The sequence below is a fragment of the Mesoplodon densirostris genome, chromosome 11 (assembly GCF_025265405.1).
Source record: "Mesoplodon densirostris isolate mMesDen1 chromosome 11, mMesDen1 primary haplotype, whole genome shotgun sequence".
Lineage (NCBI taxonomy): Eukaryota > Metazoa > Chordata > Mammalia > Artiodactyla > Ziphiidae > Mesoplodon > Mesoplodon densirostris.
The window spans coordinates 97,411,104-97,555,282 of NC_082671.1; the positions used below are offsets into that span (position 1 = coordinate 97,411,104).

The 144,179-nt window shown below is 36.7% G+C and overlaps 1 long non-coding RNA gene across 1 annotated transcript; it reads right to left on the reverse strand.

The window, feature by feature from the left end:
- Positions 1 to 1,962: 1,962 nt before the first annotated feature.
- On the reverse strand, positions 1,963 to 77,344 carry LOC132498309 (uncharacterized). The gene is made up of 3 exons (XR_009533739.1): positions 77,275 to 77,344; positions 63,099 to 63,180; positions 1,963 to 2,044 (listed from the first exon to the last, which is right to left on the reverse strand). It is a non-coding gene; the product is annotated as an uncharacterized LOC132498309 (long non-coding RNA).
- Positions 77,345 to 144,179: the final 66,835 nt, after the last annotated feature.

Genomic DNA, 144,179 nt, shown 5'->3' on the forward strand with positions numbered 1-144,179 from the left:
AGTCCCATCTTGGACATCTTCAGGGATTTTTTTTTTTCAGTTTCTAAATAGCCAATTCGGTTTAAACAAATAACAATATTAGACAATAATACATATCATTCACTCACATTCACATGCCTCACTTTCAGAGGAACATGAATCAGCATTCAAGTTACTAGAACACCTTAATGAAGGTCAAAACCAGGGAGAGAGAACAGGATTTGAAATCAAGGTACTCTTGCACCCTCCAGATAAAAGCCAAACCAATTACAAAAGGCTCACTTTGATACAACAGTGGAGCCATTAGAGACATTGTTCTCCAGGTCTCAAGGAGTACTGAAGCCAAATAGCCTTACAATAAAAATATCATTTTCTTTCATTTATGAGGGCATACCTGAAGGTCTCACAGTTTTGCAAAATATACCCTAGGGGAACTACAAGATAGAACAGAGCTCTGATCACCCCAGCACCGTATTTCTTCTGTTTCTCCTAAGTCTACTACGATTTATGCAGCCTGAGCAACTCAGTGACCTACTAAGGAACTGAGGATGGAAACTAAAGCCCCAAACCGTCCTCCAGGAGTGTGCTGTAGTATCGTGTCCTTCATTCCTGTTATAAATAATTCATTGTATGTGCCCAGATATGGCTGAGCATATACAGCGTGTTTCACGCCTAGCTCTCTTCATACATCCTGTAGTTCTCCCATGGTTTACCAAGAGAGAGGAGTAGTAGGTACATCCCCTTTGTTAGGCCAGGTGACATGACAGGTGGTCATTATCCAGGAGAGCAGGGAAATCACTTCATCCTCATTGATGGCCCCATATAAGTACTGCTGCAGGGCTGGGTGGCTAGTCACAGAGGCCAACTTTAACATTTCGTGGCCAGTTAACACAATGTCATCCCAGTGCTGGGGCGCCTAACCTTCACCTCAGCTATTAGCTCAGCATCTGTGGGCTTTCTTAACATAGAAAGCAATAGCCAGCCCCCAGCCATAGCCATCAGCTTATTGTCTAACTTCCTTTTTCCCACTGTAATGGTGTCCAGTATCTCCACAACAGCCTTACGGGTGACTGTGAGTTCTCTGTACTCTCTTGCAAGCCCCCAATCCTCAAGGACAGCCACCACTGGGCCCTACATACTAGTGGACAGCCACAAGATTACCCCTATAACTTTGGGGATTACCCCCACACCTTTCAGGTGACGGGCTAGTGCATGGCCCTCGCAATTTTCCATTCCCTGTCCTTATGAGACAGGAATTTCAAGGTGGGCTTGTACCCACCTTGGGGGGCAAGGCACAACCATTAAAAGAATGACACAGCCATTAAGAATAACAGGATATGACAAAAACTGGTTAGAACTCATTAGGCTCAAGGTAGCAGAAGATTTGACTTCCAGAAGACCTTGAGCCTCCTTATACGCTCACTGTAATATATTAGCATACTAAATGACACACCCACGAGCACCATGACAGCTCCGAGGCCGGCCCAATTCCTGGAAATCCCTGCCCCTTCTCCAAAATAGTTAGAATATTCCTCCTACCCATTAGCGTAAAAGATTGCCCAGCCCATAAAAACTAAACTCCCAAGGCGCAGGGCCGCTCTCACCTTCCGAGACAGACTGCATTCTGCCTATGGATAATGTGTCTTTCTAAATAAACCTGCTTTCACTTTACTATGAGCTCACTCTTGAATTCTTTCCTGCCCGAAGCCAAGGACCCTCACTTGGCGGGCTGTCCCAGGGACTCACCCGGGACCTGGGGTGTGACCATTCTCTCACACCCCGTTTTCCTGCAACACGTATTTCCCGACATCTCGGCGCTCACGGGGGTTTCCTCAGTATCCCGGCTGGCTCCGCCAATTGTTGGGCTGCACCTCGCTGCAAGCCCTGTACTTGCCCAGCTTCAAGACTGAAGAAAAAGCCCGGAGTCAGCAACAGAGACATCAATGGTTTAATGGATAGGGGTAGCTTACCTGTCTGAAGCAAGGTCCTGGCGCAACACCTCACCGTGTGTGGAGGGCGAACAAGACACGGCAGCAGTCTTCACTCCCGGGAGAGGGGCGGTTACCTGTTTTAGTGGAAATTGACATCAGGTTGGCTCATCCCTCACCAGGGAAACCAGCAGAGGGGCACGCCCCTCACCGCCCCTATGATAAGCTATCATAGTGGAGATGTTCTGATCTAAAGCTAGAACAATCATTAGCTGGGGACTGGGGCAAGTACGTAGGAAGCAAAGGGTGAAGTTATTTATTGGTTTACAGCTTTATTTTTCTCTCGGCAAAATTTCTTGGAGCTAAGTCAGGTTAACAGGTGATCTACAGTCTCTTCTGTCATAGTGACACAGATGCCTTCAATTCTCAGTTCTTATTTGTTGTCATTCTTCCTCTCCGGCTGGAGGATAGATCATTGTTATCTGGGGAAACAATCAGTCTAGATCTATACCACATTTTGTAAAGTCATGATTGCATAGCAAGTTGCTGGTGGTAGTTAGTTCAACTGCTACACATATCAGGTTTTCTTGTTCTTTTTGTAATATGATCATTTTGGGGGATCACTTGATAGGATGGTGACTGCAGAGTAGGGGATTGTAACCAAAATTAGGGTCGGGCTGCTCTCCGCTCAAAAGCCAATAAAGAGGCAAGTTTGGTGGACAGGAAAATTTGCTTTATTTTGGTTGCTGGCAACGGGGTGGGGGGAGCGGACGCCTGTCCAGAGGCCGACTCCCCTCCTCCTACAACCAGTGGGCAAGAGCTTTTATTGCTGAAGGGAGGGGGCTCCATGCAGAAACAGCACAGTCCGCTCTGACAGTCATCTTGATATTGTTCATGCGATGGTCTGATCAGCGTCATCTTGATTGTTTTAAGTACAGTTAGTCTTCAGTCCCAGAGTCAGTTTGTTCCCATTTCCTTGAGGCCCTTTCTTGGAATTGTGGCAGCTTAAGTCATGGCTACAGCCTGGCCATCATGTAGTTAACTTCTTCCACCTGCTGGGGGTTTCAGTATCTACAAGACAGCCCACAGGATATGGCTCAGAATATTATCTATAGCCCTTGAGGAGGAACTAAAGTCCTTGACTATGCTTAATGACTAAACTATTATTATTTGGTCTCCTGTGAGTGTTTTCCTTTGTTTCTGCATTTTCTCACTTTTCTGATTAAACTTATTCTTTGGCTAAGGTTTTTCCTAGACAAAAGTTTTTTCCTACGCTGCTCCATTTCAGTATGAGATGTTGGAGATCACACATTTGAACTGCACCACTCAGACGAATTAGAGGAGCATAATTATAATCAGAGTTTACAGACTTCTAAGCCTAAATCCAAGAGTACCTAAATTAAACAAAGAAAACAGATCCCATCTTCATTCTGAAGAGTCTACAGAACCAGATTTGGAGGTATTAGCCAAATCAATTAATTGTATAATTCCTTCATTGGTTTTTCAGATCTTCTTAGTAATTTTAAAGGTCTCATAAATTTTGTAGAGATGAAGGTACAACAATTTTTTCCTCTCAAATAGCATATCGACAACCTCAAGATGCCAGTCAGTATTCTGTCTAGGGCTTCTCTGTTTCAAATCATCATATTTCCAATCTCATGCAGTTCTTAGTGAGATTGTCTAGCTCCTCTGTCAGTCATTGAACCATGGCAGGTAGGAGCTTCCTCACTTTCTGTGTCTCCTTTAAAGCATAATATGAAAAGCCCTGAGGACAGAACAAAGCTATCTAGAATTTCCATTGAGTGACTAAGGCTTTGAACCTCAAATTGAGGCCCAGTGTTTTTCCTTCTTGTATCAAGTTATAAAGTGAGCTCTTTTGCAAAGAGGGAGAAATAGGGGGCCAAAATGGACCCTGTGTGATATCAGAGATCATCCTGAAGACAGACATCACTTTACTGAGATAACTAGACCCTGTCCAGCTTTTTGAGAGTATCCAATACATTATTATTATTATCATTATTATTATTGCCATAAATTCAATACCAGGCTTTCGAGTCTATCCAATGATGTGGTCTTGGCTATAATATCCCTATGGGGTATCTCAGTTTCATTGCATGGTTTCAGCCCCATTCAGAAGTAGTTAGGTGCTAGGCAGGAGATTATAAAGTAGAGACATGATTAAATAGATAAATGGTTAGATCTGATAGGGAATCAGACGCTTACATATTAAGCCTTCTTTGTAAGGTCTGTAAAGGTGACAGAGGTAAAGTGCAAGCCATTTATTTCCTATTTTCTTTCTGAGACTTAACTCTGTGAAAGTTTGGTTATAGAGTCTATTTATTACAAATGGACCTTGGCTATTGTTTCAGTGGAAGCAGAAACCTTCCATTATAGATATTTTATGATAGGGGGTTTTACATTTTTGATTACCTGGACTATTATGTTATCTACCAGATTAAAAAGTCATGTCATGTTTGAGTCTAATTACTGATGAGAGCAAATGTGTTTTTACAAAGGATTGATGCTTAAAGAAATTGGTTGGCACTCAGAGGTAAATGTACTCAAACCAAACAGTTCAATTGTACATTTTGTTTGAATCATGAAAAGATTGCAACCAGGGATTGGACTCATACCAAGGAGTATATGAGGATTCAAAAAGCAACGTGAAGTGTAAAATTTGTAAGTATTACGGTTAAGAAAAAAAACATATTTTTGTAAAAATTCAAAACCTTAATGCAGCAGAGGACAGAAATCATTCAGGAAAATAAAGAACAGAGGCATGAAGATTAAAGCAAGACAATCTGTAGCTCTGGTGAACTAGATCTTGTCCTGCAGGTTTTGGGTGCATGCTGTCTTCATCCTACAGTTATCCTCTTGATATGAAGCCCTTGGTTGATGAAGTCTCCTTCTGATGACTAACTGCTTCTGAAGTATTCTTAAGAATCTTTTATTTTAAATCTCTCAAAGGAATAGCAGTCCAAGTATTGAAGTATGAAGCTTTGCATCTCTTTAGCTGAGATCCATGAATCTGAGGATCTACACCACAGATTTTAATTGCTATGTTAGTGGTTAGAAGTACCTAATACAGTTGTTTCCAAAGTAGTTCCAAGGCATTTTCCATCTTATTTCTTTTTCAGAAGATAAAATCTCTGAGTTCTATCATGTAAGGTTTGAGAGGATGTGAAGGAAAGGCAGCTTGTCCATGTTGGTGATAAAACTAAATTATTGCATGAGTTCTTTGAAGTAGTTTGCCATATGCTGATGTCTGACTATGTAAGTTAGACTAGAACATCAGAGGAGAAATACCCACTCTCATATAGTGACATGTAATAACTTTATATGGTGACAGTTGATGGGTCTCAGAAAGTATGGATCTCATTGTTATGAGAACATTCTTAGTGAAGTCAAAGAGTGACAGATAATTTCGCCCACTTGAATTTAAATGTGCCATTGCCTCTCTCTGCTTTGTTAAGGATTGAGTGTAATCTGAACAATAAAGTTTCTAATTACACAACAAGGCTTTCAAAGTTCTATAATATCAGTCCCAGGAAACTGAGTACCTTTATCACTGGAGAAGTAGGTTGGAATTCCCCACACTGAAAACATGAAATTAAGTAACTTTTTGCTACTTCAGAGCCATGTCTCTTTAGCAAGGCTCATGCTGAGAATAAGCAATGATCTGGACATGCTATAAACTTATAGCATATGTGAAATCTATTTGGAAGTGTTCAATGGGACCAGGAGGCTTGGGTTCTTCTTGACCATGTCTCACGCTTATACTGGTGACAGAAATGATAGGCACTGGAGACATACTCAGAAATTTTAGTAAAATTCTCCCACCTCCAAGTGTTGGCTGAGTACAAAGGCTATTTTGTCTTCAATGTTGTGCGTTAATTTTGTGTAAAATATTTGCAAATGTACACTTGAAGACCTCTGCAACCACCAAGGGATCATCTTGGAAGCACTAGAGATTATCCTCCTGTAATGTGCCTCTAGATTTCTCTCAATAACCCTTTTGTCATTTGGCAGATGGTATATATCTATCTAGCCATTTATTTTATTTGGTAAGTCATTTTTTATTTTGGAATAAATCATATCAGTAGCAATGAGATAAAAAAGTGTATGTATAATGAAAACTTACAGTCTGATTCTCTCTTATTCAAAAGGTTGATGAGGACTATGTAAACTATACAAAATGTTGGTCAACATTTATTATCCACTATGGAGGCCATAATGATATATCTGACCAGAAACCAGAAAACCTAAATCTTCTAAAAAAGCGTAAATCATTATCTACTTCAAAACTTATCAGATACTTGAGACTGTGGAAGGCACATTTAGATTAAATGAAGTTAGTTTTGCTTGTTCTTAACCCCAGATTTTCTTTTTCGTATACAAGAAAAATGATATGTTAGGTTTAATTAATTGGATCCATTAGCAGCAGCAGAATTTAGCAAATAGTTAAATTATGCCAGTTCCACAAAAATGTCATTAGATGCTTTAAATAGGAAATAAGTTAAATTTTTATAATGGCTTGCGTTTAAACAAAATACTCATTCCATGGAATCAAAGTAAGTCTTTTGGAAGCTCATCCTGGAAAAGGAGATATATTTAGCATTATTAAATTACTGTTGTAAATTTAGTTTAAAAGTTAAGAAATAAATTTAAAGTTTTTGGGGTTGATAATGCAACTAAAAGTTTTTGGGTAGAGTACAGTGTTGTTATAAGAAGATGGCTATTAACTAAATTAAGAAACCTACAACGTGGAAATGTACTTGGGATATGTTATGGTACACACAAACGTCCAAATTTATGACTTTTAAAATATATACATACTTAGAGTAACTGAGTAACCAATTGTCTGTGACAAAACTGATGTCAAGTAGAAGTAAATACTTCAGCATGGCAGTGAGTACCTTTTATTTTATCGCCCAGTATCATTCAGAGTTTAGAAATGTTTGAACCTTTGAAGAACTATCTGTAATTGAATGTACCTTACCATGATATTGAACTTTTAAATAAGTGGTTTCTCTAAATCTTGGTTGCACTTCACTGAAAATCAATGAGGAATCTTTAAATACTCAACAAACAGAATGCCAAGAGTCTCTATTTTTTGAAGCTTTTGGAGAATTGCAGTTATTGAAAACAAAGTTTACAAACAGAAAGACTTGGAAATTTATCCATAAAAAGCAAATGAAGAAGAGAACAAATTAAATGATAGGAATTCAAACAGTATATAAGATTTAGTTAGAAATTCTAGAATTGCATTTGGAAAAAGTTGATTTTGATAGAGATCTCATTTTTCATTGGTTAATTTAGATTCTGTACAAGAATGCTAAGAAGGCCTATAATTTTGCACGATCTAAATTTGGCAAAACATCTAAAGCAATTATAAATAGAGATAACTTACTTGATAAGTTTTTCATGTAAATCTTTGTCAGAGATAAATTTTCTGACTGCAGGTAAAAATGATGTGCTTATGCAAATATTTACCATGAAATATTTACTCATTTAAATAATATTAGAATTGAGAATATCCTCTTTTTAGCAGAATTTGCTTTGAGCTTATCAGTTATCCCAGTTCTGTAGAGAGAATATTTTCTTAGTGAAAAGTATTTCGATTACAGAAAAGATTCTATTGACGATATCAACATCAAATTTATTAACCCTCTATTTGGTTTTGAAGAAGATTGCAGAGAATTTTATAAAAATATTAAATAATGAGACAATTAAAAATACATTTTTTAGAAAAATACCAGTGATATGGTGTTGGGACAGTTACAACTAAGGAACTGTTTAAAAGCATTTGCCTATGTACCAGTAGTATTTCTGCTGTTTATGCTATTTTTTTAGTATTCTGATAATCAAGATAGTTTCCCCCTTTATTGAACTCTTGTGTTATCTTTACTTTCTAAATAGAATTTTAATTTTGAAAATATCTTTCAATAGAATTTTATACATCCACCAGCATAATAAAACCAAACTTTAGGCAAGCAAATAATATTTCAAATATTTATATTAGTATAATTATTTTAGTGACCTGTATTCACTCTTAAAATGCTTTCAGTTTGGACAGTAGATGATATGGTCTCTCCAGCTCATGGGGTAAATAAAAGAGAAAGGTAGGAAATAAAGTTAAAAAGGGAGGCAGGGGTCAAATTATGAAGGACACTGAAGGTGAGGGTAAGGAGTTTGGATTCCATGGGAGAGACAGACAAGGAAAGAATTATTTCTGTCACACATTTAAGGTGCAGGAAATTGAGCTAAAATTGATTTACCCTATGCCTTGAATAGTCTATTACACCATAAGATTCTATTTTTAACATGAAAATAATGATAATCGTGATGCTCTTCCAACTGTTAATTGGTTGTAGAATCACATACTTTTAGGAAGAATAAGTTTTTCCTGAAAGCTTATTGTATTTTATGAGTTTAGTTTATCACAACGTTGAACTGCCAACACCTTTTCGGTGAAGATTAATTTTAATCTTATATGATGGCTTTGCTGTCTGGCAAAGAACTTCCATACACTTAGTCAAAATGTGGTATCCACACCTGAATTCAGTTCACCACTTTCCCTGCTTTCCCTATTTGGCTTATTGGATTTAAGGTGTTTGAAAATTCTTTTCTTTATTCTTTGTCTGAATAATCCTTTCCTTCAGGTGTTTGCCTCTTTATTTCACTCAGGTGTAGGGTCTCAACATAATGTGGTGTTCATTCTTATCCAGCAATCTCTCCACTTGTCTTTTGCTTAATGCTTTTTTCTACGTGGATGACCCATAAGAAATTTTCAATATTTGATCCACAGAAACAACAATTTCAAAAGTTTTAACCTATTTCATCTCCTCTTGCTTCTTATCCTTCTTGTCTTGGATACCTAGATCACTTATCTCTTTTCTCTTCCTTCTTCTTCTCCAGTTAGTTCTATGGCATCATTTCATCCAAATAATTTTTATTATTTTAACATCCTGGGGTTTTCATAGCATATTAGATTGGCTTCATATTGTATTAGATTATCAGTAAGCAACATTTTTGAGCACTTTCTACATGCCAAATATTTTCTATGGGCTTTACAAGTATCAACTCCTTTACTCCTTCAAAAAACCCTATGAAGGGCTTCCCTGGTGGCGCAGTGGTTGAGAGTCCGCCTGCCAATGCAGGGGACACGGGTTCGTGCCCTGGTCCGGGAAGATCCCACATGCTGCGGAGAGGCTGGGCCCGTGAGCCATGGTCGTTGAGCCTGCGCATCCGGAGCCTGTGCTGCGCAACGGGAGAGGCCACAACAGTGAGAAGCCCAAATACCACAAAAAAAAAACCAAAAACCAAAACAAACAAAAAAAAACCCCTATGAAGTAGATGCTGTTATTATCCTCATTTTACAGATGAGGAAACAGTTACTTATGGTTTAAGCAATGTTGCCATAGCCACACAGATAATAAATATCCAAGTCAGAATTTGAACCCAGGTGCTCCTTACTACTATACCATACTACATTTTATGATTAATAAAGGTGGAGGGGGGATTGTGAATTAACACAGTATAGGACACAATAGGGCAAAAGCAGTAATTCCAGTGAAGGGGCTAAAAATAAGTTATTTGGTTTAAATAGGAACGTGTCAAATTTAGACTATTTCTGGCAAACATAACGATCACAGAGGAGTTTTAAAACGATGAAGAACTTTGGGGACTCGGCTTCTGCAGTACACTGTGGAGGTTGTGGAAGCATACTATTGGAAAGAGTTCCATCCAGAGAGATTTATTTTGAAAACTATTTAGGAAAGAGTGGGGGCAAGTCTAGTCCCTGAGCTAAAGGACTAAGAGGAAAAAAGAAAGAGAATATGCACCATTCAGTAATCTGAAGTATCCTTCAGGGATGTTCCTGCTCAAGGTACCAGTCATCTAAGGGACAAGAGTTGAGGGAAGTTCTGAAATAACAAAAGCCCACGCAGGAGGGGCTCATATAGAGGGGCCAAGTTCCTCACAGAGACATTCCAGAAGAACTGCCATTTATTACCTAGGTTCAATATTTGTTGATGCAGCAGGCAGTTTCTACATTGTTGTTGCTGATTGCATGCTCATCACAATCAGCTGGGATGAGGTTCTGATTGTGATAATTATGACATCGCTAAGAGAATCTTATCACACTTTCAAAATAATCATATCATATTCCAAACATCTCAAATTTATGCATTATGTTGTTAATAAATGATAATGTAAAATTCTAAGAAAACAGAAATACCCCTAATAAATCATTGTGTATAGTTATAGGGTATGGTAGAAAATAGATTTGATATGAATGCTGACTCTTTGAATGTGGGTAAATTGATTATGTATGATACCTAGTTGTGTAAAAGTTTAATTTCTGGCCTCATAGCACATAAATCAATTGTAATTTGTTGAATATAGTTTCAGTTCATATATAACTGTAGCAAATGAAAGAAAAGTGAGATAAAGATCCTTAAAGAGACTTTTCTCATGATCCAATTAGATAAAAAGAAGTTGCTTTGCAACAAGAAAATGTTCCACTTTTAGCCTGTAGGAGCTTTAAATCTTGGCAATGATAACATGGTGCACCAAATAATACTAACTTAGGAGTTTTTTCTCTTTGAGCAAGATCAAGAGAAGTTAAATCCTCAAGGTATGTAGAGTCCTAAATTCCTTGAAAATTTAGGGGACTTTTACAGGCAAAATTTATACATTTACTTTAAATCACATGTTTTCCGATTGTCTAAGACAAGTCATATATACAGTATTTGTGTTAAAATGGGCTGTTCTGATACTTTTATATATATTATACCTATTATATAGACTATATAATAGGGTGATTGCACAGCATTAGGTTATAAATATAATTATTATTACAGCTTATAAATTTATATCAGGATAATTTAAGGTATTTCAAAAATTGTTTTTGACTAATGATATAGCCTAGCAGGGGTTGATAGCTTTAGGACACAGTATGTAGGCAGTATGTGTATCTGCTTGTACTGATCAGGGTGAATTCAAATGATAGGAAACTGAGATCATATTTCCTAGCAGCATGCTGCTGAGCTGCAGAAATTTGTAGGCTTATCCTAGTTCTTATAGAAAAAAATTGGGGGAGTTAATAACTCATGACTTGCGGTGTTTGGAGTTAAGGGTAGTGGTGAAAGGTGTTAGGATCATAGAAACCAGTCTCCTTTATGCCTGGAGAATTCTGAAATCTCAAAGTTGGCTGATGGTAGGGAAGGCCTACAATCCTTTCAAGTTATGTTTAAATGTTGAAAATGTTAAACTAGACTTGCACTGTCCAATATGGTAACCTGTAGTCACATGCCTTTACTGAGCATTTGAAATATGGCTGGTCCTAATTCAAATGTGCTAAAAGTGCTAAATACAAATAGGATTTTGAAGATTTAGTATTTAAAAAGAGTGCTATATATCAATTTAAAATATTGATTACATGATAAAGGGGTAATATTTTGGAATATTGGATTAAATAAAAATACATTAATGAAATTAACTTCAGTTAAAAAAATTTTTCTTTTTAATATTGTTACTGAAAAATGTAAAATTGTATATGTGACTAGCATTTGTGGTTCATATTGTATTTCTACTGGACAGTGTTGAGCTAGCCTAAAGTCTTGCTTCTCTCTTCATTACTCATTCATTTTTTTATTTGGAAAGAGGATGATTGAACTGTTAAGTCTGGGAAAAGGAGCTGACTACCCAGACTCAGTCCTTCCCTCTCTCCATTCTTTGGGAGGCAGCCTGTCCATCAGAAGCATGCCTTATCACCTGCTTTTCTGCCAAGGATTAAAGAACCTGCTCCTGGGGGGGAGAAAACTACAGTTTTCCAGCTGTGCCTATGACTGGGTAGGTAATTCCATCTCGTTTGAGGTGATGTATTAGCAGGTTCTACCAGCACAGTTCTAAGCCATTTCCTATAAACAAGTTTTTAAAAATAATAACACATATCTGATCTCCATCTCTATTTTTTTTTTTTTGGATTCCTGTATCTATCATGTAGTTTGATTTTACCTCAGATAGGGAAAATTCTCCTTTATATTAGGACCTCTCAAACTCTTAACAGCTGGAAGAGAGAAGGGATTGCAGAGCAACTGTCTGTATCCTGACAATCAACATGGCACAGATGCATGAGTTTACTGTGTATTAATTGATTGTCATGGAACATAACCAGGTTTGAGCCATCCCAACCTAATATCAATCAAGAGGGTAGAGCCTGGGGCCAAGAGGATTCTAGCAAAAAGAGGCTGAGCAGTAGACTGTCAAGGGCAGGGGCTGGAGAGGCAGAAGATGGGGTTTGATGGAGTGGGAAGCCACAGGAGGTCAGTCAGAGAGTGCCCAACCCCTCCCGTGGAACCGTGCAAATTAGAGACGCCTGTGGAGGTCTTCCAGAAAATCCGCATTTGAATGCCTGTCTCATCAAGAATCCTAATGGCTGGATTACAACAATACTAATCATTTAAGAGATGGTTTTTCCTTTTCCCCAACTAGTCTCCAGGTCTTAGGTTTTCAGAGAAGAAAGAGAGATGCAAAAGTAGCAGAGTGAGGTGGGAATGACGAACAAGAAAAGTGCAAGAATAGACAATCTCCTCCTTCCCTGCGTACTAAGTCATGGTTCAGGCCTTGAATTGATTGTGAAATCAAATTTTCTGGTGAAACTCTATGAGATATTTTAATGCCTGAAAACACATAGTGAAATGGAATGATATGAGAAAGCAAGAGACCTGTCTGAGGAGTTCTCAAGGAGTAGGAATGGGAGAGGTATTACAGCAGGGCTTATTAAATGTTACTCTGCATCAGAAGCACTTGGAGGGCTTGTTAAAATACAAATTGCAGGCCCCATCTCCAGAGTTTTTAATTCAGTAGGTTTGGGAGGGTCTCTGGGGCCTGAGAATTTACATTTCTAAATTTCCAGGTGATAAAAGAAATTTTCCCATATTGAGATATGGGGAAGTCATTCTGGCTTTTACGTGAGTTAACCTGAATGTTATGCTAATTAGAACAGCCTGTTTTTGGCCTATCGAACATATGTTGTACATATGCTTTAATTATTAAAGAAAAGAGCACACTGACCAGAAGTAAAAATTGTCCATGTTAAAAATAAAGATTCAATGCCTCTCTTCCTGGGACGCCAATGCTGGTACTCCCTTGACGATAAGGCTCACTTCCCTGGTGCCAAGGCCACACTGACTCGATGTGTACATGCTGGTCTACTGTTTTTGGAACCTGGAAGAAATGTATCCCTGACTTGTTTAATATTCTTTATTCTGACAGGATATAAAACTGTGCTGAAAACCATGCTTCTCCAGAGCAGTTTCTTAGAGTAATCTGGGAAATTGGCTGCCAGGCTATCGTCGTCAGTTTGGCTTAAACAAAACTCGTTTCTATTCTTATTATTGATTGTTTATTGATTATTTTCATTGACACAGGTGATATTGATAGTTCGGAGAACTACTTTGAGAACCACTGTTAAAGGCAGTAGTAAAACAATTCAAAACAACAATAACAAAACAATCTTTCTGTTTGAATCCATGAAGTTCAGTCTATTTCCTAAACCAGTTTATAGACAAAGATGGGTGTATAAGAAATGTTTATTGCAACTTTATTTGGAGAAGCAAAGCATACCCATACATATGGGACTGGAAAATTATGGTATATCCCTAAAATGGAATATTACATAGTCACTGTAATTACATAAAAACATATCTCAGAAGTATTTTCAAATTATAAAAATCAAGTAGCCCAGCAATGTGCATTTTTTATAAATAACACATACTTGCATATGAATTAAAATCATACGGAAGAAAATACAATAATATGTTAACAGTGGTTATGTCCTTGGCTGAAGTCAGATGGTAGAGAGTCTGTGGAAGGAATTTGACTTTGGAATTTAGATTCTTCCAGAACTCTTCCATCAACTGTTTGTATCAAAGAAAGAGTAATAGTTTTACAGAATCCGTGCCTTTGCATATGGTAGTCCACCTAAGTTTAATGTTCTACCTATTCTTTGCCTGAAAAATAGCAGCCTGCTCAAGTACCTAATCTTCTTCATGAAAATTTCTCCAAGTTTTTCCTCACTCAGTAACCTCACTATTGTGGGCTGAACTGTGTCTCTCCCAAATTCCTATGTGGAAGTCTTAACCCTTAGAATGTGACACTATTGGGACCTTTAAAGAGGTAATTAAGGTAAAATGAGGTTATATGGGTGGACCCTAATCTAACATGACTGGGTTCCTTAGTTTAGGACACAGACATGTGTGCACATAGGGGAAACACCATGTGAGGGCACAGTGAGAAGGCAGCCACCTACAAGTCAAGGAGAGAGGCTTCAGAAGAAACTACATTTGCCACCACCTTGATCTTAGACTTCTAGCCTCTAGGACTAAGTAATAAACTCCTATTGTTTAGGCTACCCAGTCTGTGGCACTTTGCTATGGCAGAGTCCCAGGAAATAAGACACCACGGTGCTTTGTTCATACCACCCTGAAACATTTGCCACATCACATTTTAATGTGCTTGTATTTCTTGTTATCCAGTAGATTATAACACCTCTGTATTAGTTTTCTATTGTTGTTATAACAAAGTGCAACAAAGTTAGTGCCTTAAAACAACACTAATTTATTATTTTAGAGGGCCAGTACCAATCTCACAGAGCTAAATTCAAGGGGTCAGTATATTTCTGAAGGCTCTAAGGGATGATCCATTTCCTTGCTCATTCAGAATTCATTTCCATGTAGTTGTAGGACTGAGATCTCTTTTCTTTGCTGTCTGTCAGCTGGAGACTACCCTTGGTTCTTAAACACTCCCTGCATCGCAGAACTAGCAACAGAGTGGTGAATCCTTCTCACTGCCATTTCTTTGATGTCATCACATTTCTCTCTAACTGTAGCCAAAATTTCTCTGCTTTTGAAAACTCATGTGATTACATTGGGTTCATCCAAATAATCCAAGGTAGTCTCCTCATCTTTAGGTTTATAATGTTAATTGCATTTGCAAAGATTTTTTTTTCTTTTGCCATGTTAGGTACCATATTCACAGGTCACAGGGATTCAGCCATGGACACCTCAAAATTTAAGGGCAGATTTCATTCATTTTTTGCATCCTTTACCAAAGCTTGACAAATAGATTTTACACCAAATTTCTTACCCTGAACGTGCAAATGAAAGCCAGAAAGAAAGAGAGAATGGGAGTGGGGGGGGGGGAAGGAAGGAAAGAAGGAAAAACAGAAGAAAGGAAATAATATATCCCCAACAGAACTACACTTTATCAGGTAGAAGTCCTAGCATAATGTTCAATACATAATGTTTAGTTCAGTTTAGTTAACCATCTACTATATTAGAGTAGGCATATAAAAGGCATTTAATAAATGTTTTGAACAGATCTGAATCATAATGGTTATGAATTTAGCTGTTAATCAACTCACCAATGACTAATATACAGAGGTAATAACAATCAATTTCAGTAAATTGTATTATCTATCATGGTTGGAAATGAAATGCTTTTGCTAGTCAATTATTCTGGTTACGTTATAAATCATATGATCCTCCGTAATTTTAAAGTACTAAAATAAAATAAAATACTTTTTTTTAAAAAAATAACTTTGTTTTACAATAAAGAAAACCCTGAAATTCTTGAAGTGAGTCATATTATAAATATCTTTCAGAGCAATGTCACCAACCAGAGAGACTACTTTTAACCAAATTCCAGAGAAACCAAAATCTTTATCCTCTCCTGGAAAAACTGACTTATTCTACAAATGCTATTTGACCTTGGAGATGCCACAGTAATTTCTAGATATAGGTATAGTCTCCCTAGAAAAAAAACTTAGTGAGTAAGTGGAATTTCTTATGTATTACTTTCAAAGCATACTGATGAGAAGATAATCTGTTTTAGCCATCTTGGTTGAGTTTTAAGGGGACATCCTTGAATAAAATGCAAAGGCCTTACTCAGCAGCAGATAATTACCGGAGTGCGATGGTTCATAGACCATCTGAGAAAACATGATGTCCTTGATGAAAGCATTGCAGGATTTCTCAGCAAGACAGAGATTATAGTCATAAAGTTGCTTTCTTGACAGTTTTAGATTTTCTTCAACTAACTAAATTCTCATAGATCTCTTAGTATGGGTGTTGTCAGTGCATAGGTTTTCCTGTCAATTGTTTTCATGGCAGTCAATCTAAACACTTTCACTTTAAGCTAAGCCCCTGGCAGCTATATATCTACTGGCAAGCTTTTTTTTTTTTTTTTTTAATCTGAGAAAAACAGTATTAGGTTCTTTAGATTAATATTCCAATTCCAGACACATTACATCAGTACACCTGAAGTGCTTTGCTACTATGGCAACCCACAATTCTGAAGTGCACAGATGATATTTATCATGCTCTATTTCTCACTTTGTGTACAGGAGGAAGCTCTGTGCAGCCTCCGAAGAGCAAAGGTGGTGGCGCTGGGCCAGCGAAGGAAATGGGAGGACTGGAGATGGATTGCCTGACTTTCAGTTTCCTCAGTTTTCTCCCTCCTCAAGTGACTATCCAGTGAGAAGCATTTTTTCTTAATGCCATAAAGATGGATCTCAATTATCCATGATAATTAAGTTCAGAGTCAGAAAAAATGAAATCCACTGGTAATCAAAAACACTAATTTAATTACGAGTTTCAGTTTCCCCTCCTAACAATATTGAACAAATTTGCTGCAAAGAAACTAAGTGGAATTATTTCCTTTTCCCACTGTCATTCCTTTCCTTTTTCAGTTTCTACTAGAAGTGCCAAAGAATATAAGGAGGGAGTTTTCTGGGTAATTCCCAAATTGGATAATCAACTTCTGAATGGCCTAGATTGAGAATAAGTTAAATTTTCTACACCAAAAGATATGTGCACCACACAGTATTTTATTTTAATTATATATTTTCTCATCATGAACTGTGTTTTTTATGTTACACATTTCATGCTCATCAATTTGGTGTGTATGTGTGTGTGCGTATGTGTGAGGAGTTGACAATGATTAGTATGACATGGTAATGCTACAATTTAATGACCTAACACTCATAACATTTTTTTGCTCTTAAATTTTTATATGGATGAAACATCCTTAATGTTCTTATATTAGCAAAGAACAAATAGAATTGTGACTTTATATTGCAGTTTGGTTACTAAGTTCATGTGTCATGTTTTGTTATGGTTCCAATAGTTACACCTGGCTTCTCTGTGAGTTGAGGGTCCAACATTGAGTTATTTCCTCTTGCATCCTTCTGATTTTATATTTAATACTAGATATAACAAACAGGTAATAAGCCCAGTCTCCTACACATAATGGATGAGGAAAATTCTTATTTTATTCTTTTTCCATTTCTTTAGAAACAGAGGTTTATTATCACTCCTGAAGGTGTCATTTCTATGATTGCAAAATAAAAGCAAACATATAAACTCTATAGTTCTTAGAAAAGTCTTGATAACATGTTTATCAAAGCATCTCTGGAGGGTTAAATTGCTGCTTTAGAACTTATTTGTCCTTAGGAAGTAGAATTTTATTTTTAAAACTTTCTTTTGTAACAGTGATTTTTTTGTAATCTGAAAAGAGTGCAACATGGGTGGAAAATTCTCCTTAATACCATATTTCCATCATGCACCAGTATTTAAAAACAAAAACTTGATTTGCTTACATTTTCCAGATGCTCATTCTTTTCAAAACTATTTATTAACTGATTAGTGTAAGTGAAAATTAATCATACATAAACCCTGTTTGAAAGAAATTGTATGTGAGGAACATAGGGCATGCACATAAATAACTAACATATTAATACATAGAAGATGGAAAAAAGCAGAAGAGGATATAGATAAAACACTGTGGAAATTTAGAGGAATAAGAAATTATTACAGATTAGAAGAGATTTTGGAGGAGGAGATTAATTAATAATTAATTAATCAAATATTTACTATGCACTTACTCTATGCTAGGGAAAGCAGATATAATTCTTTCCCCTTACAATTAGATGGGAGTTAGCAGTTGAGTTGGGCTTTGAAAATCAAGTAGGACTTAGAAGCATAAAGATAAATGAGGGCTTCCCTGGTGGCGCAGTGGTTGAGAGCCCGCCTGCCGATGCAGGGGACACGGGTTCATGCCCCGGTCCGGGAAGATGAGATGCCACATGCCGCGGAGCGGCTGGGCCCGTGAGCCATGGCCGCTGAGCCTGCGCGTCCGGAGCCTGTGCTCCGCAACGGGAGAGGCCACAACAGTGAGAGGCCCGCAGACCACAAGATAAATGAAAAGATGGTTACTTGAACTATGGTTCACTTTTTCTTTATATATCTATCATCTATCTATCTATCTACTATTTCCAAAGTTGGACTGTCTGGATTTGGAACTTCAATTTGATTTTATGAATATTAAAAAAATACTGGCTTGAAATGACAAATAGACAAGCCTCTCTTCTCTCTCTTCAAATGTATGGGTGTCTTCAGTAGAATCACAGTGCTAACAGGAAAGCCTTTTTACTCCAAGAATTTGTTGCTTAATTTATAAATCCTGGGGGCATGAGTGACCTATAAGGTTCCCTTCATCATGCATATTCTGAGAGGTCAGATGTTGTGGAGTCCAGGACCACCTGCTTGCTACCTTATCTTCCCTGACATTAGCTGCCACCAGTATTTTAGTACGGGGAGAAATATTTCTGTCACCTGAATTTTAACCTGAAATATATACTTACATGACAAAAATATGAACCAGAGCTTTATAGAGTTGAATCAATGCTATTAGTTTTTGTTTTAGCCACATTGTGGTGAAACTGACTTTTTTCAGATGGAGACAAACATTAGTTCTCTAGGGAAACAAAGTTCCAAATAGGCGGGTTATAAGCAAACTTTTGGAAAATACTTGTACTCACAAATGGTGGGCTGCATATATTTGTCAAGAAAATATTAAATTTTGATAAACTTACTTGTTTGGTATCTTTCTCAGAATAAAGAATGTATCTTGAACAGCAGTGAAATGTCTAAATATAAACCATGAGCATCTTCTTTCAGCCTTGTCAGACACTTTTATTCAGTAGGTAAAGAAGACAATGACATTTATTTATTGTGATAGTTGTTTTAGCAGCCTCAAGGTTGATATAGCCCTGGAGGTATTTTTTTTCATTCCTCTCTGTATGACTCAATATATTTCTCTTTCTTGAGTCTCACACAGAACTATAAAGAATGAATAATACATGTAGGAGGTGTTTATAATTTCTTCCTTTGGGACAATTACTTTCATCAATTATTAAGGGCTGATAATCAATGTTGATTATCTGAAAATGGGCTAAGAAAATTAGAAACTTGGCAGTTTATGTACTAAGGGAGATTAATATAAATTAAGGAGGGAGTTAAAAGATTTAAAAAGGGCTTTGAGGCTTATTTATCATTTCAGTTAGCCTTTGATGTTTGAGATGGGGATGCTGTCAGAGCAGCCTGTGGGACAGATAAGCATAGAGTGAGCTAGATGGTTAGTGAGCAGCAAGTTAAGCTAGTAAAGCCAGAGTTGTTAGCAAGACCAGAAAGGATGAAATGATCGATAACATCATGAACCATGTGGGGATGTGGCCAGGCCTGAGTTTCTAGAGGATTGAGAGGATTTAGACTAATGTTCGGGGGGGCAGACAGCCCAAAGAGAAAGCATTTAGCCTTGAGACTGCTTGCAGAATGAAACAGAAAAGTGGGAGTTTGAGGGAAACTACATCCAACATAAGGTAGTGTCAGGTAATAACAGAGTGTTGCAAGAGCAACACAGAAGCAGCAGAAGTAGTAGCAATAATAAGACCTGGAATGTCAAAAAATTACTAGTAAGGACTAATAATGAAAAAAATTAGCCCCCTAAAGAGAAACATATATGTAAAGGTAGTAAGCACAGTGTAGGATATACGGTAAGTATTCAATAAATAATATTTGAAGTTGAATCTGAAATTCAGAAGGATTCCAGCAATCTGTAGCAGCCAACTTATAGAGACTACTGTCATATAAAATGAGAACAGCGAGAAAATATGTGATAATCCTAAAGGATTATCGTTTCCAGTCACAACTACCTAGACAAAGACTTAGAATATCCTGAGAATGTTTTGATATTAAATTGCATTTGGGGAATCTCCTTAAGAAATTAAGTTTATTTGTGACAAATTATTGTGTGATATTGCATATGTAAACATTTCCCCTTATATCGCTGTTTTTTTCCCTTAAATTAATCCCTTTTACAATTTCGAAAGTCTATTTTATAGAACTCTGTATGTGTTGAAAATTGGATCATCCTAAAATAGATACACAGAACCATTCATTCATTCATTCATTTACTCAGCAATTATTTATTAAGTGTCTTTTTAAAGGTCAGATATTATAAAACTTGTTGGCAAAGAGGGAGATTAAAACTTAGAAACGTAACAATATACACTAAGAGCTCTGGAAGCATCAAAGAAGCAACCAACCTTCTTTGGAGGAGATACTTTCACATATGAGTTGCAATTGGCAAGGTAAAGATGGTGGGGGAAGGACCTTCCACCAGGATGATTAGTTTGCAAGAGACATGGAGATATAAAAGGGTCTGATGTGGTTGAGGAAATGGTGAGAAAAAAGTCATGTGGCCAGAGTCTAGCAATCACCAAAATGAGGTTCATTGGCATGGACCATGAAGCCCCTCAGATGTTGAGCTAAGAAGTATGGGTCTCATTCTTTACTCTGTCAAACCAACAGATATTCTGAACTACAGAAGTGACTTGATCTGAATTATGTTCTAGAATGTTAACTCCAGCAGTAGTTGAAAGATAGACTGGTGGGACGAAAAACTAGGTCTAGGAGGGAGGAAACAGAGATAGCTATCAAAATTCTCCAAGGAGGAAATAAGGGCTTAAATATAAAGGTAGTGAAGATGGAAAATAGAAACCACATTCAAGTGTATTTCTTAAATAAAATTCATGGGATTTGTGTCTAGTTGGATATGGGAGGAGAGGGAGAAGAAGTAATTGAGACTGGTTTGGAAGTATTCATCCTGAGAAATGGATTCAATGATGATATAAATGAAGACTAATAATAGAAGAAGCTGTTCCAGGTGGGAGGCAGAGAACATTCTGGATTAGCTGTGCTAGATCACTGCTTCTCTAGGAAAACATTTGTATCCCACTGGCATCCAAACAGGGAGTAACACTGTCAGGGTACTGCTTGGTAAGCCAGACTTAAACATAAAATTGAAATCACACATAAGAGATATGTTCAACTACTTATGCTTTGGCACGAGTGGCAGGCAAATTTCTTATGCAGTCGTATGAGCAATGGCAGCATCTCTTGTTTCCATATTTTTCCTCTAATGTTTTCCCAGTCATGGCAAGCTTTCCATATGCTCTGCTGGGTAGATTCTTGTTGCCATATGGCAGCATGTAATATGAGAGAAAAATCATAAGGAAGATCCTTCTAAATGTCTAAAGGGATTGCTCCTGGAAAATCATAACTCCATGCTGGGTTGCAAAACTATTCTTATTAAGCAGAATGTCTAGGTTAAGAGGTAGGCCAATGCAGGAGCCATTCATGTAGGGATGCTGAAGATCTAGTAAGTTTCCTATATTTCTTACCAAAAAAAATAGACAAATTGAACACAAAATCAAAACAAAATTGGTCACAGCTTGATACTCTCGGGGATAATTTTACTCTTGCATAGGGGAAAGTTAGACAAAGAGATACAGTGGCTGCTTTTGCTGAATTATCCCTTGTAGAACTGAATATCTATTTCTTCTCAGTTCAACTCAGCAAACATTTTTATGAGTATCTAGGTATCTGGAGTATTAAAACATGAAGACACTGTGTGAGTAGCACTGTGGTTATGGTATCAGACAAATCTTTTGTCTGAAGCCTGGTTTAGTGGCTGTGTGCTCCCAGGCAGATCGCTTCACTTCCTTGAGCTTCAGTATCCACATCTCTAAGATGGAGGTAATAGTGCCTACCCTGCAGAGGTACCAAGAACATTAGAAATAATATCTGTATGTGTTTTATGATACTACCTGTCACAGTAAATGGAAGTCATTGTTATTTTGGCTTTCACCTCTATACATACACCAAGCCTGGTAATTACCTTCAATGATAAACAACTTCCAACTATATTTGGATTTTATTCTTTTGTTTTGTATGTATTGACCAAATACATTTAATGTGAATTTAGAAAGTTTTAAACTGCTGTTTTCACTAAATTTGGGGCTCTATGTGATGTTTTACTCACTGGTGATAAAACTAAGTAGTTTAAAAGATGGACATTGTGTGATCATTCAAAATGTTTCTTATTCTTCAAAATGATATGGTTTTGAATAATTGTACAGTGGAGAGGAAGTTTATTAACAGGGAGATAGTGACTTGCTTTTAAAAATGAATGTGCAGATTCTTAAAAATTTAATTCACTGAAATTAAAGACAAATGTTCAGCTATTTAACATTTCTGGTAGCACTGAAAGGATGCATGGATGTTTTATTTATTACTAATAATTTTGAAACACAAATTGGCATTACTCCGTTTTGTTCTGTTTTGCTTTGTTTTCACTGAGATAATGCTGGTAACAAGCAACCACAAGGATCTCAACAGGTTCCAACAATAAACATTTATTTTTCTCTCTCATAGGTCTCCGGGTCAACTGCTGTTTGGCTGATCTTGGCTGGGGTCCTCTGCTTGAGCTAGTGTAGGCTAAAATCCCAGCTTTGGTTTGGATTCAATTCTACTCCACATGCTCTATTCTAGGATTCAGGGGGGAAAGGGCTACATTGGGCACATTTTTCTGGCAGAGTCTGAAAATTCTAGGAGGCCAAGTCAAGTGACACAATCACCTTTACAGCCCTCCATGGTATGTGGTGTGTATATCTTCACTTATACCCCATCTGCAAAGGCAGGCCAAATACCTAGACCGAATGTTATTGGGATGGGGACATATGTACCATGTCAAAGGAAGGTACCACAAAATCAAATGCCAAAGGGTATGGATGTGACTCTGTTAGAGGGCAGTAATGAAGAATTGGGAACAAAGACCCAATATTATACAGTAAAAGCTATGTTGACTCAACCACACAATGAATCAAATAAGCTTTATGTTATTCTCTTTAAAAAAAGCTAACATGAATACATTTAATAATTTCTGCCCGTTTGTACAATGACTATATAGTTTGCTTTTTTTTTTTTTTGTGGTACGCGGGCCTCTCACTGTTGTGGCCTCTCCCGTTGCGGAGCACAGGCTCCGGACGCGCAAGCTCAGCAGCCACGGCTCACGGGCCCAGCCGCTCCGCGGCATGTGGGGTCTTCCCAGACCGGGGCACGAACCCGTGTCCCCTGCATCGGCAGGCGGACTCTCAACCACTGCGCCACCAGGGAAGCCCGACTATATAGTTTTTATTTCACATAATAGATATTTACTGAAAACCTACTTCCAGGACTGCTTCAAAATGTAGGGCCAGCTGTGCTCTAGGTTGCTACGTGAATGGAGCTCCCTGAGACTAGGCCACACAGTTGTCCTGCCTCATGATGTTAGAGTACAAAGAACTGAGGAAAGACAGTTTCTAGAATCCTATGGATGCAACTCCTGGTCCACACTGTGCTGACGTTAGCATCTAGGGATCACAGATCAAATGTCTGTGAGAGGACAACAGACAGGAACATAAATGGGAAAGCAGATTGGTTATTGTGCAACAGGTATAATAAACTGCTTGTATTATGATTAAGAACAACATTTATATTTGCCTAGTACATGCCTTTTAAGACATTGACTTGAACAAAACTTTATCATCAAGGATGAGTTTGTCAAACTAGGAAGATAGGCAGACATTAATCAAAGTAATTATGCAAACTGAGATGTAATTAACTACAATGTGTACTACCAAAAAAAATTGTGAAAAGCGAAAGTGAATAATGGATTCTTCTTTAGCCTGGAAAAACTTATCCATGTGGGAGCAAAACATAAGCAAACCCTCTGCGTCAGAGCAGAACTTGGAGCTGAGGTAAGATGGAACTGAAGTAAGAACAGTGGCAAGGGTCATTTAGGTTTCCTTAGAGTGAACCATGTTTTCAGTTTAAAAGCAGCACCTATAACTGGTACTAACTGTCATTACATATTTTAATATATGGAGAGTATATAAAACTTTCTGTACACATATTGCCTATAGGGAAAGGAATTAGGTGGCAGGGGCATGAACGGGAGGAAAACTATGAGACATTTTTTTAGAGAAGTTTTGGGTTTACAGAAAAAATTGAGCAGAAAGTATACAGAGTTCCCATATGGCATGTCCCCCCTTTCCCATCAACAGTTTCCCTTATTATTAACAACTGGCATTAGTGTGGTACAATTGTTACAATTGATGAGCCAATATTTATACATTACTACTAACTAAAGTCCATAGTTTACATTAGGGCTCACCCTTTGCATTGTACATTCTATGGGTTTTGACAAATGTATGACATGTATCTACCATTCAGTTTCCTGCAAGTAGTTTCACTGCCCTAGAAATCCTCTCTGCTCCACCTGTTTATCCCTCCCTCTCTCTGAATGGAATGTTACTTTTTACAGTATATGTTTTTGGTCCATTTTAACCTTTGTGGCCTGGGTATATATAACTTAATTAACAATAATAATTAAAATGTTTAATTCCTAAGGCTTATAACAATAATTGCATGGGGCTTCCCTGGTGGCGCAGTGGTTGAGAGTCTGCCTACCAATGTAGGGGACGCGGGTTTGTGCCCCGGTCGGGGAGGATCCCACATGCCACGGAGCGGCTGGGCCTCTGAGCCATGGCCGCTGAGCCTGCGCGTCCGGAGCCTGTGCTCCGCAGCGGGAGAGGCCACAGCAGTGAGAGGCCCGCGTACCGCAAAAAAAAAAAAAAAAATTGCGTGGAAACTTCACAAACTGGTACCAGAGAATTGTACCACAGATCAAGACTGTGCTGCCAGAGGCAAGCATGCCCTCAAACAACAAGCACAAGCAGGCCATTGGTCAGACTCAGAGATAGTGGGTGAGAAGTCATAATGCACAGGGAGGGTATCAATTTTAAACAAGGGTGGATGATAGAGAGTTAAAAATGTGGGCCCAGAGTACACACATATGAACCATGCAGTGCAATGATTAAGGCTGTTGAACCCATGAGTGTTGGAAAAGCTGCATCATAACTGAGAGGACCCATGATTTCTGCACTGGAGGTAGACCGCGTTAACCCAGCCCTGTCATGGCCTATGCAAATGTGTGTTAGAGTTTTGCTTGGAGTTCTGTGGGAACACAGAGGAGGGCACAGAGTTAAATCAAAAAAAATAATATGTCCCAGCGACAGAACGTGATGAAGCACTGGACTCCATTACAGTCACAAATACCTATTGAACAGAGATGCTGAGTTCTGCAGCATTATCACTAGAAGACAATGAAAGGACTTTCAACTATTAGAATATTTTGCTTATTTTTACTAGATAGTATGAATAAGTAATTTCTGTCTTCTTTCTTTACTAATAATTGGATTTTATTGTTTAGTGACACATCAAGTATCAAGCAAACTAAATCTCAACTCTTCTATTTATCTAGCTTCTGAATTTCTTTTCTACATTTCTAGAACAAATTTATGCTTTCATTCCCTTTCAAAATGCATGAAAAAAGATTAAGTGGATATTGAAGAGATGACATAATATTATAAACTACCGAAGAACATGAAATGTGGAAGAACTGAATTTAATCATTTTAGGTTAAGAGAATGGGGAAAAACATCTCAGCCGTGTGTAGTAACTATGTGCTTCTACTCACTATATTTGGTTTAGTAGGACATATGCAAATCAGCCCAGCCAGAGAATGCACATATGTTGGAATTACTCCATGTGTTATCTGCTTTTGTTGAACAAGTAACAGGTTGTTGTGCAACTAAAATGTTCCACTCTTACACATCTGACCTCTTGCCAAAGCCTATTTATTTTACTTCATAGAATTTCAAAAATCCAACTTCTTGTCCGCATTTCCACAGCCGTAGTCTTTATCTAGCTGCAATAATTTCTGGCATAAAGTCTCTGATCACTGAGTAACCTTTAAAAATGCAAATTTTTATCATGTCTCCTACCTGCTTAAAGCTCTTTACTGATTCTCATTGCTCTTAGAATAAAGTAAAGAATCCCTCTCGGGCCTCCCTGGTGGCGCAAGTGGTTGAGAGTCCGCCTGCCGATGCAGGGGATACGGGTTCGTGCCCCGGTCTGGGAGGATCCCATATGCCGCGGAGCGGCTGGGCCCGTGAGCCATGGCCGCTGAGCCTGTGCGTCTGGAGCCTGTGCTCCGCAGCGGGAGAGACCACAACAGTGAGAGGCCCGCGTACCGCAAAAAAAAAAAAAAAAAAAAAAAAAAAAAAGAATCCCTCCCATGGCCTCAGTGCCCTGTGTCAGCAGTCGCTGTCCACTGCACTAGCCTCGTCTGTCACATCCGCCCCCCCAGCAACTCAGACGGTTCACATTCACTTGCCTCCACCAGGGAGCTCTTTTTCATTCTCTCCCGCTCCTTTGCTTGGTTGTAACCCACAAAACCCAACTCTGACTAACTTAAGGAGGGAAAACAATATTAAAAGACGTGTGGAGGCTCACAGAATTATTGGGAGGGCTCTAGAGAACAAAGCTTGTGGCCACGCTGCCAGAACCACACCCCAGATCACTCCAGACCTGGTGCAGGGCAGACAGCACGGTCCTCAACGCCGAGCCCCATATGTGGCTATTTACTCTGCCAAGTCTGTTGCCCAAGCAACTCATTATTGCTGCATCAGCTGATACCTACAGAAAACATCCCTTCCCTTTCCCATTCATCTTGTGTCACTCGTTCTCAATTCAGGCTTTCATATATGTATATGAATGTGGCTGCACTTTAACTGTAAAGGATGCTGCAAAAATGAGTATCTGGCATTTTTAACTTCTTTTCACTGGCATGGACTCTGCCCCTACAAAAACTCATTAACTGATAAATTTTCAAATAAAGGGATTTAGATGCTGTCTGGCCAAATAACAATATTAGTTAATTCCTTCTCATTCTTCAGCACTCAGCTGAAGTATAACTCTCTTGAGGATGTCCCTAGGGGTCACCCCCTCCTCCCATTCCAGGTCAGGTCTCTTAGTAGTTACACTTTCACAAAACCCTCTACTTATTTTCCATAGCATTAACACTATTGTTATTAAATGATTAACTGCGTAATTCTTTGCTTAATTCCTATCTCTCCCTGCTAGAATATAAGATCCATGAAGATAATCACTATGTCTATCTTAGTCAAACCTTTATATCTATATATAGATATATAGTGGGTGCCTAATAAATATGTTTTCAATGAATGAATGATGCAATGAATGACATAGTCCTCTTTAGTTAGAATGCTTTCCAAACAATATTGTCTACAGTTTAAGGGATTCCCTACTTGATGGCAGCTTATAAACTACCCATTTCTTTTGTTGAAAAACTAGAGATGGGAGGTGTACTGTTGGGAAAAAAAACCTTTTGCTCTGCCTTCTTAGGTTCAGTAGCTGGAGTCTGCAAATTAAAATGGCAACTGATAGATTAACAGAAAAAGGTTTATTATGCATTCACATGGGGCCTCCAAAAAGAAAAAAAACAGTGAAAAGATGTGGTTAGGCTTGAGAGCTTATATATCATTTTAACAAAGAATAAATTGTGGAGAGGTGACAAGATAGAGAGAAAGGGGTTTGGGCTTCTCAGGGCAGTAAACTGTGGGAAGGTAAATATACGAAGAAAGCCAATGGAAGATGTGTTGTTTAGTAAGGTCTGTTACACAGACTAGAGTTGGTGCCATCTCTGGTTGATGAGTTGAGTTGTCCTCAGTGTTTAAGGGTCATTGTCCTCTTCCTTGTATGGAAGAGGGGAGGGGGAACACCTTTACTAAGATAAATTTACTTCCTACTTCTAGGCAGAAAGGCAGAGTGCAGAGATTTGCTCTTGTGTGCATTGTTTCTTAATTGTCCTCAGCTCAAAGTAATTCTTATGCTAAAGTGACATATTTTGAGGTAGCATGTTTGATCCATTTCAGAGGATAAGCCTTACATGTATTAAACAAATTTGCACTAGTGATTTAGGTTAAGAAGATGCCACTTCAGCATGCATATAAAAGAACTTAATACTTCCTTTGGATTAGTTTCTTAGTTTTATTTTTGTAAAGTTTTTACACTTAAACTCATTTATAGAACCTTCTCAAAAAACTTTCATGTTTTTGAGCTATGTTACCCAAGTCTCACACCTCCCCCTTAATTTCCAAAATTATCTTTTCTACCTATCTTTTCACTAGTTTAGGCTTCTGAAGGATTTTGCAATGCCTTATAGTGATCATCTGCATTTTTTCCAATAGGCAAGTTCTTGCTATTCTTTTCAGAGTATACATGGATTCCACATTTTCATATAGATCACAGTTATGAAGATCACAGATCATGCTTTTCAGAGAAGCAATTTCATAATTTGGGATTCTATTTTTAACTAAGGGCTAAACAACACATATAACAAGTAAACCCATTAACATATGGCAACTATAAACTTTATAATCATGCAAAGTAGGGAAATTATGTTCCAAGCCCTATAAATGAACTTAAGTAAATAAGCAAATAGGTAAAGGGACTATTAAAATTTGCTAGACTTAAAATCAGTGTACTAGCTATTGAATGGACAGTTTTACATGTATGAGTGGGTGAATAAGTCTGGTTTTCTTGTACATCTGTTTTAATTGTTCTTATCTCTTCTCCACACTTCCACTCTTCTCTCTACTTGAGAATTATTCTTGGAAAGGGCTCAATTATTCAATAAGTATTTATTGATCCACTCTGTGCAAGGTGCTAGATTACACTGCTGAGCAAAACATACCCTTCATTGTCCCTCATGGAACTTACAGTCAATGAAAACTCAGAAATTTTGTATGAAGGGTCTTCAAAAAACTAAAATTAGAATTGTCATATGATCCAGCAATCCAACTCCTGGGCATATATCCAGACAAAATTATAATTGGGAAATATACATGCACTTTTATGTTCATAGCAGCACTATTTACAATAGCCAAAACATGGAAGCAATTTAAATGTCCATCGACAGATGAATGGATAAAGAATGAAATAATGCCATTTTCAGCAATATGGTTGGACCTATCATATCTCAGTAGTAGAGATTATCATACTAAGTGAAGTAAGTCAGAGAAAGACAAATACCATATAGCACTTAACATGTGGAATCTAAAATATGACATAAATGAACTTATTCAAGAAACAGAAACAGACTCACAGACATAGAGAACAGACTTGTGGTTGCCAAGGGGGAAGACGGTAGGAGAGGGATGGATTGGGAGTTTGGGATTAGCAGATACAAACTTACATATAAAATGGATAAACAACAAGGCCCTATTGTATAGCACAGGGAACTATATTCAATATCCTCTAATAAACCATAATGAAAAAGAATATATATATATGTCTATAACTGAATCCCTTTATTGTTCAGCAGAAACTAGCATGACATTGTAAATCAACTATACTTCAATTACTTAAATAAAATAAATTTTTAAAAACTCAGGAATTTTATTGAACTATGGCATATATTTATTACAGAATCACATTGACACACAATTACTATCTACAATTGCACAATTACATAATGACTATCTGCTGTGAGAGACAAATATGGGATGATGAAAGCATTTAGAAGGGTTTGTTATCTAGTCTGGAACGGTGGGGAAAAGCTCCCTTGAACAATGTTAAAACAGGCAGAAGTGCATACAGGTATAGCAGTGGGACGGGGGATAGTGAACGTGACAAGATGGAGGCAGTAGCACGTGACGGCACTGGAAGGTGTCTGTGGACTGAAGGAGGAGAGGCTGTGTGTGTATGTGTGTTGACAAAGATTCTCTTCTTGACCAAACTCTAGTCAGGCTCCTCTGAACTCTCTTCTCAACTAGGCCCTGATTTTTGAGCTCCTGTGTTCATATCTGCATTGTCCAGTTTTAGCAAGAATCTTGCTAAGTCAGTTTAGCCAGAATCTCCTACCCTCAATATCTGATCAAGTTCCTCATCCTCTACCATTCCCCAGGTGATGTCTGATCACCCTGACTTGCCTTCAGCAAGAGTCTAGTTGGATTGTTACAGCCACAATCCTCCCCAATCCTTGATATTTCCTTTTAGTAATTTTCCATCCACTGATACCCGCCTCCTGCTTTTTGGTTACAAATTGCCATTTTCCCTTGTTCTATTCAGAGTTAAGCCCAATATCTCTCCCTTACTGCAAAACCCAAACGTGGTGGTCCATATGCCTATCATGATAGTCCTCCTGAATAAAGTCCACCTTACTATCTTTAACAAGTATCATGAATAATTCTTAACAGTTTAAATATTTCTTCTTGAGCTAGGTCCTCAGCTCTCTACCTTTTGCATGGCTCATCACCAATAGCTTAGAACCATGAGGTAGAAATAGCTGAATATATGGGTAAAGTTGGCCTTGAGGAGAGGCTAGGCATGGCATAGACCAATGAATGAAGGAAAAGGTGAAATGCCAAGCAGCTCACTGTACTCTAGAGCTGCACATCAGAGAATAATGGTATCTCCTATTTGCCTGGCTATTATTTCTGTTTCTTTTAACAAGAGGGGTGCAGCTTTTGAGTAAAGTAAACTCCTTGATCCATTAATCTCACATCTGCCTCTGTTCCATCTCCCACACCATGCTTTCTGCCTGGAATGCCCTTCTGGCCCGATTATCAATCTTTTACCTTGATATCAAATTTGAAATCTTTCAAATTCAAGTGGTTCTTTTTCCTTTTCTTTTCTTTTTTTTTTTTTTTTAACTTCAAAGATCATGATTTTTCAGCTACAGTAAGAGGTTGACTCTCCTGGTTATTGTCCTTGTACCATATGCTCTAAACTTCTTGGTCCCTTTATATAAATAAATAAATAACCACTTGTATTTCTTTCTTTTTTTTTTTTTTTTTTTTTGCGGTACACGGGCCTCTCGCTGTTGTGGCCTCTCCCGTTGCGGAGCACAGGCTCCGGACGCGCAGGCCCAGCGGCCATGGCTCACGGGCCCAGCCGCTCCGCGGCATGTGGGATCTTCCCGGACCGGGGCACGAACCCGTGTCCCCTGCATCGGCAGGCTGACTCTCAACCACTGCGCCACTAGGGAAGCCTCCACTTGTATTTCTATTTAAATTGTTTGGGGTCCACAATCCCTTTGTTATTCATACTGTTGAGTGCTTAGGATAAATTATAAGGACTTAATTTCCTTGTTTTGAATTTGCTTGCCTCAGGCTGCTGCCAAATGTATCCAGGAACATTAGCAATTTGCAGCTGTTCCAAACCACCATCATTTATAAAACAAAAACCAAACTGCACTATGATTACATAGAAATTAGAGCAATCAATAGACATAGTGTTTCCCTTCACAATACATATAACCCGGTAGATTATAAAATAGGCTGTTAGTGCACAGCTCTATACTTGTATTATTCATTATTTTTTGTGCACAAATGTATGAGCTATGGCACGTATAATGAGGACGGAACTTAGTAGCGAATCCAGTTCTCGTTCTATATTACGACCTTGAGCAAGATACCCACCTCCTTTAAATATAAGCTTTTCTATATGTAAAACTGGAATGATCAATCCTTCCCTGACAGGGTTGTTAAGCAGATGTGAAAACTCTTTGGAAATGCAAAATTTAAGGTTTGATAACGGTTATTGAATCCAATAAAATAACCATAGACTTGCATAGTAAAGTATGTTTAAAATGGTACTGATGTTACATACATTTCCAGCAATTGGATGAAATCATCTTTACAAGAGGGAAAAACTGAAGCTGGCTGTGTTGTTTTCTCCTTGGCAGATGTTGCTATGTGATACGCTTTGTTCCTTTGGGAAAGCCTCAGAAAACTGCACATTCGTTTTAGCACTAGCTGTATGCCTGTGTGAGATACCAGAAAAAAGATTAGCCTTCTGCAAGAAATATGCTGAACAGTGCATCAAACCCGTTAATGCACTGAATCTATCAGACCTAATTTCTGGACTGCTTGATTTGTAGTTGCTAAAATTTACATGTTATTGTAATAAAAATTAAAATAGGCATTTAAGTAAATTTGTTGTTTGTAGAAATTAGCATTGATTTAATCAAGCTGCATTCAAGATCTTCCTACAGAAGGTTTGTTTATCAATGGAAAAATAAATTTAAAAATATTATACAACCATTTGAAAAACAACAACTGATTATCAAAGATGAGAAGGCTGGTTCTTGGCAAAATTTCAAAAGGACTTTTACAAAATGTATTTAATATGTATGAATAAATTAATTAATCCTCTCACCATTCTAGTGATGAACTCAAAGTAATAAAATATATGATACCAGTTTTCTGCATAAGGATACTAAAGTAGAAAGGTTATTACATGCTGTAGGCCATTATGAGAATCATTGTCTGAGCAGGAAAAAAAAAAAGCTTTGGTAATGTGCTCTGGCTCCTAAGAAGGAAGTAATGTCATTTGGACTTTGCTTTTCTATTTGGGGCTTTTAGTGGTCTACCTCAGATTTACTACACTCGCATGTTATTTGTTTTTCTTTGTTTTGCTTTTTTTACACTTTTTAAATATTTAAATTTTTTAAATTTTTACTTTTTTATTGATGTATAGTTGATTTATAATATTATGAGTTTCAGGTATACAACATAGTGATTCAGTGTTTTTATAGATTATACTCCATTTAAAATTATTACAAAATAGTGGCTATATTTCCACTGTGTTGTACAATATATTCTCATTGCTTATTTTATACACAGTAGTTGTATCTCTTAATGCACATGTTATTTGTCTTCTCCTCTCCTCAAGCCACTTAATTTTCTCTCAGATAATATTTAACAAGGAAAGCAAATATCTATATGTGGCATGATGCACATAGTTTGCTTAATACATAGTATTTGATTGAATTGCTTAGAGTATAATGAGAAGAGAAGAGGCGGCTACTTCAGTGAAACCAAAAAGAGGAAAATGTTCAGTTTGCTCTATCGTTTTATTTGGTAGGCCTCTGGAAGACTGACTTCCTAAAGGGTACCTGACGGTCATTTCTATTTTGCTTGTTTAATAGTATTCTCTTCACCCAGGCTGCTATTTCATTTGGTTTTAAGTGATGCTGTCTGTGTTTCAGCATGGTGAGGGAGTCCTGCTGCATCTGTTTGATTATTGCCTGGTATGCCTGGTCCCAGAGTGGGCTTCATTCCCAAAAGGCAGGTGGGGAGTTGATCACACAGCTGCTCTACATGGATAACAGTAGAGGCTGCTACATTATTTTGATGCCATCTCACCCAGCTTTTTCAGGAATGTTACATTTTTATATGATGTTGTATGTATCTATCAGAAAATAAGCTTCAGTGAATTGTGAAAATACATCTGTTACATTTTTATATGACCCTTGGTTCTTAATTGAACATAATTCATAGTAGTGTTCCCCACACCTACCTGAGTTATATACATATTTCTATCATTCAAACACTTAATTTTATCAATTAAGCAATAATACATAACATTAGGTAAATGTTTCCTACTGCTTTAATTATCTAAAAACATCTGTTAAGAGATGGAATAGATTAACAGGATGTGATACACCAGCTAGTCATAACCAGATTTGTATTATTACAAGCCAAAAAAAAAAAAGCAATACAAATAAGTAAAAGCTGAAAATGAAAGCTTACTTGTAGATCAAATGAGGTGAGGATAAAATTTTTTATTATGTTTTGGTCTATTAGTGTATGGTGAACTGAGTTGGGGCCATCAAAAATAGCTTTAGAAAGAAACAGATTGATTCATTCAGGAAGGATATAAGGGAATTTTCATGACCACACTAACCAGTTCATTTATGCCCCAAGAGATGGCGGTTTCATATATGAGAAGAGATGTGGAGGGAATAAGGAGGAGCAGGAAAAAGAAACCAAACTACTAAAAGGACTGAAATGAAACCAAAAAAGAAAGCTTAGAGCAAATGGATTTAGACTTGAAGGAGAAAATGGAATATGAACAGGGAATGCCTTTGGGTATTTCAAGGTCTGTTGGGACAAATATTGTCCATAGCTATTTGTGACCTCTGAGTCCAGATAATACATATGGTTGTAAACTTCACAGGTGATTTTGATCACATAAGAGTTAAATTCATCATTGGACACCTCAGCATTCCTTAAAAAGAATCGTTAAAAAGAGCTTAGTCCTTGGACTTAGTTGAGTATGTTATTTTAGTATCTTGAGTATGTATCTTGTCACATGTGGTTTTTTCAAACATTTTACTATGTTTATTATACAAGTTATATTTAATGTAAAAAATTATAATAAGCAGAGAAGCAAAGTGAAAAATTTTAACTTTCACTGTGAGATATGTAATGTTACTGTTTTGTATTATATACTCCCCAAATTTCATATTTCATATACATATACATACACACACACCACACAATATTTTATATGATTTCATAACATTTTTTTTCAGTTTTCTTAAATATCTTTCTATATCTGAACATATTTCTGTTTTAAATATTCATCTTAGGTAGGTATTTAACCTCTCTCCAGACTGATTTTGTCAACCTTATTCATTTTTCATGCAAAATTTACTTAGCACCTACTATGTTCCAGTTAATGAATAACACAAAGTCTCTGTTCTCATGAAGCTTACATTGTAGACAGACAATAAACAAGTAAAAGACATCTCCAACGAAAAGGTGATATCAACTCAGAGAGTTGAAATTGCTACGAAGACAATAAAAGGAGACAAGTGTGGTACAGGGTCATTAGTGGGAGAGGGGAGTTGTGAGGCAGCGGTCCCCAACCTTTTTGGCACCAAGGACCAGCTTCATGGAGGGGTTGAGGGGGGGTGGTTCAGGCGGTAATGTGAGCGATGGGGAGCGGCAGATGGAGGTCCGCTGGCTCGCCTGCTGCTCACCTCCTGCTGTGTGGCCCGGTTCCTAACAGGCCTCGGACTGGTACCTGTCTGTGGCCCAGGGCTCGGGGACCTCTGTTGTAAGGTATCTTGTCTCAGGCTACTGTGGGAATTATGTATGTAAAAGGTTTTGTATGATGCCTGGTGTATGGTAAGTACTCAAATAGAAAAAATGATAATAATGATAGTGACAGAGTAATACGTTATGGTAGTGCCTACTGCTAAAAGATAAACTGAGGCATATTAAAATTTTTAAGAGTTTATTTGAATAAAAATTGATTTGAATCTGGCAGTGCCAAACTGCAGGTGGTTAGGAGCACTCCACCCACAGTAGGCAGAGGAAGGATTTTTATAGAGAAGAAGTGTTAGAAAACCTAGGAAATTATTTGATTGACTACAACTTAGGTGGCTGTATTGATTGGTAAGGCCTAGTTTCCTATTTGTGATTGGTCATCCTTAGGTTTCAATTTCTTAACCTTGAGGCATTTCAGGCTTAGATTTTGGTTTGCTTACATAGGCTACTAAGGCATTAGGCCATGTCAGTGTAATGGCCTTCTTGTTTAATTAATTTAACACTACATTTGAATATTATGTTATTGCTGTATTCATTCTTTGGCCTCTTGTTGCCCCTCCCCCCAGTTAGCCATCTTCCAAATGATGCTTTCCCATTCCTGATAAACTCTTATTATGAAGCATTATAATTTTTAGTATCTTTTGTTTACAATTTTAAATTTCTTGAGGGTCAAAAATAATCTTGGAAGTAAGAAAAAATTAAGGCAATATTAAATACACCACTCATTTGTTAAGGCCTTAAAATTTTTTTTAAGTGAATAAAAAAAATTGGAATTACCTGTTATAAACAGTAAAATTAGTCTTCATAGCAGCCTACAGATTTACAAACTTGTTTTTTTTTTTCACATAAAGGAGGTACTTAGTTGAATTAAGTAATTCTCAGAGGTTTTTAGGGAAAAATTATGTCCTGTATCGCTTCTTATCACCCAATTTTGCTTCCCAGACACAGACACTTACAACTCATATCTGTTTTTGTTTCCCTAGATATTCATCTTTTTGCTCTCTCCAAAGATTCTTATACTGCTCTAAATCAATTTTGCATATTTATTAACACCCTCTGGTTGCACAAAGATCAGCTCTCTGTTGCATAACTCTTCTCCATACACTTATCTCCTTTCTCATCTTCTTAATATGGCTATATCATAGTTTTGGTTACATCATTCATTACTGTTTACATTTAAAAACAAAGTAAGGACTTTCATGCAGAGTCAAGAAGTGGTTATATGTCCTTTCTCATGCAACTTCTTGATTTTCTTAGAATTAATACTTTTCTTATTTGCCTGGTTTTCTATGTATTTAAGTTTTGTCCCTATGCTTCACTGGAGCCGTTATAAACACATTGACAGTATTTTCCAAAATGTCAACACATCATCACTATCAGCTTGCTGTTTTCATGGTGGCCATCTTCCCAGAGAACTCAGTCCTTCACTCCCAACTGGACTGGTTAATCAGGAGGTTAGATGCACAGCTGCCTTTGGGAACCTCTTTGACCTCATCATGGAAATTCTCTCTTCCTCTTTCCTTTGTTAATTTCTCTCTTTCCTGGAGGGCACATCCTCTAGCAAGTTCCTAAGAAGGGGTAATGATGGAGAAATCATTCTTTTACACTTGATTGATAATTAGAGGCATATGGATTTCTAGATTAAAAATTATTTTCTCTCAGTGTACTGAAACCTGTGCTACAATATCTTTCTAGTGTCATTCAAGTCCAATGAAAAACTTATTTTTATGCCTTCTTGAGTACCTGTCAACATTTAAAGAGTTTTTAGTGTCTTTTTTTAATCCCTGATATTCTGAAATGTTATAATGTTGCATTTTGGCATAGATAATTTTTATTATTTCTCTCCCTCTCTCTCTATCTCTCTCCTTTTCTGCAGGATATTCTGTGAGTTAATTTAATTAGGAGATTCAGGTAGTTCTGGGTAAATTTATGTTAGTACTTTGGGTTTTTTTTATAAGTTACTCTTAAGTTTTTCTTTCTGTTCTTCTTTTCTGATGTATCTTTTATCTAATGTTGAACCACTATGATCCTTTAATTTTCTCATCTGTAAATCGTCTTCTGTTTTTTATATTGTCTCTACTCTTTCATGTTTTTCCTTGTGTTTATTTTGATCTTTTTCTTTCAGACAACTGCTACTGAGACCCACATAACAACTCAGTTTGTATAAAGCAAGGAGAAGCACCTATTTTGAGCAATATAACATCACCTTTTGTTGTATATTCAGCAGGTCAACTCTCTGGCAGAGACTTTTCTCCAGAAGACAGAAGCTCCACATATTCCAGGCTCACTGATACTTACTTTCTATTTTAAACCCAGAAACTAGCCTGTAGTTCTGAAGGCAAGACATACTGACAAGGGGTTGCTAGACTTATAGAAGCACTATGATCAGACACATTGTCTGTCCACTAGAGAGTAGAAGGTCAAAGAAGAGATAACAGAAATTTGCCTCCTACTTGTGGAATGTGCTGGGATGCATTGATTTTTTTTTTTACAAAGACAAACCTAATCTCTTACCACCCAGGAAAGAGGGAAACCTGCCATTTTGGTCATAGTTATAGGAACTAGGCACTTCCAGAAAAGCCAAACCATGCAATTGATCAGTGAAGGCATAATTTTCTACACGTGCCGCAGTAGAGTCAAGTAGGACCTGCTCTAGACTGATATGTTCTTTGCCTGCATGGTCATCATGTTGTAGAAAAAAGGAATCAGATCCATTTATCCTAAGAAATGAGAGGGAGTTTAGTGTAATCTAGCATGAGACTACATGGATACTAAGCCACTGGTCAATACCTGTAATCATTCTAAAACCCTCAGTTATTTCCATCTGTAAGATGAAGATATCTAGTTTATAGGATTGTCATGAAGGTTAAATGAGAGAATCTATTTAAAGCCTCTTACATAATGCTTGGTTCATAGCAAAAGTGTAACAATGACTGAGTATTATTATATGTACTAGAGGCTAAGAATGAAGGAGAAGAATGATTGTAAGTAGAGAATCTGCCACTTAACTTGTACTTCAGTTCAGTCCCAAAGGATTGAGGCTATTGTAAAGGTGGCTCTAGGTCAAGGAAGTGGTGCTTGGAGGTTATGGAGCTATAGGAGACTGACCTAGGGTTTCCCTCAGTGATTAGCAATGCTTTGAATAAGACAAGATTTAGAGTTATTAGCTCTCTAGACATGGGGCATTGAGAGCCACTGTAGAGGTATCAGCAGGCAGCAGCAGTAGAGATTTCTGCAGTCTTGACAGTGACAGGAGATGCCACCACAGCATGTCAGAGTAGAAAGGAAGAATATAAAATGCTTCAGGCTTGCTAAGAGGACTAGTCCATGGAGCATGATAGAAGAGCTATCCTGTGGGGATTCCAAGAATACATGGGAGGCATGTTAATGCCAGTGGCAGTGGTGGTGATGGTGGTAGTAGTGGGTGAGTTATTAACAGTCCAGAAGGATAGGTATGGATGCAGGCAGGAAAACACTGTTTCTTTGTGACTGTTATTGTGATCCTGTATTTGTGTTGTTGTTGTTGTTTTTTACTCCCATGATGAGGTGGTTTGGTTTATGAGGATTATAATTAAAATAGATTGTTGCCGCTACCTGAAGTCAGTTTGGAGGAACTCAGTTGAAGTTCTTTCTTTCTCTCAAGTACTCCACAGTCTCTGCAAGGCATTTCTGAAGTCCTCCTTGTTTCTTTGGTGTGAATTGCCTTATTTTCAAGGACCTCAGATCCCCACATCTTCATGCATTATTTCCATAGACCTTTGGAATTTGTTATGAGGTTAATATGGAGATTTGAAGGTCAAATATTATGTATGTTTAACACAGGATTTGAAGAATACTTTTCATTTTGGTGTTCAACAATATCATGGGTTACAATGGCTTTTAGAGGCCTAACCACTAGGAGGAGAAACCTTATAATTTAGTTGGCATTTCACTTGGATAATTTCTTTAAAGCATTGTTAATATTTGAAGCCTCTTGGGGTGGGATTTCTTTGTCTCATGTGCTTGATTATGATTTGATAATAACTCCATGGTATAAAGTTGCAGGAAGGTGTAATTTTTTTTTTTTTCGGTATGCGGGCCTCTCACTATTGTGGCCTCTCCCATTGTGGAGCACAGGCTCCGGACGTGCAGGCTCAGCGGCCATGGCTCACGGGCCCAGCCGCTCAGCGGCATGTGGGATCTTCCCGGACCGGGGCACGAACCCACGTCCCCTGCATTGGCAGGCAGACTCTCAACCACTGCACCACCAGGGAAGCCCAGGAAGGTGTAACTTTGACTAAGGGGTCCAGGACCTTGGTTTCTGGCTCAATGGTTTGATAAGCTAAGCTTGAAATTACACATATCCTGCCTTCCTGTAATTTTGCTTGACTTGTACCTCCTTACTGGCCAAGAAATTGTTGCATGTTCAGCAACCATTTTCTTTTCTTCCTTAGTGAAATGAAAAATAACTATTCCGCTGGAAAGGGTGTGGAGAAAAAGGAACCCTGGTACACTGTTGGTGGGAATGTAAATTGGTGTAGCCATTATGGAGAACAGGATGGAGGTTCCTTAAAACTCTAAAAATAGAGCTACCATATGATCCTGCAGTCTCACTCCTGGGCATACATCTGAAGAAAACTCTAATTAGAAAAGATAAATGCACCCCAATGTTCACTGAAGCACTGTTTACAATAGCTAAGACATGGAATCAACCTAAATGTCCATCGACAGAGGAATGGATAAACAAAATGTGGTACATATATACAATGGAATATTACTCAGCCATAAAGATGAATGAAACAATGCCATTTGCAGCAACATAGATGGACCTAGAGATTATCATACTAAGTGAAGTCAGACAGAGAAAGACAAATATCATACGATATCACTTATATGTGGAATCTAAAATATGGTACAAATGAACTTATTTAAAAACAGAAACTCACAGACATAGAAAACAAACTTATGGTTACCAAAGGGGAAGGTGGGGGGAGGGATAAATTAGGAGTTTGGGATTAACACATACACATTGCTATATATAAAAGAGATAACCAACCAGGACCTACTGTATAGCACAGGGAACTATACTCAATATTATGTAATAACCTATAAGGGAAAAGGATCTGAAAAAGAATATATATATAGAATATATATATGTATGTTTAACAGAATCATCTTGCTGTATACCTGAAACTAACACAACATTGTAAATCAACTATATTTCAATAAAAAACTATTTCATAAGATAATTCTGACAATATAATGATGTCAGAAAAATATGAGTCATCTTAAAAGTTCACTTTTTTAGTTTTTATTTTTTGTCAAAGCATAGTTGATTTACAATGTTGTGTTAGCTTCTGGCGTCACTTTTATATTTCCTTCCTAACCAATTATTACCACTCACTACCAGTTAGTTGTCTATTACTACCAATTCTAATTTTTCAATAGAGTTCAATTTTTTTCCTGCTACCACAGTCTTTGCTGTAGTTCAAACTCTCTTTGCCTCTTGTTTGTGTTCCTGCAGCAAACTCCTCAGGTATCTCCCTGCACCCAATGTCTCCCTTCTTCAGTCTCTAACACACAGTCATCAAGTGGTATTCCTACTAAAGATAACCAATGTTTAACATTTATAATTTCATACAGAATAGAGTACAAATACCTCAGTGTCATTTAAAACCCTTAACAATTTGAACTCGATTGGACTTTTTAATATTGTTTCTCACCCTCACCTCTCCATTTCTTGTCCCCCCAACGACTAACAGCTTTTCTGGTTACCTTGCAGAACAGTGAAAATAATTTACTCTCTTGGACTACAGGGTCTTTGCTACACATGTTAAAAATCTATGTATCTTTCAACAATGAGCTCAAATGATCTGCCTCATGAGCAGTGCTCTCTCTCCTGTAGCTATGCTTTATCTCTTATACCACAGGATACCATGTTTTAGATGCTCAAGGTTAGAACTGTGCAGGCTGGCTCTCTTATCTGTCTCACAGGACAGTGAATCCCATGAGGGCAGGGACAGTATTTTTTGTGTATGGTATACCCCCACCATGTCTAGCAGAATACTTTAAATAGTTCCTCAGCAAATGCTTATTGAGATAAATTAATTGTATTGATTTGAGTCACTTTTCCATTTTAGGTTTCCCCAAAGACATGGTAATATTTTTAAGTTCATAAGTAATGCAATCTATAAAGGCATGTCTCATCATCCTTGCTTAAATTTCCACTGATTAAGCTCTGCAAAGCAAGCTACAATTCAAAAGTCACATAATGACCACTAAACAGAATTCATTCAGAAATTTTATAATCCAAAATTTGAAATAGCATAGACTTCATTATGCAACAAAAAATGTATTGAGAGCCTAGTATGTTTCAGGCATTGAGACATGTGCCAGAGACTCAAGAATGAATAATCCAGTTCCTTTGTACAATAGTTCCCAATGCAGTAGAACATTTATTTTAGTCTAATAAAAATGTGTTGAACACTTACTGTTAGGTGACACGAAGATAAGAAGGTCTCTGTCCTTAAGCAACCTATACCTTATAAGGACCAAGATGAATGCATAAAGAAATGGCTATAGTACAGAATGTGTTATAATAGAAAAAAATCCATAAGGGGGTTTTGACAGATGGAAGAGAGTAGATTGCCTAACGGATCTGGAATGTTAATGACAGCTTCCTATATAGATGTGTAAACTCGTAAAGAATTTAAAAATCATGAGATAAGTGTTATATGGTAGATTTATGAACAGTATTCATAGAGTCAGACAGGAGACAAGACAGAAGTTAAGCTCGGCCCTAAAAATGAGTAGTATTCATCAAGAGAAGGGAAAATGGCCTCTAAGAAGAGGGAACAGGAAGTACAAGTGCAAGGGGGCATGCATTATTTTAGGGACTGGTACCTAGAAGCCTGTGATTGTAGGATGGGGGAAAATGGCAGGCAACGAGGCTGGGAAAACAGAATGGAGAGAGGTGAGATTGAGAACGGCCTTGCGTGTCAACCTAAACAATTTAGACAATGTTTTCGTGGCAGGGAACTCTTGAAAAATATTTTTTCAATTTTAACATTTAATTAAAGTACAATATACTACAGTAAAGATCATATACAATAAGTGCATGGCTTGATGAATTTTTACAAGCTCAACACAACTATCAAAATCAAAAGACAGAGCATTCAAGCACCCCATAAGCCCCTGCTTGCCCCCCATTCCAATCAGTACTCCAAGAGTAACTACTATCATGACATCTAACATCATTGATTAATTTGATTATGTCTTTTAGATATGAAATCACCATATGTACTTTTTGCATGTCTGCCTTCTTTTGCTAATGTCTGAAAGACTCATTCACATTGCTATAGATGGTTGTAGATTATTTCCATCTCTGTAGGTTATTCTATTGTATACATATACCATATTTTATCAACTCTACTGTTATTGGACATTTAGCTTGTTTTCAGTTTGGGGCTGTTTTGAAGTATTTCTCTGAGCATTCTAGTACCTGTCCTCTGGTGAATATGTATGCATTTCTGTTGAGTATGTATCTATGAATGGAATGGCTGATGTTTGTATCAATTTAGATTCCAAAAGTACTCCTGTTGCTTTATACCCTCAACAATACACACTAAAGATGTTTAAGGAAGGGGAAATGCATTTATTAAACAATTATTTTGATATTTTATGCCATTATTGGGGTAGTAGGGTAGGTATCAGTACATTGTTATTCTCATGTTACTAATAAGGAAACTCATTAAAACTAAGACGGTAGCACAAAGTCTCATAATGTGGATAATAATTAACATTTCTTGGAACTAATTATGAGCTAGGGTCTATAGTGGGCAGAATAATGCCCCTTAAGATGTACATGTCCTAATCCCTGAAACCTGTAAATGTTATCACATATGGCAAAGACTTTGCAGATGCAATTAAATTAAGGCTCTTGAGATGGGGAGATTATCTTGCATAATATGATGGTGGCCCCTAAATGCATTCAATCACAAGTGCCCTTGTAACAAAGAGGCAGAGGGATATTTCAGACAGAAGAGGACATAATGTGACCAAGGAGGTAGAGATTGGAATGATGCAGCCACAAGCCAAGAAATAGTAGCCACCAGTATCTGGAAGGGGGAAGGAACATATTCTTCCATACAGCCTCCAGAGGGAACACAGTCCGGCTGAAACATTGATTTTGGCCCAGTGAAACTGACTTAGGACTTCTGGTCTCCAGATCTGTGAGAGAATACATTTATGTTGTTTTAAGCTATTAATTCTGTGGTAGTTTGTTATAGCAGCAGTAGGAAATACAGATGCTAAGCAATGAGCTAAGACTTTTCATGCATTCCGTCAGTTAACACTATGAGGTATGTGTGATTAGCCCCATTTTACAAAGAAGGGAAGTGAGAGTTAGAGTGACTGAATAACTTCCCCAAGGGCACAGAGCTAGCAAGAATCAGAGACAGGATATGAAAAACAGAGATTATACAACTCCAAAGATAATATTCATGACCAATATAGTAAGTAGAAGAATCAGGCTCCAATCCAGGCTTCTCGGACCCCCAAGGTCATAATATCCCTATAACATGCCATGTAATGGATTTGTGTTTCTAGAAGTTTTAAGAAACATAATGAAGGATAGATTAGAATGAGAGTCAGGAGATAGGGAGACCAGTTAGGAAACTAATTGAATTATTTAGGCCAGAAATGTTGAGATCCTGGACCAAATATAAATGGGACCCTAGAGTAGTAATAAAATGGAAGATTCTTTCAGTCACAGAGTCATTACATTACAGACTGAAGGTGCATTATTTTGCATCCGTAAATCAATGATTGAATGAGTGAGTAAACAACTGAATGAATACCTTCTCAGGATGATTGCTCTTTAATCTATAAGAATCTTTGTTTTTGGTATCAGTTCAGAACCTTGGATAGGAAAAAAAAAAGCAGGATTGGAAAGAGGTTGCTTATTTTATTCTATATAAACTAGTGGTTTCCAGTTCCCTATGCAGAAAATGACTGGAAATTATGTAGGATGAAAGAACCCAAAATAATAATATGAGACTCTAAGGTCAAGGCGTACGTTTCTTATGAGGGAATCTCCTTGTCACTCACATGTCTTTAGAAATTCTGGTTATAAAAGTAATGCATGCTCATTTTCAAAATTTTGGAAGACAAAGAAAAAGTATAAAAGAGACAATACAAAACACTCATTAGCCCACCACTCAGAAATATTTGCAGCTAACATTTTGAATTTCTTTGCTATGTATGTGTGTTAACCCATTTGGGATCAGAGAGTATCTGAATTCTGATTTTTTTCACCTATTATTTTACTAAAAGGAATTTTCTATTTCTTCCAATATTTTTCCAAATTAAAAAAATAATTACTTGATTTATTCAACAAACATGGATTAAGCATCTATTATATGCCAGGTATTATATGTTTGATGCTGAAGGCCCATTGGTGAAAAGTACCTGAGGTCCCTGCTTTCAGAGTATGTTCATCTAATGGAAGAGATAGGAATTTAACTGGCAATTAATTGAGAAATCTTTAGATCTTTAGTCACAGGACCTCCTAAATAGCTCTTTTTGAGAGGTGACCGCAGGTGCTTATAAAAATATAGCTGTCACCATTAATTCACTGGCAGTCTCTTAGCTTCTTTGCTTTTTATTCACAGTAAGCCTCTCATAGTTTTCCTAGAGTAGACACCTGAATCATGGCCTAGTTGAATTTTACAGACTAAAACATCTGGAAGCCAGTTCACAGTTCTCTCTATAGCCCTTTCTTGGGTGTTTTCTTTGAGTTGCTGAGGGGGCCATGCCACAGGAATTACTCCCTTTGTTCCTTAAAACAGTGTCTTGTATTTAAGTTCTGAGAGAGAGAGAGAGAGAGAGAGAGAGAGAGAGATCTTCCCCTTCTTTACCATTATTTACCATCTAGTTATAAAAAATTTACTATACCTAGACCTGGCATGTAGTTGATCTCCCATAGATGTGACTTCTTCAAATACAAAAATGTTACTGCATTACTGTGGCATTTCACTTGCATTTCACTTTCTCTGCATAATCTTTAACTCACTGAGTATATGTATGGCTATAGGCCAGTCACATGCTATTTCTCTTATTTTTAATCTTTTGAGGAGTCATTAAATTTGTGCCATGTGTACCTCTACCTCTGTGCTTTGAATTAGCACATAAGTACCTACATGCTTTGCATTAGTATTTGTCTAAGGCCCAAAGGATGTATACTCAAAAATTATACAAAGTCAAATATCTACCCCTATATGGAAAACTAAAATGTCCAAAAGAGATGCTAGTTCTCCATGTTTAACTGAACTGAAAGGAAAATACCTCTTCCTTTCTTTTACTACTGAAACCACTTTCCACCACCATAGTCTAATTTCCTGACATACTTTGCCATTATCTCCCAAAAAGGGATCCCAAAAGAAGGGAGTATGACTTCTCAAGTTGCCTGGCTTTGGCTCTCCTGCTTGTTCTTAAATGTGTAACAATCCAATAAGGGCCTTCATAAAAGTTGCAAGTTTTTGCTTCTGTGGCCCTGAGTGTGTAGGCATTTTGAAGACCATGGAGAGGAACATGTGAAGACTCTGGTCTTTACTGTAATCCTTTTGGGGGGCACTCATGTTTTTCATTCCAGACTGAGCTCTCCCCCAGGCTTCCTTTAGCATTATATAAGGTTTTCTTGTTTCAGTACTTTTCATTGGTGTATAGTCTCCTAATGCTGCTACAACAAATGACCACAAATTTAATGGCTTAAACAACACAGATTTAATGTCTTATAGTTCTGCAGGATACAAGTTCAATACTGATCTCACTGGGTTAAAATCAAGGTGTTTGCAGAGCTGTGTTCCTTTCCAGAGGCTCTAGGGGGATATCTGTTTCCTGGTCCTTTCCAGCTTCTAAAGGCCACCCACATTTTTTGGATTGAGGCTTTCTTCTCCATCTTTGAATCTCTCCCTATCTTTCTTCTGTAGTCACTCTTTATGATTGGCTCTCTTTTTTGCCTTCCTCTCCCACTTTCAAGGGCCCTTGTGATTACATTGGACCCATCTGGATAATCTCGCTACTTTAAGGTCAGTTTATTAATTCACAATTTAATTCATTTGCAACCTTAATTCCTCTTTGCCATGTGACAATATAGTCACAGGTTCTGGGATTAGGACATGGATGGCTTTGGGGAGTCATTATTTTGTTACCACAATTGGGTATTATAATCATATATTTACTTGTCTGTATGTTTTATGAGAACAGGCAGTCTTTGGAAGCATAGTGTGGGTTCTACTCATCTTCTCATCTCAGTCCCAAGCAAAATACCTGGCCATAGTATTTGTCAATAAGTTGTTGTTGAGTAACCATTTGAAGTGTTATCTTGTAAAGAAAAACAAAAGATGTAAAATAAGTAAATGGCACTGTAAGACTTGCCAACGGAGGTGTTAGATATATGTAGTCTTGTAACAAGTGTGACTTTATTCTAGTTTCATTTCAAATGTCTTTTTAAAAAGCTTTTTTTAAGTTCAGATTTATAGAATAGATGAGTGGAGATTAAATGTTGCAAACTCGGGAAGCATTCCATAATATATCATTTTAGAAAGAAAATCAATATATTCTTAGGTTATTATAACTACTAAATAGGTAATCCAACAAAAGCAATTTCCTAACCTTTAAAGAGGGGAAAAATGATTAAGGAAATAGATTTTATATTTAAAAGTTACTTGTTGTGGTCTTTAAGGATCTTTTCCTCTGTCACTTTTCAGGTTCAACACACTTACCCCTGTAGATCTTAGGGAAAGGGAAAAGATTTCTTCATGTTTATTCAGGGATCTCAAAATGTATGTGCTGAAGGAAATTACAGTGGTGACTTTAGCGCTCAGATTAATTAAATCTTGAGTTTTTCAAATGTGTGCCTATACTTTGGAAGATTCAAAGAGGAAAGATGAAAAAGAAGCAAACTCTAGGAATATCTAAACAATGTAAACCTGAAAAAGCTCAAAATTATTACAAGAAAAAGGAGGGATTCAAATGTCAATGTTTGCTTCTTCCTCAATAAAAGTTTCATAGAATCCATAATTTCAACATTTTTCCCATTATAAGTGGAGGAGTCAGCCATATTAGGATATCAAATATGAGTTTCACCAATTACTAATCTCTGGGTTAGACCTCATTTGCTCAGGCAGAGGGGTTGAAAATGTGGTTCTGGAAAGAGACTGCCTGTCATCTACTTTTAATTCTGCCATTTCTTCTTTGTGTGACTTTGGGAAAACCTATTTTTATTTATTTGTTTCAATTTTCTTATCTATAAAATTAAGACACTAGCAACTTCCTGATAGGTTATTTGGAGGATTAAATGTGCTAATACATATAAAGTATAGAATAGTGTCTCTTCAAGACATGCTATCTGTTACTACCTGAAAGACTAGCTATAGAGTCAAGGGAGAGGTATGAATGTGTCAGCTCTGTACCCTGCATGCAGACAAAATATTATAATACCTCAACGTTATAGTTTAGGTTGCTGGTTAACAGTCCATAATGTAATAATATAGCACAGTAGGATCACTCAATAACTTACCTTCACCATGTAAAGGGGTTTTACAGCACAGTCTTTTATGTGCCCTAAAATATTCATTTTTATGATACAATAGATTGGCACCTAATAATTCTGTGCACCAATGCCAAATATGAACCTCAATTAAAATTTAATATGTTTGCCTTATTTGAAAATTTTCCTTAGATTTAAAACAGATGAAAAAGACTTGCTAGTTATATGACATTTGAAATGGCATCTGGCTAGAAGCCCCCAGTGCAACTTCTCCCCACTTTTCTATAAAAACTTATAAAGACAGAAATGAAAAATTAAAATTTTCAATAATACTGAAAACAAAAACCATAGCCAAATGACAATCCCTAGATATTCTGAGGTAGATGACGTAAGTTTAGCAAAAACTATTAGTTTCACTTCTTGGCACACCTGGAAAAATGGGAAAAAGTATAACATGTACAAGTATTTCATGTACATATCTACTTGTAAAATGTACAGATATATACATATTATAACAGATGCATACAACAGGTGTTTTTTTTTTTTTTTTGGCGGTACGCGGGCCTCTCACTGTTGTGGCCTCTCCCGTTGCGGAGCACAGGCTCCGGACGCGCAGGCTCAGCGGCCATGGCTCACGGGCCCAGCCGCTCCGCGGCATGTGGGATCTTCCCGGACTGCGGCATGAACCCGTGTCCCCTGCATTGGCAGGCGGACTCTCAACCACTGCGCCACCAGGGAAGCCCAACAGGTGGTTTTTAAAGAGCATTTTGGAAAGCCAGAACAATTTGTTTTGCTCAATCCCAAATAACATTTGAAAAATTCAATAGTGCATTTGCCATTCATAGTTTTGCATCTGAGAATGTTTAGTTGCAATTTCTAAATAGTTGCTTCCAATTATTCAGTGAGGGTGTTTAAAAGTTTAACAATTAGCTTTCTAATCAACCAATCAAGCAATCCATTTGTGACCTTATAGCTTAGCATAGAGCTTGCCACAGTGTAGGTATTTAATTAATATTTCTTAATATCATTGCAAAGAAAAAGTTTTCTCAATTAAAAACAAAAGGTAAATATAAGGAGTTTTATAATCTTATTCAAGAATTCCATGATAACTTAACTTTAAAATATAGAAAAATAAATAAATACATATAGAAAAATATTTCAGAACCAACTTTCTTAATCATTATGTCATTATTGTGAATTAATTACCAGAGTCATATTGTTAGATTTGTGAAAACCACGCTTTAACTTTTTGAAATTATATCAAAACCAGACAAATTTAGTAAAATTTCTAAAAAATATCCAATGTAAAATTTGTTTTAATTAGTCTTATAATTTAGGGCGAATTCAAGAAAGCACAATTGCCATGACCAACTAATTTGAACTCTGACAGTCTTGGGCTCCTCCTTCCTTCCTGCTCTTTTTTTAGTTAATCCATTATGTCTTATTCACCTTTGTTGTTGTTTCCTGCCTTAATTCCACCACTCCAATCCAGGCTCCTCAAACCTGATTTATAATATCATTTGATCAACAACACTTCAAGATTACAATATTTCATTTCTTCCTCTTTATAGCTGACAGATTAATCCTTGTTATTCTGTTTCTTCATTTTATTCTTATATTTGAAAATCTTCCAGGGTTTCCTTTGTTTACAGGATAAATAAAGTCCAAACTCCTTGGTCACCTTTAAGACCCACGTGATTTGGAACCAATGGATCTTTAAAACTAACTCTCACCAATCCTCCAGTCCATTAGGTTTGGTTTTCTCTTTGGTTTCCCAAATATGCATTGCTTGTTCTGTCTCTTGCTTTCCTCTTCTTTTGTTGATTTGAAGCCTATTCATTTTTCAGCTGCATCGAGTTAAATAGCTAATTTACACTGTTACTTTTAACTCCTCTATTTTGTTAACATTTTTAGTACACACTGTTGGTACCCCACTCATGTCTCCTTTGCACTCATTACTTCAATGCATCCCTACTGCATCCTAGTGCAAGAACCGTTGGTTCTCTCTCTCTCAGTTCACACAGGGTAGAAATCACATCCTGGAGGAGGTGGTGGTTAATATTCCCAGCACCCACCCTTAGCCAAGGTTGGATGGCAGTTGGAGGATAAACACTCCATTTTTCTCCCCTCTTAGGAGGAATAATTCTGAGTTATAGTCTAGCGTCTCTTAGAGTTCCTCAGTTGATCACAGTGGGAACTGGCTATGGGAACCCACTAGATAACGTACCCTTTCTTGGCTTCCCTCTCTTCCCCATCTCATGTTTCTGCCTCCTTACCAGTGTTTCTTGTGATTACCTCCCCAAGGCACTATTTACTCTCAAATCCTTGTATATGTGGGGGGTCTCTAACCTAAGATGACACTCCAGGATAGTAGAATCCTCTTTTCTTCCAGACTGCTGCATTGTTTACTCTTTGTATCAATCATTTAGCATGTAATTCTTTTCATCAATAGCATTTATCAACTATGTGTCTTTCACTGTTCTAAGCATTAGGGATACTATGCTGAGCAAGACTGGGGAAAGTTCTTCCCTCCTTATCTAGTCGGGGGGAGACAGAGATGCAAACTAATAAACGACAATAAAATGTTATCATATATTGTCATACATAGGCATATTGCATTATATGCTGCCTTGTATTGAGCTGATTTGTTGTAACCCTGATCAAAGCACTGTATGGTAGAATAAACACTAGTCCATCTGGATTCTCCCTCATTGAGAGTCAATGACTCATATCATGCTTTCCTCAGTTTGAGAGGCCACTTGCCAATCAATTTGGTTTGCTTATTCTGCTAGGGTCTTTCTTTTTACAACTAATATCTTATTTTCTTTCAGACAAGCTTTTAATTCAAGCTGGGTTAATAAGGCTAGTACTCTAGGTGTAACGGGCTCTATCATTAGAACAACTCTTAAAATATACTGAAAAGATAAAGCCACAAGCCAGTAAATGTGTAATTTGTTGATTGGAGGATAAATTCCAGTGTCATGTATACATCTCCCTGGGGACTAGGAAATAATGACCCCATATAGATCCGATTGAATTACTGAGCTCATTTCCTGGAACACGTTGGACCTTTGGCTGATAGTTATATGCCTTTGGTGTTGCTTAAATTTTAGATTGCCATCGCTCTGACTAGATTTTTAGTTTAAGGGATTGAATAGTACCTTTATAATTCTCCCACGACAGTATTTGGCACAATCTTCTTTAAATAGGCCTGTTGTAGGTACTCATTATTTTTGAAAGAATGGATTGATGAATAATATTAATATAAAGATCTGAGATGTATAACTGAATTACATTAGGAAAATTTTAACTGATAGGTCACATTCCATCTGTATTTTATGTTAACAGAAGACATAATAGCTAATACAGCTCTTTAAAATGTATATTATTTTCTTTCTTATCTGAACTTCACCTACCTTCAAACGATTTAGACATGAAATATACAGTTTTAAATTATGTCAAATTCAATAACAGAATAAAAAAAGAAGAGAGACAAGCTTAGAGAAGCATAAGGAGTTTATGTCACCAGATTTCTCAGATGACCTCATTACTACTGCTGGGCACAAAATCTGGCTTAGTTTCCTGGCAGCTAAGGCAAAAAAGGAAACATACTGGGCTAAGTAATATTCATGTCTGATATCAAAGGCATAAAAATTCCTCTGCAGGGGCAAATTACTTCTTGGAAATAAATTTAGTGAGACATATATCATGGAAGTTTATGCATAATGGGCAGCCTGTAGATTTGATAATATCTTCCTTTTTGTTCGTATCAAAGGAATAAAAACACTGTCAGATAAAGAGTTTTTGTTTGACCTCTTATAAAGGTTTAGAGCAGAGCATTAACTCAGAGGAAGGAATAGAAAATAACTCAGGCAAGGCATTTCTATGGGACACTAAGCTGTTATGGTTCAGGTACTTCATGTGACCCATGTCTAATTTATTACAGAGACAGAATTGACCAAATCCAGATGAATGGTAACTTACCATCTCATGAAACTGTCATTCTCATATATCTATATTTTAAGATAGTCTTTAACAAGTGCTCTTGACAACTTTAACCATCAGATGTGAAGGGGCAAAGTTCTCATTCTTCTATGATTCTAAAACCTGAATTAATATTCTTACCTGAACAAAGGGCTAACTTACTTTGTTATGGATGTGGGTAGGAGGCACATCTACAGAGGCCTATTTTCCTCTGCAAAAGAACTGCATATTCTCACTAAATCTCAAGAGTTCCTAATCTTATAACATGAAAGAAAATTTGGATGGGAAATGTTGAGGGAGTGTAATATTGACCGACTTCATAGTTCCAAGAATTTAAGGGTGGCCTCTTTAGAACAATCTGATTTCAAAAGATTTGCCTCTTGACTCAAATCTGCCAACTTTCTAGCTGGCATAATCTACCGTTGGGTTATTGAATGAATTTTTACCTTTACTTATTTAATTCTGTACTTCTATGTTCGATTTCATTATTTTTTTTGAGATATCTTACCAATAAAGTAAGTTCAATTTATTGTCAATTCAAACATTCATTCATCAAACATTTACTGAGCATCCAGGGTTGAGGACATATCCGTCAACTAGACAGTCCCAGCTGCTATATTCACAGAGATACAATCAAACAGGGAAAATACATACTGAACACTAACTCTACTTCCTTTTCCAGTAACATAATACATCAGAAGCCTGGAGAAATCCTTTTCATATGCAATCTAAAATTTATAAATAAAATATTTAAAAAATATAAGCCACAGCGAGATTTACCGTGAAGTTTATTGAAGTTTAAGTTTCAGGGCCCCTTCCAAGGTCCTAGTAAATTTGTATTTATTCTTCGGTATCCTTTTTCTTAACAAGTCTCCTCCAAATTATACAAGGTTCAGGTCCTACCAAAGTGATCCTTCCCTGTATCTATTCATCGATAAGTGAATGAGAACATAAGAAAAAATTCTCAGAGGTAACATACATGGAAAAGCTGTGAATCCAGAAAGATGAATATCACTAAAACAGAACTCATCCTGGAAACATCTATGCAACCTCTGTGGCCCTGGTGGGAGAGACACAGCACACTTTGGATGGAAGTTAGATAGGAAAATCCCTTCACAAAATCAGGATCCCTAAAGGTGATATCTTTTTTTTTTTTTTTTTTTTTCTTTTTGCGGTATGTGGGCCTCTCACTGTTGTGGCCTCTCCCGTTGCGGAGCACAGGCTCCGGACGCGCAGGCCCAGCGGCCATGGCTCACGGGCCCAGCCACTCCGCGGCATATGGGATCCTCCCAGACCGGGGCACGAACCCGTATCCCCTGCATCGGCAGGCGGACTCTTAACCACTGCGCCACCAGGGAGGCCCTAAAGGTGATATCTTCATTGTGTAAACCCAAAACAAACAAATAAACATAAAAACAAATAAAACCCCCCAAACCAAAAACACACTACAAAAAGGTACACTGATGATAGTTGTCTGTTTGGGATTTGTTCTGGTGGAGTGCAAAAAAGTACTTCTTAAGAATTCCTAACCTCAAGCCTGACCTCAGGAGGATTTGGGGCCAGAATTAAATGCATTCGTTTAACCCCATGCTTAAAATTTAGTTAAAATGGCACACCAAATTCTGTTCACACACTAAGCAGTTACTTCTTGGGGCTCTTCTTCTCTCTCTTTATCATATGTTGCCAACAGAAGCTAATGGACAATTCTAACATTCAGCTTGGAAATTGGTCAGCCTAAATCCTCAAGTTCACTAGGAATATTTTATATTTTAAAGTTACTGTGGATAACAAAATTTACCAATTGTTTTGCTACTACAAAAGTACAGCTCACCATGCTTTCAGCCTCTAGCATTGGATTCCTTATGACTCATTCAACTATACCATTTCTTTGCTGCCTTTGCAGCCTCTGCCCACTGCCCAGTCTCAAAAGTAAGTCACATGTCCCAAGTTTCGTTCCCCAATTCTAGTACCAAATTCTGTATCAGTAATGTATTGCTGAAAACTACCAAATTTTGTATCAGTAATGTATTGCTGCAAACAAATAACTCCATAACTTAGTGACTTAATATAGTAATTTAACCATTCTTCATGATTCTGTGGTTTGGGTGGGTTGTTCTTCTGCTGGTTTCTTGTGGTTCACTCATGTAGATGCACTCACCTCAAGGACTGACTGGAGGCTGGTCTCTGTCTCACATGGTAGAGGTAGCATTCCAAGAGGGGAAGCTCCATGCATAAGTACTTAAGCCTCTGCTTGTGTCACATTTGCTGATATCCATTGGCAAAAGCAAGTCCGATGGCTAAACCCAGAGTCGATGTGGGGACCACACAAGATTATGAATATTGGAAAGTGTGATTCACTGGGAGTGGTTAGTGTTAACAATCTACCACAATGAGATAGAAGCTGAGCTGCTGCTTTTATATAACTACATAGCCAACTAGTTTCAATTTCTTAAAATTATTCCTAGTTGGAGGATATAAGGTTAATCAAAATAAGAGAGCTGGTGAATAGTTGGATCCATCATATCTGATAAATTGTAAATATTTTAGTAGCAATGAATCTTCTTTGGAGAATTTTATCAATACTAAGTGACTCTGGTAAAATATTCTACAGTGGCTGACTCCCAAAACTCAAGCTCTTGAATTTAAGAAACATTATTTTATAGTGGAAGGAGCAGATTTTTGAGTCACTTATTTGAGTTTCGTTCCACTTAGTATATTGTAAAATGAGAATGCAAAGCTTCTGTTATTATCTCCTCTGCAGTGGCCATGCTGAGAAAGTGTCTTCTGCAAATGGAGTTCATCTTCCCAACAACAGATCCACAATATCTCATAATATATTTTGACACTAGTAAGTCATTGGTATCCTTAACTGGTTTTCCTCATTTCTTTCTTTCCTTCTTTGTTTTTCTTCATTTTTTTTCTTTTTCTTTACACAGTAGCACAGATATACATATGGGAACAAAATTATTTATAATAGCAATAATTATCAGATTGGCTAATTTTCTTATTTCCCAGGCAAAAAAAAAGTTGTTAGTGATTTCAAATTTTCTACTGTTAATAATATGTACATAAAGAAAAACAGTTCAAAAATAAGCTATGAAAAAAGTGATCTCAAATTGCCTTGGCATTTTTAACTCTTTTCCAAGAAATTTCACCACCACTCAATTATATTTGTGATGGCAATTAGAATGAATAATGCTGATAATTAAAATAAGATAAAGGCCAAAATGCTTAATTTCAGCATGGTTAAATATATCAATTTCCAAGATGAATAATCATAAAAGACAACATTTGAGAGCTTACCATGTGCCAGATACTATGTTTAGTTCTTTATATACATTATTTTATTTGATTCTTAAAAACAGGCCTATGAGTTATCATTTACAGTTTTTATTGTTTGTTTTACTTTAAAAAATTGAATATAGTGATTTACAATGTCATTAGTTTCAGGTGTACAACATAGTGATTTGATGTTTTTATAGATTATACTCCATTTAAAGTTATTATAAATAATTGGTCATATTCCCTGTGCTGTACATTACATTCTTGTATCTTATTTATTTTATACCTAGTAGTTTGTACCTCTTCATCTCTTTCCCCTATCTTGCTCCTCCCCCGACTCCTCTCCCTACTGGTAACCATTAGTTTGTTCTCTGTATCTAGGAGTCTGTTTCTGTTTTGTTATATTCATTCGTTTTATTTTTTAGATTCCACATATACAGTAAAATATATGGTATTTGTCTTTCTCTGTCTGACTTACTTCACTAAGCATAATAGCCTCCAGGTTCATTCATGTTGTTGCAAATGGCAAAATCTCATTCTTTGTTATGGCTGAGTAATATCCTTGCTGAATTCACTTATTAGTTCTAATAGTTTTTTTAGTATAAACTTTAGGGTTTTCTGTATATAGTATCATGCCATCTGCAAACAGGGACAGTTTTACCTTTTCCTTTCCAATTTTAACGCCATTTATTTATTTATTTATTTACTATTTTTTCTGATTGCTATCGCTAGTACTATGGCCAATACTATGTCAAATAGAAATGGCGAGAGGGGGCGTCCTTGTCATTTTCCTGATTTTAGAGGAAAAGCTTTCAGTTTTTCACCATTGAGTGTAATTTTAGCTATGAGTTTGTCATAAATGACCTTTATTATGCTGAGATGTGTTCCTTCTACACCAGCTTTGTCAAGAGTTTTTATCATGAACTGGTGTTGAATTTTGTCAAATGCTTTTTCTGCATCTATTAAGATGATCATGTGATATTTATCCTATAGGTCTTTTTAAAAGACTATACAAACTCAGGCTTAGATAGCTTAAATAAAATACTGAAGGTCACAGCTGGTAATTGGTAGTGACCAAAATGTACTCAATTCTAATTTTAAGCTAACTGCCTTAACTCCTAAGCTCTATTATCATAAGGACTAATTAGTAAACAGTAAATAAATTTTGGCTTCTCTTTTAGAGAAGTAGCCTTCAGACTTATCTTACTTAACATTATTAAATTGTATCTCATTGTATAAGTTATATGGTGATAAGTTACAGATTTCTTTGTATGCAAACAAAAGATGATTCCTATGAACAAACATTTCCTGAGTAATCTGTGCCACGATCTCTAACCCCCTTTCCACACCTTTTCTTTCTTAGAGCAAAGGTGCTAGAAAATTAGTGAAAAATTACAGTCCAGTGGGGATACAAACAATATGTAAGCAAAAACTAATACATGTATAATCATAAAAATATAGTACATGCTCTGAAGCCAACACTCTGACCTGGAAATGTTCTTATCAATCTAGGTAAATCCGATTCAGGTGGTCTGGAGACTTCACAGGGAAGATCCTGGGAGGCCTAAACCAGGGGTTACCAGACATGACCATTTAGCAAGGTCAATTGGCCAGCTTCCAGAAAAGGAAGATATTAGGGTTCCATCCCAATCAGCTAAAGCAGTGTGTTCCCAGAATCTGTATTTGTATTTACAGCAAGAACTGTTGAAAGAGCAAGGTTTAGGAAATGCTAGCATAAACAATCTCCTATGAACTACTTGTATAGCTACTTCCTGTTTAGTATGAAGGTTTTAAGTAAGTACAATAAAGAAAACATACAAGAGTACACTGAGTATTCACTGAAGGCTAAATGTTACTCCAAATAAAGACTGAAAGGAGATATAAAGTTGTTAAGGTATTTACCTGGAGATTTTAAAGGCTAGAGCTAGATTTCTAGGAGATACTGGAAAACAAAAAATTTGAGGAAGTAAGAATGCTTGAGGTCCTGAGCTCTGACAGAGATAAGGGAACAGGAAAAACATGCCCAGCTTCCAGTAAGAAAAACTACTAATCTGTACCAGGGCCCAATAATAGTAGTTCTTTCTAATAATAACCCTTAAAGTACCAGTGAATTAACTATTGTTTGTTACAGCTCTGTACAACATTAAGCATTTTGAAGGCACTGACTTTTTGATCTGTAAAGTTTTTTGAAGCAGTTTACTCTTATTATCCTCATTTTTTTAAGATGAACAAACTGAGGCTTGGAGAGATCAAATAACTTTCCAGAGGTCATACAACTTATATGCGGCAGAGCCACGATTTCATTTTGTCCAATTTACTACAAGGACAGGTTTGAAGTCTTGAAGGAATTGTATTCTTTCACTGACTTTAAGCTGCCAATTGTTTCCATATTTTAATACCTAAAAAAAATTAGACGATGTTTTATAATTACAATCGATGGCATTTTTTTCTTTCTTGGTGGAACATAAAATTGATAGTGCTGTTGCAATCACTGACATTTTCAATTCAATAAATGGAGATAGCAGGTCACCTTATGCAAACATTACCACACTAATAGTGAATAATCTGCCTCTCTCCATGCCTAGCTTGTTATTCTTTATTTTCTAATCACAATCTATTTTATTCAGAATTTTACTTACTTTCACGTTATTTTCATAAACATTTTGATACAAGCTTAATGTATCTTGTTGCAGACCTCAGCTGCAACTGTGACGGATTGTTGATTACCATCAATCTACAGATAGTATTTAAACTGATTCCATTATATAAGGAGCTCAGTTTTTTTATAAGCCTACTACCCACCTACTCACTTTCCAGATAAAGAAACTGAAAATCAGAGAAAGTAAATTATATGCCCAAAGTCAGGTAGCTAATAACTGACAAAACTAGATCTTAATCTTTAGTTGACTAGCTCTTTGTTAAAGCGCTTTCTAATGTACAACACTACTTTCTACATCAAGATGTTGAAACTCATGTATATTATACTCCCTCTTCATTCTTTAAGGAAAAGTCTTTAAAAATGTCACTATTTGTAGATAAAGACAAGCTTATTTTAAAATTTTGTGGAGTTCAAAGGAATTAAAATAGCTGGAACTATTTTGAAAAACAAGAATAAAGTTGGAGGAATCCTATTACTCAATTTTAAGACTTACCATGTAGCTACAGTAATTAAGACAGTGTAGTATTAGTGGAGGAATAAACTCATGTACTAATAGAATAGAATAGAAAACATAAATATACCCACAAAAACATGACCAATTTCTCTCTGACAAAGGAGCAAAAGTATTCAAGGAAGAATAACCTTTTCAACAAATGCCACTGGAACAACTGGACACTGATTGGCAGAAAAATTAACCTTGACCTAGACCTTACACTGTACAAAAATTAACTCAAAATGAATCATAAATCTAAATGTAAAATGTAAAACTGTAAAACCTGTAGAAGAGAACATATCTAAAAAGTCATCATATACTTTTCCATTAAATAGATAACTTTTAGTGTTCTATTTTACTTCCCTTGTTTCTGTTACTATATATTTTTTAAGTTATTTTCTTAGTAGTTGTCCTGGGGATTATAATTAGCATCTTAATCTGCTTCACATTAATAACAACTTAATTTTAATACTACACTAAAATTTTGCTCCTAAATAGTGCCTTTCCCAACCTTACTTCTTTGTGCTATTCTTGTTGTGAAAAATACTTCTTATATATTATAAGCCTATTAACAAAATTTTATAATTATGGCTTTATGTTATCTTTTATTTATTTATTTATTTATTTATTTATTTCGGTACGCGGGCCTCTCACTGTTGTGGCCTCTCCCGTTGCGGAGCACAGGCTCCGGCCGCGCAGGCTCAGCGGCCATGGCTCACGGGACCAGCCGCTCCGCCCCAGACTGGGGCACGAACCTGTGTCCCCTGCATCGGCAGGCGGACTCTCAACCACTGCACCACCAGGGAAGCCCTATGTTATCTTTTAAATCAGATAGCAGGAGTAAAGAGTGCAAACAAAAATACATATACACTGTATTTTATATTACCTATGTAGTTACCTTTAGTGGTGTTCTTTATTTCTTCACGTGGTTTTGAGTTACTATCTATTGTCATTTGATTGTTTTTAACAAACTCCCTGAGGATAGGGCTCTTTCCACTGAGCCAGCTTAGGTAAAATACAGATGAGTCCTGTGAATGGGGCTTTTCCAAAGAGATGACAGACATGTCAAATAGTGACAATTCTCTGGGAATTAGACTTTTGAGGAAGCTTCAAAACAATTCTTCCCCCTTCAGTGTCTGCTAGTCTTTTGGCTTGCATACCTACCATGGTGTGAGTCTGCTAGTTTCAAGGCTATGGTGGAACTAAAAAGAGGGTCATGGGAATAAAGCAAGTTAAGAGGCCATGAAACTCACTGTCCTCACTGAGATTCAGCCCTTTTTCTTGAATACATGCTCCTTGGATTATTATAAGCCTTCTGTTTAATTTCAGGAGTTCTGAAATATAGATTCTGACAATTTCTGATAGTGTTGTCATTGCCTTTATGGAGTAATGAATTTTGAAAGGTTTTTTTCCTCTGACATTCTGAAAGAGCTTCTCCTGTGTTCATTTTTTAAATGCAACAATTAGAAGCTAATATACTTCCCGAAAAGCAATTAGTAGCTTTTGAGAACGTGGAATGGAAGAATGGATGCTGGGAAGTCAGTTGGCAAATATTCACTACAGCAAGTGGTTCCTGAGGGTTTTGGAACCTCTCTATTAAAACTTTCATTGTATTGGATCTTGTTCCATCCCTATAGGGTGAGAACAAAGAGTCTAACTAATATGTTTGTTGTCATGATATTTGTTTAATACAATGATTTATACATTAGAATCAGACAGAACTAGGTAGCAATCACAATCCCTTTACTTATTAAGTATGTGTTCTTGGGCAAGTTATTTAACCTTTATTAATTTTAGTTCCTTCATCTGAAAATTGGAGATTATCTGAGAAAATCATGATATATGATAGACACTGTAAAAATGTTGGCAATTTTAAGCAATCATTCAAGTTAAGAACATCTTTTGCTCACAGGTAATGTTAGCAAATGTTGTGATGTCTTTTTATAGAACTTGGCAGGTACATTAAAATAATTTCAGGTAATAATTGTTTCTGATTCAAAATAGGGATCATGACTTGATAAAAGATACGTTTTTTCCAAATGGTGAATTTATTTATAAAAATATTTTTAAAGTATCAAAACATTTGGTAGCTAAATATCCTTTGTTTGAAAGAAACATAATTTAATGGAGGATTAAATTGGATTGTTTTGGACACCCTAGGGCATAAAATATTTATTCCCAAATGTAGGTCGTGGTTTAGTGTCAAAAACTGATTAAAGAATCATACTAGCTAGTATGTTATTACTAACTCCTGGTCAATTTACTTATTCAAAATTGAACTTCCAAAATGACCCTCTTTTTGAATTCCAAAAAATACCCCAAAACTTTAACTTGACATTTCATATTATGCTTCTTCTTTTAAAAACAAAGAACTCAATAATTACTATCTATCTTTTTTTTTTTTTTTCTTTTTTTTTTGCGGTACGCGGGCATCTCACTGTTGTGGCCTCTCCCGGAGCACAGGCTCCGGACGCGCAGGCTCAGCAGCCATGGCCCACGGGCCCAGCTGCTCCGTGGCATGTGGGATTTTCCCAGACTGGGGCATGAACCCGCATCCCCTGCATCGGCAGGCAGAATCTCAACCACTGCGCCACCAGGGAAGCCCTATTTTTAAAATATATAAAGGATGAAAAACAGCGCACACACACACACACACACTTTTTTTTCCCTTTCTGATACAAAAATAATATTATGTCATGGACATTTTTCTGCATTTTTTCTCGTGTTAGAGTAGTTCTGTGCTGTGATATCCCACCTGAACCAGCTAAATATTATCAGGCAAGCTAATGCATTCTTTTTGGGATTAGCTAACATCCTATGACATGGATTTATCACAGTGATGCATATTTGGCAATGAATAAAGATATTTTCAATTGTTATGACTTACAGGAAGTGTGGGAAGTGCTATGGGCATCTGGTGGGTAGAGGCCAGTGATGCTGCTCAAAATCTTATGCTGGACAAGGTAGGCTCCTGTATAAAGATGTATCCAACCCACAGTGTCAGTAGTGTCAATTCTGAGAAACTCTTGCTTAATTGTATACTTTCTCACCTCTTTCCTTTTTGATTTTTTAATACCAAGTTGCAAAAAGTCTATTTCCTGTCTTGGCTATAAAAGTCTTTTCAGGCACTAGGTTTCAAATACAGTTTCTTAAGTTTGCTTCTAATATTTTTATTTTTACATTTAAGTCTTTAATAAATTTTTTTGTTTGTTTGTTTTATGCTGTGATTTGGAGTTTGCCAGCACCACTGATTCAGTAAACTATCTTCTTTCTCACTGAATTAAGATACTGTTGTTGGGTGCTGGGGGATCTCTATTTTGTTTCACTGATTTATTTGCATATTCTCATACCAACAGCTCGTAGTTTTGATTATATTAGTTTTAACATCTAGTAAGGCAGTATAATCACTTAGATAATTGGTCAGGCTAATCTCCCCTTACTTTTACTATTTCATAATTTTTTGCCTTTTTTTAGCATTTATTATTTCGTATGGTCTTTAAGATGATTTTGTCCAATGTTGAAAAAATCTTTGACGTGTATATAATTATAATATTGTAAACATAATATTTTATAATAGTCAATATTTTATACATTATATAATAGGCTTATGTAATTAGATAATATTTTAATTACATAAAATAATATACCAAATCTATTATTTTTAACTTCTTTTAGAGTTTTGTTAATACATTTCTCTATTAGTTTATTTTTTTTATTTATTTATTTTTTTTGCGGTATGCGGGCCTCTCACTGTTGTGGCCTCTCCCGTTGCGGAGCACAGGCTCCGGACGCGCAGGCCCAGCGGCCATGGCTCACGGGCCCAGCCGCTCCGCGGCATATGGGATCCTCCCAGACCGGGGCACGAACCCGTATCCCCTGCATCGGCAGGCGGACTCTTAACCACTGCGCCACCAGGGAGGCCCTATTAGTTTATTTTTATTGCTCTCTAGTTTTCCATTGGATAAATTTACTAAAATTTACTCATCTAATTTACTGTTGATGGATATTTGACTTGTTTCCAGTTTCTGGTTCTCACAAATAATGCTGTTATAAATGTACTTACATATGTCTCTAGATGTACGTATATGTGAATTTCTTCTGGGTATATATGTAGTAGTGTGATAGCATTGTCATAGGGCATGTTCATGTGCAGCTTTAGTCCATATCACCGAACAGTTTTCCAATGTGGTGTGCCAATTTATCTTCCTACCAGTAGAGTGTGAAAGCTCCTATTGCTTTGCAACCTTGCCAATACTTGATATTGTCGATCTTTTCATTTTAGCCATACTGGCATTTGTGCAGTTGTATTTCATTTAGGTTTTATTTCCCTGATGTCTAATCCTCTCCAGAGTCGTACATTTTTTACAATTGATGAATCTATATTGACACATCATTACTCTTGGTGCTTTATATTCTATGGATGTATTTGATTTTTGATGCTGATCTAAGTGGTACCATTTAAATATTTTATTTTGTAATGTTAGATGATGGCACATAGAAATACAATACTTATAAAAAATGATCTTCTATGGCAATCTTGCTAAATTTACTTACGGCTTAAATTTTTTTTCTGTAGATTTTATGGAATTTATAAAATACTATTATATTATCTACAAATAATTTTATATTCCTTTTCTTATTTTTCAGGTTTCTTCTTTCAATTTTTCTATTTTTTATATCTTGCATTTACTTTTCTTGCCTTAGTGCTCTATGTCTGCTAGTACAATGTTGAATAGAAATTGTGATATGCTTTATTTTTCCAAACTTGTTTGTGAGCTGAACTTGAATTTCCTGAATATTTTGGGGGCAGGTGAGGATAGCGGGTATTAAGATAGTGCATTCATACTTGAGCAGTCTAAATTATTTAAGGATAAGTTTGTTTTGTCTCTCTTTGGATACAGGATCACTTTCCAGTCTCTGGGTCTTTTGTCTAATGGCCAGAGTTCCTTAACATCACTGATAGTTACAGTGAGAGGCACAGTGGTTGCTATTTTCATGGGCTAGTGGTTCACTTGCAAGCAGTTTGTTCACTGTGTTCCCTTTTCTCCTCAAAAGCTGGTACTCTTTCAGTGACAATAACAAAGAGAACTCAACTTGTCCATCTGGCTTCTCAGTTCTTTGGGGGAAATTAGCTTATCTTCCAAGGAACAAACAGTACCATGACTAGGCTCTCTTTGAAAGCCTAGTCAGGCTCTCTTTGAAATCAAGAGTTGGCTTTAATTCTCAGTTCAATTCTCTGCTGCTCTTACCTTGACTCTCGTCTATACATCTCTGTCCTTCAGGATTCCACTGGTGCCCACAGCCTTGTTCTCCTGCTCCAGGCACTGGAACCTATTGGTTTGAGAGGGATAGAGTAGAGGGATTAGGTTTGGCCTTGTCCAAGGCCTGAAACAGCCATCTTCCTTATCTCTCATTTAGAAAGAACAGTAACTGTTTTCAGCTTTTTGTGTGAATATTCTCTATTAAGTTGTCTATCAGTTTTATCCTATTTTTAGATATTCTGAAAGGAAGAAAATTTTACACATTTTACTAGGGGAGTACCCCCCTCCCCAATTTCATGTAATGTCCTCTTCAGTAAGTTAAGTGCTGCAATTCTTTGAAAGAAATATTACAAACAACTCATTTGAATGCTGAATTGTGGGCATTAATGGTTATTTATAGTGAAGGCCATGTCTAGTAAATTCCTTGAATTCTTTTGAAAGCAATGTTTGTAGAATTCTTATTAGGAATATGCTTTCTATGAGATTTTAATATTAGTTCTATTTTTATCTGGAAAGAAATGAACCTTACAATACTAATTTTCTCATTTAATGGATTTTCTTCCCTTAAATAGGCCCAATTCTCTAATCTGGGGTGTGAGGCAGCTTGCTTTAGCCTGTGCAGAAAAGTGCACTTACATTATATATGGGAAGAAAAATTCAAGTAAAATATGATTTTAACCTCTCTTTGGGAACTGAAGAAGTCTATTCCTAAATTTTTTTCATGTCTCAATTTGGAGGCAGTTTTGCAAAATTAAGGCTTTCAAATTACACATGAACTATTTTCTACGATGTGTCAATTAGTAGGGAAGAACACTTTTTTTTTTTTTTTTTTTTTTTGCTGTACGCGGGCCTCTCACTGCTGTGGCCTCTCCCGTTGCGGAGCACAGGCTCCGGACACACAGGCTCCGCGGCCATGGCTCGCGGGCCCAGCCGCTCCGCGGCATGTGGGATCTTCCGGGATCGGGGCACGAACCCGTGTCCCCTGCATCGGCAGGCGGACTCTCAACCACTGCGCCACCAGGGAAGCCCGGGAAGAACACTTTTTTAAATGCATCAGAAAACACAAAGGATAGGTTTTTTTTTTTTTTTTTTTTTTTTTTTTTTGCCGTACGCGGGCCTCTCACTGTTGTGGCCTCTCCCGTTGCGGAGCACAGGCTCCAGATGCGCAGGCTCAGCGGCCATGGCTCACGGGCCCAGCCGCTCCGCGGCATATGGGATCCTCCCAGACCGGGGCACGAACCCGTATCCCCTGCATCGGCAGGCGGACTCTCAACCACTGCACCACCAGGGAGGCCCAAAGGATAGGTTTTTATTGATTTAATAAGTATTTCATTGTATGCCTACTCTGTGTTAGGAACTGCTCTAATCACTGGAAAAACTGGTGAGCAAGACAAATGAAATGCCAGCCCTCAGGCAAGTTAAATTTGTGTTTGTGGGAAGATAATAAATAGAAAAACAAATAAATATATAACATAATATCTGGCAATGACAAGTATAATGAAGGAAAATAAAGCAGGGAAAGCGCATAGAGTTGAGTGTGTTTTAGACAGGACACTGTCATCTTGAGTAGCAGCTTGTGAATGTACACATATGTATGTGTAGCTTTATACAAGAAAACAATCATTTGAATTTGAAATTTGTTGCCATACATTTATATGTAGTATTTACTCATAATTTTATCTCTCTATCTGTGATTGTGTGTTTCCTTTCTTTTTTCCATACTTATTTTTTCTTTCTGATTTTTTTAAACACTTGATTGGTATAGCATTTTATTGGTCTTCCCAAAAACAAAAACAAGAAACCCTTCATTTTGATTTATCCTTTCTACATTTTTTGTTTTTTATTTCCTAAATTTCAGCCTCTATCCTTATTATCTCTCTCTATTTTCTTTTCAATACCTTCTAATTTTTCAAAAGGATATTGAGTTTTCTCTATTCTAGGCTTTCTTCTTAGTAATTATTTCATTGAAATCTACACATTTTCCTTTAAATAACACACTGAACATACTCTCCTGAGCACATTTCAGAGGTAGCCATGAAAGATAATAAACCAGGAAGAATCTTCTAAATGCAAAGCCAGGGGCCATGGAGGACAGTGATAAGGAAATCTCTCTCAGAGAGTAGAACCAGGAAGTGCCAAATAAGCTATCCAAGGAATTACTCCATAGTAAAGGAGTAATGGAAATAACGTGTCCAACCATTGTGTCATGTGGTAAAATGCAAGTGTGTACATTCCCTGTGCTCTTCTTCCCTTTCTGCTGGTGGAAGCAGATATGATGCTGTGAACTGTCACTTTAGACAGGTGGATGGAAACTTTATAAGGATGGCAGGGTGATATGGGTCTTTATTAATTACAGAGTTGTATACTTACCTTGAACTCTTGATATGGACATTTACATGAGATATAATTTAAATACCCATTTTGCTTAAGACATTGTTTATTGTGGGTCTTCATTACAGCTGTTGAAACTGTATCTTAAGTAGTACCAATAAGGAGGAACATTTCTGGAGGAAGAAACAGAAGAACTGTGGCCCTGGGGCAGAACTATGCTCACTGCTTTAAGGCTGAGCTGTGATTCCTGCTTGGCTGGAGCTCATTGTACAAGAGATTGAGACGGAGGAAGTGAGGTCAGAGAGGTGACAGGAACTGGATGTGTGGAACTTTCTATATCATAGATTTTATTGGATTTTCTTCTAAGGGTCCTGAGAAGCCACTGGAATCTTGAGAGCAAAGGAGGGGCATGAGTTGATTTATGCTTTAGAAAATACATGACGTGTGAAGTCCTATCCTACAGATGTAAGAATATCAAAATTTCTAACTCAAAACAAACAAACAAAAAAACCAAGCACGTCTTTTAGTCTCATAGTAATTTAAGGAAAAAAACAAAACAAAAAAAACAACTGAAGCCTTGCCCCTCACTAGATATTACCTCATTATTGCCGAGGACATCTTTTAAAATCACAAATCTGATCCATTATTTCTCTGTTTAAAAAACTTTGATCGCTCCCCAGTGATAAAGACTTTTTGAGGCTTTTACAATATATCTAAGTGGCCTGGTTTTCTGACATTTCCTCATACTGTAACATGGGCACATGGAAGCACTCAGACAATAAGTAACAGTAATTATTGTGTGCCATCTGCCATCTACCGGCATAAATTTTGTTCCAAAATATACCTGTGAACAAGAAAGACAATATCTGCCCTCATGGAGCTTAGGGTTTTAAAAGGAAGAGAATTAAAAAGGGGATCATATGGGGAAGGTTTTATTTTCTAAGCCTGGGGGTGGAGGCTATCACTTCTGCCCATGTTCCATTCACTTAGGCATAATGCAAAGGAGTCTGGGAGATGTGACATAGCTATCTATACAGGAGGAGGAGGAGGAAATGCGTGAGCATGTAGCAATTCTTGTCACAGTTTCTAATAAATTTTGTGCATAAATGAATGAATAGTGCTTTTAAATTTCATAGGAAAAGGAGGACAGATCTAAGAACATAATCTCTTCTTTCTTGTGAAGGTATTTTCTTGGTGTTTTGTTTGATGGAGTTTTGGATGTTTGGTTAGTTGAGATATTTAAGTTAGGTAAAGAATGAAGAATGTTCAAGGGCAATTACTTACTGACGGAGACACAAGTAATGTAGACACTTTTATTTTGCTTCTTTTTTTCCTGCCTATGATGTAGTCAATGCAAAATTTAAGTGTTAGGGTGGTTTTTCTTCCTTATATACAAATTTGGACTTGGGTTCAATTAGTTATTGTACAGAATTCCTCATAACCAGAATAAAAACCTGAATTACAGTCATAGACTGAATGAGTAATGTGGCATATGACTATCTATGTGAATATAATCATCATTTAAATGCTCACAAATCATTAAAGTTAATCTTCCATTACAGCATTACATGATTTCATTATTCATTCTCTGAATATAAGACTAGAATACCTTAATCATTTTATTTTTAAAAGTTCACTGTAAATTAATCTTTGTTACATCAAAGAAATTATATGTTAAAATCCATTTTCTTTTATACATCTCTAACAAATGTCATTGCCCACATCAAAATCACATTTTAAGCTGTTTGAAAACAGGAAGTTTCTACCTGAAATAATCAGATAACCCGAAAAACATCTGTTGGCTATTTTTTTTTTTCGGAAGTAGTATGTGTGCCTTTCTTTCATGATACTGTAACATTTTAGAAAATAAAATCACCTTTGTGACTTTCTGATGTATGCAAGTGCCATTTTGTCCTTGAGTTGCAAAATAAGTAGGATTATAAATAAGTTTGTTAGTGGTTACTCATACTTGGTTGATTTTCTACTGTTACAGTGAGAAGTTTCAAGGGTCCAAATACATAATTTGATAAAAATAAAACCATCTGAGAACTAGAAGATATATAAAAGTCATCCAGTCAAATATCCTCATTTTTATAGACTAGGAAACTTAAGTCTAGAAGACAAAGTAACTGGACTGAGGTCCTAGAACTTTCTAGCAACAAAGTGGAGATTGGCCATACCCACCCATGCTCACAATCCAAAGATTTCCATTCTCATCAAATTTAAACTTAATACATGTAAAATCCCCCTATCAAATATATATTAACAGTTTCTTTCTCAAGTACATACACATTTGTGTTTGTAGTGAATATATGAAATGGATAAAATCAATATTGATAGATAATTATATAAATATTCCAATGAGCATTATTTTTTATTCTTTTTCTTTCTTTCTTTTTTTTTTTTTTTTTTTTTTTCGTGGTACGCGGGCCTCTCACTGTTTGTGGCCTCTCCCGTTGCAGAGCACAGGCTCCGGACGCGCAGGCTCAGCGGCCATGGCTCACGGGGCCAGCCGCTCCGCGGCATGTGGGATCTTCCCGGACCGGGGCACAAACCCGTGTCCCCTGCATCAGCAGGTGGACTCTCAACCACTGCGTCACCAGGGAAACCCTGCTACTCTTTTACTATTAAGATCCCTTAGTGAAATATGTGTGTGTTTTATGGTGGGAGAGGCTTGTGTCTTTGGATGTAGTAAGGGTTAAGCAGGAGCTATTCAGAAAATGAATGTCCCCAGAGAAAATTGTTGCAGTATTGCAATTCAGTCACACACACACATGCACCACACACACACAAAAACACGTTTTGAACCAACTGTTGTCTTTTTGGTCAGTGATGTTTATCAATTACAATTATCACTATGGGTACTTAAGTATCCATCATTCAGTCATTCATATATTCACTCATTTAACAAAAATATATTGAGCGTATGCTGAGTGTCAGGCACTAGAGGTGCTTAGTGCAGCTTTTAACAGCCATACAGAGATATGAAGAAAGATATTAGTGTTCTGAACCTACCTACACATTAGAACTTCTAAGGGCTGCACTATAGATGTAAGGATAAAGTTGAAGCAAAGAGGTCCTTGCTGGGAATTGCAGTTTAGCTTGAATGATGTTAATCTCTGAAATTCGGCTAAGGTGATCTCAGTATGCCTGTGCCCTTAGGAGACTAGAAACAGTATACCTTAATCCTCTCTAGAAGAAGGTAACATAATTTTAGTATCCAAATTGTTTCTACCAACAATTTCTCAAATACAATGCCTGACATTAAAAGCCTAAACAAGAGGAACCAATGTGGAAAAAATAAAGCAGTATAAACATTTGTAACAGTCAGGCCCTAGGATGTTAAGGAAATTGTGTTGGGAAAAGATGTTCTGTTAAGTCTGTGGGAAGCCCCAGTTGGGGAATCACAAAACAACATTCTTGGAGTTCTGAAATAAGGTCATGCCATATACAGTGGATAGTTATGTTCCTTTTGAAAGGTAGTTTCTGAAATGCATTTGATCCCTGATAGAGTCTCTGACCATAAGACATCAAGTGACCATTCATCCAGAACTGTCCATTGTGAGACATATGAGATCTATCAAGTCATCAGATCAGACAAGACCAGTACTAATCTTAGAAGAAGGAAGTGCTAAATCCAGATTGAAGATGAGCAGAACCCCATAGCACAAGCAATCTGCATGAGCAGGCAGCACAGACCCCCACATCATCTCCCACTCTTGTCTGGTCCCCTTCCTCAGATGATCCCTACAGCCATTAAGGGGATCCCTTATAAGCAGCTGATAGAGAAGAAAAATTCCTGAGCTGTGCTGGCTTGGCATCTGGGGGCAAGTAAAAAATGGAGAGCAGCACAATAGTCTCATTTAGGGGTGGTCTTGAAAGGCATGGTAGGGGAAAATCTTCCCAATAGGTGAAGCTTTGCACAGTGCATGTGTGTGGCTCAAGATAAGAGTACATGTAGACTCCTGGGCAGTGACAAATGGCCTGGCCTTTTGGTCAAGGGCCTGTAGAAGACAAGAAGCTCAGGAACAAAAAAGGACTGGGGTAGAGGCATATTCATAGATATATGGGAGTGGGAAAAAAGTGTAAAGATTTTTATATCATGTATTATTCCTGCAAGAGAGCATCTACCACGGATGAGGCACTAAACAAGTAGACCAAGTAGACGAAATAACTCAGCCAGTTGGTATGAGCCAGGCCCTGATACTGGTTAACTTCAGTGCTATACCATGGGTGCATGAATAAAAAAAAGTCACTTTGGCAATATTGTAGGCTATTTTTGAGCCCAACAACATGAGGTCTGATTTAGCTAATGAATGTCCAAATTTACAGCAGCAGAGACCATTCTTGAGCCTCTAATATGACACCATTCTACATGAGGCTTCTTCTAGGAAAGGCCAGCAATTTGATCTGACAGGAAAAATACTTTTTCTGAGTATGATTTGCCTTTCCTACCTGCAGAGTCTCAACCAATATCACTATTTGGGAGTTTATGGAGTATTTAATTTCTGGCCTAGGATCTCACATAACATTGCATCAAACCAGGGGACCCACTTTATTGCAAATGAGGACTATGATCACGGGATCCACTAGTTGTATCACACACTGCACCATGCAGCAAGTTTCTGAGAATTGGAATGTCCTGCTGGAGGCATACCTGAGGCACCAGCTTGGAGTTGATATCTTACAATGATGGGACATCATACTCCATGGCACAGTGCATGTCATGAATCAAAGACCTTTATATGGCACCAGCCATTCTTACTCTAACTCCCAATGGCCCAGCTGGGGATGTGTGCTGCCTGTACCAACAACTATGAGCTCTGCATGTTAGGGAACACTTTCACCAGGGGACACATGAGAGAAGCATTGAACTCTAAGCTATGACTGCCACGGCACTTCAGGAAGTTTGTGTCCAGGGACCAGTAGGCAGGAAGAGGAGTTATCATCTTGCAGGGCTTATTGGCCCCAATTATCAGGAAGAGTTAGAGCTGTTGTTACTCAGTGGAAGTGGGGAGAACATGTTTGGCACCCAGGCAATCTGCTTAGGTGCCTCATTTTACTCTCCTGTCTGTTGTGAGGGTAAATAGCTAAGGTCAGCATCCCCAACCTGAGAAGATCTTGGTGACTAGGGGCTCAGCCCTCTTAGGATGAAGGTAAGGTCTGGGTTGTGCCACCATATAAACCAGCAAAGGTAGTAGATGAGTGTAAGGGGAATCTAGAATGGATGGTGATGAGAGATAAGTGTCAGTTACTGTGTGAGACCAGCTGCAGTACAAGTTGAATTCCAAATAAACAGCAAACCTTTTTTTTTAGTATTATTACAAGCATGTTTTATGCAATACTTATACAAAAATTATTAGGTATTCTGTTTTTCATTTGCTAAAAATGGTAACCCTACCTCTGGTGGACATGGGGTATGCCCGTGTGCCTCCCAGATGTCTCATCAAAAGACTTGTCCCCGGTGCTGGGAATGCTGTCAGCAGATCCCTTCAGCTGTTGGTCCTTTTAGAGATTGCCTCAGATACAGAGACTTCAGCTCAACTGAGCTCACACCCGTCCAGGAATGTCTCACATCCCATCACTCACTGGAGCAGATAGATAAAAGTCTGGCCACTTTTACCCAATGGGCACAACTCTGATAGGACACTTCAGCTTGAGAGGTCCTGGTGGGGTCATCTGGTGCTGTTGGGCCTCTGCTACATTCAAATACTTCTGCTGCTGAATCCTGCTTCCCCTTTCTCCTTTCCACAGGTGTCGATCCCAAAGGAACTCCCAAATAAACATCCTTCACACACCAAACTCTGTCTCAGAATCTGCTTTCTGGTGAAAGTGAACTGCTATATTCTATTCCCCTGGACTTCCTTGTATAAGAGACAGAAAAAAACATCTGTCTTTCCTTAAGTAATTTTTTATTGAGATATAATTTATATGCATTAAAATTCAGAGATTGCAGGTGTAAAGTTCAATTAGTTTTGACAAACATACACTCATGTAACCCACACCGCCATCAAGATACAGAACATTTCCATCAACCAAGAAAGTTTCCTTTTGTATCTTCCCGATCATTTCCCTGACCTGCACAAGAAGCAACCACTGATTTGATTTCTATCACTGTAGATCAGTTTCACTGATTCTCGAATTTAATATAAATAGTCATGAACTATGTATTATTTTGTATCTGGCTTCTTTTATTCAGATTAAGGCTTTTGAGATCCATCCATGTTATTAAGAGTATCAATATTAGACTTGTTATTGCTGAGTTATTATTCCATTGAATCACAGCTAGTTAATCATTCTCCTCTTAATGGATGTTTCCCACTTGGGGCTCACATGAGTAAAATTAATAGGAATACTTTTATCCATAGATTTATGTAGGTATATGTTTTCATTCCCATTGGACAAATATGTAGGAATGGAAAAGTGCCGGCCCATAGGTTAAATATGTTTTATTTTTAAAGAAACTGTTAGTTTTCCAAAGTGGTTGTACTATGTTGTATTCCCACCAGCAAGGTTGGAGGTTCTGGTGGCTGTACGTCCTCTCCAACATTTGGTACTGTCAATATTTTTCATTTTAACTACACTGGTGGAAATATACTGATGTCTTGTTGTGGTTGTGATTTGTATATCCCTGATATCTAATAATGTTGAACACTTTTCATGTACTTATTGACCATTTGTATATGTTTTTTTTTTTTTTTTTTTTTGCGGTATGCGGGCCTCTCACTGTTGTGGCCTCCCCCGTTGCGGAGCACAGGCTCCGGACGCACAGGCTCCGGACGCGCAGGCTCAGCGGCCATGGCTCACGGGCCCAGCCGCTCCGCGGCATATGGGATCCTCCCAGACCGGGGCACGAACCCGTATCCCCTGCATCGGCAGGCGGACTCTCAACCACTTGCGCCACCAGGGAGGCCCTGTATATGTTTTTTTGTGAAGTGTCTGCTCAAATCTTCTGCTCATTTTTGAAATAGGCAAAAGATAAACATATATATGATGTATATAAGATATACATTATAAATATATGCTATGTCATTTGTCATATACATGTGTTGTGTATATTTTCTCCCAATCTGTGATTCACCTGTACATTTTCTTAATGATGGATTTTGATGAAGAGAAGTTTAAAAATTTTGTTGGTGTCCAAATTATCAATTTTTCCTTTTATAATTGGTGCTCTCTGTGTCTTTGTAAAAGCCATATTTATTTTGAGTTCTCTTCATAAGAAGCTAAAATTTGTCCTAGCTGATATGCTTTTTCATAGTAACAAAATAAAATTAAAATATTTCAATTTTTAGTTTAAAACAAATATATATGTTCCTTAAATGTGAATTTCTTTAATTTTTCTTAACCATTTTAGGTCTCAGTTGATAACTGGTAGATGTGAATTCATATTTGAGCATATTTCATCATATCAGAAAAGAAAAACAGATTTTTAAACCCCATAAAATTTGTATAGCATATTTAATTAACTAAACAATGTATTCTACTATTAGTGTAAATATTTGAGGACTGAGTATATGGTCAATATTTTAGAAATGTTTATGTTTGACATACTTATTATATTATTAGTCTTTCCCTATATTATAAATGCTAAATAAATTTTCAACATTATAAATTTTCTGATAATGGTGTGTGTGTGTGTGTGTGTGTGTATTTGAAGTATGTGCATTGGAAGTGGAAAAATCCACTAAAGATTTTCAAATGAGTACTATATTTTTATACAATGGAAAAAAATAACTCAGTCTAAGAGTATGTTCATTAGATAAGAAAAGCAAATGATAAGAAAGTTGTGCTCACTAACATTATGCAGGAGAAATCTGCTTACATGCTAAAAATAGAAGACATGATATTGAGCAGGATAATATTTTCCATTGATTTATATTCAACACTTGCATTTGTGCTGAAATAGGAGGCACTTACTTATAAAAGCACTAAGATACCTTTAAGTAAAGCACTGAAAGGGGTTGGTAGTAAGTTAATAAAATACATTTCAAAAGGAAACACTTAAAATTCTATCCTTTAAAAATTTATCTAACCACCAGTTTTTAATTTATAAGGTGATACCTATGGTTGATTTTAAAAATATACATAGAATATCTTTTCTCTATGTCTCAATTTCTACAATGCCTTTCTTTCAGTTTTAAAAAAATATATTTTATGGTGAATAGTTTATTTACACCCATGTTTTCCTGCTTTCTTCTATTTTTCTATTATTAGTTTATCTTGAACTTATTTATTTATCTTGTACAAGTTCAAATCCTGGCTCCACTGAGCATCAGCTATGTGAATGTGAAAAACTGATTAACATATGACACTGTTATAATAATAATGCACAACTCACAAAATTGTAGTGGAAAGCAAATGAAATTATGCATGTAACTAGCTTAAAATAGCACCTGGGGCATTTGGTAAGCATTAAATAAATGTCAACCATTGTTACCAGTATTATATATGCATACATATATCTTAGTCTGCTTGAGCTGCCATAACAAAATATTATTATAGACTGAGTGGTTTGAAAAATAGAAATTTATTTCTCACTCTTCTAGAGGCTAAGAAGTCCAAGATCAAGGTGCAACTGATTTGGTTTCTGGTGAAAGAGCTCGTTTTGGCTTACAGTTGGCTGACTCCTCACTGTGTCCTCACATAGTAGAGACAAAGAGAACTCTCTCTCTCTCTTCCTCTTCTTTTAAGGCCACAGTCTTATCTGATCAGGGCCCCACCCTTACAACTTCATTTAACCTTAGTTACCTCCTAGAGACCTTGCTTTCAGATTCAGTTACATTGGGGGTTAGGGCTATGACATGTGAATTTGGGGGGAATACAGTTTAGTCCATAGCAACATATTTATAAAATATCTATCAATTATATTTATTTTATGGAAGGAGTCATATGCATATAATATGAATATATGCATATATATATATATAATATGTAAATAATCTTTATAGAAATAAATATATAATATACATCTGTATATACTTTGTTTATATTTGTATTTAATATATAAAGTAATAAACATAAATATTTCTTATAGAAATATAATTATTTCTACAATGAAAACTAGATTTTTGCATCTATTTATCTACAATGATATATATACATATAGCTGATTCACTTTGCTGCACAGCAGAAACTAACACAACATTGTAAAGCAATTATACTCCAAGATATAAAAAAAAAAATCTATGACTGATTTATAAAGGATGCCATAAAAGATGCTATTGGAATGCCTATAAGACTAGATGACTCACACACCATTTCCTCTTCTTATTTTTTTCTCTTTTTTCCCCCACTTTTTTCACCAACATAGCAGATTGCTATAAATGACAACACACTGGTGAAGAATTGTTGTTCTATATGCTACTAATTTTTTCATAAAAAAACATATGCTCATATACTTCCAACTTCAAACATAATCTCAAAAATAGATGGTCATTCTCTTCCTGGTGAATGCTGAGAAAGAAAATAAAAGCAGTTTGTGGTGGAGGATGAAAGCAAATAATCACCCAGCATGTGTATTTGGGGTCAAATAAAGTAGTTTTTTCAAAATGATTTCAAAACTGTCCTAACACCTCTGTTTTATATCTGATAGGAATCCAAAGGGGTGCCAGTCAAGCTGAGCTGCTTGATGTGTTTAGAACATTTCTGGGTATGGATGCTGTTAACCCAACAGTGAATGTATCATAAAATTAACTTTCATTCCTGAATTTTAAAAAATAATATTTCTTATTCTTTGGGGTACTGGATTTTTTCTCCATGTGGTTTTTATGGTTAAAATCAGGAGATTAATATAAAGTAGTTCCTCCCATGGGCACAGTGGAAAAGTACAAAGTAAAGTATGCCATACATTAGAGAGAAGAAATATGCATGATAGCTGGAGGTCTAAAGTCTAGAGCTTTTATTTTTTAAATGTTTATTGAAATATAGTTGATTTACAATGTTGTGTTAGTTTCAGATCTATCTATCTATCTATCTATCTATCTATCTATATTCTTTTTTAGATTCTTTTCCAATACAGGTTATTACAAGATGTTGAGTATAGTTCCCTGTACTATACAGTAGGTCTTTGTTGTTTATTTTATATATAGTAGTGTGTATATTTTAATCCCAAACTCCTCATTTATCCCTTTCCCTCACTTGCCTTTGGTACCCATAAGTTAATTTTCTATGTCTGTGAATCTATTTCTGATTTGTAAATAAATTCATTTGTATCATCTTTTTAGATTCCACATATAAGTGGTATCATATGATATTTGTCTTTCTCTGTCTGACTTACTTACCTAGTATGATAATCTCTAGGACCATCCATGTTGCTGCAAGTGGCATCATTTCATTCTTTTTTATGGCTGAGTAATATTTCACTGTATATATGTACCACATCTTCTTTATTCATTCATCTGTTGATGGACCCTTAGGTTGCTTCCATGTCTTGGCTATTGTAAATATTGCTGCTATGAACATTGGGGTGCATGTATCTTTTTGAACTATAGTTTTCTCTGGAAAATGCCCAGGAGTGGAATTGCTAGATCATATGGTAACTCTATTTTTAGTTTTTTAAGGAACCTCCATACTGTTCTACACAGTAACTGCACCAACATTCCCACCAACAGTGTAGGAGGATTCTTTTTTCTCCACACCCTCTCCAGCATTTATTATTTGTAGACTTTTTGTTGATGGCCATTCTGACTGGTGTGAGGTGATTTAGACAAAATGAGGTGGCAGAGGAATATGTTTCAGATGAGGGAACAAGATAAAATCCCAGAAGAACTAAGTGATGTGGAGATAGGCAATCTACTTGAGAAAAAGTTCGAGTAATGATCATAAAGATGATCTAAGAACTTGGGAGAAGAATGGATGCACAGAGAGAGAAATTAGAAGTTTTTCAAAGAGTTACAAAATATAAAGAACAACCAAACATATCCAATGTATCATTGAAGACTACAATAACTGAAACGAAAAACACACTAGAAGAAATCAATAGTAAAATAAATGAAGCAGAAGAATGGATCAGTGGGCTGGAAGACAGAGTAGTGGAAATCACTACTGCAGAGCAGAAAAAGGAATGAAAAGAAATGAGGACAGTTTAAGAGACCTCTGGAACAACATCAAGCACACTAACATTTGCATTGTAGGGGTCCCAGAAGGAGGAGAGAGAGAGAAAGTGCCTGAGAAAATATTTGAAGAGATAATAGCTGAAAACTTCCCTAATCCGGGAAAGGAAAATGTTACCCAAGTACAGGAAGGGCAGAGAGTCCCATACAGGATTAACCCACGAGGAATATACCATGACACATTGTAGTCAAATGACAAAAATTAAAGATGAAGAGAAAATATTAAAAGCAACAAGGGAAAAGCAACAAATAACATACAGTGGAACTCCAGTATGGTTATCAGCTGATTTTTCAGCAGAATCTCTACAGGCCAGAAAGCAGAGGCACAATGTATTTAAAGTGATGAAAGGGAAAAACCTACAACCAAGAATACTCTACCCAGCAAGGCTGTCATTCATATTTGACAGAGAAATCAAAATGTTCACAGATAAGCAAAAGCTAAAAGAATTCAGCACCACCAAACCAGCTCTACAATGAACGCTAAAGGAATTTCCCTAGGCAGAAAAGAAAAGGCCATATTTAGAAACAAGAAAATTACAAAATGGAAAAGCTCACCAGTAAAGGTGAACATACAGTAAAGGCAGAGTTTTAGATTTTTCAGGAATCATTATTTTTGGACAAAGCAGTTTGTAAAAGGATCTATATCTATATCTATCTATCTATCTATTTTAATCTGTCCACCATGTATATTTAATGATTGTACCGTAAGGTCAGACTACCTGAATTGTGTCTTGAATTTGCTCCTCATTGCTCTGTCACTTTCTCAGTCCTTCTGCCCTTGGTTTCCTCACCTGTAAAAGAGGAATAAGAGTAGTACTTCTGTGTTAGGCTTATTATATTAATCAATCCTTGAGATTATACCAAGCAGCATGCCTGATGCTAAATAAAACAGTAGTGTTACATATTATTGTTAGCTTATTAACCATGTTTTCTTTACTGACTTCTCTGTTAAATCTGGTAACAGAGGTGGGTCAGTAATTCCGACCCTGGACAATCAGAATATTCGATTCTTCTTGTTGCACTCATGGGTTTGTTTGAAAATATGATCTGAAATGGACCAATTAGAGTCTCCTGTGGACTTATTTTATTTCTGGACTTTATTTTTGTTAAAATGAGATTCAAGCTTAGGGACTGTACCACTAGTATCCATCTTCCAAGGAGAGCAAGGAGAGAGAGAGAGAATCTGATAATATTTGAATATCTAAATCCATTTATGCCAGAAGGGAGCACAATTTACTCCTAGACCATTTAGTTAGTGGGCGATTAATTTTCTACCCCCCTGTCTTCCCTCCTTCCTTCTCTCCCTCTCTTGCTACCTCCCTTTCTCCTTTCTTCCTTTTACTTTTTTTCCCCTCTCTTCTTTTATTTATGCTGGTTTAAATTGGCTTTCTATCACTTGCCATTTGACCGATACATAATGAAGAAATTATAATAGTAATAATTTTAATATAGATATAAAAGATTTGAATGGGGACTAAGGCAGTGCAGACACAGCACTGGAATCTGAAGTAATTGGGTTTTTTTTACATAAAATTGAATCAGTCCTGTGAAACAGTAGGGCATATTGCTTAATAAAAATTATTTATAGGACAAAAATCACCCTAAACATTGCCTGCTTATATAATGAAATTTATCTTGCTTCTTGAACTTATTTCTGCTTATTATGAAGGAAATCATTATGTGATAAACATTTATTCAAGGAATTCACTCTTGTATATTATACATATTGAAGTTTAATGTCATTAATTGAATTTCAGTAAATTGTAGCTTCTTGTTTAGATGAGAATCAATCACTGAAGAAAAAGTCATTGATTTTCCCCCATAAGCATCAGATTAATATTTACAAAAGTAAAGAATACCAAGTTTGGAATCTTGTAGGCTTGGACTTATGATTAAAAATACATGACATATTTATAGACTGACAACAGCCAAATGGAGTGAGGTAATTATCTGATAACAGTTTTCAAAGAAGATATCTTGGCATTTACCAAGATTCGTGGAAGACCTACTAGGATGATTACTATGGCAGTGAATGCAGAACATGACATTCAAAGTAACTGACAAAGTTCAGTTTTCTTTGTGCACTTGCAAGAAAAAGGACTTAGAAGAAGAAGACTTACAATGGATCAGATTGAGTATCTTAAAATGTTGCTAGCACATAATGCCATATTGGATCTCATTCAAGGCCTCTTCACTGTCACATTGTTTAATGGAATATGTCTGTATGTGCATGGATCTGGCATATGTTCAACACATCCTTGTTAAGCCATCAAGAAAAATAATGGTTTCGTATTACAGGGAAGCAAGGAACCTTACATTGCAGGACTTAACATTTCTAGACTGTCAAAACCTTTCGGTTAGCTCATTGACTTTTCCATATCTCTTTTGTCTTTATTTTATTAAGAAGATACAGTTTCAGAAAATTTTTTGCTGATTTTACTTAGAAGAGATACTAAAAATGTTTATAACTCTAAGTCTCTTTTATCTTTCAAATCTGAGGTTAAGTTCTACCTACTTCCCAAATCTTTGTCTGATTTACAGTAATCTTTCTTTGTTGAGATCCTCAGATAATTGTAAAGATCAATTATCTTTACTAATTGTTTAGTACTCATTGTTGAGGCCACTGGAGGTGGCAATAGAAATCACATCTCTACCCCACCCGAATTCGGAAGCAATTAAAAAACAAGACAAATGGGGCAGACGGGATAAAAAAAATCGTCTTCATTACTGATAAACTTGATATAGGTAAATATGTCTTATATCTTACAGGCAAACAAATTTACTAACAGTGCTCACCAGAATATTATAAATCTACTGTAGCAGAGATATCAGCTGCTTACCAAATCTGCACATGCTTTCAATATTCCCTAGCTCCCTTGCAGTTAAACTGAATAATGTGATGAGTTCTAGACAATGCCCTATGACATATATGGTATGTCACTTCCAGGTTAAAGCACCTAAAAGCTGCTGTGCAATGTTTTGTCTTCACCTTAGCAACATTACCAGAAATTCATATGCTCAAGTGGTACAATGGCAAGACATAAGCCGACTGGATTTCTTTTTTTTTTTTTTGCGGTACGCAGGCCTCTTACTGTTGTGGCCTCTCCCGTTGCAGAGCACAGGCTCTGGACGCACAGGCTCAGCGGCCATGGCTCACGGGCCTAGCCCCTCCACGGCATGTGGGATCTTCCCAGACCGGGGCACGAACCCGTGTCCCCTGCATCGGCAGGCGGACTCTCAACCACTGCGCCACCAGGGAAGCCCAGCCGACTGGATTTCTGACTCATTGCTTGGAAGTGAGTAGCTCTGGAGAGCTGCTGATCCAAGCCGACTTTGATACGTGAAGTCACTGAGATTTTGTTACCTCAGCATTGCCTATTTCAACAAAACAAAAACTCATTACCAGTTAGTTCTGTATACAACTTGTAGAATGGGGCAGCAGAGTGGAACACATTCTTTCTGTGGGGAGAAAGGACAGCCAATGGCTGGGCTAAACATGCCCAATTTCTTTTCACCCACTCATGGATCGTTGGTGGGGTGGAATGAGTGAAGAGATGCAATGATAGTGGAGCTCCTGCTACATATAAATAAATATCAAGACTGTGAAAAAGAGTTCAATTCCCCTAACATCTAGCTACTCTTGTTCTATTAGTCTACTGGGTTTATCTAATAAGCCTGTGGATTACCAGTGTTCCCTTTGGAGGAAGAATTCATTACCTACATGACACTCCTGCTTCTACCTTCATGAGGCCACTTCTTCTACATAAACCACTGCTCCTTTGGGTATTTTTCTCAGACCACTGATGGGCAGTACAATTTTGTCGCCACAAGGCTCTGAAATCGGACAACTTTCAATATTAAATTAACATTTAGGGCTCACTTGTAAAACATTGAAAATTCATTTCCATGTCTATTTCCCTTCCCAGATTGTTCCAACATAGCCTATCAGGAGTTCATGACAGCATCAAATGACCACATTAAGCTATTCAAATAATGAAGTCAACATGGAGATACCCCAAATTTCAACATGAATCCCTTCATATTATCAATCACCAGGGAGAAGTTGACATTCAAGGAAATTAAATCCTCTTGCATGTTAAACTCAAAAATGTAAAAATGTAAAGAAATTGAAGTTTAATATCAAATACTCTTGTTCCTGGTCGTTAAATTTCAAAGAAATTAAAATCAAATGTTTATCCTTCTCTCTTTCTCTTTTGCATCTGAGCTTGGGGGGATTTCCTGTATTTGGGGGTGATTTTGGACTTTTTCAACAACTGCACCCTAGAAGAACTCAGAAGTTAATTAATTGAATGCCAAGTCTCTAAGTGGCTCACAGTTTTAAAGTCCAAATACTTTGTAGAACACACATAAGTATACCTCTGCTCCCAAGCCTATTGAATTTAGAAAAGTAACCATTCCCCATTCAACAGAAGTTATTTCAGGCAAAATTATCTTGCCAAGAGCCATTAGGAAAGCCTCAATTATTTGAGTGAAGGGGAGTAGAATAGGGAAAGCTTCTACCCCCACAGTTTAGTCTCACTAGGATCCTAGTTAGTTTACACCAGAAGCCTGGGATTCATGACTGTGAATCTACACACAATAAGGGAAATTCTCACATTAGCATGTGAATTTTGGCATCATACCATTAACATACTTAGGAACAATATGCTCATGCTTCCTGTTTATGCATGATGAGTGAGGTGTCAGGCACAGTGTCTGCCTTAGTCTGCTGCTATAGTAAACTATCCCACAGTCTCCATGGTTTTAAAAAAATCTTTTCTAAAAAAACATGTTAGCTGCTAGTCACTTTAGATCACCTGGGTCTGTTCCACATTTCTTTTTTTTCAAAAAAAAATTATTTATTTATTTATTTATTATTTTTGGCTGCTTTGGGTCTTTGTTGCTGCTGTACGCGGGCTTTCTCTAGTTGCAGCGATCGGGGGCTACTCTTTGTTGCAGTTCACGGGCTTCTCATTGCAGTGGCTTCTCTTGTTGTGAAGCACGGGCTCTAGGTGCACGGGCTTCAGTAGTTGCAGCATGTGGGCTCAGTAGTTGTGGCTCGCAGCAGACTCTAGAGCTCAGGCTCAGTAGTTGAGTTTCCCGGGCTCTAGAGTTGTGGCGAATGGGCTTAGTTGCTCCATGGCATGTAGGATCTTCATGGACCAGGGATTGAACCTGTGTCCCCTGCATTGGCAGGCGGATTCCTAACCACTGTGCCCCCAGGGAAGTCCCCACATTTCTTTTTTATTCCAGGATCCGGGCTGAAGAATCTTTGCATATTTGGAACATGCTGTTCTCATGGTAGAGGGAAAAGAGTAAGAGAGATGGCCACAAAAAAAAAAAAAAAAACAGAGCGTGGCTATTAAAGCTGTTGTGTGGACATGATGGATATCACATTTGCTCACATGCTGTTGGACCAGAGCAAGTGACGTGGCCAAACCCAACATCAATGTGACATATGTATACTCTTCCATAGGAGGCACTGCAAGTCTTATGGCAATGATGAGATTCATAATTTACTTACAGAAAGTAGGAGTAATATTTGGAAACAATACAAGCTATTACTACCTCTTCTTTGAAAAATTTAAGAGTTGTAAATGAGGTCATCTAATTGCTGCGTCTCCATCTATTATACTAAATATATCTTAAGTTCCATTTCCTCCTTGAGCCCCATACTTCAGGAGCCTTGTATACATTAAAATGTGAGTTTTGTCTACTGTAATAGCATCTACAATCTCTCGTGAGAAGACATTCATTTTCACACGTTTTCAAAAATTCTTCTATGGATTTGTTTAGGCCCCAAATAAACTAGCTTCCTAGGAAGTTTTATGATAAATTCTTTGACTCATAGTTTTGAATGGTGTATTTTTGGTATTCCAAGTGTATCTTTTGGATATTAACTTCCAATTTAGTAGTCACAAAATATCTAATAAGAGTGATATTTGAAATTTGTTGAGAGTGGTTTTATACTTTAGTGTGTGGTAGATTGTGTAAATAAGTCATAAGTGCTTGTAAAGAATGTGTATTTCTAATTTGTGGATGCAGAACTCCATATGTATTCATTAAATAAAGATTATTAGCTGTGCTTTTCAAACTTACTATATTATTAACTTTTTTTCTGCATGACTCATCAATCATTGAGAAAGGCATACTGAAATACTTCACTATAATAGTCAATTCATCAGATTCATCCTCTATATTTGCCTTACATATGTTGAAGGTATTTTATCAAGGGCTTTCAGTTTTATAATTGTTATGTCTTCCTGTTCTATTGAATTAGATGGCACATAGCCTCCTAGTAAGAGAGTTCCTCTTCTGCCCTCCTTTGCAACCAGTTGTATCCACGTACCCAAGTGCTAACCAATGAGATAGGAGTAAAAATGTAACAACTTGTGTTAGAAGGATGATGATTGCTTTCTCTCTCTTCTTTTATCTGTTCTGTCAGCCGAAACATGGACACGTTGGTGACCCAGCTTTAGGCTCTAAAAAAAAAAAAAGATGAACAACACTCTCGATGGTTGTGGACCAATGAAGCCGAAGGACTCTGAGTCTTCTAATGACCTTGTTGTCATTGCTGCTACCTTCCCTGGGCTGACTGATCTCTTGCCCCTGGACTGTTACAGGATAGAGCAGCTGTATTTGAAGTCTCACTTGTTCCTGCATCTCAGGCTGTACCCTAACTAAGTTCACTGGCTTAAAGTCAAATTAATCTGATAGTAAGAGAATCACCCCAGCTCTCTTTTCATTAGTATTGTGCTGGTATACTTTTTCCAGCCTCTTAGATGAAACTATGCATTTTATTATATTTTAGGTGTATCTTATAAAGAGCATATAGGGTAGAATGTTTTCCTCTCCAATATGAGAATCTCTGGCAAGTTCAGTGTATTTAATTTTATTGTTATTGTTGATAATTTTGGACTTGTTTTAACATATTTTTTCTCTTTTGCCACATTTTTATGTTTCTTTTTACCATCTATGGTCTTACTTAAAAGCTTTATTTTTTTCTAATTCTTTCTTCCCGTACTTTTGTCAATGATATTGTAATATAGTTTTTAACAAAATGTTTTGATCCAGTTTTGAGTTTTATGGATATTAAACAGCACACCCCTAAACAACTAATGGGTTAAAGAAGAAATCAAAAGATATCTCGAAACAAACAAAAATGAAAACACAACATACCAAAACTTATGGGAAGTAACAAAAGTAGTTCTAAAGGGAAGTTTATTGTAATAAATTAAGAAAAGAGAAAGATCTCAATTAAACTAACACCTCAAGGAATTAGACAAAGAAAAAACTAAGCTTAAGGTCAGCAGAAGGAAGGAATTGACAAAGATCAGAGCAGAAATAAATGAAATTGAGAATAGGAAAAAACCCAGAAAAGATCAATAAAACTAAGTTACTTTTGAAAAAAGATAAGCAAAATTGACAAACCCTCAGCTAGACCAAGAAAAAAGAGAGAAGAAAAACAGATAAATCAGAAATGAAAGATGAAACATTACAACTGATACTACAGAAATACAAAGAATCATAAATAGACTCCTATGGACAAGTATACACCAACAAAGTGGATAACCTAGGAGAAATTAATATATTCCTAGAAACATACAACCTACCAAGAGTGAATCATAAAGAAATAAAAAACCTGAACAGACCAATACCGTAATGAGTAAGGAGATTGAATCAACAATCAAAAACTTCCTCCAAAACAAAAGTCTAGGACCAGATGGCCTCACTGGTAAACTAAACTTTTAAAGAAGAATTAATACCAATCCTCTCACACTCTTTCAAAAAATTGAAGAGGAGGAAATATTTCCAAACTCATTTTACAAGGCCAGCATTAGAACATGGTGTTTTTAAAACCTTTTCTCACATATTTATGCTTATTCTTTTTTTAGACTGTATTTTCCAAAGATGGCCATCATAATATATCCCATCCCACATGCCCTTCTGCAAAGTGACCTTGCCACTTCCTCATCAAGAAGTGAGACTATCTCTCTACTCAAATCTGGGTGAATACTGTGACTGCTTTGACCAATACTTTATGTTAGAAGTGACGCTGTTTTAATTCTGAGCAAGGCCCTTAAATGGCTTGAAAGTCTTCCATTTAACTACTTCTTGGGATTAAGATTGTTAATAATTTTTTAGTATAAGTGTGCCCCAGGCAATATTTATGATATTTTATACTAAAGAAAAATTGTTTGTTTACCTGAAATTCAAATGTAAGTGGGCATCCTATATTTTTATTTGCTGAATATAGCAACCCTACTTGGAAGCCAACAGACATAGCAGAAGTGTGATTAACATGAAACTGCCATCCTTGAGCTCAAGCTGAGTGGCCAGAACTTGGAGGATGAGACACCATTTGGAGAGAGAGAAGCCAAGGATCAATGAGGCAGAAGACATATGAATAAAGAAGGCACCTTGGAAGTAGCTCCCCCAGCCCCAGTGATTGCAGCTACCAACTAAGACTTTCGCAGATTCCTGACACACAGAAGTTTAAAAAAAAGGTTTATTTTAAGCCCAAAACTTTTGGGGTTGTTTGTCATGTAACAATTAATAATTAAAATAAATGTGAAATTTGAAAAAAAATCCTGATGTCTTTGTAGGTCTAAATTTGTTGTTATTCTTTCTGAATTCTTCTGGTTTTGGTCATCTTTGGTGACATACTCATATCCAATTGCTTTTAACAGGTGGGAATCCTAAGTACCAGAACTGAAATTATTCTCCTGGAGGGAGAGAGAAAGTTTGCTGGAACCAGGTCCCAGATTTAATGCAGGTGTCTCAATTTCAGCTTGCAAGAGCTCACCAGAGACCCAAAGTTCAGTATTCTGGTCTAAACAATTATATGAGCAACACCCCCTTTCACCTTCACTTACCATTAGCTACTCCTTATTCAGGTTTCAGCTCATGGGCTGTTGTTTTTTCTTATTTTGGACAGAGAGGGGGTAACATGGAGATTTCTCTCAGCTCCTATAAATTTAACAATGTATTAAAAAGTGTGTTTTATCTGGAAGTGTTTTTTTAGGAGAGAGCCTCTCAGATATCTGCCATATTGCATAATTTCCTTATGTTGTTTCTTCAGAGATTTTGAAATGGTTCTTATGAGAGACAGATTCATGTTCTGTGGTCCTAAAGGAGCTACACCACTTCCTTGGTGGCTGTGAGGGAGCCCCAATTCCATAGGAGCATCAATAACCCTCTCTAAGACCCAACAGGATAAAAAGTTTGAGAAGAATTTTATTTTTTTGGGCCTTTTACTTAAAAAAAAAAAAAAAAAAAAAAACAGGGCTTCCCTGGTGGTGCAGTGGTTGAGAGTCCACCTGCCGATGTAGGGGACACGGGTTCATGACCCGGTCCGGGAAGATCCCACATGCCGCGGAGTGGCTGGGCCCATGAGCCATGGCCGCTGAGCCTGCATGTCTGGAGCCTGTGCTCCGCAATGGGAGAGGCCACAACAGTGAGAGGTCCGTGTACCACAAAAATAAATAAATAGATAGATAGATAGATAGATAGATAAACAAAAAACAAGATGGCTCAATTTGAGGCTTTAATTCATTTGGATTTTGATGTGTTGAATTTAATTTTTGTCTCTTAATTTCTTCCTTGGAATATAAAATTGAGAGAAAATTTATTTTACATTTGGGAATCTCTACTGGCTACTATTATTGGAATATTCTAATTTGATATTTGATTCTATTTGTAGAATCTTAGATAGTTTATGTTGGACAATACGAGTGGGTTTATTTGAGATGGGAAATAGAAATGAGAGGGTCCTGTTGGATTTAAGTACAAAATGGCCTTGGAGTTAATTCCTAGTGGAACAGGAAATGAGCAATCCTCCACTGCAATTAGTTGTACACAAGGAGAAAATCAACAAGTTCAACTTGTGATGGTACTGTGCCTTCAGTTTGGACATTGTGCACTTTTATACAGTTATATAATTTTACTTATCATAGGAATGATTGGACTACTAAAAGTATTTTGCACCATAGATCATTTCTCTGATTAAATAAAAAAGAGTAGTTGCCTGACTAAGTGGGTCATTAGCCGAAATTTTGCGAGTAGATTCTTCAAGTTTGATTTGCAAGTTCTGCTGAGAGACTTTTAGATAAATCTTCTGAGTTAAGTTTTTAAAAATTTCTGGGCCTAAGAATAAAGATTTTTCTTTCTCGTCATCAAAAGCAGTCTGTAAATATCCCTATTTCATAATAATTAGATTAGCCTTAAACTTTTCATTTTGGAGGGATTAGTCATAATTCTAAAATTTTTCTCAACCAATTTAATTAATTGGTAATTTAAATCATTTCAGAAATTTTGAGGAACAAAATCTACACTGTCCACCAATGATTCCAAGAAGGTACTAAAAGAAGTAAAGTTTGGTAAAGGGAGAAGTGGCCTCATGAAAGAGGAAAACTGTCAGGATCCTCCTGTAATCTCCATCAAAGGGGACAGGTAAATCCCTATTTAATCATAAGCTTAAGGTTTAAACTCAATAGGTTAGGAGAATTAATGGCTAAAGAAGATTAGTAGGGGGATGCTGCTTCCCTACTCCTGATATTTCCTTCTATCTGGAGGGAGTTCCAAAAGTGTAACCTTCCTAGCCTCTCTCTTAATCCACCTCACTCACTTCTTCCCACAAATGTGGAGTGAGTTATTTTACTGGAGAGCTTGGAAAAATGTAGTGCGCATGTGTATTTTAGTTCCCTTCTCTCTCTCTCTATCTCTCTAATGCAGGTGGTTTTAAAAAAAACTTAAAGATGCTCTTTAAAAATTTCTTGGGCTTCCCTGGTGGTGCAGTAGTTGAGAGTCTGCCTGCCGATGCAGGGGACACGGGTTCGTGCCCCGGTCTGGGAGGATCCCATATGCCGCGGAGCGGCTGGGCCCGTGAGCCATGGCCACTGAGCCTGCGCGTCCGGAGCCTGTGCTCCACAACGGGAGAGGCCACAACAGCGAGAGGCCCGTGTACCACACACACAAAAAAAATTCTGGTCCCCCTTTCCAGAGGTTTAATTCAGTAGGTCTAAGGTGGGCCCGTGATTTTGCATTTTTAACAAATTCCCAGGCGATGCTGATGCTGCCAGTCCAGGAAGAACACTTTGAGAACCACTGCTGAAATACAACTCTGCCCAAAGAAAGCGTACATTCTGCTCTGCTCCTCCACCACTAACAGTTATGCAAAGGCAGCTTCTGCCCCTGTGGTAGGGTCAGCGCTAGGATTACCTCCAACAAGATTGGTGTCTGGCCAATCCTGGGTCAATATACGAATGTCTCCTTGGTCACAAATGGAAGTGCTCTGCCTGAGTTTGATTTTCTAGCTGTCTTAACATTTTGTCTATATTTTAACTTGATCAGAATTTGAGTAGGAAAGAAGGGTGCTATTGCTGCCTCTCCTCAAAATCTCAAAATTAGTATCTATGCCCTCATGTAGTCTACCTGCCTGGATTTTAGGAAGTGTAGAGAGAAAGATGAGAGCTCTCTATCTTTGTAAAGTCAGTATGCAATCCAGTAATGCCCTTTGTGCACTTGAACCCAATGCTGATTAAAGAAAATCTTACAGATAAATATTATTTTCACCTCCCAGACAATGAAATATTTCATTGTTAGCTAGAATTTTAGAAGTTATCTCAAACACATGAAATTCTTTTTCTGTAGAGTGAACTATTAGCAACCTGTTTTGAGGAGCTAATGCTGCTGAAATCATTAGGATGGGACTTTCGGGAATGATGTCTAGTGCTCAGTGAGTAAGCCATCTTGATATATGCTATCCCGGGAAGTTAATTTTTCAAGTTTGATTAATCATCGACTTTATTCCTTCAAGGTTTTCTATCTCATGCTGGGTGGATTACAGTCCAGTGACTACTCCTAGCAGTTAGCCAGCTGGTGATAATTGCTGTTAATTTCCTGGTATTTGGCAACCAATTTTTCCTTGACAACTGGAGGGAGATAACATAAGAAAGTGTCAGAAGGGAACTGCAAAAATAACATTTATTGTTTTTGCTTGATTATAAAAAGTGATACATTCTTACAGTTGAAAGTTTTAAAAACATGGAAAATAAAAGGAAAAAGTAAGAATTTAAACACAATCCTTTTATTCAGAGAAAAGCATAATTTTTGCATAATTTTAGTGAATTTCTCATCTCTCCATCATCTTTCCTTACACATCCTGATATGTACATACATACCACCACCATCACTACTACCACTTCTACTAAAAATTTAGCATCGTTCTGTTTTTCCAGCTCTGAATTCTACTGTTTTCTATTTAAAAATCAATCCTCAGCATTTTCCATCTTTAGTTTTCAGAAGAATTATTTTTCATGGCACTACAATATTCTATTATATGGTTTTGGAGTATATAACCAGGAGCAAAAAGGTAATCAAACTAGCAATTTATCCTGAAATTCTTTGTAGAATCCAGGAGGAGTGATTCTCAAAGCAGTCAGATAATGTTATTTCACTTGATATACTTTAGCCTAATGAGGGCCTATGCAGCCAAAGAAACAAGTCTAGTGTTGCAGGACATATGTTACATTTTTATTGTATATATTAATCAGTCAAAAACCCAGACTTGAGGAAATGAGAATTTATTTTTTAATAACTAAATCTGAGTCTCACCTAGATCTATCTTTCTGAGTTATAAATAAATTCAGTCATTATTAGGAATTCCCTTTCTCCCAGGTATACAGTGTTTCCATAGTCCAATGCAATATCAAGATATTTTCTACGTGTAAGTGCTGATTGAGGTATAATGCTCGCTTGTCCTGCCTATAGGAGCTCCTCCGATGCTTAAAAATTACTCTGAAAGATTGGTACTTGTATTAGTCAGGGTTCCTCAGAGAAGTAGAACTAATAGAATCCATAGAGATAAATGTGAGGAGATTTATTATAGGAATTGGCTCATGTGGTTATGAAAGCTGAGAAGTCCCACAATATGTCATCTGCAAGCTGGAGAACCAAAAAAGCTGTGGAATAATTCAGTCCTATCTAACGCCCAAGAGCCAGGAACTTTGATATCTGAGGGCAGGAGAAGATGGATGTCCCAGCTCAATAAGAGCATCAATTTGCCCTTCCTTTATCTGTTTTCCATTAGGGTTCCCAGTGGATTGAATGATGACACCCACGTTGGTGAGGGGGGATCTTCTTTACCCAGTATACTGAATCAAATTCTAATCTCTCCTGGAAATACCCTCACAGAAACACCTGGAAATAATGTTTTACCAGCTGTCTGGGCATCCCTTAGGCCTGTCAAGTCCACACATAAAATTAACCATTACAGCACTCATTGGTGCTCCTGGGTGCCTATTCTTTGGGTGCATATCACAAGTATTTCTTCAGAGTCTTACCAATCTCCCCAGTTACTGCCCTAATGTATCTAGGGGTGGAACGTACCTTCTGCCCTCCAAATTTATTTTAGTCTGTGGGAAATATCTCCCTTTATTTTCATGCTCTTTGAAGATATAATATTTTTAATGAAATACGTTGTTAATTAAAATAGGAAAAAGCATGGTTTTCCAATAGTTCCTCTTTTGGTGAGCAAAAATCTCTAAGACAAGGAAGTATCAAGGACTTGGACCAAAGTGAAAAGGACATTTTATAAAGTTTAATATATAGTTTTGAATACAAGAATGGATGAATGAATGAATGAATGGTTACCAAACTATGAATAGCAAGGATTTCTATAGTGTGTTATTATTCAAAAAATCACATGTATTGTCTTATTTTACTTCATAATGACTCTGAGGTATAGAGACCATTATTCCCATTTTTTAGAGAAATTGGTGCTCAAAATAGTTTCGACCTGCCCAGAGCCATATTTGTAGAAAATATCAGGTCTGTGGAATTTTGATTCTAGTATAAATGTTCATTTTGCCAAACATGATTCATACAATGGAGTAACCACTAGAGAAAGAAGAAATAGTACAAAAGTCTAAGGAAATTGAGTATATAAAAATCCATAGCAAGCATTCAGAGAATGGAGACTGATGGCTCAGGAATGAAGAGAACAACTGTGTAAATTTCTAACTAGTACCACATATGCTACTTGTTGCATCAAGGGAGACACTCAGGAGAAAATGTGCTTTGTGAAATAGGATGAGAAAATATTTGGAAATCAAAACAAAGCCACACAGATAAAGAATTTTAAAAAGTGATGTAAGTAGGAGAGTAGAGAAACAAACTGTTCTACTGGAACTCTAAAATCAATAAGCATGTTCTATTATAGGAAATCTAGATTTCTGGGAAAAACAATGTAACAGTGTAATAAATCCCCTGAGTGCCATTGATTCCAAGAAGTCAGTATAGCTCCTGGAAAGTACCTATGGTTTATTATTGACTCCCAACTGAGGGTTGTAGACCTAACATGAGCCGCTAGGAGATGTGCTCGTTGACAATGGGATGGAACAGACAGCCTGTCCCTCCTTAATCTAATCTGCTGGATGCTAATTGTCCCTGCTAATTTACAAGGAGGTGAATGATATTCCCAGAGAAGGGCTCCCAAAATCTTAAAGAACTGTGCAAAGTGACTTTGAACAGAAAACTGAAGTACTTCAAAGAAAAGTGATGTTTTTAAGTTAATTCAGGTATTACAAGAGGTACTGAAAAGGGGCATTTGGAGTCTAAATCATAATGTCAGAATCCTTGGTGTAGAAATTAGCTCACCTCACAGGAGTCAGAGAATGTGTTTGTTTTTTGCCTGCAGACTGCATGGCTTGTCCAAGAATGCACTGAGCTGAATAGGGAGGAGAGATTCAAATTCTAAGATAAAGGAACAAAACTGTGGAGAATAGATATACTGGCCATTAATAAACATAAATAATTATTTAGAAGAGGCTAAAAAATAAACTTTATGGTCTCAGATGTCTATAATATACCAATTTTTAACATATGGATAGTAAAAAAACTAAACATGAGATTATTGCTTAAGGTGTAATGTTTAACCTCAGTGATGTCATAAAAAGTTGTTGAAGTGGATTCACAAAGGAAATAAGTAACTGGAGCTAGTTAAAAAGCAAATACAAATCAGGAGAGGAGAACCAGCAGTAACCAACATCAGGAAGACATATGCTAATGTGTTGGATTGTAGAGTGGATTAGGGCTGTTACTGATACATAGATGTGAGTACATTCTCTTCTTAATGGCAGTATATATATTTTTACATCCATTCATCTTCATGGACCTTCTTGGAGAAAACAATATCAACTATAGAAAATGAAACAAATTAAAATCCAAACAAGGCTTGACTTTTTCAGTACTTAGGGTGTCAGCTAGATAAGCACTACTGGTGAATTGAGGTATCAGGAGGCATCAGAAGACAAATTGTAAAGGAGTAGGGGTCTGGGAGTGGAATGTTTGACACCTGAGAAAGAATTCTTTTAAAGGAAAGAAAATTTCTGATCATCAAAGGACAGCAGTGGCTTAAACTATAATTGGGAACTGGAAGAAAAGTGAATCTGTAACTCACTTCCTCCCACTTCCCCCAACGCAGGCAATTTTGACTGGACCAGATCTTGTGAATATTCTGGTGAAATTTGCCAGCTGGAAGATAAATGAAGGTCTTCCAGGAGCTGCTGTATACTGACCAGGTATCCTTTTAGCAGGTAATTTCTGTTTCTTTAGGACTGTTTATTATAAATAAACCTACAATGGATTTATGAGACATGACTGTATTGGACAACAGAAGTTAGTCACATAACCTTTGTAGTTACATGATTAATAGTATATAAAGCCTGAGAGAACCCCAAGCTAAGTAGCTTCTCTGTAAAATTTGTAACAGTCTTTGTCAGTGCTGGTTACTCTAACCTAAAACACACTTCAGAGTGAAAGCGATTTTAGGAAGGTGAATCTGATGGGGTTAGCGCATCCCAAATTTTGATTTGGCATTGATTGTGGCTCTTCTCTTGCGACCTTTGTGAACTAGGAGTAAAGCTCAGTGCTGGATAAGACTTATTCTGTGTGAGTCTGGTTGAGAATTGTGCCCTTTGGAGGAGGGCAGTGCTGTGCTATTGAACTAAAGATGAACTGAGGCCCCATAGTCAGGTATGTGGGATAAATGAGCTAGTAAAATCTAAGTCTCTATGATTTAATGTTAAAGTGACTTCAAACTAGGGAGCATTTGTGAGAAGGTAAAAGGAGAGAAGTGCTGGAGAAATATCATTAGCATTTCAGAGCCAAGTTCATAAATGTTGCTTCTCTACAATCCTTACATTTTAAGGTGACAGACTAACAGATGGAAGGAATGGATGACGCATTCCTGACACAAACTACAGAACTGGCACAGAGGCAAATTGAGGGACTTTCTGGACATCTGCTGGAAGTCTCAGTTGGCTAAAATCAGAGTATCTGACAAGTTCTCGACCTGCTTTGCTGGTGACTTCATCTCCCAAAGGGTAAAGAGAGCAAGAACAGAAACTGCTATTCCAATTTTGACCCTCTCTTCAAAAGAATTGGTGGAATAGAAGAGATGGAAAGCCTTGAGGAAAAGAAACAATATTATTTTGTAAGTTACTGTGCCATGAAGGGAAGACTGGGCCTACACTGACCTATAATCTAGATATTGTGAAGGCCAACTCCATAAAAGTCAGGGAAAAATAGGCTCACTTCCATGAGATAGAGCTCTACAAGGGAAGAGAGTTGTGAGTGTATTGGTTTTCTATTGCCGCTATAACAAAATTACTACATAATTGATGGCTTAAAGCAATGTCCATTTATTACCTCACAGGTTTGTGGGTTAGAAGTCTGGGCACAGTGTGGCTAAACTGGATTCTCTGCTCAAGGCATTGGAAGGTCAAAATTAACATGTTGTTTGGGCTAAAGTCTTACCTGAAGGCTCTGGTGAAAATTTCACTTCCCAACTCATTCAGGTTGTTGACCAAATTCATTTCTTTGAGGTTATAGGACTAAGGTTTCTATTTCCTTGCTGGCTGTCAGCCAAGGGCTAGTCTTTGCTTTTAGAGGTTGCCTGTGTTCCTTCTCCTGCTTTTTATGTGGCTCCTTTCAGTAACAGCAGATTGAGTCCTTTGACTTCTGCTGCATCTTTCTGACTCCATCTGGAGAAAATTCTCCGCTTTTAAGGGCTCATGTGATTAGACTGGGTACACATGGATCATCCAGGGTAATCACCCTTTCTTCAGGTCTGTAACTTTAATTATGTCTGCAAAGTCCCTTTTTTTCATGTAAAAGGGGAGGGATTAGTGCATGGATATCTTCAGGGGCCAGCCATTCTGCACATTAAATGAGAATTTTCTTGATAAGATTTAAACAATACATAGGATCAAAGTAAGGCATGGAAAGTGCAGATAAAATTTCCCTTGAGGGCTCCCCTGGTGGCGCAGTGGTTGAGAGTCCGCCTGCCGATGCAGGGGACACGGGTTCGTGCCCCGGTCCGGGAGGATCCCACATGCCGCGGAGCGGCTGGGCCCGTGGGCCGTGGCCGCTGAGCCTGCACGTCCGGAGCCTGGGCTCCACAACGGGAGAGGCCACAGCAGTGAGAGGCCTGCGTATAGCAAAAAAAAAAAAAAAAAAAAAAAATTTCCCTTGAGCTAAAAATTTTAAAGAATATGTGTACAAAGTTTTTAGAAACTTACATTTTAAGAATAGTGTCAGGAAGTCTAATACCCTAAATGAGCTATGGATCTGAAAATGTTGAAAAAATACCAAAAGGACAATTACATTTATATTTTCATTAAGAAGATAGAGAATTTTAGGCTTGGAACAAGCTGAAAGAAGAGTATTAATGAATATCCAAGAGATGAGGGAACTTTTCCTTTAAAATAAATTATCTTCACACTGGAAAACAATTCATTCAGGAAATATATGAAATAATTGTTGTAGCTGCTCAAATGAGTTGCATCTTGACCTACTCTAGCTGAATTATATGCTAGGGCAGTGAGAGGATTTAAGAAAAAAAACACCAAACATAATCTTTGAGAAATCATATTGAATGGGAGAGATTCAAGAAATACAAAGCATGAAAGCATTCTCTGTCTTGTTCCGTTTAGTATGTTAGACAAGGACTTACACAAGAATACAGAAAGGTTTGCTTAGAATTATCTTGTTCTTTAATTAGGAAGGGGAAAGTTAACACACATTAAACCCTTCCAAAACTCTGATTTGAATGTTTATTATTGGAAACTAACAATGAATACTCATTCAGATGTTATAAACTGATGTGGACACAAATGGTGGCCAGATAATATTCTTAAAAAGATAAGGGAGGATTGACAGTGCCTGCAGACTCATTTTTTGTGTGTGTGAAACAGAAATATAAAGATGATATATAACAAGTTCTCATATCAATCGCTAGTTTTTCCACATTAAGGAACCAAAAACTTTTAACCAGAATGGAGAAAATAAATGTTCTCTGGTCTGACCTATAGTTTTTTTCCCCAGAATTTGGTAATTAAAAAAAGATTGTGTCATGTTCCTCTTGTCCTGAACAATTTGTACTTAGTAACCATTTTTTATTTCAAATTGTAAATTAAAATAATGTGTTCACTTTTTAGCAAGTGATTTTTGAATACCTGTTATAGAACAGAGCTGGCTCCAGGCAGAGTTGTACTCTTTCTTGAAACTCTGTTTGTTTGTGGGATCAGTTTTCTTATTCCTGAAATGCATTACTAGGATAATTTCCCCCAGTGAGGGTCTGTTGAAGGTAAACTTCCTCAATTCTTATATGTCTGAAAACCCCTCAAGCACACTTAGATGATAGTTTAGCTAGGTATAAAACAATATAATTTTATTATAAATAAAATTCTCTTAATTTATTTCAGATATTGAAAGGTATAATTCCTTTGTCATGAATTTTTTGTTGCTGTTGAGAGTTCTGTCATCTATTAATTGTTATTGTTTTCTTGATAATCTGTTTTCTCTCTTTGGTTGCTTCTCCTTGTCTTTAGCATTCTGCAATTTCATTTTGAAGTATCAAAGTATGGATTTGGTTTTGTTTCATTTTTCCTAAATTGTTTTTATACTTCTTGATTGCTGATTTTTGATATCCTTTATCAATTCTATATATTTGTTAGCTATTTTTTTCCTTGAAAATTTGCCTCTCCCCCACACTCTCTACTTTTTACATTGTATACCATTACAATTTGTCTTTTAGAGTCCTTAATCTTTTTATAGAAAACTTTTCTCTTTATCTCTGCCTGCTACATTTCAGATAATTTCTCCAGTTCTAACTTCCATTTTACTAATTATCTCTTTTATTTCTTCCAGTTTTATTGAGATATAGATGACACACAGCACTGTATAAATTTAAGGTATACAGCAAAATGATTTGATTACATACATCATGAAGTGATTATCACAATAAGTTTAGTGAACATCGATTCTCTCATATAGATACAAAATTAAAGAAATGGAAAAATGTTTTTTTCTTGTGATGAGAACTCAGGATTTACTCTCTTAACAACTATCATATATAACATACAGCAGTGTTAATTATATTTATCATGCTGTACATTACATCCTTAGTACTTATTTATCTTATAACTGTAAGTTTATACCTTTTAACTACCTTCATCCAATTCTCCTTCTTTCCCATCCCTCACCTCTGGTGATGAAAAATCTGATCTCTTTTTCTATGAGTTTGTTTGCTTGTTTGTTTGTTTTTGAATTGCAATTGACCTACAACACTATGTTAGCCCCTGTTACACAACATAGTGATTCGTTATTTCTATACAACTAATTATCTCTTGAGCAATTGGTCTACTATTTGACCAAGTCATTAAAGTTTATTTTTATTTCAATGACTACATTTTCAATTTTTATATGTCCTTTGGCTTCTTTTCCAAAGTTGCCTGGTTTTGTTTTCTATAGATTTCTTTCTCATATTTTCAATTTTATCTGTATAATTATTTAAAACATCCATTTGATAATATTTAAACTAATAATTACATAATCTGAAATTCATGAGAGTAATTACCATATGTGTTGCTTCCACTGACTCTCACTCACAATGTTTGTTTCCTCCTATATTATGGAAATTTGCATATTTATGCTTATTTTCATGAGAGTTTTATCTGTGGGAATCCTACAGGACTCAATTGAATATTTGCTTCTGTTAGGCATCAATGGAATTTTATATATATATGAAATTCATACGCTGAAATTATATGATGGCAGGACTGGGAATTTTTAGGGGGAAGCTTATTTGTTTCTACCAGGATTCTATACTGGACAATGTTTTATTTGTTAGGAATTAGTGATCTTTTGGATATGAATGTAAGAACCCAAGCTGGCTTATGCAGCAAAGTGGGGTTTAGTGGGGACAGATGAGTTACAGAAAATCCATAGAGTTATTTACTGGTGGATAGATAAAACCCAGCTCACCTGTCTGTCTGTCTGTCTCCCTCTTTTCTCTCATTATGAATTATTGGAAAAGGGCATATTGGGTCAATTCATATGGTCTGAAAGCATGTTCACATCATGAGAAATGGATTTTAGAGGACCTGCTCTTTAGGTAGGTAGAAAATTAAGGAAGGAGTAATAATAATTTTGAGAGACTGGAAACTATTTTTTGGTGTAATGTAAGCTGACTATTAGCTCTCAGTTCCCAAATACTAGGCTTATTTAGCAAATCATATTTGACAATTGATGGTATCAGCACATGAACATATGTACCCAGTGAACATAAAAATTAGAGAGCAGAAACATCATGAAAAATCTAAATTATGATACCTAAGAAAAGAATGGAGATGGATTAAGTGTGACTATCCCAGAGGACTCCCTCATACATGGCATAGAGCCTATGGAGGGGGTAGTGATTCTCTGGGTGCCAGTAGTGAGCAACATACAGAGGAAAGTGTGCCTGTCATCACCCTCAGATGCTGCAGCACAGTGGCCAGAACACAGATGTATGAGATATGACACATGATTCCAACATAAATCCAACACATGAGCTCAAGCCAAAGGGCTGGTCAGCAGTATGCTGTGGGTAGCTCAAAGCCCTGAACTCATCATGTGCCCCATGTCAGTGAGCATCACACACAATCAGATTGTCAAGGCCATTCTGGAAGCTCAATCTTATATAAATAATCCTGTGAAAGAAATAATACACTGGCTTGCAGGGAGCAATTGTCTTTTTAGGCCACCCTCTAGGAAATAAGGCCCAGCCCAGTGGGCCCTGAAATGACCTCATAGGCATGAGTTTTGGAGCTCCTTGGGGGTCTCTGGTTGAACCCATGCGTAGGATTGAAATTTGGAAAGTGCCTGGAAAGGAGACATGGGCACCAGGGGCTATACAGGTCCTAATCTAGGCCTGAGACTTTCTACCTGTATATCACTGCAGACTTCAGCTGGCACAGGCACAGGAGGAGGACTTTGACAATTTTGAGAAAGATCCTTTAATATCTAGGGCCCCTTGAAGAGCAGAGCCTGAGGCAGGGGCCCCACTTGCCTGGATCTAAAGGAGTTACTGGTCTCCATTATGAACTCCAAGAGGGCAGGAAAGAGTACATTTTCTTCACTGTTTCCTCAGAACCAAACACTTGATAAATATTCAAAGAAGGAATGGACTGGAACTTGATTGCCACACACATGAAAGATTAATTAATCATGACAAAATTTTAACTTAGGGTCCTAGCCCTTAAATGTAAAGTATATATCATAATACCTTTCTCATAAGATTTTAAAAATATTACTGTGATAATTCATGTAAAGTACTTAGAAGAGTTACTGGCAGAAATGTATAATTAATACATATTAGTTGAACATATAAATTAATTAAACCATGAATGAAAAAGAAAGTTTTTTAGATTTTCTGCTTGTAGAGATTTAATTCATCATTTAATTCATGATTTCTGACTCTACTGTGACTTAAAAAATTAATTTCAGAAATGGTAGGTCCTGGCCCTGATTTACCCTGGTTGGGTAAAGGCCCAACCTTTACCTGGAGAGAATGTATACTTTGCTGGAGAATATGTAGACTTCGTCTCCTGTCCTTTTTAATTTTTTCTTTATCAAAGAAAGGAACCTCTGGGGTGCCAGGCACCAGTATTTAGCTTAGTGTTTATATACAGTAGGGGCTTAATAAGTTTTTGTAGAACTTAGTTGATTTTACTGAAATAAAATTGATTGGTTATATTGATGTTGCTCTGGCCTTAGAACCTGCCAGGGTCTGTATAGAAGTTCCTAGAATTTTCTTATCTGCCCTATTTGTGTAGAGGCCTTGAAGATTCTGAGAAAAATCTGGGTTTAGGTTTAGAGACTTCCCACTAGAAAAGCTAGAAGTGAACTTAGATGGGTTAATTTCCTTGGAGTATTTCCAATTATTTCATATTAAAAATAGCACTCTCAAAGGCTCAAAGATTACAGGAAACATAACTTAAATATTTGAAGCATGTAGAATAATGCTAATTTTTCTTTTATTCTTAAGTTATGTACATTGTATAACAAACAGAAAAATGTTGAATATTTAATTTATCTGTAGGACTCTAACTCATATTAATAAAAAATATGCTGAGAGTTGTTCATATCATACCTTTCCTTGGAAAGTCTTTGAGGGCTAAGATTATTCTTTTATACATACATAAAACCCTCATTCTCTGACGTATTTTATCTTAATATAACAATCACTGTCTGAAAAAAATGTATAATTCCTTTGTAGCTAAAAGCTAGATATATCTCTGCAGAGGTATGGCATATTCCGGAGGAGAATAAAAGAAAGTCTGTAATTTTATTTGAACTTGAGATTAAAATAACCAAAATATGTACTCCTTTAAATTAAAAAATCTTTTTAATGTTTTTGTATTTAAAATGTCATTAGTATATAATGACACACAACTAGTATCTTGAAACTTTGACCACATGTTTCTCACCTTATGTTGGACTGCATTAGGATAACAGCTGTCAGTATGATCTGATATAAATTGAGGAGTCTGCTCTTTTCCACTGTAGTCCCAGCTACCCATAAAGGCCCAGATACCCACGAAGATGGTGTCAACTTCAATAATAAGTACAAAACTGTCTTCCCCAGAGCATGTCATGATCCTCTTTATCACAAAGATTCAACCTGAACATTAACATCATGCTAACTGGCAATGTGTAGTTGATATTAGAGAGTTTACTTTGTTTCCTTTTCTAAGGAATAAAGGAAAATAAATAGATGAGTTGCACCATGAAGAATGCATAGCTGGACAACAGCTATTGTTCCCTTGATTGCTGATGACTAATAGGCATAGGAATTTCCCATCAACTAATTTAAAATCATTGTTTGAACAGTATAGCTTAAAATAATTCCCTAAATACTTTCTTATTTAGAAATCCTGAAACAGTGGCAATGGTCTCTATGCTTTTGATTGTTATAATGATCATCACTTTTAGGTTTAATTAATCTGAAATGGAGAGCACTTTTTGGCAAATGGGATTCGTTTCTATTGAGTCTCACCATCAGACCCATGAAATATATCAGTACACCATGCACTGAATCACGTGTAAAGGTGGAATATGCTCAAAAATTGAGGGAGGGTGTCTTTTAGCTGCTTTTCTTGTTGTAATTGAACTTTGATAACTGAAAGCCTCTACATTCAAAATGTCTTCAAATGCCAATTGCTCCACACTGTATGCTTTTTATTCTTTCTTGAAATTGTAACTGGTTATAACATCAATAACTGACTTTTAGTTCACTTGTGTTCATTTGAGCTATTTTGCTGTTGTGTGCATGCAATATGAATTATAAATGAAGAATGCAAAGCAATGATCTCACTAACTAATTAGATCTTGCTTTTTGAATTCTATTGCTATTAAATGCAGTAGGTGTGTGTATGTGTGGGGTCAAATAGGAAAGGGAGCTACTATTATTGATACCATTCTTCTGGAACAATGTCATCAATTCAACCCAATGCATATTATCCACATCTAGACATGCCTAACGTTAAAGATATATGGATATTTACAAAAAAGTAATAACATCTAAGTGAACAGCAGAAAAATTAGTGTCTATTTTAAGCAGATTAATAGATGAAAAGGAAGTTCTAAGCAGGTATTTGCTCCCTACATGTCTTACAGATTTCTGGATCTTATTTTTAGAAAAAATGTCACCATTATTTCGGGCCATTCATCATTGAAATAAGCAAGATTACAGACAAAATGCAGCCATAGTAACCTAGTTTAGGCTTAACATATATTGGAAACTTAGGCTTAAAATTAATTTGGAAAAATTTAGAAATAAGATTGCTCCATCCCCAAGCTCCTTCAATATCCTTAGCAGAGGACATTCAAGAAGCTTTAAAGCAGCAGCTTGGCATCTAACTACTTTTGCTATTAGTCATGCTCTAATCTTTGCCTCAAAGCCTACATACATCTGAGCTCTTGCCTGAAGTCCATCTCTCCTAGGTGGGTCCCTGCCCCAGTTTTGTGCCAATCTCTTTCATGTTGAATTTAACACTGACTTTTTACTATATTTTCTGGTTATCTTGTATTTCACACCTTTTGGTCCCTGTATTAGTTTGCTGGGGCTGCCATAACAAAGCACCACAGACTGGATGGCCTAAACAACTGAAATTTATTTTCTCACAGTTTTGGAGGCTGTAAGTCTAAGATTAAAGTGTCAGCAGGGTTGGTTTCTTCTGAGGCCTCTCTCCTTCACTTATAGATTGGCTGTCACTTCCCTGTGTCTTCACATGGTCCTTCCTCTGTATTGTGTTCTGTACACGTCTGTGTTGAAATTTTCCCCTCTTATAAGGATACCAGTCATATTGGATTGGAGATCACCCTAGCGACTTTATTTTAACTTAATTACCACTTTAAAGACCCTATCTCCAGATACAGTTACATTCTGAGGTACTGGGGCTAGGATTTCAGCATATAAATTTGGAGGAGGGCTATAATTCAGCCTATAAAAGTTCCCATCCTTTCTTCTCCTTTTACAACAGCAACAGTTATTATGATTTTCATAGCTAACATTCCTTGAGCACTTATTAGAGACCAGACACTATTCTAACTGCTTCACTTCTACTGTGCCATAAAGACTAGAGCTCTGATCTCACACTTTAGATTGCCAACCTTGTGACATGAGCCTTGTTACCCTCTGCCCGAGTCTCTGATGTTAGCTGGTTGATACCTGACTCTGTAGAGACAGGATTGCCTAGTAGTTATAAGTGTGGGCTTTAGAGCTGGATAGCATGCATTTTAATTATAGATCTGCTCTTTATTGGTTGATTGATCTTGGGAAAGTTACTAACCTCATTGTATTTCAGTTTTCTCATCTGTGTGAAAGAGGAAATAATATTAGCTATAGAGTTGTTGTTGATGGTTAAATGAGTTCGTACAAGTAAAGTTCTTAGTTTTTCTGGGTGTGTGGTAGGCACAGAGAAACACTGAGATTAGTGCAGCCTACAGTAATGCAATTTTGGATAAAATGTGATTGGCAATCAGTTCCCATCCTCTGCAGCAGCCTTAGCCCAGTCATTTCATTATTCAAATATTTTAACTTCACATTGTACAGGTTATATTTTTTGGATTTTTTGGATCATATGGTATTATGATGGAGTTTCACTGTACTTGCTACATTTTAACTCTTATTACGGTTTCATTTTTTCCTGACACCGGGATTCCTGCTTCTGTTTCTATACTTGCCTTGATAACATCTGCTATTACCTTTTATGTAGGTATCACCTGCTTGAATTGCCACCTAACTGTTACTCTGTGAATACTATACCAGCCTGCTTTTGCGTCTGACTGCTGCCTGTAATAGTTTTGCCCTATTCCACTGAATATGTCTAATTCCTCACCTGGTTTGGTCATTCTAGTGCTGACGTCCCATACTGGAATACGGCATAAGCCCTTAAGATTCACCATCTGCTGCAAAGAATTTTGCTATCTCTGTGTAAATGCAAATAACCAGTAGGTGACCATGTTCACTGGAGTGATAAAATTAGTTTACTCCAATTACTCAGCAATGTATGTCTTCAAGGCTCTACCGTCTCTCAGTGTCTCATCCAATAGTTAGCTGTCAATAAAACTCTTTGCTGCCCTGTGCTCGAAATTGTGGGCATGGTAATAATATGTTTAGAAGGTGTTATAGTACATGAGTTAAGTCTATCACCTCTGGCATCATATTGATGGGTCTGAGTATCAGCTCCACCACTTACCAGCCTAATGATTTTAGCCTCGGTTTCCTCATCTGTAAAACTGGCATATTTGGACCTATGGAGAAGATGTAATGAAATAATTTACTAATCAATTACATGTGCCAAGTGCTCTACAAACATCATCTTATTTGATAACCATAACAACTCTCTGTGTTAATTATTATTATTCTTGTTTCATTTATAGAAGTGTTGTGATCCAACCAGAGTAAACCCTGCCATTCCTTCTACACTTTGCTACTGTTTTCTTGTAAAATATCTTCTATTATTTGGATGTTCAGATATTATTTATGAGCTTCCTGGACAAGGAAAATATGTTATGTTTTGCATCATGCTAAAACCAGCTCTTACTCCTGATAATTACATAATATATATTTTTTGAATAAGTAAATTAATAAATTTCCTGAAAGTGATTTTATAACAAAGTTTTATCACATGGGGATCTGTCATGGCAAATAAAGAGAATTGTGTTTTTTCACTTTTCTAACAGAACAGTCATATTTGAGAAGGTGTAGAAAGCCCATGAATAAGAAGGATGAAAGCAAAAGACACTGACCAGAAAAGATCATTGTTTTCAGTAGAGGTCATATTAGGACTATCTTTTTTTCTGGAAAAAAGTTGCATAGCTTTTTAAAAAAAGTCATTCATGGGATGGCACATCTCAAATTTAATTTTGTCTTATTTTAAAAAATGACAGTAGAAATCTTTTAAGAAAAACAACTATAGTAGAAATGCCACAAATTAGAAAAAGGTGATACTATAATTGGCATCAGAACCATAGTCTATTTGGGCTGAGAATGGACTTGAGTGATGATCCAATCAAAGCTCTCAAGATAAAATGAGGAAACTGAGCTCTGACTATGCCATCTGCTTTGCTCAAAATCACACATATAGCATCAGAGCTAGTTTTAGGACCTTGGTCCTATGTCCTTAAAAAATATAATATTAATGGATGTTGAGAAAAATGGTCCTTAAAACTTTGTGTACTTTGTACAGATTTATTCTACTATAACAAATATGTTAGACTTGCCTCATTTAGGCTCACTTGCCATTATTGTAATTAATTCACCTACTGATATGTGTATTTGTATCACAGTCACTCTCAGTTGTGCACTGTAGCTTCTTTGTCAAAACACTCATTTATGCTATGTGCAGTCATTCAGTTTGCTCTTGATTATATTTTCTTTTTTTGCTCTATAAATGTTACCTTCCTTTTATTTATTTATTTATTTTTACCATCTTTATTGGAGTATAATTACTTTACAATGTTGTGTTAGTTTCTGCTGTATAACAAAGTGAATCAGCTATATGTATACATATATCCCCATATCCCCTCCCTCTTGCACCTCCCTCCCACCCTCCCTATCCCACCTCTCTAGGTGGTCACAAAGCACTGAGCTGATCTCCCTGTGCTGTGCGGCTGCTTCCCACTAGCTATCTATTTTACATTTGGTAGTGTATATATGTCCATGCCACTCTCTCACTTTGTCCCAGCTTATCCTTCCCCCTCCCCATGTCCTCAAGTCCATTGATTGTATTTTTGAATACATGAATGATGTTATGTAAACATAATTTCAATTTGAATTCATTTAGAATAAAACCTAAAGCTAGTCGAGGGGAAGCTGCCATAACATATGGAACCTGGAACACCTGTCTATCTTTCTTCTTGAGAAGATGGTGATCATCTATCCAAGAATCGGTAGAAGGGGTCATTGTTAGGTTGACCACATTTCTTGCTATTGTTCCTGTTCTTATTCTCCTCAGTATCACCACATTGGACATTTCAGTGTATTAGACTTTTCTGAAAATGTGGGATTTAATACTATACCAATGAAAATAGCTTATAATTGAATATTAAATACTCTTTGTTCTAAAACATTCCTTTTAGCCACAAGAAAGTTCTCCTCTGGTTACTCTGTTGCATTCTCATTCTCTCTCACTCTCATCTCTTCCCTCCCCTCTCTGCACCATTCCCCCCACCAATCCCCCATCTCATTCTCCTCCTCCCCCACCTTCTTATCTTCCTCCTCCTTCTCACCCTGGTCCTCCCCCTTTCTTCTTTCTTCTCTGCTCTTTTACCTTGAAATTCTCACCGATTTATTATGAAGTTCAGTTTAGCTATGGCTTTTGTCTATTTCATTATTGTATAACCTAGATTCAGCTTCCTCCCTAATGAGGTTACATCCCTCTAGCAAATTTGGAAACAAGGAGTTTTGCTTCACATCTGCTGCTGAATCAGATCCATGCTGCAGCTGCTAATCTTACTGCCTAGCTCTCTTCCTCCAAGTGATGTTTCAGGTAGATATTGTCCTACACAAAGATGCCCCCCTTTTTTTACAAGCATCTAGGGCATCCATGTTGCAATAATAATGTTTTTCCATCTTGAAGTTTAAAAATCTTGCTTTACTTTCTCTTTGTATGTGTCATTACTTGACCTTGATATTATCTAATCCAGTGCTTGCTCCTCTGTTTACTGAATCAGGATATTTCTAATTCTTATTCTACTTGATTTCCACGCCATTACAGCAGGTGGTATTTGATAGGCATTTATGTTTCTTGTTAGAGGAAAACACAGATGACTTATTATATGCTTCTGGTCTCTTAATTTTATCTCCTAACCTTTGGCTTTGGCAAATAGCATCAAGATTTAGTAATTATGGAGCAAGAACTTAAATACAAAAAGGAAATGGGTCCTTTGCTAATAATTAGTAAATGTTGTATCTAATTTTATAGTTTTACGTTTATTATAGAATTACATAACGTCTTTAACATCTTCTGAAATGGCAAGACCCTGAGAACTCAAACAATTTCAAGGTTATAACCTGTAGACATGTCAAACTCATATCCAAAACCCAACTCATCATTCCTACTACAAGTTGTTTTTCCTCCTTGGTTTCTATGGTACTACCATACATGTTCCCTTGACCAACTGTAACACATGGGTTCATCCTTGACTTTGGTCTCTCCTTCACTTCTTAAAACCAAATCTTCTCCAGTGTCTGCCTATTCTAACTGTTGAATATCTCTTAAATCTTTTATTGTCAGTCTATCCCTACTGATAACACCTTGCAACAACCTGCTAACTGGCTTCCCTGTTTCTAGTCTTGATTTTGTTCATTCTGTTCTTCACATTGAAAGATGGATATTTTTAACATGAAAATCTAAGTGGCTTCTTCCTTTACTCAATTCAATGGCTCTTAGTTGCTTTTATGATACAATCTAATGTTACATGGTGAATACAACAGCTCAGCTGCCCATGCATTCAATTTTCCTTTTCCCATATCAAAAAACCCTTGGTTCTATTGGTTCCCTATGGTTTTAGGGCTATTGATTCCAACCAGGCTCCAAGCATTGAGCAGGAGACATGGGTGAGACAAATCAGTCCCTTCTAATACCTAGCTTTCATATGACCTAAATTGAACCAACCAAAGTGAATTTCAGGATTTTTCTGTAAATAGGACTCACCTTCCCTTTTTTTTTTTTTTAATGCTTGCTGTGAAGAGGAAGCAAGTAGATTTGGAGAGCTGCTTACAGTTACTTTAAGACTATCAGTACAGGTATTGGGTTGCCAAAAGTGACTCAGCGGCGAGGTACTGGATCTGAGGAGAGGAAAGAATAAAATGGGTCCTACTTTAATTGTTTGCCCACCCAGCTGAGGATTTAGAGGTGATTTTTCTGTTACTTGTGCTGAAAGCATCTTAACTCATACCTCTTACCCTTAATTTAATCTCTACAATAGAATTGTATAGAATTTCATTCAGGTCACTCCTTCTCTCCTTTCTGGGTCATTGCACATATAGCTCGCCGCTGTTGAACAGTTTTCTTTCTTTTATGTTCACCTTTTAAAAACTTGGCTAATCTCCAAACATTTTTAGGTCTGAGTTTTGATTTCAGAAAGCCTTCCTCCAATTTCAGAGTTGGTACCGCTGTTTTGTTCTCCTCTCCCACAATATTTGTGATCTTGGTTCCTGTAATTATATACTTGTCTGTACCTTCAGTAAAACTAAGTGCTTTCATGAGAGGGATCATGTCTATATGGTTCATTACTGCATCTTTGGCACCTGGTTCAGTGCATGGCACGTGATAAACATTTATTCATTCACTCAGTAAATATTTATAAAGTACCTAATATAACCTGGGAGTCTTCTAAGATCTGGGTTTAGAACTGTTTATATTACAGATCTTATATTAAGATCTGGGTTTAGAAGTTAGTGAGGTTAATGACTCCTCTCGTACAGTTCATATTCTAGTGGGTCGAAATGAAAAATACACCAATAAAATAATAAATATATAATAGGTTAGGTGGTGATAATTGCTATGCAAATGAATAAATCAGAGCAAATGAATGAATAAACTTCAAGAAGTTGGGCTTTTGTTTTATGTTTATTATGGTATATGTTTATTATGCTAATTTAAGAAATTTAATTGTTCTGGTCATTGTTGACCTAAAATAGATTGCCAGATATTTCTCCAGCAAAGATGGGTTTATTTGGGATCAGCAGAAAATTGCAGCTTATGGTATGCAACCATGGCCAGCTATGTGCAAGTAACCCCACGGCAAAGGGAGGAGAACACTTTTATAGAGGGGAAAAGGAAGTTGGGAGGGCTGTAACAAACAGAATCCATGACTTTTCATTGGCTGGAAAGAAGAGTCTTTCTTCTTGCTGTTGGGCTCTGCTATTGTTAAAGGGCGTGAGAGCTCCCCCTTCTGGTCTCCTGACTCTGTTTATTTGAGGTTTCTGATTATTAACTTTTTACACATTTAAACTGTCCCTAACAATTATTTTCTAAAGAAAAAGCTTTACTTTTTAAAATAAATGTTCAGTAGTTGGAAGAGCATTGTTTAATCATCACCTCCCAACATTTCTCTTAAACCTCCCTCCAAGTCTACATTTTTAAAGCAATAACATTATGAAGTAATATTTCTAAGAATCTGTTAGCCATCTTCTTAGCCTTTTACTCATCGTGTTTGAATAGTTCAGATTATTATTAAAGTATAGGTTATTATAACTTAAAATAATAAATCCTAGAGATTATTTATGAATATTTAAATTCCTCAATCATATCTTTGAACAAGTTGTCACTTTAAAATTGCCTTTAAAATGATATCTCAAAGTGACTTTTTCATTTTCTTTCCAGAATCATGAATTATAAATTATAGTATAGAACTAGCTATGAGACAAGACTGAAAAAGAGGTAGTTCATAACATCTTTGAAGTGGTTTTAAATTACCGTAATTTCAGCTTTTGAGTCCTGATATAATTTTCATTGAAACTAGATACATATGCTATCATAAAGGAAAGAGATTTTTGTTATTTTTATGAATGTTGACCTTTTAAAAAGATAGAAAAAACTTCCATTTCTTTAAATTATAGGTATTTGGAAGTATAAGTTTTCAGTTTGACAGCAATATTTGTTTCTTGTGTATGTGCTTCTTTTAAAATTTACGTACATATTTATTGATGTATAGTTTTTTTAGAAGGTCCACTTTCCTTTGCAATATTAACAAAAATATCTAACATATCACCGTATTTTCTTTTGTTATTTTATATAAAAAGCGGTAGAAGGGTGTATTTATTTAATCAATAAATATTTAGAATGCCTAATGTGTGCCAATTACTGTGTGCTCTTTTTTTTTTTTTTTTTTTTTTGCGGTACGTGGGCCTCTCACTGTTGTGGCCTCTCCCGTTGCGGAGCACAGGCTCCGGACGCGGAGGCTCAGCGGTCATGGCTCACGGGCCCAGCCGCTCCGCGGCATATGGGATCTTCCCGGACTGGGGCACGAACCCGTGTCCGCTGCATCAGCAGACTCTCAATCACTGCGCCACCAGGGAAGCCCTACTGTGTGCTCTTTACTCTCAATTATTAAAACCAGAATATAACTATAACATTATTAAAAAATATCAGCTAGAGTCTCATCAAGCTATCTCATTGAAAATAAAAATTCTAAGATTGTTTGGAAATCCTTCTGTACAACTGAGATGGATTCTGTAGCTCAGAGATTTAAAGAGCAGAGAGGAAAAGGATGTTTCTTCCAGAGGATAAATATGACTAAACTGGAGAACCCCCAAGAGTATCTAGAATTAAATGGACATGAGACAGTATAAAAAGTGTGCTTTAATATTTACTTACTTGGTAACAACTGAGAGGCGTAATGCTAAACTGACATTTTGTGCTATTCTACTCTTTCAACTTTGCAACAATGAAGCTTTCAGATATCTCTGCTGGTTTTGCATTATACTCTTAGGTTAGAATAAATCCTATGCCTCTGTCTGTCTTACAGCAGCACAGCGCAGGGAGATCAGCTCAGTGCTTTGCCATGACCTAGAGGGGTGGGATAGGGAAGATGGGAGGGAGGCTCACGAGGGAGGGGATATGGGGACATGTGTATACATATGGCTGATTCACTTTGTTGTACAACACAAAGTAACACATTATTGTGAAGCAATTATACCCCAATAAAGATCTATTTATAAAACCAAAACCTATGCCTCTAAAATGTCCTGCTTGCTCAGCACACCTTGTCTGGGCCATTGGGACAAGTAGGGCTCAGCTTACGAGGTGCATCATAGCAGTTTGGTAGCCAGCCTCTAAGATGGTGCCCAATGATTTCTGCCTTTTTGTATCTATACCTTTATGATTGCACCAGGGTTGTCTCTGTGATCAATAGCAATTAGAAGAAATGATGGTATGTCACAAGGTTAGGTATAAAAGACTGGAGCTTCTGTCTTTTTCTCTCAATCACCACTTGCTTCAGGGAAAGTCATAATGTTGTGTGAGCAGGAGAGGCCTCTGTAGAGAGGTCCATGTGGTAAAGAATTGAAACCTCCATCAGAGGTCACATGAGTGAACTTGGAAATGGATTTTCAGCCCCTTAAGAGGATAGCAGCTTTGGTTGACTTGACTGCAATCTCATAAGGGATTTTGAGCCAGAACCATGCAGCTAATCCCTGCCTGAATTCCTGACCCTCTTAAATAGAGTTGAGATAATACATGTTTGTCAACATAAGCTGATAATTTGGGGGGTATTTTGTTACACAGTAATAGATAACTAAAACACCTGTAAATTATTTTTGTCTTTTGGTTTTATAAACTAGGCTATGGGTTCAGCACAATGAATTTTCAATAACTGAAATCTATTCTTAGGGAAAACTCAGGAAAATTTATAGAGACTTGCCATTTTTTCCATGAAGTAGAAATGCTTGTCATTTTATTTTTTCAGGCTTCCTTTCCTTAAACCCATGGACATGTTTTTAAGGAAGGAAAAGAAGGAGAGAGGACCTGAAAGAGGGACAGTGGGGCAGCATCTTGAGTGCTTGCTATATTTCAGGACTCTGCTAGGCAATCTATCTAATCTTGTCACAACCAGAATTCAAACATGGCTACGCTTGAGTACAATGACTGATTTTACATTATACAAAGCTACTAAATAAAAACATCAGAGACTTAAGTCCATAATGTGTGAAGGCTATTCTGTCCAGTTCAGTTAAAATATTTGGGGAATCCACTCTAAATATCTGTATCGAGAAAAATATCTGTATTGACAAATTTGTTGTAAGGATAAAATGATAAAGCAAGTGCAAACAAAGCTTTCACCACTGCAAAGCACAAGGCAGTATAAGACCTGGTATGATTTTTATAGGTCTTGTGATGGATGATCTGTTCATGGATAAAGCTGCTGAACAGAAGTAGATTTTATCATTTTGTATGCAAAATGAGTTTTTAATACACATTAGCTTGATAATCTGCATGTTTCTACATAACTGCATAGATTTAAATTTTTTCTATACATGTACCCAATATATATTTATTTCTTGCATTGAGAATCTATTTTTGAAATATTTCTATGTATATAAAATTTGTGAGAGAAAAATAATCTTCAAGTTGAGTGTATAGAATGTTACCATTCTACATTGTCTGAAGTGCAAGAGTGTAGATGGAATAGTTTTAAATTGCTGAAAATATATGTGTTAATGTCAGTTTGGGTTACTTTATCTTATATTTGCCAATTGGTTTTAGATACCTATATCATTTTGTGACTGCTTAATGTTAGCTGAGGCATTACCAATATGCATTTCTAGGAATGATCTGTTTCGATTAATACAAAAATAGATTTGCAATTGTTCCTTTCAACTTAATGTGTTGGTGGCATGTTTTTACTTTTGTTTTACTGCTTTACTTATGTCAATTCTAAAAGCAGCCATATATACTAACAAAGATTACTAACTTATGGTTATAGCTAGTTAAATAAGGGAACAACTGGATAATTCTATGTGCAAGCTGTTGGTTTCTCATAGGGAAATGAAGAATCAAGTAAAAAAAACCTGAAAATAGAGGTTTGGCTGGCCCTCAATGATTGCTTTGTAATACTGATGAGCCACAGATTAGATCTCAGTATCCTTATATGTTACAGAAATGTTTGTTAAATTCTTTTTGAAATTATTTTGAGTTCCATGACATAGAAGACGAGAAATTTATTTTGTATCTACACGTAATGAGTTAAGACTAGAGCCCATGCAGCTGACTGGTTAAGGCTTCTAACATGGGATCTGGGGCAAGGTACATACTTTGGGCCAAAGAATGGGAAATTGTGATTAAAAAGGAAACTACATAGAGATAGGCTTGTGCTGGCCCCTTATTTATTAAAGCCTTAAAATATATATATATATGGTAAATTTAAAATAATATAATTTTTTTAGATTTTTTTATTTAAAAATAAAATAATTAATAAAAAATAAATGAATTAATGAAACTGGAGAAGCAATCATGTGCCAATCTTTCAGGTTATGACAAGGTTTTGAATTTTATCCTAACAGAACTGGGGAGCCACTGAAGGGTCTTAAAGAGGAGGTGAGCAGATTTTAGATTATAGAAAGATCATCTGATGGCAAATGGATTAAACTAGAGGCAATAAGTCTGATCATATGGCTGATCTGGGCAAGAGATGCTGGTTTGTTAATAAGAATCGTTAGAGTGGGACACAATTCTGAACAGTTGGTATATTAACTAGAAAGTAATATAAATAAAGTAATATGCCAACGTTTGGCTGCAAGTAGTAGAAAACCTATCTTGCAGTGGTAAATATCTAGTTTATTTTTTTTAACAAGACTCCTAAAAGTAGATGGTGGCTATTGTTGGTTCAGGATCTGAGTGATATAAGGACCAGTGTCTTTGTAGTTCTTTGGAAAATCTCATATTTGTTTTCTCTTGAATACAAAAGTGATGTGGGATAATGGCTGAAGAGAAAAGTGTTCTGCTAGGTACATATATCTCTTTTTATCATGAAAGGAAAAGCTTTCCCAGAAACTCCTTCAGCAGACTTCCTTTTAAGTCTTTTTGGCCAGAGCTAGATCCCATAGCCATCCTAGCTTGAGGGGAGGTTGGGAAATCAGGGAAAAATATGGTCATGACTTATTATCATGATCCATCACTAGGGTGCCATATTGCTTCCCTAATTAAAATCATGATGTTAGTAAAGAAGAAGGGAGAATTAACAGTGTCTTCCACAGTTAGCCATTTTGACCACAGTGGCACAGTGAAATAGGTTTCTGTGACTCTCTCTGTATTTAGGTGTAAATGTGCTGCTTCACTGGCTGATTCATGTCCATGATTGTTTGTGATAGGCTTAATTAGTGAATATATAACCTAAATGGATGTGAAAATTCAATTAAAAAATAAAGTTTCTCAAGGAATTTAATCTTCCTTACCTCCCATTTTTATTTATATCATCCATACACACAACCTGTACCAACTAAAGCATCTCTCTCTTTAGCCAGACTGCCATGGAGCTTTTTGGTTCCATGACGATAAAATGTATGATTTTCATTTCAATGAGAAGGAATTGAAATACAGGCTTCAGAACTACAATGTCAAAGGATACCATACTACTGACCTGCATTGAAAATTTTTCATTATTCAGAATTCTATTATTTTAAAGAGTTTTCATCAAGGCAGGTGATTTTTCTTGTGTCAGTAGTTCCTCAATAGGAGAAAAATCGTATGATTATACAGCCTTCACAATCTGCTCCAGTTCTTTGGCAACAACGGCTGAAAGGATATTAACTCCAGGGAGCCTTCATCAGGCTTGAAGAACTGTGGCATCTGGCGTGTTAATCAGGGATTTTTGTAAAGTCAGTAAAAACAAAATATCTCCCATGTATTTTTAACTCATTTAAAAAAATTAAATGCCATGGACCTTTAAATGTTATCAATTTAGTAACTGAATAACAGTAATCAAGCTCTTTGTCTGTTGAAGTGAAGGTATTATGTGATTCCCTAAGAGGTAGTGAAAAGAGCTTGCTTCTTAATTTATCTTTAAGGGAGAACTGAATATCTTAAGCAGTTTTGTTACAGAGTAATTTTTTGGATAGAAACTAAAAAATATGCAACTAAAATATATAATCAGAAGAAAAGTAAAGTTAATAATCTTAGCCAATGAAATTAAATGTATGTCATGTCTTGTACTATTTTCTATTATGTTTTCTATTTTCATATTTTATGCTTACATATGATATATTTTATTGCTATGTACTATAAATAAAAACTAAGATGCAAATAAATATGTCCTATTCCACAAATGTGCTTACATGTTAGAATATAGGCTAAATAAAAATATCTTACTCATCAGAAAAACAAAACAATTGACAATGTAATTCTTAGAGTCATTGAATTTTAGATTACAGAGATGGTTTGAGAGATCAATTGCTTAAACCTATTTATTTCTCAGATAAAGAAATACATAGCTCAGGTCATTGAGTTACCTGTTCAAGATCTCACAGCTTATTAGGAACAGTCAGTACTTGGGTCACAGGCTCCCAATATTCAGTGTTCTCTCATGATCCCAAATGCATATTCCTAAATGTACAGATATAGTCATTGCTCAAAACAGGAAATCCTTCAACTGTACACTAACATCAGATAGGTGGTGTTAGCCACCTAACGTAGTTACTCTTTGAACCTCAATTTGTAGAAGGGTGGAATCTGTGGCAGGGTGGGAGATAGTTGACTGGAAATCATTTGAGGTTTGCCTCATTCATTCATTCATATAACATATATACATGAGTATTTGTCAAGTGCCATGTATTGTTCGAGGCGCTGGGGTTATAATAATGTACAAGGCATAAAATTCTTCTCTTAGCATTTGCATGTAGAGAAGATAAGTAAGGATTAAGCAGACAAAGGAATAAACAAGAAATGTATTTACCTGGATATGTTCATTCTTAAAACCTTTAATTTCCCAGCTCTGAGAGATCCTATTCATTCTTTTGAAGTACATGCAAAATCCCCTATTCTTCAATATTTTTAAAGTTTGTAGAAATTTCTTTAGTAAGGGAATTATCTAGCCTTCTTCTGGCATTGCACACTAGAAAACTGTGGGCTTTGGAATAAAAAACACCTGGGTTCCTATCTGTACACAAGCACACATCATATTTGTGACCTAACTTTCATAAGCTTATCTCCTCACCTGCAAAATAGACCTAACACTATGCCCAGAACATATTATTAAATAGGTACTCAATAGATGCTATTTCCATTTACTCCCATTATTCTTAGGGTTCACTCTACATTGAGAAATATAGATTCAGTGTCTGAGTTAAGCCTGAATAAATCTCCTATCTAAGGAACCTCTATCCAGAATCTAATTCTGTTAGAAGTATAGAGTAAGTAATTAATAAGAGTTGGTGGATAGCAATGTCTTGATATTATGTCCTCTAGCTGAGGACATAATCAAGTCTTCACTAGGCCTTTCTACCATTTTATGGGTGATAAGACCAATAAATCCCATGGACATTAGCCCTTTGTCTATGTCTTTTGTCATTTGTCTGGTGATTAGAAGTAGTGTTGTGTGGGACAAAATGTTGATGCATTAATAAGTCCACAGATGGTGGCTCAGATAGAAGCATGATGGGTAAGGAAAGCAAATTCAAAAGCATAATGCGTCTATTTCCCCAAAGATTTTTTACTGCTTCCTTCATGATGGAAGAGATCCAGTGTAGTCAATCTGTCATCTTCTAGCTGGCTGATTTTATTAAGGCTTGATAGCATGATGAGGTTCTAGATTTAGTCACCACTTCTAAAAAACTAGGTGACAGTGGTGGAAGAGAGCTAAGTCTTCATGAAGAGAACTCCATGGTGCTATGCCCATGTGTGTTCTATATCCATGCCAGCATGGCCGCCCACCTTGTTATGAGTCCACTGAGCAAGCTCTAGTTTGCTGGGAAGGAGGCTAACCTACTTCCAGAGTAGGTGAACATATGCATCAGATTATTAATGGTCTGCTTCACTGTGAAAGTGTTTTGTTGAGTATTTCTTCCCTAATGTTCTAGTCACAAGTCTTTAATCTTGTTTCTTACAAGTCCCTAATAATTAGCCACAGCCCTTGGTACAGCTCCTTCCCTCAAGCCATCTACCTTTGCAGATAAAGTGGACAATGAGATATATGGCTAATATTCCGCTGGCTGAAAGAATTTTCTTTAGTCTCTGACCTTCAGTCTTTCAGAATGTGGGTAACATAGTCCACTTTTGGATCTGTGTCTGGGCTTTAGACATCTTCCATCTATTGGTCTATGTCATGTGGTTTTGATTATATTTACTTCATGGCAATTTTAATAAATATTAGTATATACTTCCTTTCAGCATTTTTCTTTAAAATATTACTGCCAATACTTGCGTATTTCTTCTTCTATGTGATCTTTTATATTAATTTAGTAAAACTAGGTAGTTCTATTGTTTAACTCAGTTACTCAGGGCCTATTTTAAGACTTTTATTAGAACTGAGTATATATTTTGCCTGGTTTTGAAGGTCCTCCATAATAGAACCTCACTCAAACTATTTAACGTTGCCTCAATGATCAATCAGACTCTTTTCCTTAGAGTAACTCACACAGCTATTTAAATTAATAACAGCAATAAAATATTTTGAACGTACTATATACTAGTTGCCAAGAAGTTCGCAGAGTTGGTCAAATATGCTCCCTTTCTTCTAAACATTTGCAATGTACTAGAGAATATTTGTTATTCATGAGTAACAATGGCACAAGCTAATCTGTAATATATGTTCCACAGTAAAAGTGTGAATGAATTATGGACCCAGCCTGCCCATCCTGTCTCCATCACTTTCTCAGTGTTACCCATCTTCAAAGCCCAGATGAAATTAATTTCCTACATGAGGTCTTCTATCGTGACTATACTTCACAGTGATCTCATTCATTCCACTATACTTCATAATATTAACTATATAACTAACACTGAATGCATTTCCACTTTGTGCTAGATATTATAGTAGTGATTTAGAAAAGTTTATTCTCCATATCTTATATGGGAGGATGCATTACTATCATTCTCATTTTATTTATGAAAGAATTAAGGCTCAAAGAATTTTCATACTCCAAAGTCATTCAATTAAAAATTGGTAGAGTTGGAATTTGATCCTATATTTGTTTGGCTTCAAGGTTCAGACATTTGACAACTTATTTCCTCTTTACTCAGATTAACACTAATTTAATAGTCATATGTTTGTTATTTTTATTAGCTTCCCATTGAGCCATGTATATTATTTTATTCCCTCAAGGGCCATTTGTCACTAAAATTCTATCAACATGTTGGCTAAGCTTATTCAGCATTATAAACAATTCTTTTATACATTCAACAAATTTTGAGGTCCATTTCCCCCTTAAAAAAACTCCTCTTTTTTCCTCATTTATCTATTTATTAACATTTTTATTGGAGTATAATTGCTTTACAATGTTGTGTTAGTTTATGCTGTATAACAAAGTGAATCAGCTATACGTATACATATATCCCCATATTCCCTCCCTCTTGCATCTCCCTCCCATCCATCCTATCCCACCCATCTAGGATGTCATAAAGCACCGAGCTGATCTCCCTATGCGATGCAGCTGCTTCTCACTAGCTATCTGTTTTACATTTGGTAGTGTATATATGTCAGTGCTACTCTCTAACTTCATCCTACCTTACCCTTCCTCATCCCTGTGTCCTAAAGTCCATTCTCTACGTCTGCGTCTTTATTCCTGTCATGCCCCTAGGCTCATCAGAACCTTTTCTTTTTTTTTAGATTCCATATATATGTGTTAACATATGGTATTTGTTTTTCTCTTTCTGACTTACTTCACTCTGTATGACAGACTCTAGGTCCATCCACCTCACTACAAATAACTCAATTTTGTTTCCTTTTATGGCTGAGTAATATTCCATTGTATATATGTGCCACATCTTCTTTATCTATTCATCTGTCAATGGACATTTAGGTTGTTTCCATGTCCAGGCTATTGTAAATAGAGCTGCAATGAACATTGTGGTACAGGACTCTTTTTGAATTATGGTTTTCTCAGGGTATATGCCCAGTAGTGGGATTGCTGGGTCATATGGCAGTTCTAGTTTTAGTTTTTTAAGGAACCTCCATACTGTTCTCCATAGTGGTTGTATCAATTGACATTCCCACCAACAGTGCAAGAGGGTTCCTTTTTCTCCACACTCACTCCAGCATTTATTGCTTGTAGATTTTTTGGTGATGTCCATTCTGAGTGCTGTGAGGTGATACTTCATGGTAGTTTTGATTTGCATTTCTCTAGTGATTAGTGATGTTGAGCATCCTTTCATGTGTTTGTTGGCAATCTGTATATTTTCTTTGGAGAAATGTCTATTTAGGTTTTCTGGCCATTTTTGCATTGGGTTATTTGCTTTTTTGGATATTGAGCTGCATGAGCTGTTTGCATATTTTGGAGATTAATCATTCATCAGTTGCTTTGTTGGCAAATATTTTCTCCCATTCTGAGTGTTGTCTGTTCATCTTGTTTATGGTTTCCTTTGCTGTGCAAAAGCTTTTAAGTTTCATTAGGTCCCATTTGTTTTTATTTCCATTTCTCTAGGAGGTGGGTCAAAAAGGATCTTGCTGTGACTTATGTCATAGAGTGTTCTGCCTATCTTTTCCTCTAAGAGTTTTATAGTGTCCAGCCTTACATTAAGGTCTTTAATCCATTTTGAGTTTATTTTTGTATACAGTGTTAGGGAGTGTTCTAATTTCATTCTTTTACATGTAGCTATACAGTTTTCCCAGCATCACTTATTGAAGAGGCTGTCTTTTCTCCATTGTATATTCTTGCCTCCTTTATCAAAGATAAGGTGACATATATGCATGGGTTTATCTCTGGGCTGTCTATCCTGTTCCATTGATCTATATTTCTGTTTTTGTGCCAGTACCATACTGCCCTAATTACTATAGTTTTGTAGTATAGTCTGATGTAAGGGAACCTGATTCCTCCAGCTCCATTTTTCTTTCTCAAGATTGCTTTGGCTATTCGGGGTCTTTGGTGTTTACATACAAATTGTGAATTTTTTTGTTCTAGTTTTGTGAAAAATGCCATTGGTAGTATCATAGGGATTGCATTGAATCTGTAGATTGCTTTGGGTAGTATAGTCATTTTCACAATGTTGATTCTTCCAATCCAAGAAAGTGGTATATCTCTCCATCTGTTTGTATCATCTTTAATTTCTTTCATCAGTGTCTTATAGCTTTCTACATAAAGGTCTTTTGTCTCCTTAGGTAGGTTTATTCCTAGGTATTTTATTCTTTTGTTGCAATGGTAAATGAGAGTGTTTCCTTAATTTCTCTTTCAGATTTTTCATCATTAGTGAATAGAAATACAATAGATTGCTGTGCATTAATTTTGTATCCTGCTGCTTTACCAGATTCACTGATTAGCTCTAGTAGTTTTCTGGTGGCATCTTTAGATTCTCTATGTATAGTATCATGTTATCTGCAAACAGTGATATGTTTACTTCTTTTCTGATTTGTATTCCTTTTATTTCTTTTTCTTCTCTGATTGCTGTGGCTAAAACTTTCAAAATTATGTTGAATAATAGCGGTGAGAGTGAGCAACCTTGTCTTCTTCCTGATCTTAGTGGAAATAGTTTCAGTTTTTCACCATTGAGAACCATGTTGGCTGTGGGTTTGTCATATATGGCCTTTATTATGTTGAGGTAGGTTCCCTCTGTGCCCACTTTTTGGAGAGTTTTTTTTTTATCATAAATGGGTGTTGAAGTTTGTTGAAAGCTTTTTCTGCATTTATTGAGATGATCATATAGTTTTCACCCTTCAATTTGTTAATATGGTGTATCACATTGATTGATTTGCGAATATTGAAGAATCCTTGCATTCCTGGGATAAACACCACTTGATCATGGTGTATGATCCTTTTAATATGCTGTTGGATTCTGTTTGCTAGTATTTTGCTGAGGACTTTTGCATCTATGTTCTTCAGTGATACTGGCTTATAGTATTCTTTTTTATGACAGCTTTGTCTGGTTTTGGTATCAGGGTGATGGTGGCCTCATAGAATGAGTTTGGATGTGCTCCTCTGTCTGCTAAATTTTGGAAGAGTTTGAGAAGGATAGGTGTTAGCTCTTCTCTAAAAGTTTGATAGAATTCACCTGTGAAGCCATCTGGTCCTGGGCTTTTGTTTGTGGAAGATTTTTAATCACAGTCTCAATTTCAGTGCTTGTGATGGGTCTGTTTATATTTTCTATTTCTTCCTGGTTCAGTCACAGAAGGTTCTGCTTTTCTAAGAATTTGTCCATTTCTTCCAGGTTGTCCATCTTATTGGCATATACTTGCTTGTAGTAATCTCTCATGATCCTTTGTATTTCTGCAGTGTCAGTGGTTACTTCTTCTTTTTCATTTGCAATTCTATTGATTTGAGTCTTCTTTTTTTCTTGATGAGTCTGGTTAATGGCTTTTCAATTTTGTTTATCTTCTCAAAGAACCAGCTTTTAGTTTTATTGATCTTTTCTGATGTTTCCTTCATTTCATTTTCATTTTCATTTATTTCTGTTCTTATTTTTATGATTTCTTTCCTTCTGCTAACTTTGGGATTTCTTTGTTCTTCTTTCTCTATTTGCTTTAGGTGTAAGGTTAGGTTGTTTATTTGAGATGTTTCATATTTCTTGAGGTAGGACTGTATTGCTATAAACCTCTCTCTTAGAACTGCTTTTGCTGCATCCCATAGGTTTTGGGTCATTATGTTTTCATTGTCATTTGTTTCTAGGTATTGTTCGATTTCCTCTTTGATTTCTTCAGTGATATACCTTGGTTATTTAGTAGCTTATTGTTTAGCCTCCATGTGTTTGTATTTTTTCCAGTTTTTTTCCTGTAATGGATATCTAGTCTCATAGCATTGTGGTCAGAAAAGATATTTGATATGATTTCAATTTTCTTAAATTTACCAAGCCTTGCTTTGTGACCCAAGATATGATCTATCCTGGAAAATGTTCCATGAGCACTTGAGAAGAAAGTGTATTCTGTTGTTTTTGGATGGAATATCCTATAAATATCAGTTAAGTCTATCTGGTCTAATGTGTCTTTTAAAGCTTGTGTTTCCTTATTTATTTTCATTTTGGATAATCTGTCCATTGGTGAAAGTGGGGTGTTAATGTCCCCTATTATGATTGTGTTACTGTCAATTTCCCCTTCTATGGCTGTTAGCATTTGCCTTATGTACTGAGGTGCTCCTATGTTGGGTGCATAAATATTTACAATTGTTATATTTTCTTCTTGGCTTGAACCCTTGATCATTATGTAGTGTCCTTCTTTGTCTCTTGTAATAGTCTTTATTTTAAAGTCTACTTTGTCTGATATGAGAATTGCTACTCCAGCTTTCTTTTGATTTCCATTTGCATGGAATATCATTATCCATCCCCTCACTTTCAGTCTGTATGTGTCCCTAGGTCTGAAGTGGGTCTCTTGTAGACAGCATATATATGGGTATTGTTTTTGTATCCATTCAGCCAGTCTGTGTCTTTTGGTTGGAGCTTTTAATCCATTTACATTTAAAGATACATAGGTTCCTATTACCATTGTCTTAATTGTTTTGGGTTTGTTGTAGGTCTTTTCCTTCTCTTGTGTTTCCTGCCTAGAGAAGTTCCTTTAGCATTTGTTGTAAAGCTGGTTTGGTGGTGCTGAATTGTCTTAACTTTTGCTTGTCTGTAAAGGTTTTAATTTCTCCATTGAGTCTGAATAAGATCCTTGCTGGAGAGAGTAATCTTGGTTGTAGGTTTTTGCCTTTCATCACTTTAAATATGTTCTGCCACTCCCTTCTGGCTTGCAGAGTTTCTGCTGAAAGATCAGCTGTTAACTTTATGGGGATTCCCTTGTATGCTATTTGTTTCTTTTCCTTTGCTGCTTTTAATATTTTTCTTTGTATTTAATTTTTGATTGTTTGATTAATATGTGTCTTGGCATGTTTTTCCTTGGATTTATCCCGTATGGGACTCTCCGTGCTTCCTAGACTTGATTGACTATTTCCTTTCCCATGTTAGGGAAGTTTTCAACTATAATCACTTCAAATATTTCCTCAGACCATTTCTTTTTCTCTTCTTCTTCTGGGACCCCTATAATTCGAATGTTGGTGTGTTTAATGTTGTCCCAGAGGTCTCTGAAACTGTCCTCAATTCTTTTCATTCTATTTTCTTTATTCTGCTCTGCAGTAGTTATTTCTACTATTTTATCTTCCAGGTCACTTATCTGTTCTTCTTCCTCAGTTATTCTGCTATTGATTCCTTCTAGAGAATTTGTAATTTTATTTATTGTGTTTTTCATCATTGTTTGCTTGCTCTTTAGTTCTTCTAGGTCCTTGTTAAACATTTCTTGTATTTTCTCCATTCTATTTCCAAGATTTTGTATCCTCTTTACTATCATTACTCTGAATTCTTTTCCAGGTAGACTGCCTATTTTCTCTTCTTTTGTTTGGTCTGGTGCGTTTTTACCTTGTTCCTTTATCTGCTGCATAGTTCTCTGTCTTCTCATTTTGTTTAACGTACTGGGTTTGAGGTCTCCTTTTGCAGGCTGCAGGTTCATAGTTCCTGTTGTTTTTGGTGTCTGCCCCCAGTGGGTGAGGTTGGTTCAATGGCTTGTGTAGGTTTCCTTGTGGAGGGGACTGGTGCCTGTGTTCTGGTGGGTGGGGCTGGATCTTGTGTTCCTGGTGGGCAGGGCCACATCTGGTGGCATGTTTTGGGGTGTCTATGAACTTAGTGATGTTAGGCACCCTCTCTGCTAATGGATGTGGTTGTGTTCCTGTCTTGCTAGTTGTTTGGCATGGGGCATCCAGCACTGGAGCTTTCTGGCCATTGGGTGGAGCTGGGTCTTAGTGTTGAGACAGAGATCTCTGGGAGAGCTCTCGCCTACTGACATTATGTGGGGCTGGGCAGTCTCTGGTGGTCCAATGTCCTGAACCTGGCTCTCCCACCTCAGAGTCTTAGGCCTGACACCAGGCCGGAGCACCAAGACCCTGTCAGCCACATGGCTCAGAAGAAAAGCGAGAAAAAAAAAAGAAAGAAAAAATAATAATAAATAAAAATATTATTAAAATAAAAAAATAATAATTAAAAAAAAAGAAGAGAGCAACCAAACCAATAAACAAATCCAGCAATAACAAGCACTAAAAACTATACTAAGATAAACATAAAAATCAAAAACAAATCAGTGGCAGACAGCAAACCCCAAGTCTACAGTTGCTCCTAAAGTCTACTGCCTCAATTTGGAGATAATTCATTGTCTATTCAGGTATTCCACAGATGCAGGGTACATCAAGTTGACTGTGGGGATTTAATTCACTGCTCCTGAGCCTGCACTGAGATACTTCCCTTTCTCTTCTTTGTTCGCACAGCTCTTGGTGTTCAGCTTTGGTTTTGGCCACACCTCTGTGTGTAGGTCACCCTCAGGATTCTGTTCCCACCCAGGCAGAATGGGGTTAAAGCAGCGGCTGATTAGTAGGCTCTTGCTCACTCAGGCTGGGGGGAGGCAGGGGTATGGTATTTATAATTGGAATGCAGGGTGAGTCTGTGGCAGCAGAAGCCAGAGTGATGTTGCAACAGCCTAAGGTGCACCGTGTATTCTCCTGGGGAACTTTTCCCTGGATCACGGGACCCTTGCAGTGGCGGGCTGCACAGGCTCCTGGGGGAAGGTGTGGGTGTAGATTGTGACCTGTGTTTGCACACAGGATTTTTGGTGGCTGTAGCAGCAGCATTAGCATTTCATGCCCATCTCTGGGGTCCAATCTGATAGCTGCGGCTTGCGCCCATCTCTGGAGCTCTTTTAGGCCGTGCTCTGTCTTCTGTGGGCAGACAGGGAAGGAATCCCCTGTCCTCGTGCAACCCAAAACAATGGTCTCTTGCCTGTTTGGTAGTTCCAGAGTTTTTCCCAGACTCCCTTGCAGCTAGCTGTGGCACAGTAGCCCCCTTCAGGCTATGTTCATGCAGCCAATCCCAGTCCTCTCCCTGGGATCTGACCTCTGAAGCCCTAGCCTCAGCTCCCAGCACCCACCTGCCCCGGTGGGTGAGCAGACAAGCCTCTCAGGCTGGTGAGTGCTGGTTGGCAGCGATCCTCTGTGCAGGAATCTCTCCACTTTGCCCTCTGCACCCCTGATGCTGCAACCTCCTTCGTGGCTCCGAAGCTTCCCCCCACCCACCCCCTGTCTTCACCAGTGAAGGGTCTTCCTAGTGCATGGAAACTTTTCCTCCTTCACAGCTCCCTCCCAGAGGTGCAGGTCCCATCCCTATTCTTCTGTCTCTGTTTTTTTCTTTCTTTCTTTTGTCCTACCCAGGTATGTGAGGATTTTCTTGCCTTTTGGGAAGTCTGAGGTCTTCTGCCAGTGTTCAGTAGGTGTTCTTTAGGAGCTATTCCATATGTAGACATATTTTTTATGTATTTGTGGGGAGGAAGGTGATCTCCACTTGTTACTCCTCTGCCATCTTGAAGGTCCCCCCTCAAAATCTCTGCTTTTACCTTGAGAAATTTTCAGTTCACACCTTTCTATTTTATCACTAAGTGATCCTATAAAATAGTGAGTTTAGAAAGTTATTCATAAATATTCCTGTTTAAAATGTAATGAGAGCCACATTTTGATTGACTATACATGACAATTTTGTCTGAAATATTCATTTCCTTCATTGTCCATTTTTTCAGTGTCTATTTGTTAAATGCCTAATTTATTATCTTTTTTTCTAGACTGGGGATATGGTGGCAACTAAGTGAGGGTAAGATGAGGGCACACAGGCAGGAAACCCATTCTAGTTGGCAGTATTCCCAGAGAATGTGACACCTAACCTGAGATCTGATGGATGAGGATTACCTAGACAAAATAGAGGAAGAGCACTTTAAACAATGGAAAAAGTATATGTAGAAGTTCAGTGGTTTAGGAGAGCATGGAGAATTATTGAAGCAGAATACATGTGTTGGTATGGAGTGGGACATGGGAGTGTGTGATAGGAAATGGGTAGAGAAAAGACCTGAGTTGTGTGGAGGGGAATGGTTATACAGCTTTTGAAAAGACTGGACTCAGTTGTGAAGTCAGTGAACTGCTAGGATACTTCAAGAGGAGTATGATACTCAGAACATGGTAGGAGAAAGATTATTTTACTCTGGCTGAACTTTGGAGGATGCATTGGGTTGCAGAAGGTGTTAAGATTAAAAGCAGATAGGGCCTCCCTGGTGGCGCAAGTGGTTGAGAGTCCGCCTGCCGATGCAGGGGATACGGGTTCGGGCCCCGGTCTGGGGGGATCCCATATGCCGCGGAGCGGCTGGGCCCGTGAGCCATGGCCGCTGAGCCTGCGCGTCCGGAGCCTGCGCGTCCGGAGCCTGTGCTCCGCAGCGGGGGAGGCCACAACAGTGAGAGGCCCGCATACCGCAAAAAAAAAAAAAAAAAAAAGCAGATAGCCCAGTCAAGTGGACAAGTTAAAAAAATACTGGAGGTGGAACCGGCAGGACTTTGTGATTGAATGAATGCAGAGATTCAGGAGTACCGCACACTAAAAACAGTAGACCATCCATATGCAACCTGAAGCTACAATTCTTGAAGAAAATATTAAAGCATAATAAATGCAAACATGATTATAATTATAGGTGTTATTTCCTGATAAGTTACACAGTGGAAATGAAATATTTTATAAACAGTATTTAAAAATAATTTCTAGGCAACACATCAAATGTTAAAATGGCCTTCAGATGTGATCAACATGTAAAGGCTGGGGCCTCCCTGGTGGCGCAGTGGTTGAGAGTCCGCCTGCCGATGCAGGGGATGCGGGTTCGTGCCCCGGTTTGGGAGGATCCCATATGCCGCGGAGCGGCTGGGCCCGTGAGCCATGGCCGCTGGGCCTGCGCGTCCGGAGCCTGTGCTCCGCAACGGGAGAGGCCACAGCAGTGAGAGGCCCGCATACCGCAAAAAGAAAAAAAAAAAAAAAAAAAAAACAAAAAAAAAAAAACATGTAAAGGCTGTTTGAGATTTTTGAAGTGCCATAATTTGCTCCATTCCTGGTTTTATTTACAAACAATATTTACTTAGCCAAAGATACTCAGGAAGACAGTGATTCTTTCTTATACACAGTGGATTTGGCTAGTTCAAACCTAACTAACTGCTATATTAACATTTTTCTGACAATGTAGAATGTGATATGGTGTTTTTAAATATATGTATTTCATTGCTATTATATGTTCTTGTTGCTATGAGACATTAGTACTACCCAGAAATCCTCCTTTCTTATTTGCTATTCATTTCCTTATTGCTATCAAACCTCAAATCTTTATAAATTATTGCATTAACATTTTCTTTTTTTCCCTCAGATTATTCCATTATCCCTATAGGTGAAATGTACAAGATGAAAATTAAACTAAACTTAAACATAATCAAACATGATTTCATCAAACCTCAGCACATATTCTTTAATGAATGGAAATATTTTGTCTCGTTATACATTAATGTCCTAAGAACAAAAGTAAATTACATAGAAAAATTGCCAATAAAGAAAAGGGGAAATGAATAAAGTAATTGCAATGAGAGGACAAATGATTATGAATATTGTTATGTTATTTAATTTCAGTGTACTCTTTTGGTGCCAGTATTACTCAGTTATTTAATCCAAGTTATTGTCATTTGAAGTAATGCTTATTCCAGGGTACAACAGAAGGCAAACACCAGTGGTATAAGTAACACTAATTAGAATTTTTTCATCATATTGGTGAGTTAAATTTGTTTTTGATGTTTTATTTATATTCTATCTACCTTTGAGAGTATTTGGGTATCTCATTTGATAAGCACTTTCATATTCTTTACCTTTTTTGATCCTACTAATAATACTGTTAGAAAATTATTTTTATCATAATTTTATGTAAGAGAAACATTGAGACTTGGTGAGGTTTAGTGACTTTTCTGACAACACCAAGCTGGTAAATATCAGAGCTGGCACTTGAACTTAGTTGTTCTGACTCTAAGTCCTATTTTTTTTTCCTATATCATCATTATGCTTAAAAAAATGATGAAACGTAGTGGCTCATTTTCAATTCCACTGACATTCATTAAACGCCTAATTAGGTGCTGAATGTTAGTTACGTGCTACATCACTCCAGTTGCAGAGGCTAACAGCAGATCTAGTCTCAGATACAGGTAACTTCAATACATTTTGATATATGCCTTTTAATTTAGAGTTTTGTTCAGTTAGTATATTCTTTGAAAATGCAAAAGAAATGCCATCCACTGTGAAAAATGTGAAGAATCAAATTACAATTCAGATTGTTTTCATTAGATTCCAGTGGTAAGATAGGAGGTGACAGTCTATACTGGCAACTCATCTGTGAACAAATGTTTCCCCACCCTGCCTCGCTGTGGTACTAAAGAAAAGGGTTCAGTGAATCCAATAAGCATAAGAACCCAAGTATGGTCCTCTGCCATTTGTCAGATTTTGCTCAGCTTTATTCAGCCAAACAACATGGCACACCTCATTGCCCTAGATCACAGGAACTAGTGGACTATTCCAAGTGCCACATTTAAAGTAACCTCTTTTTAAACAAAGAGGACCTATCTTTTTCAGCGGTTTGAGAGATGAACTCTAAGTAGCTTTTCACAAATAAAAAGAAACAAATACATATATCTAACAGGCTTCCATATAGTTTGGGGAGAAGCTTATTCTTGAACTAGAAATGGGACTTATTGTTTTTGTCCTTCAAAAGTAGTCTTAAAAGGAAGAATAATGTTAGGACTACTTTCTTTTATTGGAGTTCAACACTAAATCTAAATTCTTGCATTAAAAAATTTCCGCCGTTGGGACTTCCCTGGTGGTCCAGTGGTTAAGAATCTGCCCTACAATGCAGGGGACAGGGGGGTTCGATCCCTGATCGGGGAACTAAGATCCCACATGCCATGGGGCAACGAAGCCTGTGAGCCGCAACTACTGAGCCTGCACGCTCTGGAGCCCGTGTGCCACAACTAGAGAGAAGCCTGCACACTGCAACAAAAGATCCCACATGCTGCAACGAAGATCCCGTGTGCTGCAACTAAGACCCGACACAACCAAAATATATATATATATATATATATATATATCATATATATATATATATTTCCTCCATTATATCAGCTTGAGTCTTGGGTGAGTTTAGATAATGTTTTCAATTACAAATATTGATTTATTAGGAATTTACTAAAAATGAAATGATTGCTGATAGAGCAAGCATTGCTCCCAGTTTGCAGCAAGTTGATTTTTAGGTTAATAGACTTTAAGTAGAAATCCTCATAGGTAAATAGTCAAATACAAATTATAATGCTCTGAATGAAATTATCTTGGGGAATGTGAACATTTTAATACGCTTGAAATTTTTATTCATAGCATTTTTTTTCCAGTTTACTTCTTTTCATAGCCAGAGAGAGAGGAAAAAACTGCTTGTTGATCTTTGGAAGCCTAGTTTTTAGTTAGTGCTATGTGCTGTTGAAATTCCACTGGAACCGATTTAAAGCTTAAAGGATATTGAAAACCTTTCTTTCTGTCTGAGCATGAGGTCTCTGAAGCAAAAACAAGCTTCAAGAAACTACCATACAAATCCCAAATTATTGAACTAAGGTAAGGAGCTCCAGTTTTATAATCTGAGCAGATTCTCTGTACTTATTAAAGAATTTTTAAAGAATGTAGCCCTGGAAAGTACCAGTGAATTTACCCTATCTTTAAATGCTTATAAATGCCCTGTATTAGGCTGATGGAAGATTTGAAAGCATTTGCGTGTGGGGAAAAAGTTATCTAGTGCTGCTGATGGCAGCTGAGGAGACTGCCTGCGTTTGGTTCGTAAGGGGGCTATGTCTGAGGGAATACTGATAGCGCTGCCAAACAGGTTTGTCTGCCAGACACTCAGCAAGTCAAACTGAGATGCCGAGGTTTGCAGCAAAGAGTTTATTCACCAGGCAACCAAGTGAGGAAATGGGAGAACAAGTCTCAAATTTGCCTCCCCAAAGGAGAGGGGCTCAAGACTATATATGACTTTAAGAAGCAGGGTGGTCTGAGGCGTGGGGAAAGATGATTGGAGATAAGAAAAAGGTGAGGTAATCGTCATTCTGCACAGGGGCAGTTAAGCTACAGGCTTCTTCATGGGACGCATGTTTAGAAAATTTCTTAGGTCACTTGATTCATCCAATTTTTCCTTTGAAACCCACCTCCTTCACTAAAGCAACTCCCTCCTCCATTTCCTCCTTCCTCAGATTTTTGAGTACGTTCAACGTATTCTGCTGTCTGAACATGATGCTTGAAGGCATTCTATGCTAATTGTGGCCATTGATACACAGCACACAATATTCCCTAGTTACTGCAAAAAGATTATATTGTACCCTGGTATCATGGTAAAGCTTTCTAGAATCAAATATATTTCTACAATTTTTGCTAACTTTCTTACTCATAGGTAGGTCCAAGTTTACCACTTTCATGTGCTTTCCTTTATCTTTATAACTTTCAACTTTAAATTAACTTTCCAATATAAGTTTTTATTCTAGCACATGAGCTTTTCTAGGGCTCTTAATTCAATTAGTTTCCTTAAAGCCTTTTACCTGTTTTTGGAGACTTTTTTTAACTTAATAATGTGGGGGAGATTATAGTCAAAATACAAAATACATTTAAATGACAGAGTACAAAACATGATCCTGTTGGAAGAAAAGCTGAGATATGATGACAAGTTAATCCTACACTTTCTTTTCAGACTCACAGGCAATTTATATTTTTGTTAACACATGCATATAGATTCACTGTAAAGCTTTTTGATTTGGATACAGAAAATTGAATCTACATGACAGTACTCCATGGAAGCATATATTCAGATAGAGAAACTTCAGCTACAGAGAATGCAGCTAACTGGATTTTTGTTCCAGCTCTTCACTCTCTCCAGTAACAGGATTATACATCCAAACCCTTTACCATGCAACTTTACAGTGCCCTCCCACTCTGGGAAGGCTGTCCTCCCCTGTCCCTTATCTGGGTTCAGCAAGTGACTTGCTTTGGCCAGATATTGGCAGATATAATGCAAAAAGGGGCATGAAAAACATGTGGGTGATTGTGCCTCCTTTCCACTGTCATGGGAAGAACATGCCAGGTCAGCACGCTGGTCCCAGGAGGAGGATGACAGATACATGGAGCAGAGCCAACCAAACCAGGTTGACCCCAGATCAGCCAACCCCCATCCTTTTCAGTGAATGAGCAGCAGAGGCACTCAGTGAAGCCTAGACTAGAACAGACAAACTAGCCAACCCACAACTTGTGGGCTAAAAAAAATTTATTGTATGCTGCTGAAATTTAGTTGCTTTTTTTAAAATATAGAATTATTGTGGCCATAGTTAACAGATATAGAGGAATACGTACATAAATAACTGAAACCTAAGTTTCACATAACAACTCCTTTTGTATGCTAGCTTAATGCAATGAAATACTATGCACTCTGATTTTTTCTATAATTATGCTATTTTTATATTCCCCTCTTTTTGTTTCTATTTAATTATTTAAAAGTGATGGTTATAATCAACTAGAATATATTACATGGCCACTACAGGATCTCCATCCAAAATATCTTTATCATTTTGTTGTTTCAGTTCTCCTGGACTCCTTCCATATTCCTTGTGACATCTCATGTTGTGCCCTTAAATGTGACATAGTCAATTTGGAGATCTTGTTACTGTCAAGCTAACACATAAGATTGGCAAGGCCAAGCCCAAGGCTTGATTGATCCAACTGGTAAAGATACAATGAGCCACTTACAGATTTATACCATTTACTACTTACATAGACAATGGAAAGAAGACTAAACCAAAGGTGCCAGTTCCCTGTGATTCTTGTTCCACACACTAAGAAGGATAATATTGAAACAAAAGGGGCTGGATGATGGCAATGAGATCTGTTGGAGACACCATTGCTGAGGAACCAAAGACAGTCTGTAGCTATGTTTAATTTCTGACACTATTCTAAGGGGGATGGGGTAGAAAGCCCCATACTTCATCAAAACCCAGAGACCATGAGAAACTGTTTTGTAGATTGCCTCCCAGGGGAAAGAAGGTGAGTAGGAAATGGCCTCATAACAGCTCCTTAGAGGCATCCTATCCTCTTGTACTCCAAAAGAATCATAAGGCATCCTGCCAAGACTCAGATAAGCTGTGATTCAAACCTCTGCCTATTTGGATATGTGCAAGGTAACCAGGACTTCATGGCAGTTATTCCCCTAGAGTTAACATTGTATCTGATTTTGTTACAGCAAATGCTCAAAGTTCACAGACTTTGCAGAAATGTGACATGCTCCAGGAGTCTATGTAAAAATAGTAATGGCCTGTTTTACTTGTTATCACAAATGGCTACACAATAAATATATTAGCATCTTTCTTATAAGTGCACTTAGTAACTGATTTTTACCTCTGACCTAATAATTGTTTTCTCCTGCATAATTAGCATTATGCTCATGCTGGTAATTAAAGGGTTACTTAAACCTCTTTTGGAAGGAAGAGTAATTTTCTGCTTCAAGTCTGAAATAAATATGGACTTAGGCTGCACAGTGCCATGAGGTTTCTTGTGTAACACCAATAATTTTCCTCCAGAAGCAATTTATTCAAAGGCTTTAATATTTAATCATTTCTTTTGATATTATTATATTATTACTATGCTCTAGTAGTTTCTTGATGGCATCGTTAGGATTTTCTATGTATAGTATCATGTCATCTGCAAACAGTGATAGTTTTATCAATGAATTCCATAAAGTTACAGGATACAAAACTAATATACAGAAATTTGTGGCATTTCTATATGCTAACAACAAAATATCAGAAAGGGAAATTAAGGAAACAATCCCATTTATCATCACATCAAAATTAATAAAATACTTAGGAATAAACCTACCTAAGGAGGCAAAATACCTATACTCCAAAACTGTAAGACACTGGTGAAAGAAATTGAAGATGACACAAAAAGATGGAAAGATATACCTTGCTTGGATTGGAAGAATCAATATTGCTAAAATGACCATACTACCCAAAGCAATCTACAGATTCAATGCAATTCCTGTCAAATTACCAGTGGCATTTTTCACATACCTAGAAAAAAATAATTTTTAATTTGTATGGGAACAGAAAAGAGCCAAAACAATCTTAAGAAAGAAGAACAGAGCTGGAGGAATCATGTCCCCTGACCTCAGACTATACTACAAAGCTACAGTAATCAAAACAATATGGTACTGGGGCTTCCCTGGTGGCGCAGTGGTTGAGAGTCCGCTTGCCAATGCAGGGGACATGGGTTCATGCCCCGGTCTGGGAAGATCCCACATGTCGCGGAGCGGCTGGGCCCATGAGCCATGGCTGCTGAGCCTGTGCGTCCAGAGCCTGTGCTCCACAACGGGAGAGGCCACAACTGTGAGAGGCCCGCGTACCACAAAAAAAAAAAAAAAAAAGCAAAAAAACAACAATATGGTACTGACACAAAGACATACAGATGAATGGAAGAGGATAGAAAGCCTAGAAATAAGCCCACACACTTATGGTCAGTTAATCTAAAACAAAGGAGGCAAGAATATAAAATGGAGAGAAGACAGCCTCTTCAATAAGTGGTGCTGGGAAAACTGGACAGCTACATGTAAAAGAATTAAACTAGAAGTTTCTCTAACATCATATATAAAAATAAACTCAAAATGAATTAAAGGATGAAATGTAAGACTGGATACTACAAAACTCCTAGAGAAAAACATAGGCAGAACATTCTTTGACATAAATCATGGCAATATTTTTTTGGGTCTGTTTCCAAGAGTAATAGAAATAAAAGCAAAAATAAACAAATGGGACTTAATTAAACTTAAAAGCTTTTGCACAGCAAAGGAAACCATAAGCAAAATGAAAATACAACCTATGGAGTGGGAGAAAATATTTGCAAATGATATGACTGACAAGGGCTTGATTTCCAAAAGATACAAACAGCTCATACAGCTCAATACCCAAAAAAACAAACAACCCAATCAAAAAATGGGCAGAAGACCTAAATAGACATTTCTCCAAAGAATACATGCAGATGACCAACAGGCACATGAAAAGATGCTCAACATCTCTAATTATTGGAGAAATGCAAATCAAAACCACAATTAGGTAACACCTCATACCAGTCAGAATGGCCATCATCAACTAATAAATAATAAGTGCTGGAGAGGGTGTGGAGAAAAGGGAAACCTCCTACACTGTTGGTGGGAATGTAAATTGGTGCAGCCACTATGGAGAACAGTATGGAAGTTCCTTAAAAAACTAAAAATAGATTTTCCATATGATTCAGCAATTTCACTCCTGGGCATATACCTGGAAAAGACAAAAACTCTAATTTGAAAAGATACATGCACCCCAATGTTCACAGCAGCATTATTTACAATAGCCAAGACATGGAAGCACCTAAGTGTCCATAAACAGATGAATGGCTAAAGAAGATGCAGTATATATACACAATGGAATACTACTCAGACATAAAAAAGAATGAAATAATGCCATTTGCAGCAACATGGATGGAACTAGAGATTATCACACTAAGTGAAGTAAGTCAGACAGAGAAAGACAAATATCATCTGATAACTTATATGTGTGGAATCTAAAATTGATACAAATGAACTTATTTACAAAACAGAAATAGACTCACAGACACAGAAAACAAATTTATGGTTACCTAAGGAGAAAGGGGAGTGGGGAGGGATAAATTAGGAGTTTAGGATTAACAGATACACACTACTATATATAAAGCAGATAAACAACAAGGACCTACTGTATAGTACAGGGAATTATATTCAACCTATATATTACTATGCTAGAGAACGATACTAATTAAATAAATAATAGTTTGGAATTTGTATTTCAAATAGTATTGTCAGATGTAAGTTTTTTTGTGACTAAACTTTTCAGAGGATGCAAAATATTATTACATTAGGGCAGTGAAAATACTTTGTATGATGGATACATGTCATTAAATATTTGTCCAAACTCATAGAATGAACCCTAAGGCAAACTATGAACTTTGGGTGACTATGATGTGTCAGTGTAGGTTCATCAATTGTAACAAATTCATTACTCTGGTGGGGGATGTTGATAATGGGAGGGGCTATGTATGTGTGGAGGCAGGGGTATACAGGAAATCTCTGTACATTCTCAATTTTGCTATAAACCTAAAAATGCTCTAAAAAACAAAGTCTTTTAAAAAAGACAAAGATTTATTACAGTTCAACCATTAAGTTGTACTTACTAAAATGTAGTTTATTTCACAGTAAATTCCATTTCCTTATAAATATAGAAAAATATTAATTAGACCATTGAATTTTCTATACAGTCAGAAAATGTCTTTTTCCATAATTGGCATGATTATAAAATTACTAAAATAACTTCATTAGGTTTTTCATGAACATACATGGCTTGATTGTTCTGAGAGAGATAAAGCAATTAATTCTGCACATGGTTTCCACAAATGTTTTGGCTAATGAATCCATCAAAATAGCAAGTTATATCTCTTAAGATACTTTTTATAGGACATAGGTAAAAGTAAAAATACCCCCAAATATTAGGGTTAACTCTAATGATTTAAAATAGCTATCCTTGAAGAAATTTTGCATGACAAGTTTAAAATTAGATAATGGTTGATGCAAAGATGTTAAAAATAAAAGATGGAAAAGAAGTGTTCCTTTAATACACACAGTCAACAGTTTCAACACTATAAAAAGAAGGCCATTTCACAACTTTCCTAGAAATTGCATTGAAAAAACAAAGTTATAACATCAAGCTTCCGGCCTCATGCAGATCCATCTGGAAATTGACTTCTTGTCTCTCAGCATTGTGTGCTTCAGCTCAGTGACATTTGGATAGCTATTGGGCTCTTCTTTCTGGCTTCTATCCTACCTTCCCATCAAAATCAAGAATCTTTTAGCGATATGTTAACTCTTCTGGGACCAAACCTTCCTTTAAAAGAGTAATCATGATTTTACTAAAAAGTCTTCATCAGTGTTGTGGAAGTGTTGACCCACATTATCTTCCCCAATAGCAACGTTTTGCTAACTGTGTGTGAGTACAGCTGTGCTTGACCAAAATACTTCTATATACAGTTTCCAGGTGTCCTCACATAGCAGAAGCTAAATAATGTTGCTGAAAAGAAAAGTAACTAAGATTTTGAAAGTTTTTTGGAAGATCTCAGCTTCTTTTTGAAATCAAACCCTCAGATTATGTCTAATAAGGAATTAAGAGTCACCTGAAAGAAAAAGAAAAGAAAAGGGAGGGGTGCCACAGGAAGATGTTCTTAAAATTATTCTAAGAAGAATATTGGTCTGGAAGCCTGATTTAGTCCTTCTCATCTGACTGGGGAGATCCTATATACGGTATTTTACATTCAATTTTATGCAAGGGACAATTTTAATCACTTGATAATGATGAGCTAGAGGGGTAGGACTACTTGGTGTCAATTTCTAGATTTTTCAGAGGGTGCAAGTCATAAGATAGTATTATAGGTTTGTTAGGAACTAGAGATTTTACCTGCTTAGTTGAAGTACGTCTTTCCCTTTCTCAAAGATATATACACACACACAAACACACACACACATATGTGTGCGTGTATATATATATATATATATATACACACACACACACACACTATATATGTACATATATGTATATTAGTTTTTGAGAAAATTTGTTGTTATTTAGCTGGATTATTTTATTATAATTTTGTTGTGGTCATTAGGGCTATTCACAAATCTTTCATTTCTCTGCCTTTGTTGCCTTGGCTGAGAAATTGTGAGCAGATACTGTATGCATAACTTCCAGGTGTTAACATACCAGTGTGGGATGCAGACTCTATCAGCGTAGGTCTGTTAAGTGACCTCCATGAACAGCCTCTCTGCTGACCTGCATTGGACATGTAGCATGAGGGAGAAACAGACCTTTATTGTCTCAAACCAGAGAGATTTGGGGATTGTTTGTTACTGCAGCGTAACTTAGCCGGCCTTGCTTATCCTAATACTCATGATTTTTCTTTTCCAAATATATCCCCATGGTTGCTGAATGATTTCTAATTTGTTAAAATTTCTATCAAAATATCTTATTGGAACACATTAGTTTTGTTATTCCAATCATCATATGGTGTTATATCATTAAATTACATTCCGCAAAATTCTCATCTTTGTTTCTACTTCTAAGAGAATCTGTACCTGGTTCTCCATGCCACCACTTGTTCAGATCATGCTCATATCTTCTCTGATTTTATTGTCTTAGTTGTCATGTCATACAACCTTAGCAGTTAACATTAAGGAGAGCCTCCACTGACCATATGTTTGACTCTTAAAATTAATAAACGTCTTGCATAAATTGGTGTACCTGATACCTACTCATGCCACTGCTTATAATACAGGGATGTATCGTCTTCTGAGAAGCTGCTCTGATCTCACATACTAGGAAAAGAAGTTTTTCCCTCCCTCCATTTATAACATGGGGGAAGACTTTGTTTCATTTCAATTGGGAACACTGACTATAAATATAGCAAATTCTTTTGGGGATTGATTCCACGAAGTCATAAACTTTTATTTAATAACATTTAAAAATAAGGTCCAAAATAATGTAACTAAATTAGCTTTTCATCCAACAAAGCTTTAAATTAAGATGGATATTGGAGAACACAAATTTTGCATCAATCGTTAGAACCTATAATGTTACATATGATATTCATTTCTCAATAATTTTATTTTTTCTTTTGCAGTCACTCTCTTGTGACTTAATTTGCAGTCTGCCTGCCACAATTAAGATCCCATGCAACCAAATAAATAAATAAATAAATATCAAAAAAAAGAATGGCTATTTTAAAAAATTTTAAAAAATAAAAATAGATAATCTTTCCACCAACTGATGCTCTCTGGCTTTGACCTCTCATTCACCTATCTTGTCTTCTATCCTACCTCAGTCATATATTTCCATGGAAATACCCCTAAGGCCCTGTCCTTACCACAGTTACAGCCACTCCAGATTTCAATTTTGTTGTATTTCACTCTCTAACCACATCCTCTTTTTATTATTTACCTCGAGTAACTAGACCTCAAGCCTCCTTCAATCTAATCAGTACCCTCACTGCATTCATATGGCCATTATTTCACTGTTCTTCACCCTCCTCATATCTTTTTCTTCCACTCAACTTAAAATTGTGATCTCTGATTTTAATTCCTTGTGTATACTCTCTACTCCCTTACTTTATGTTATTCTTGCTTTATTTTACTTCCTTAGCAAAACATGTCTTGTCTAATTAAACTATTCTCTTATATACCAGGCTTCCACCTGTGTAACATAAGGCTGGGAAAAAAGCACAACTATGCTAACTTGTCTCACTTTAAATTCATGACTTTGAATCACAGATGGATCCTTCATTATGCCCAGCAATCTTACTCTGTATCCCTAGTCATTTCATATTTCCTCTTCTAGATGACTATTTATTTTCTCTCCTCCTCAAACTCTCAACATCTCTTCATCCTCATCTTACTAACTACTTCACTGAGAGGATTGTAGCAAGTATCAGTGAATTTTCACAGAAAGCCACTACTACATCTAACAATCTACCAATATTAGCACGTTCATACTCCAGTCTTCCTGCTTGTCACCATATGTGTATTCATAGTGTTTCTATTTAAAGACTACCCCTCTGCTTATGCACAAGATGCCACCTACTGTCACATACTCATTGCCTTTGTTCCAGAAATCCTCTCATCTCCAATATGATTTTTTACTTGCTAGTGGATTGTATACAAATATATTGTTATTTCTTCTGTCTGAAAATATTTCTTTCCCCATTAGCCTTAATGCCGTTTTTCCAAAGAAGATACACCAATAACCAGTAGGTACATGCAAAGGTGTTCAACATTATTGATCATCAGGAAAATGCAAGTAAAAACCACAGTGAGATGTCACCTCACACCTGTCAGGATGGTTATTATCAAAAAGGCAAGAGATAAATGTTGGTGAGGATGTGGAGGACTTGTACTTTGTTGGTGGGAATAGAAATTGGTACAGCCATTATGGAAAATAATATGAAGGTTCCTTAAAAAATTAAAATTGAACTACCATATGATCCAGCAATCCCACTTCTAGTAATGTATCCAAAGGAAACAAAATCACAAAATCACTATCTCGAAAAGACACGCACTTCCATGTTCACTGCAGAATTATTCACAATAGCCAAGCTATGGAAATGACCTGAGTGTCTGTTGACAGATGAATGGATAAAGAAAACATGATATATATGATCAATGGAATATTATTCAGTGTGAAAAAAAGAAGAAAATCCTTCCATCTGTGACAACATGGATGAAGCTGGAGGGCATTATACTAAGTGAAGTATACAGACATAAAAAGACAAATACTGTATGGTATCACCTATACGTGGAATCTAGACCAAGAAAAGTAAAACTAATAGAAACAGAGAATAGAATGGTGGTTACCAGCAGCTGGGTGGTGAAGGACGTGGGAAGATATTAGTCAAAGGGTACAAAATTACAGTTATAAGTTCTGAGGAATTTATAGTACAGCATGGTGATAATAATTAATAATACTGTATTATATACTAGAAATTTGCTGAGAGTAGATCTTAAGTGTTCTCATCATACACACAAAGTAACCATGTAAAGTGATGAATGTGTTAATGAATTTGATTGTGGTAATCATTTCACAATGTATACGTATATCAAAACATCAGGTTTTACACTTTAAGTATATAAAATTTTACCTGTCAATCATACCTCAATAAAGCTGGGGGAAAACTCAGTATTTCAAATTAGTTCTTTTTAGAGTAGAATATGATTTGTCCCAGACTTAGCCACACATTTACATATTTTAGCTTCTAATCATTTTTCTTAAGTTGTACACAGTTTCCTTATGAAAAATCTATTTATGCCTTGATTTCATAATGAAAAACCAAATACTATTCCATAAAATAATTGGTAAGCCTGATGTTGCAAATTTACCCAATAGAAAATACACTCTTCCAATAATTTATTTGTCAAGATCCTGTAAACAGATTTTATTCTAATTGTTATTTCTGTCCTCACTTGTCCTTTATAGAAAAAGGACATATTGCTGTGTTTCAGATTCATCAGTATATTTGTTTAAGAATTCTGTTAAATATGAAAAGGAAGTTCATCTTAAGTACTATAAATGGTACACATTATTCTATAGGGAGGAAATATCTCGTTTAAGTCATATGCCTGCTTATTCCATAAATAATTCACAGATATCTTTGGCCAGCTCAAAATAGAGTCCTGCTAACTCACAAACTAAATGTGGAACTTGTAAGAAAATAACAATATGGGCAATTCTAGTTGCACAATTTTAATGGCAGATTATTGCAAAGTTTATTTGAATTTTTTGACTTATTTTCTTTATGGATTATATTCTACATATTTTGGATGGGCTCTTTACAATATTTAGTTTACAAAAGTGGTACCACACTTATAATAATCGTTGCTTCTAGTTAATAGAGGTATATTTATTTACCTGGAAAATGCTCTAAGATTCTTAGATTTTATTAGGTTATAATTTATGAAATTGTAAACTGTTTCCTATATATTTATGTAAAAGGTGTTATCATGTAAAATATTTTGAGTACCTTTTTGATATATTTTTTAAAGTCAAGTTCATGAGCAATAAAAGAACTAGACTGATGAAATTTAATTGTGAATCACTCCATTTCACTGGTTTTTACATTTTTATGTGCATTTGGAAAACAATGCATAGAGTACCTCTATGTATAAATATGTACATACGTATGTATATATGTAGCAAATTTTTATGATTCACTCAACTAATTAAAAACATCATCAGACTTCTTCAACAATCACATAGTTTTATTTGTGATTCTGATTTTTTTTTTCTGAAGAAGTAGACAAGGTGAGAAGGTGAAGACATGAGACTTTTAAAAATGGAATTAAAATAGTTGTATTAAGTGAGTTTTCACTTAGAAAATAATCACCGTTGGTGACTATATATTTATGTCATGTTTAAAATATTTTAGAGCACGCTTTTGAAATTAATTTTGAGTCAGATTTCTGAGTGATAAAAAAATTAGCTCATTGTTAGACTTCATATATAATGGAAATGTAATTGAAAATCACACCCGTATTTTTAGAGTCAAAACAGCAGTCTGAAATTTTAGCCTGGTAACCTTGGGCTACCATGGGCTACCAAGGACATGGGCTCTAGGTGCGTGGGGTTCAGTAGTTGTGGCATGCAGGCTCAGTAGTTGTGGTGCATGGGCTTAGTTGCTCCATGGCATGTGGGATCTTCCCGGACCAGGGCTCGAATCCATGTCCCCTGCATTGGCAGGCAGATACTTAACCACTGAGCCACCAGGGAAGCCCCATGCACACGTGAAATTTATACAGTGTTATAAACCAATGTTACCTCAATAAATAAAACATAATTAACACATTAAAAAAAGGACATTCCTTAGTAGCACACTTCACACACACAAAAAAAGAATATAGGCTTTTTAGTTAAACTATAGATATTCAAATGTTAAATGTGCCACTTTTAAATTTTGTGGCCTTTAGTAGATTATCTCTGAACTTCTATTTTCCCCCATGTAAAGTGGGGATAATAATGGTACTTGATCAGAGGTTGATGTGATGTTTAAATGAGATAGAACATGTAAAATGCTGGTGACAGAGAAAGCCTTCAATAAATGCTATGTTTTGATATTCAGGAAACTACATGTTAGCTTCTTCAGCTGTAAAATTTAAAGTCCTTTATAACCTCAAAATGTTACATTTCTGTTATTTTAGGTCATGTCAATGTAAACTGAAGTAGACATTTAATCAGTTATTCAGTGAACAGAGAAAAGAACCACTCTATAATCAAGGTTTATGAACAAATTGTAAGGACCAGTTTTATATTAATGACCCACTGAAAAATTACTCGTTTTTTAACTGTAAGAAGTCAATCTCATTAAACCTCCTTTTTAAAGCATTTAGATATGCCACAGATGTAGTTATATTGTATGCTAAACTGTCTTAGCTCCCAATTTCCTCACCCTTTTCTTCCAAATTATTATATTTTTTATTGTCTCCCTCACATTATGGATTTTGCAATTAGAACAAAGCATGTATACAATTAGCAACTTAATTTAGGTTGAAATAATGTTTTCATGTTGTGCTTGGTAAAAAGACACAACTTTTTCCTTTTCTAAAACATCTTAATTCTCTCCTTACCTGTCAGTAAATATTTGCTAAAGATGATAATATTAATGGAAATATGGGTCCATTTTCTCTTCCAATAGAAGAGCAAAAAAAGACTGGAAAAAAAAAGTTTAATTGGCATTTGCAATTACAGAGGGTCTCAGAGCAGAAAATAACTGGGTAATTGTTTTATCAATTTAGAGATCATACACAGAATTATAGCATTTGCATCATGCATGTCTTGAATTGATAGTGTAAACTATTTGGGGATGATTTTGGTTTCAAAATATGCAATGGATTTTTTTCCATCAAAATCAATATCTCTAAAAATGTGTGCATGGAGAATGAAATTTTATGCCTTTAGTGATGACCTCCATACTTCTCAACTATTTCTTACTGTGAAGTACAAAGTAGCTACCGTAAAATGAACTTGCATCAGGCTGTCCATTGTTTTCTTCAAATTGTACACTGATTTCTTATATTTGGATTTTACTGCCTGACCTGAAATTGGCTCATTGATTGTGATACATCTCGCTGTGCTTCTTCTAGTAATTGTTTGCCAGAAAATGTAGCTTACCCATTAAATGCTAAACAGCTTGTGTAGGTTTGGCCAATATCCATGATGACCCAAGAATAAAATGCATGGTATATCATGAAATATTGATAACTTTCATGACATAAAAAACACTGAAACTAACAAATTCCATTGAAACCCTTATAATTAAAAAGGGCTTACAGTCACAGACAATCATAATTTTAATATTGCTCAAATATTGTTATCTAAACTATGGAAGAAATTAATGTGTATATTAATGATGAATGAGAACATCACAAATATCCTGTTGGAAAATCAGCTTTATCTGAGACAGCAAAGAAAAGACTACTGGCTCCTTCTCTCGAATTCTCTGTTACTCCTAAATTTAGTCCAGGTCTCACAAACGTAAATGCTTGAGAGAACTGGAACATAAATGGGTAAAGAGGGTAGAATAACAGACAATAAATGTGTTTATGAATCCCATGCATGGCATCTGCCTAATTTCACTGCTGCTTATAACAAACAGCTCAAACAGGTCACATCTTGGTTGAGACTAGTTTTAACAACTTTGTTTAGACTGTATCCTCACTTTATCTATCCTGTAGCAACTATTGTCTCTGCTTTCCACCTCCAATAACTCAAGTACACTCTGCATGCCTCTACACTAGTCAGCTAAATAACCAAACTGATTACATCATTTCCTGTTGAAAATGTCCTTAGTTTTCCTTTTTACTTCATGCAAACACTTCACTTTCCAATAGCATCCTCTGCCTCTGGCTTCACTGCAGCAGCCCATGCTCTAGACACATGAATGTCTCACTGAGCTCTTTCAGTCCCTCAAGATTTTTCAGGACTAACATCCATCTTTTAATATCCCTCACTCCTGAAAATTTATATAGGATGAAAATCCTTCTTTTAAAATCAACTGGTTTTCATCCTGATTCTACCTAGATCCATACACTTCTCACACTGTATTGCAATTTTCAGCGCCTGTGTATGTTTCTGGAACTTGGCTTCCAGGACAAGGAAAATTCTTGTTCATATTTGCAGCAAAAGCTAACAATATCTATTACTCAATAGATTTTCAATTAATGTGTGTGTGTGTGTGTGTGTAGAAACCAATGAGCGAGCTAGCAGTGTGGTAAAATTCAAATTCAAATATGTGCACATCAAAGCATGGTAAATGTTTCCTATAATTTTTCATGTAGTGGAGATTGGTTTCAACAAATGTGAAAGTACAGAGAGAAACAAAAAATGCAGTGAGAGTTTTCAAAGGAAACGGTTCCTTTATTTCCATATTAGCAGAGATTAGTCTCTACATGTATCTACCATTGTTCCTTAGCCTTGACCCAAGGGCCTTTCATATCTGTGGTTCTTTTATGATTTGCTACTTTTCTGTAGAGTTTTCACCTGCTTTTCATTTAAACAACAGAACTGTCCTTGAAATCTCAATGTTTTTAAAGTAACTGAGCTCTTTAGCTGTCTGTTTCTGAGATAGCAGACTTTTCTATGATATCCCGCACCTGGGTCTCAATTACACCTCAAAAGACAAAGCCAAAAAAGCACAATAAAATTTAATTCTGTGCATGAATGTGTGTGTGTGTGTGTGTATGTTTAAATAGTGTGGGCTAAAGCTAGTGACTCGAAAATTCAGTGTAGCTTTCTAGAACATATATTATTACCTAGGCCTCCATAAAAACCTTTATTTTTCTTTGCTGAACCTAGAATATTGCTATTGCCTGTCTTTGTGATGATTCTGCTCTATTATTGTAACAACTCTTAATTAAGCTTCCGTTAAAACTGATTATAAAGACTGTTGGAGGAACAAAGTCGTTGCCTACTTTTTAAATAAAGGCGATTATGTATGTCTAAGGTACGGCATAAAACACAATTTTCTTATCTTAATTTGTGTTATTTTTTCTGATCTCTTTAAAAAACATTATCCACATTTTTATTAAATCACACTTTAAAAATAAGAAATGTTTACATTTCTTATTGCTGAATTACTTTAATATTTCTCTGGCCTTTTCCATTTCTTTGGTTTACTACAAAGTTCTAAAACTGTTCTCTGTGATTTTTGTGTTCCCCAGAGAGTTCAAATTATGAATTGAAGCTTTAGTGTCAAATCCAGTTAGAATAACATCTCTGCCAATTATTTCTATCTTGATTAAGATATTTAACGTTTCTAAGCTGTAGAGAAAATAAGTATAATACTAGAATCCATGTCATAAAGTTGGGAAGATTAAATAATAAAATGCATGTAAAACAGACTGCAAAGTATCTAGCACATTAGCATTCAATAAATGTCAGTTGTTGGAATAATGATGAGGTCAATGATGATGATGATGTTAAATATTTTCTCAATGTGCATTTACACTGCAACACCTTTGCAACCCAGCTTCTACCTACATTGCTTCACATATATAACAATTGCTGCCTATAATGATAACCATTCATCACATTCAATAAGATCTTCCAACATGCACCAGGCACTGTTCTTGTGGATGGAGATACGGCAATATATGTAGAGACAAAAATCCTAGTCTTTTTGAAGCTTACATTAGGGTTGAGGGGCAATAGATAATATGAAAATAAAAAGTTCATTACAGGGCTTCCCTGGTGGCGCAGTGGTTGAGAGTCCCCCTGCCGATGCAGGGGACACGGGTTCGTGCCCCAATCCGGGAGGATCCCACATGCCGTGGAGCGGCTGGGCCCATGAGCCATGGCTGCTGAGCCTGTGCGTCCGGAGCCTGTGCTCCGCAACGGGAGAGGCCACAACGGTGAGAGGCCCTCGTACCGCAAAACAAAATAGCCCTCAATCTCTCATTATCATTCCATAAGGTATCGATATAATTTAGCAGTACCCAGTAAACTCCACTGCCTTTCTAGGTATCCTCCCATCCCCCAATTTTTTAAATGCCTACATCATTTCACCTGCCAAGTGAAAGTCTCCATTGGGACTGTTTTCTTTCTTCTTTTTTAATTTTCAAGTCACTACAGGTAAAATTGCTGGCAAGTACACTGACACTTTGTGCCAGTGACTAGCCATGCCCCATTTATCAGACACAATGACACTCTCTTCACCTTTTGGGTGGTGGGTGAGCCAGTCCCAAATCGTAATCTTATTGCCTGCTTTCTTACATCACCCTACTTCTGATACCACTTATATTAGTCTAGGTTCACCAAGAAGCAGACATTGAGATGCGTTAAGTAAGCAAGGGTTTTACTAGAGAAAATGCCTCTAAGACAGAAAATGAGAGGGAGCTGGAGAAAGCTGGGGGAGGCAAGTCTGACCCATAGTAAAGGAAAGTTAGGGGAAAGGATCTTAGTCTGCCCTGCAAGTTCAGAAGCTTCAGCGAAATCACTAGAGAGTCCTGGAGCTATTTTAGGATTCTTGGTGTGTTCAATCATTGGTGGGGAGCAGCCAATAAGGAGTATGGCCTTCGTGAAGATATGGTGGTGGATTCAGAGTGCAGCAGTTGATACCTGTGGACAATT